The sequence below is a fragment of the Eretmochelys imbricata genome, chromosome 27, assembly GCF_965152235.1.
Source record: "Eretmochelys imbricata isolate rEreImb1 chromosome 27, rEreImb1.hap1, whole genome shotgun sequence".
NCBI classification, from domain to species: Eukaryota; Metazoa; Chordata; order Testudines; family Cheloniidae; genus Eretmochelys; species Eretmochelys imbricata.
The window spans coordinates 11,449,708-11,573,426 of record NC_135598.1 but is presented as its reverse complement, the minus strand read 5'-3'; the positions used below and the strand labels follow the sequence as shown (position 1 = coordinate 11,573,426).

General features: G+C 52.6%; 2 protein-coding genes across 2 annotated transcripts; both read right to left on the bottom strand.

Moving 5' to 3' along the window:
- Positions 1–21,236: 21,236 nt before the first annotated feature.
- On the bottom strand, positions 21,237–60,385 carry SOCS7 (suppressor of cytokine signaling 7). The gene is made up of 11 exons (XM_077806225.1): positions 59,601–60,385; positions 56,351–56,353; positions 49,635–49,699; positions 44,770–44,874; positions 44,015–44,116; positions 42,925–43,055; positions 41,891–42,059; positions 37,730–37,858; positions 34,544–34,679; positions 33,907–34,064; positions 21,237–28,027 (listed from the first exon to the last, which is right to left on the bottom strand). Exons 1-10 carry the CDS (start codon positions 60,383–60,385, stop codon positions 33,944–33,946), a joined length of 1,746 nt encoding a protein of 581 aa, XP_077662351.1. The 3' UTR covers positions 21,237–28,027; positions 33,907–33,943.
- A 49,359-nt stretch (positions 60,386–109,744) lies between these two features.
- Positions 109,745–117,402, bottom strand: MRPL45 (mitochondrial ribosomal protein L45). Its single transcript, XM_077806508.1, has 8 exons — positions 117,325–117,402; positions 115,395–115,596; positions 114,502–114,619; positions 113,416–113,514; positions 112,670–112,718; positions 111,642–111,791; positions 111,386–111,559; positions 109,745–110,471 (listed from the first exon to the last, which is right to left on the bottom strand). The coding sequence occupies exons 1-8, from the start codon at positions 117,400–117,402 to the stop codon at positions 110,373–110,375; spliced, it is 969 nt and encodes a 322-aa protein (XP_077662634.1). The 3' UTR covers positions 109,745–110,372.
- Between the last annotated feature and the right edge of the window lie 6,317 nt (positions 117,403–123,719).

The window sequence follows — 123,719 nt, the reverse complement described above, 5'->3', positions numbered from 1 at the left end:
TTTAATGGGGCTGATTTACAGTAGCGTGACTGAGGTCAGAATCAGGTCCCTAGTGTGTGGTGAGTCCTTTCTCCCAGTGGGTTCAATCCTGCAAGGCGTAGAGCGCGCTGGCCCCAATCCTGCCAAGCACTTAAATCAATGGGACTATTCCAGTGCTAAAAGTGAAGCTTGTGCTTTGGGGCAGGCAGGATCGGATCCAGAGCGCTCAGCACCTTGCTGGCAGAACCTCACCGGAAAAATATCCCTGTCGAGCCCGAAACAGGAGACGCAGATGGGGTGTGACCCCCAAAACACCCAGAGGCAATTTGAGACAGCTGCGCAGCAAGGAAAGAGTTACCATGGCTCCCTCCCCCGTCCCTTCCTCTCAGCTCAAGAGCTCAGCCCACACGGGTGACTATGGGAAACTCGGATAAACAGGAGAAAACCTGGCTGGCAAACCTAGGGTCGGGGCTCTGCTTGGCACCTGAGGGCCTGGAAGCCCGAATGGAAGCCTCTTAAAGGAACCACAGTGAGGGTCCTAATATGAAAAATCAATAAAGGCAGAAGCAGTCTGGGGGTGGAGGGCATCTTCCAGCATTCCCCCCGGCCAGCAAAGTTACAGACACGCTGGGGAATGAAAGGCCGAGCCCAGCTGCTTTATGGGGGGGGGCGCAATTTGCTCATGGATTGGGGCATTCCTAAACGGAGGCGTTTTCGGGCTAAAATGGCGCCACCTTCCCACGTCGCGGGGGTGAGCGGGGGACGCTCTGCAGGGACTCCAGGAGGACGGAGCCCTGGGAACATCTGTTTGCTCCCTGGCAGCCTCAGAGCCTTTCCACGGCTGCCATCAGCCATTTCAATTATTAGCGAGAGACAACAAGCAGGCCCGGCCGGAGTCCAGGGCTATCCCTGGCCGCGTTATATCACAGGATAACGCACCCCCAAGCTGTCCAATCGGCGAGCGAGCCACATGCCAAGCTGTTTGATCTCACTGCCTAAAATTAACATGAGCCCCAGCCAACTAGGGCAAAGGGAAGGTGCCAGGGCAGCCCGATGGGGAACTGCCCTGCAGTGCAGCTGGGTGGCGCGGAGGTTATTTTTCCACCCTGGAAAGCAGGCCCTGAGACACTTCCAACCGGCGGCAGGGGAGCTGGGGAAATGTTAGGCTCTAAGCAAAGGGAAGCTGCAAAGGCCGGGACCAGGGATTCTGTGAGGGTCCCAATTAGCCGACCCGCATGGGCTGCACCTTGAACCTTTGGGCAATCAGAAATCAGCAGAAGAGCGTATTGGGCAGGTGTGGGGGTCCGGGTCCTACTGAATAGGCAAGAGCTGCCCTATTCGTACACGAGCACAGCCGGTTTAACCTGCAGCATCCCCCTGCTATCCCAGCCCTGAGTCCCCCCGAATAGCTCTGTTAATGCCCTTCAATCCCAGCCCACAGCCCTCTCTGCTCTTCCAGCCCCATCTATATCCCTCAATCCCCATCTGCAGCTGCCCTGGGCTCCTCCCATCCATCTCTGCTGATGCTCCTCAGTCCTGACCCACGGCCCCTGGGGCTCCATCCCAACTCCCCTGCAGCACCTCAGCCTTGACTGCACCCACACACATCCAGGGATGCATTGTCACACAGTCCGCACAGGCCGGTTCACGTAGTCACATGTGGCAAGGACACATGTTCACAACCATGCATACTCACACACACAGCTTCCCAGAGCGTCACACACTTGCACATCACATTTCCTTCTACACGCACACGCTATACACGGGATTTCACCAACAGAAAGCGGGTCAACACGCATACAGCATGCCACACACAGGCATGTTCAGAGGGCCCTTGTGCAGGTGTCATGCATGTGCTGTACACACAGGCTCTCTCTCTGTCCTCACACACACACACAACCCTTCTCACACTCTCCCACCCCCTAAGGCTTTGTCTTCATTGGGGAAAGAGGTGCGATTTTTAAACGCGGGATCATTAACATGTTAAAATCCTGATGTACACAGGGCAAAGGGTGATTTTAACACATGTTTAGCTGGTTAAGGTAAACCCTAGAAAGAACCCTATATGTTGTGGACATAGCAGACTCAGATTTAATTCCCTGATCACGGACTTCCTAGGTGACCCTGAGCAAGTCACTTAGCCGCTCTGTGCCTCAGTTTCCCCATCTGTAAAATGAGGGTGTTAGCACTGCCCTGCCTCAAAGGGGTGCTGGAAGGATAAATACATTAAAGATTGTGAGGTGCTCAGAGATTATGGTAACAGCGGTCATATAAGCATGATAGATAGATAGAGACAGCGTACAGTTTACTGTCAGGGAGCCTGGGGTACCAGAAGGGCAGGCTGGGTAGAGAATAGAGCAGTGAAGGCTTGGAGAGCTGAGAAGCTGAACAGCTGAAAATACACACACCTGCCTTCAGGGTGTGGGAAGGAGATTCTAAACCAGGCTGCCCAGACTCCATTATAATTACGTTGGCCCATAGAACAGGCTGTCAGGAGAATGCAGCAAAAAAATCCATCATCAAAATTAATCCTTGATGAATTGTTCACCAGCAAGTATTTGCCACCAGGTGCTACAGTGTGTGGATGTGTGTTGCGGCGTGGGAGGGAGGGGAACCACGGGGATGTTACCCGGATGCACTAAAGTAAACGTTGCTGTAGATTCGGGTCCAGACGTGCCATGTAACGCTCGGGCCCCTGTGGCTAGGGAGCCTGCCCTATCCGTTCTGAACAGCTCTTTTATCAGTGCTAGTGTTAAATGGCTGCCACAGTCCACCCCAGAAGTGGATGCAATTCAGTGGGAGGTGAAGAGAGAACTCACGCCAATCGAATCAGCTGATCGATACAGCACATAGAATGTGTGCAGAGGGGAGGGGGAACTTGGCAGAAAGGGGAGAGGGGGTAGAGAGAATCTGATATGTTTGGGCAGCACAAGGGGGCCCCAACCTGGTTTCCTCTCTAACAACTGCTGCAACATAACAGTTAAATAAGGATCACAAGAAGAGAGAGCATGGGGAACTTTGACTGACATGCACTATGTACGTGTCAGTCATCATCATTCAGAGCCATCACTCACTCCCTTCTGCCAATTCGAAAACTCACTACCAATAACACCAGAACAGACTGATTGGCTTTGCTGCTACACGCAAGCAGCACAGCTCAGGGCAAGGCAATCCGGCAAACCAGGAACGTTAGAGACATCACAGACCCACAAGTGGAGCCGGTTGGGACTCGGACTCTCCGGTTCTGGGGAAATTCTGACCTTTCGAAATCTGGTTTGGTTCCGAATCAGAAGAAAAACAGGCAATTTCAACATTTCCTGCAAAACGGAACTACCAAAAATGTGACTCCAAAACCATTTCACGCAGAAAAAAAATGCAAAATTTCATGTGGAAGCAAACTGTGGGTGCAATCGAGACAGGTCCACGCTACCTTTCAGTTTTGACAACCCTGAAGGAAAACTTTTGTAGGAAAACTTCCAACCAGGTTTTCCTACTGGGCACTACCTAGCCCATGTTCACCCTCTACAATGACACTTGGAAGAATTAGATTTTTATCAAGAAACATGAATTTCGCCATACGCCCCCCGCCCCTCCAAGGAATAAATATTTCCAGCAATAATAACGGACATTCACAGAGGGACAATGGAAGAAGAATACGGCTTGAGAACTTGAGTTTGATGTAAGGACATTTACGTAACGTCTATTTTGGCTCACGACGTTTGGAATTTGTGTTATAAAGCTTTAACTTTTGTAATCTTAATGTCGGCTGCCATTAACTGTTGCCTGACTCTCCTCTGCCGCCTGTGGAAATATACATCAGTAAAAATAAAAAAAAGTGTGAAGATAAACATTGATACTATTGGTCAAAATTGAATTCTGCCAAGCCGACCTACCTGAAGAAGAGCTCTCTGTAGCTCGAAAGCGTGTCTCTCTCACCAACAGAAGTTGGTCCAATAAAAGATCTCACGTCCCCCGCCTTGCCTCTCTCATATTCTGGGACCAACGCGGCTACAACAACATGGCAAGCCTATCAACTGTCCTATTCTCTGCATCTAGCTTTCAATGTTCCAGGTGATAGTGATTTTTCACCTTAACACATAATTCCTGCCTCCGTCTTAGAGGTTTACGTGGCTGCCGTGGCCTCATCCAGCTCACTGGCAGGCAGTTTTCCTGATATTCAGCCTGAGTACATCTAGCAGCCCCAGTCCCGGCGCAGGGCACCATTGTGCTAGGCGCTGTACAAACATGGACAGTCCCTGCCTTGCCCTGTTACAATCAGAATTTTCCTTTTCTTAACTGCCTCCTGTTTCTCCCAGTTACAGGCTCCCAGAGAGCAATTCTGTCCAATGCCCTCCTTGGGCAGCCCTGGGGACAGTGGAGCCCTGGGTTCTAATCCCGCTGAGCCCCTGCATGTATTTGGGCACGTCATTTCCCCTCTCTGTGCCTTGGTCTCATCACAAGAGGGGAAGAATGCTGATCTACCTCATAGGGGTGCTGTGTGGCTTGGGGCTGAGATTTTTAAGGGAACCTAAGGGGGTCAGGCTCCCAATTAAGTGGGAGCTGGAATTCCCTTAGGCCTTTTTCAATCATGAGCACTTTGAGACCCCTGGATGGTGGTGCCAGGAGCCCAAGGTGTCACTGCTGTAGAGGAGCTGAAGCGGGCATCGGACTTGGCCAACGTTCAGCCAAGCCATACCGGTTATGGGCTGGGTTCTGCTCTCAGTTACCCTGGCGTAAATCCAGAGCGAGCCCACCCAACTTCCCGGTTTACACTGAGCACAGAATCCAGGCCAGGGCTCATCCTATCGATCCTCACAGGCCAGCCCCTTTGTACATCTTCAGGCAGGTGCCTGCCTGTCTGATCCCTGGGATAAGAGCCCACTGCCCATGCCCGATACCCACAGCCCTGAATGCCCCACCACTGCCCTTCCCCCGTCACGGGGAACCCTTCGCCTCCCGCCTAGTGGCTCCCAGCACTCCAAGGATGCAAGCACAAATTTCTCCTGCTTCCCACGTGGCGTGGGAAGTCCTGGCTATATCTGCACCCGGGGAAAGCTGGGGTGCTAGCTGGGATATCTGGGAGGCTCCCAGTGACCTGACCACGCCGCCATGCCAGGGCAGTACCTGCAGGGCAATTGAGAAGAACAGAACAGGGGAATATGAAGTGCAGCAATACAAGGGATTCCAACTGGCATGGGAGGGATTGAGCGGAGGGACACCCACGGCCTGTGGATTCGGGGGAGGGCGGGGACAGGGGTAGCGGCAGACAGGGGCATGGCAGAGTGGGGCGCCTTCGGATTTAGGGAGGAGGGGGGATTACTGTCCTCCGGATTCGGGTGACGGGGTGGGGGGCTGCCTTTCATCCTCCCCACTCCCCTCACAGCTTGTTCCAGCCGCGGGGAAGGTTTTCAGGATTCATTCAGCAAAAGTAACATATCGTGAGAAGAGGGAGGGGCTGATGCCCCCCCGGCTCCCCTTCAAACCCACACTAACAACCCCCTCCCTGCCAGAAACCCAGAGATCCCACCCCACCCCCGCCAAGGAGACTCCCCCACGGCCGCTGTTCTTTGCCCCACCCGGCTTCCATGCGGAGACAGGCCGAGAGAGGCTCCATCCTGCCGCAGCCGCCTCTCCCTTCCCACATCCCCGCCCCTCACCCCGCTGCCACAAAATGGTGGCGGCTGCCCCCCCAACTGCTGAATGTGGAAGTACCCCAATCCCCAGAGCCTGCTCCATCGCCCCACAGCACCCCCTGGGGACAGCACAGATGGGACACACTCGCCAGGGTGGCCCAGGCTGGCTTTGGGCAGGGAGAGGGACCCCTCGCCCCACTCAGCTGCGGGGCACAACTCGGTGGCAGGTGCTTCTCTCCCTCGGTCTCCTCCCATGAGCCGCCAGAGACGGAGGCCAGAAGTCAGCCTGAACGAGGCCACGACCAGGAGCAACAAGTGCCGCTTACTGCAAAGAACTAACCCAGAGCAACCAAAGGGTGGGTGTGCGTGCATTGTGGTGGCCTCCTTTCTACTCGGTGTGACCATGTTTCTATACGCAACAAGAATCTTTGTCTAAGGGGTGTGTGGATGTGCCTTACAAGGGTCTCTGTCTCAAGGTTGCCAGGGACGGCTGTAGAGGACGAGGGTCTCTGATGGGCATGAACGGGCGCGTGTGCCTGTGTGCAGTGATTGTGAGGGTCTCTGGCCAGTGGGCTCAGATGCCCGCAAGGCCTCCCTGGCGAAGCATCCCCAATACCGGGGCATCTCAACAGGAAGTTTCCCTGGGTACCATGCTGACTGTCCAGCCGTAATTCCCAGCATGGGGTCAGGCAGCCCCTGGCTAGGTGAGACCAGGAGGGGCCACTCCGAAAACAGCTCTGCTCTCTTCCCTCACCCCTCCCTGGCCCCTCCAGGAGGGAGAGACAAGTGGCAAATCGTGGTTATCTGAAGCATCCCCCGTGCCCCATGACCCACACAGGTCCGGCTAAGCAGCACCGTGTGACCCACGTGTCTCACAGAATCCCTGGTCTGGACCATTCACCCAGAGACAAGCAGAGGGCACATGGCCGGCTGGCCGGCCGGCCTCCCTCCTCCTCCACCAGGCTGGGATTTTGCCTGCACAGAAGCTGAGCTAGCAGCCAGTCCCCGTCCTTGTATTGACCCCCAGCCCCCCCTTCGCTGACACCTCGCTCCCTCCCCTCATTCCCATTCCTCCCTACACCCCCTACCCACTCCTCCCTAGACAAGCCCCCTCCATGTCCCACACCCTCCCATCGCCTTCCATGCCACCCCCCTCGATACCCCTCCTATACAACGCCCCATGCCCTAGCACCTCCCTATACAAGCCCCACCTCTACTCCCCTGTCTGTACCCCACCCCTCCCCTCCCTCCATACACCCCTCTTTTTTTTTCCTCTTGATCTTTTTTTATTATCATTGTAATATTCTCTCTCTGCCACACACCGGCTGTGTTCCCCCCACCAGGAGGGGTGCTGGGGGGGGGGGGTTGGACCAAGCACCAGCCTCCTCTCTAGACCCCAGGGTGGCAAAGCTAGCCTGCATGGCATACAGGAGCTAGAGATCAGTGTCCCCTTCTGTGCCCCCCCACCTTGCAGAGCGCTGCACCCCAGCCCCCTTGTCCACAGCTCGGCACTCAGCCCTGGCATGGCTCTGACCTGACCCCACCCTACCCAATCCAAAGCCCCACACTATGCACAGACCCCCCCACACACAGACCCCATTCAAGGAGATCCCCCATGCATAGAGCCCCACCCTATGCACAGACCCCCGACCCCATTCACAGAGACCCCCCATGCATAGAACCCAGACCCCCCCCACACAGAGCCCCACCCTTTGCACAAACCACAGACCCCCACGCCCAGAGCCCCACCCTATGCACAGACCCCAGACCCCCACACACAGACCCCAGACCCCCAGGCACAGAGCCCCACCCTACACGCAGTCCCCAGACCCCCAGGCACAGAGCCCCACCCTATGCAGATCTCAGACCCCATTTATAGACCCCAGACCCCCATACACAGAGCCCCACCCTATGCACAGACCCCAGACCCCCAGGCACAGAGCCCCACCCGACACACAGACCCCAGACCCGCATTCACAGAGCCGCACCCTATGCACAGACCCGAGACCCAGGCTCCCTGCAGAGACCCCCCCCACACCCCATGCACAGAAACCAGGACCCCACACCACGCACAGAGCCCCACCCTATGCACAGACCCCAGACCCCCGGGCACAGAGCCCCACCCTATGCACAGACCCCAGACCCAGGCTCCCTGCACAGAGCCCCACCCCACCCCACGCCTAGATCCCAGCTTCCACCCCTTACAAAGACCCCCACCTCTTCCACAAAGCCACCCCCGCCCGGCTCCGTTGTGTGCACGAGCCTCCCCGGGAGGGGCCGCGAAGCCGCCCCCCATCCCCCCGGCGGTGCCTCCTACCTGCTCCATGCTGCGCCCCTCAGCGCGCCCCCAGGCCAGGCCGAGGAGCGGGGAGGGCGGGGGGCAGCCCCCCGGCACGATCCATGTGACTTTCCTATGGCAGGTCCCCCAGAGCCGGCCCGGCTGCGGCGTCTGCTGCGAGCGCCCGTTCCCCCGCCGGGCGTGTGTCTGTCTGCCCGGCCCCCCAGCCCATCCCCATCCCCACCCCACCCCGCGTCCCTCCCCTTCCCCTCCCCGGCTCAGCCTGGCACAGCGGTCACAGGCAGCCCCGGCAGCCGCTCGGCAGGGTCATGTAAGCCCTGCTCCCCCCCCCCCCCCGCTACTGGGGGGGGCAGCCCCTGCCCCTGCCCCTGCCCGCCCCACCCCTGGGCTCTCCACCCGCCCTGCCCCGTGCGTGCCCCTGCCCGCCCCACCCCTGGGCTCTCCACCCGCCCTGCCCCGTGCGTGCCCTGCCCCTGCCCCTGCCCGCCCCACCCCTGGGCTCTCCACCCGCCCTGCCCCATATGTGCCCTGCCCCTGCCAGCCCCACCCCTGGGTGGCGGGACCCATGCCCCTCTCTATGCTGCAGCTCCCCCATCCCCAAAACTCTCCGCCCCCTAGCAGCAGATCCTCCCCTTTGCCCCCCAGGTTACCATTATTTCCAGGCCCCCGTCTCTCCCGGCCTGGGGAGGGCTAGCCAGCCATCCGGCTGGTTGGCCGCTGTGGCATGTCCTCATGTGACTCTCCCCAAGGCGGAATTCCCAGAGCAGTGCCAGGTCCAGGAGTGGGAACTGCAAAAGCGTCCAGGGAGACACAGGGAGATTTAACCCTCTCTGGGGCCAGGTGCCCACACCTCCCCCTTGCCCTGTCCCCCAGGCAGCAGGAGGGGTGCGCTGCCGGCAGGCTGGGCGTGATCTAGGCCCGAGCCTCTTCCCTGGGACAAAGACAACATCGTGGAGAAGAGGGGGCTGAGCCCCAGTGTCTTGGGAGCAAGTTGCCTGCCCTGGGCCAGTGGGAGATGCTGGGGGAGACTCAGGGGATATTGACTGGTTACCATCAGAGAAGTCCCACAGCAAGGGAAAAGGGGGGGCTGGGTGTTTCTCCGTCCAGCTGTGTTGCCCTTCACTTGAGTTTTGCCAGGCATGCCTCACATATGTAATTCCATCTCCAAGCAGGGGTGTGGGTCACTGTCACTCTCCCCATTTTTCAGGAGGGGAAACCGAGGCACCGAGCGGGCCCATGACTAGCCCAAGGCCGCGCACTGAGTCAGTGCAGAGCTGGGGATAAAAGCCAAGAATCCCAGCTCCCACTCAGAACCCAGGAACCCCTAGTTCCCTGCTGAGCCCACTATCCCCACATGAACCTTGGTTGCCTGTGGGGAAAGGGGAGGGAGGGGAGTATGAACTTGGTTTCATGCCGACTATCTGCGACACCAGCAATTATCCTCCATGAGTAATTTGTTTGCGGTGCGTGGCATGGAAGTCATCAACCCCCTCGCTGAGCAGTTGTAAATATTTGCTTGGTAGCAGCGCCGGTGCCAGAAAGATTTGTGTTATTTGGAAATTCCCGAAAGTCACAAAAACTTGGTGCAAGCTTTGGCATCTGGTGGACGAGGACTCAAGCGCCCTGGGCTCTGCCACTGCCTGACTGTGTAACCTTGGGCAAGTCACAGCCCTGCTCTGTGCCTCAGTTTCCCTCCCCCACCCTTGGTGTCTATTTGGACTGCAAGCTCTCCGGGGCAGGGATTGTTTCTCGTGGTTTGTGCAGCAGCGAGCACAACAGGACCTGATCTCGGTTAGGGCCTTCAGATAATATAGACACAGCCTCTGAAAGGGAAGCCAGAAAGTGAGCACCAACCCCCCTAGCTGAATCTAGCAGATCTCAGACCTCATTTATAGACCCCAGACCCGCATACACAGAGCCCCACCCTATGCACAGACCCCCAACCCCATTTGTGCACACAACGGAGGCTCGTGCACACAACGGAGCCGGGCGGGGGTGGCTTTGTGGAAGAGGTGGGGGTCTTTGTAAGGGGTGGAAGCTGGGATCTAGGCGTGGGGTGGGGTGGGGCTCTGTGCAGGGAGCCTGGGTCTGGGGTCTGTGCATAGGGTGGGGCTCTGTGCATGGTGTGGGGTCCTGGTTTCTGTGCATGGGGTGGGTCTCTGCAGGGAGCCTGGGTCTGGGGTCTGTGCATAGGGTGGGGCTCTGTGAGTGGTGTGGGGTCCTGGATTCTGTGCATGGGGTCTCTGCAGGGAACCTGGGTCTCGGGTCTGTGCATAGGGTGGGGCTCTGTGAATGCGGGTCTGGGGTCTGTGTGTCGGGTGGGGCTCTGTGCCTGGGGGTCTGGGGTCTGTGCATATGGTGGGGCTCTGTGTATGGGGGTCTGGGGTCTATAAATGGGGTCTGAGATCTGCTAAAAAAGGTGAAGTTGGTAGGGTGGAGGGCAGCGCCAGGAAAACCTGATGCCACCATCAGCCTTGGCTTTGTATCTTCACCCAGGGCTCCCATCCATATCAGAGTCAGCATGAGCCACAAGCGTTGCCATGTAGGAGGCAGGGGGCCTGGAGGCAAGACTTCGGGGGTCTATTCCCTTTCTTGGGTGGGAGTGTGTCATAGTGGGTTAAAGAGGAGGGCATGAGTCAGAACTTGGATGTACTGCTCCAGTCTGTGATTAAGTGGTTAGAGCTGGGGACCGAGAGGCAAGACTTCTGGGTTCTTTTCCCAGCTCCGGGACAGAGTCCAGTCTTGTGATTAGAGCAGGGAGGACCAAGTGTCAAAACGCACAGGCTCTCTTCCCCTCTCTGCAAGGAAGTGTGGTTGAGTGGTGAGAACACAGGCGGGGAAGCCGGACACCTGGGTTCTTATTGCTGGCTTGGTGTGTGACGTTAGCAAGCAGCTGCCCCTCTGGAAAACAATGGCTCCCCCCACTTGCAGGGGGTGCTGTGAGACTTAATTGAGGAATGTGTGGAAAGGGCTTGGCAGTGGGGTAGAGGCCCAGAGCTACCCAGCTGCAGAGTGAGATGGGGGATGAGGCAAACTTCTTTCAGAACTAGTCAGTTGATTTTTTCAGTCAATAAAGAGGGTACCGGGCTGCTGGTGTGTTGATGACCAGCCACAGCACCTGGGCACCGAGAGAGCAAGCTCTTTGTGTGAGGATGCAGCCATGAATCGGTGCTAAGTATGCACCAGAAATCGAATCAGGGCTTTAACTCTGAGTGTCCCAAGTGATGACGGTCCGCAAAGTCTGCACTAGATGAGGAGCAAGGGGGAATTCCTGTTGGACCAGAACATGGGGAAGAACCAGTACAGGATTTCTGGGCCCACTTGGAACGGGCTCCGGGCACGGCCGCGGGAGAAGAACCAGGACTGGATTTCTGTGCTGTTTGGAGTGATCTCTAGGTGCAACCAGTGGCATTCGAGTGGCTGCCAAATGCATTAGCAATGATGAGGCCTTTAAAGCAGAGCCCCGAGCCCCATGCCACTCTCCCCGCTGCTGACACTGGAGCAGCTGCAGCGCGATGCAGAGCAAACAAGCCGGGTCTGCTGATTTGCTCTGAACACGCTGGGCCATGTGGGCAGATGTGCTCCAACTGTACCCACGGCATTCCAGCCGGGAAGCAGCCTCCGCAGGCCCCACGTGAGGAGCCATGTGAGAGGCAGTTCTCTGCTAGCCTTTCCTGGCCCTGGGGTGGGCTCCAGGCCCCAGGGCGAGTGTGACACCCATCACGGGGTCAGGAGGGAGGGAATGGGGATGCTGCCCCTCGGCCCCACAGAGAAAGGGAGTGACAAACCCTGACTGTGTTCTCACACACAGTGTGTGTCTCTCTCTCACACACACAGGGTCTAACACAGATGTACGCTCGCTCACACAATCTCTCTCTCTCTCTCTTTCTCACACACACTGCCTATGAAACGAGCCCAGGCTGGACCAACTGATCCGAACACTCCTGAGACTCAGGGAAGCCTGGCTTAGATTCTGATCTCATCCGGGCTCGGCTCTTTGCAGTCAGGGTTTGTTTCTAACCCAGACCCCTGGGATGGGAGAGCCCGGTGACCGGGCTGGCCGAATCTTCGCTATTTCTCTGCCCCAGCCCAAGTGCCAGTGGGCAGCTCGGAAGCGTTGGCCAAGCTGCTCTCCTTTGGTAATTTATTTTGCTGTTTCCCGGAGCTGTTCTAAGTGCTTGTTTGGCAGGGGATTCTCTGCCAGGGCTCAGCCTTTTGCAGTCACAGAGGGATGGGCAGAACCAGGGAACGGGACGCAGCAAATTCCTCACTGGCACAGGCGAGCGGAATGTCACAGGCCAAGCCAACTCTAACTTTGCCTCGACACGGCCCTGCGTTCACCGAGGCCCAACCTGTTCCACACCACAGCAAACAGGAGAGACGGGCTGGTGGCTGACGTGCAGGCGTCAGGAGGCCTGGGTTCTCCTGGCCTTGCACAAATCACACAGGCTGATCATTTTCAAAAGCGGCCACTGAGTTGGGGAGAGGGGGCTCAAGGTTTGAGGGAGTCCAACCTGGGGACTGATCTTCTGGAGCGCCCCATAGCCACAGATCAGAGCAAAACCCGGAGACTCGCCCCTCTTCTGAACGATCAGGCCCTTCTGAAGCATCTCAGTTTGGCCACCCAGAGGCAGTGGAACATCTCAGCCAGGCTCATGGGCGTAAACCATGCTGGGCACTGGGCATTCACAGCAGCCCAGCTGCAGTGGGACCTAAAACCCCCTGCCTAGACAAAGCCTGAGATCAGAGCAGGTCGAGAGTGAGCCTGAGGGTTTCAGAGTGGGAGAGGAAGGCAGCTTTTGCCAGGGGACTGACCGTATGTGTGTAGAAGGGGGAACGTGTCATAGGGCAATCGAGGGATGGGTGACCAAGCTCAGCAGTGCAACAGGGAGGCGATTATGCAGCGGGCATGTGCAGATGATAACGCAGAGCAAGGGGAAGCCTATGAGATGCCAGCTGGAAGAATGCGGCTTTTGTCTCCCGGCTTATCTGGCTTTGAACCTCCCCAGGAAACGGGGAACTTTGCCGCTTCTGGATGCTAATGAGAGGTTAAAAATAAGATCAGAGCCAGGCGGCCACGTTGGCGGTTCTATACGGCGGGGAGGGAGTGGAGAGGCCGGGCCGCGCCTCTGACAAAGGGGGCTTTATAGCGTGTGCGTGGGGAGGGAGAAGGGGGCTGGAATCCAGGGAAGGCTGGGTGGCTGCGATGCTGCGGGTAGAAAGGTTCCTTCTAGGCAGTCAGGGTGGGCACCAGCAGCTGCAGAGTGGCCTCCTGCCCTGACCCTAACACCCCCTCTCCCCCCAGCAGCATGCAGGGGTGCCACATTCTGCTTTTCCTCCTTCCCTGGCGAGCGGCCTGGTCGCTCCCTGTCTCCAGGTACCAGCGAGGGTTGGGCGTGATTGTGTGCCCACCAGTGCCCACGTGGCATTCCAGGACAGCTGTTGGGAGGCAACTTCCCACTGCCACCTCTAGCCCGTAAGCATCACCTCCCCAGCTGGCCACGGCTCCAAGCACCCGCCCACACAAGTGGAAGAACTTGTGGCCCACTGGGGCTAGGACCATTTATACCGGCTGAAGATCTTCCCTTCTCTTCCTGTGCCAAGGAGCCCGGATGCTCACCCGACCAGAGTCATGGCAGCCCGCCTTTTCCAGCCCCCTTTGAGCCTCCATGGTTCTAGCTTTGGGTTCAGAACTGCCGCCCGTCACTGGGGTATCTGGTCCCATTCCACGTTGCTAATAACAACGCTCCTAGGGGGGCTAGGTGGACACTTGCTTTTGGGATGCTGCATGGGCAAGGGGGCTTTGGGGGTGGGACGAGGCAGCAAAGCTGTATCGGAGGGGAAGATTTTATAGCCTTTCTGAACCCGGCCGGACGTCGCCCGCTTCCCTTCCAGAGGCTGATGAGACGACTTCACCCTCTGCTCCCCCGGGGCTGCAGGATGGGCCCCAGGACTGCACCCACCTGAGGGGGTCATGACAGGCAATGCACTCTCCAGCATGCTGGGATCCCAGCCCCGCATTGGGGATAAGGACAGTTACAGGTTCCTGGCTGGCTATTAGTTACTGGCTAGCCTACAGTGTAGATTGTATGCTCCTTGGGGCAGAGGCCGTCTTTTTTCTCTGTGTTTGTACAGCACCTAGCACAATGGAGTCCTGGTTCACAAGGAGGGATCCTATGTGGTACCGCAATGCAAACAGTAAATAATAAGAATGCAGGGATTGCAGGCTTACCCGGCTCAGAGACAGTCCCCGGTGGCTGTTCCAGTCATGGCACTGGTAGCCTCGGCTCATCGGCTATCATAAATCTACCCCAGCAGTCCAGGCACGCTCCAGAGTCACCAGGAGATGGTGGTAGCTATATTGCAACGGTGCCCTGTACAGGAGGTTGGTTTGGTTTGTTATTAAATTGGGCGTGGGCCCTATTTCATCTGTCTTCACCAGGGTGGGTAAAGGAAAGCTGGGGAATAGGTTCTGTGTTTCTGCTTGTTTCTTACTTTAGGACCATCCGCTAAGGGCCCCAGAGCAGGAGTAGGGAGCCCTCCCGCCCTCCCTGTCCTGAAGTGGTGGTGACTCTTTAACCACAACAGCTTTTCTCCAAAACGTCCATTAGGCATTGGAGTTGAGCAGGCCTGGCAGAAAATCCCTGCTCAACAGCTCAGCCTTCAGTCCCTTGTGATGTCCCCATTCCCTGGGTTCCCCAGCTGGCCACAGAGCCGTCTGTTCCAGGAACGCTCTGGCCAGGTACGTAGGGAAAGAGTTCCCAGAAAGGCGGCGCCCGCGGGCAGGGCTGAGGGATACGTTCCACCATTCCTGGCTTTCATGGAGTGTGAACAGCTTCCTCTTGGCTGCGCTTCGCACCTGCTCTGGCCAGCTTCCCAGCTAGACAAGGGCAGGCTTCCGCGTGGGAAAATAAAGTGGGGAAAAAAAAACCCTGATCTTGCGGCTGGCTGGGGGGAGAGGTGCAGAGCCCACTTTTTGTTGACATGATAAAGCAGCCAAAAATAAGGGCACAGGGTGAATGCTCCCCACCCCCCACCACACACACTCCTTTGCTGGTCACCTTGACAGGCTCTGCCCCTGCCTCAGAGCCTACAAATCCTACAGGAAGGTATTGCAGCCTCCCCGGGCCCCTGCACAGCGTGCTACATGCATTGCTGCCTTAAAGAGGGCTGCACGCCAAGTGGCAGGGACAATACCCTGGCGCAGGGAGACCTCTTAGCAACCATTGCAGGGCAGGGTGTGGGCGGGACAGAGGAGGGGGTGGGCACGTGGGAGGGGGGGGAGGCAGGGCCAGGGCCGAGCTGTGCCCGTGGAACTTAGGGCTGCCCTCGTCTCGGGCCACGCTGAGTCCTAAAGCCCCTGAACAGGGACGGCACCAGCCCCTGCTAAGTGGGAGGAGCAAATCTGCCCTTGTCTGCTGGGTGCATGGCCCGGCCCTAGACGCCAGCTGGCAGAGCCCTTCTCCCCTCCCTCTGCCCCTACCACCTTTGTCCGCTCTCCAACACACACTCAGCAGGCTGGGGGGTGGGGGTGGGGGTGGGGGTGGGTGGAAATCCCAGCTCCAGCCCCACGTTCAGAGGAGCAAATAAAATCCCAGGATACAAAGTTCACCGCCTGGGAGAGACTGTCTGGCAGATCCATCAACGAGGCCCTTTGTTCTCACAGACAATGCCGGGCCAATGGGGCTCCAGCCTCGGCAGGGGGACAGATGCTGAGATCCAGGCTGCCACACAGGCTCTCACCCCTCATCGCAGAAGGCAGCCGTGGGACCTAGTGGTTAGAGCAAAGGTCTGGGTGCCAGGAAGGGCCTGGGTTCCAGTCCCTCTGCCTCACTGACCACCACTGGATCCAATTTGTGCCTCGCTCAACCCCACACTGAAGCAGCGGGAGGATTTGATGGGCAACCAGAGGCTGGCTCCTTAGCTTGTGTAAATGGATGGCTGGAGCAGCACCAGCTGAGAAGCCGGCCCAGCCCAGCCCATGGATGCCCCCCAAACTCAGAGTGCTGTGGGCCCCCAGTACAGTTCCTCTGCCAGCCCTGGGCTTTGCCCCTGCTCTCTAAAGGTCCTGCTCGCAGCCAGTGCTGTTTCCAGGCCAGGGGCTCCCAAGCCTTACCTAGATCAGGGTCATCCCCCTTATTTAGCAAGGGCAGGGGGCTCATGACCCCTGGATGGTGCCCAGGCCAGAAAATAGCTGCTGCATTCACGCCCGCCTCCCTTCGCACAGGGCGGCAGGGTTATGCCCTGGACAGCCAGGGCCTCTCTCCCATGGGCTAAGCACCCCCAAGGCAGAGATCTTGTCTGCGTTTCAGCGTAACAAGAGCCATGGGGCAGGGGTTGATGCTTTCTTCTGGGCCTGTACAGTGCCTAGCACTGTGGGCCATGGCTGGCTGCCGTGCTCTTGGCACACCTACGTGCTGGCCAGCGCTCTCAACCACAAGCCAAATACAGAACAGCCATAGCCTGCCCCTTCCATGGCCGGGGCTGCTCTGGTGCCAGGGGCCCTCAGTTTTATTCCTGGGTCTGACCAGGGCCTGCCTGCCCCACAGCCGGACCAGATCCCTTCACCCTCCCCTGTGCCTTGGACTCCCCAGCTGTGCCATAGGGCCAGCTCTGCCGCCCTGCATTGAGAGCTAGGTGTTGCGAGCTCCTCTCCGCCACAGCCTGGGTCAGTGGTTCGGGCAGCACCGGGTGCGGCCGGCACACACTCCAAGAGGCTGACGGAAGGAGCGAAGCTGGGAAGGGGGGTGCGTGATGAGCCCCTCAGCCTCGCCAGCCTCCCCTAGCCCCTTTCCCCCCCACTCCTGGCAGACGCTGGTGAGCCTGGAGTCTTCTCACAGCGCTCACCCCATTCTGTCGCTCTCCGGGCTTTGATCTGCCGCACCCCGCAGGCACGCGGAGCCGGCTTCCGAGGCTCCCTCCCAGCGCCAACGGGGGCGGTGGGGGTGGGGAACAGCTCAGTGCTAAAACAGAACAGGAGCAAGGAGCTGAGCCACCGCCCGGGGCCCTGAGGGCAGCGTGGGCCCAGACCCAGGGGCACTGGCAAGGCAGGGGCGAGAGCAAACTCCTAGCTGGGGCTCTCACTTGGGAGCTGCCCCATCTGGCTGCAGCAGGAGCAGCTGCCCTTAGCCAGGAGGAGGGTCAGGGCAGCCGGAGGAGAAGGCTAAAGGCTGGTGTCCTGGCTCCCCACAGGGGCCACCCTGTGGGCAAGGCAGGCTGCCAGGGGCCAGGCTCGTTGGGCAGTTAGCTTGCAGCTGGGATTTCCAGTTGAGGTTCCCAGCTCCCATAGAAAGTCAATGGGATTCTGCCCCCAGATCCCTTTCAAAAATCCCAGGCCTGGTTTCTTCAAAAGCAGAGCAGACTCCATCCTGGCCCCTCTGCATTGGGGCCCAGCTCTCCTAGGGTGATTTCACTGCACCCAGCTCAGAACCCAGAGCCAGCCTTGCCAGGCTCGGGGCAATCGCCTGCCTGCTGGGGGCTCCAAGCCACCGCTCCTGCACACGGCTCCTCAGGCAGGCGAGGAGGTGGTGTGCACCTTCCACTGTGATGAGGTTACCGAGTGTCCAGGGCTCCCCCCTTTGCACACCCCTCGGGGCCACAGGCCAGCCTCAGCATCGCTCCCGTGGGCCAGATGCCACGGGCTGGCTGGCTACATAAGGACTGGTCCGGAGAGACCTCCTCTCTCTCCCTCCATCAGATGCAGTGAACTGTAGCTCACAAAAGCTTATGCTCAAATAAATTGGTCTCTAAGGTGCCACAAGTCCTCCTTTTCTTTTTGCGAATACAGACTAACACAGCTGTTACTCTGAAATCTCTCTCCCTCGACAGCCCTATGCCGGCCATCAGCAGCCCCTCAACCACTTCTCAGCAGTACTCAGCCAGGAAATCACTCCACCAGTAGCCCCCGCTGTGTCCCACGGCTCTTGTTTGGTTTGGGGTGGGAGGGCGCGTGGGGGGCATTGCACAAAGATGGGAAAACTACACACACCAAAGCCAGCCACTGAGCAGGCCCTGTCAGGATTTCGGCATGGCCCGCACGTTAGAATTCCCCGCTCCACACCCGAGGCGCCGAGGGAGAGAGGCAAATGCCCATCCTCACACCCCCGACATGGACCCCATGCCAGTCCCCACGCATCCCCTCTCCTCCTTCAGGGACCTAGGTCTCCCCCGGCCAGGGAATCTCCCCTTGCTCAGAGCAACATAACGGCCATACTGGGTCAGACCAAAGGTCCATCCAGCCCAGTATCCTGTCTACCGACAGAGGCCAATACCAGGTGCCCAAGAGGGAGTAAACCTAACAGGTAACAATCTAGTGATCTCTCTCCTGCCATCCATCTCCACCCTCTGACAAACAGAGGCTAGGGACACCATTCCTTACCCATCCTGGCTAATAGCCATTAATAGACTTAGCCTCCATGAATTTATCCAGTTCTCTTTTAAACCTAATGGCACTGCACAGGGAGGCAAATTCCACACCTTCCCCAGGCTTGCCGTTTTGGGGGGGCCTCATGCCCTCTGAGCCACCCCACCCCACCCCCTGCCACACAGCTCCCCACAGCCATCCATGTCTGGCTCCAGAGCAGTCCCCTTCCTAGCAGCTGTTCAGCTGAGGAAGGGATGCAAAGCTTCCCCGACAACAGCTGTTTCTTTTCCTACCCCTCTGCCAGCCCAAATTCACGTGTTTCAAGCCTTGCAAAGCCTCGCCGGGTCACAGCTGATGCACAAACGCTGCCGGCAGTTGCAGAGTTTGGGCACAAGATGGTGCACCAGACCCAGCAGAGAATTCCACCTCCCCCCGAATCCTGCCCCCACTTCAATGCTGTGCCCAGCCGCCGAAGTGGCCTGGGGGGCAGTAACAGGTCAGAGGAAGCCCCCACAGAGCCAGGCGGGAGGGTCACCTAGGACACACTGCCCCAGGAGTTCAGCTCTGTGTGGTGCAATGAGCGGGCACCAGCCTCACTCCAGGCAGCAGGGCCAAGGGGCTGGTTGCTCTCAGCTTCCCCCGGCACCAGCCGAAGGCCGGGCACTTGGTGTCAGGGCCACAAGTGGAGGAGGATTTCGGGGAGCAGTCTGGGCAAACGGCCACCTGCTTGAACTAGGCCACTGCCCACAGGGACGGCCAGAGGCTTTCCCAAGGGGCTCCATCAGTGCCAATAGCAGCTGGCGGGCCTGGATGGAGGGTAGCGCCAGCCGGCTACGCCCACTGCCTGGTACCTTATTCCCTTGCCCCACGGCCCTGTTTGATTGACACAGCTCTGAGCTGTAGCACCCGGGGAGGGGGAATGAGAAATGCTACAAACAACCCCTCACTTGTACGCTCCGGGCCCGGCTGCTGCTCCAGGATCAGAGAGCATGGAGTGAAGTGGCTACGATCTGAGGCTACGGTGCAGACCAGGGGATGGGGCACAGCCCCAGAGCAGGAACCAGGACACCTGGGTTCCACTGCTGCTTTGTGACCTCTGGCCATTTTCTTCCCCTCCCTGTCCCCAGATCCCCCATCTGTACAATGGGGGACACATGGCTCCTTCTCGGAGACCTGCACTAGCTACACGCTCAGCATTAGCCCTGAACAGGCCACCGGTGCCTGCCCCTTCTCGGGACCCTCAGAAACATCCTATGCCCCGAGCCTGACGCCTCCCCCCCAGGAACCCAGCACTTGCCCTGCAGCAGGTCCCTAATCTCCAGGATCTTTCAGTCCTTGTGCCCTCTGCTGCCCCCCGTCCAGGTCAATATCCTTCCCTCACGGTGGCCGTGAGTCAGTCAATACCCAGGCCAGCTCATGCCAGGTCTTTGAGCAGCTCCATAACAGACACTTATGTGTCCTCCCTTCGCCCCCCAGCCCACAATGGTTTAGTCCCTCAAGCTTCCGGTCACCCAAGCAACGCTCTTAATGTTCCTGCCTGTCCTCACCCACGGTCCCTTGCCCGGGCCACAGAGGACATCACTGCCCCTCTCTCCATTACACTCCTTCCTCCGCTCCCATTTACCTTTGACACTGCGCTTCCGCCACCCCAGACACTTCGCTGCACACACGTTCCCTCCTCCCGTTCCCTGACCCACACCAGCAGCAACCCCAGCCCACTGCCATCATCACCACGCCCAGTTCGTCCAGCCCAGAAGTCACGTCCAAGCACGTCTCTCTGCTGACGTTTCAGCCCAACAACATCCCACATGCCAAACAAGTTAAGCCCCATGTTCCCCTGCCCACTCCCGCTCAAGGCCAGTAAACGCAGGTGCTCATGGGAGCAAGGAAAGCTCAGCCCCCCCCATCCTGGGATTTATATGGCTTTGGGACAAGGCAGATGAGTAAGTAACAGCCCTTTTTGGGGTGGGGTCCTCCCAGCAGGGCTCCCCGCTCAGCCTCGTCAGGGGAGCACAGTACATTGGGAGCAGGGATGAGCGGTGGTGGAGACGCAATTCCAGCACTGGAGGTGTTGCAGCATTTCACAGCAGGAGGTGCTGGATGACAAGGACTGGAAGAGGAAGACTTCCCTCAGCATCCCATCCTGCTGCAAACACAGGGGAGTTGAAAAGGGGACAGATAACAGAAGGGATCCTTGGAGCCCTGGAAAGGGAAGAACTGCCTTTGCACAGATTTCTAGGACCGGATCAGACGAGCCCACTTCCAGGCCAGCATCCTACCACCCACAGCAGCCAACACCAGGGGCTTTGGAGAAAGACACAAGAAACCCAAATAAAGAGCGATGGAGGAACCTGAACGGTCCTCTTAACTCCAGGTGCTTAACTGTTGGAGCATGTACCATGGGGTGTGCGGACAGTACGGCAGACAGTTGTGTATCCCATTCAGTGTGGCATGCTTCCCTTCCAGGGGCAGGCGCATTCTAGAGCCCTTCCTAACAGGTCTGTTGCTTTACAGCTCCCGGAGTAAAGAGGCTGAGCAGTGCAAGAGAGGGACAAAGCCCCACATGGGGTGGGAATGGGTTACAGTACCCGCACTGGTCCAGGATCCTGGCTGGGAGAGAAATATCTAAAGACACAGTCTGTGAAACAAATTTCTAACCATTTTATTTCAAATTCCCCTGTCGCGCCCCACCCACCCAAAAAACCCATTGTTCGAAACGACAATAAAAATGAGTTACAAACACAAAAGTCAGAGGTCTCCCTCCCTGACAATTTACAAAAAAACTGAGAATTTTACACCGGCTTCCTGGACAAGATCTGCAGCAGTTACTAATGCTTCCATACGAGAGGCCAAACATGCCTATTAATACAATATATACAGACAACCCCCTTCTGGGACTAATCCACAGATACACCCTGCTTCCTGCCCACCCACCCCAAAAAATAACCAAACACACTCAAAGTGCATTTGTTATGTTTTTATCAAAAAACTATTTTTTTTAAAGATTGGCCTGCAAGTCTGTTTACCATTTAGTAACTTTTTATAGAGTTTATGAAAATAAATTATACAGCAACTACTTTAATAAATTAAGCAACATCAAAAAAAAAAAGACCAAAAAATTAAGCAAAGCTGCATTTCTGCTGGATGGTGGTTAAAGAGCGCTGGGCTTGGAAACAAGTCAGAGCAGAAGCTTTTATCCACTTGGTTTACAACATGTGCCACACAGAGGGAAGTTCCTTATCTGCATTGCCCAAGAGTCAGGGTCTTTGAGCTATGCAAGAATTTTGCATGCTACTTGGATTGAAATGAATCAAAATCAAATACAGTAGATATTTGCCTATACATGTAGAAGCTCAATTTTTAAAACAGGATAGGAGGCTGCTACTCCAGTGTTTTTTGTATTGGTCACAGAGTGACGTTCAAAGAAAAAAAGAGCGGGTGGGCCCCTTTTTTGTGTTAAGGCTTGGACATTTTTGTTCCGTTTTGAGCACGCGCGTGTGTGCCGGCATTTTTCTTGATTAGCACCGATAGCATTTTTCATCTCAAAGCACTTTAAAAGGAAGCATCTTTTGCCCCATTTTACAACTGGGGAATCAGGCACAGCATTTAAGAGACTTGACTGAGGTCTCACCGTGGCAAGTCAGTAGCAGAGAGACAGAACCCAGGTCTAACACCTAGCAAAGTATGGTATCCCCTTGGGACTCACCTGCCCCTAATTTGTAGATTAGAACTTCAGGTCTTGTCTACCCTGTTTTACCTAGAAGACGCTATGGGGCACCTAGGATTGTGGAAAGTTCAACTGAAAGCTGAGACAGCTGAATGCACATCCGAGATCTCCAATGAGTGGTCCAACAGGGAGGCCTAGACCTGACAGTGATTTTAATGGTAGGACACAAGTCAAACCTGAGGCCTTATTTACAAATTGTGATGAATCGAGAAAGGGCACAAGCCAATTCTTCCCACGCCCTGTACGTTTAGCCAGTTAGATGACTCCTTCAGCAAACTCTGCTGCCTGGATTCCCTTATTGCCAGCCCTACAGCGAGCCAGAAAAATCCCACCACTGGCCATCACCTGCACGAGAATTCCCTGATCCTGCTCAGCTCCATGAACAGCTGTTGTAAGCCTCTTCACTGAGCTTATGTACTTGTCTATCCTACAAGATACGTGACCACGTACCTGGCTGGTGTCACCAAAGAGGTACGAGCCCAACTGCCAGAGGGGCACAGTGGCACAGTCCCCTGATCAGAAACGAACGCTTCTGGGGTCTTCAAGTGCTGGATGTGTAATGTGGTGCCATGTGCCTGGAAGACGTGCAGCAAGATTAGAAATTCCCTCCCTGGCACCAGGGGGTCTCTATAGCCCAGCTGCAACACTCCCAACCCAACCAGGATTCAGCTTTTGCTCTGTTAGCCCCAGAAGCAGCTCGTTCCTGAAATGGGTTTGAAGACTGAGCCAAATATTTGAAACACCATTTGATTTTGAGCGCTGGTTTCCCCTTCAGAGAAGAGGTCTTCAAAAATTTCTACACTTAGTTTTTGACTTAAATATGGGAGCCCCACAGTTCAAATCCTGAGCCCCCTGCTCTAGCTTTAAAGGTGACAGCTGGCTTCCTAAATTAACATCTCACAAGTGAAAATGTCTGCAGTGTAACATCACTGGGGACATCAACTGTGTTCTTCCCTCTTCCCACGTCAGGTCATCCTCAGAAGTAAATTGCACCTGAAGCTCAAAACAGTTGCTGTTTTTATTAAAAGAAAGTTTACTCCCCAGGAGCAAGTCAAGTCATCTCACTAGCTATAGACACTGCTGCCGTGAAAAGAAAGATGGTGACGTATGCAACTGGACAAATTTGGTGTTTGAGCTAGCTGCCTTTAAAGGCACCTTGTCAACTTGAATACATTTGACTAAGAAATTTTGTACCAGCTGTAGTTACGTTGAAGATCAGCATCCTTGAAAAGACCATGGAAGAGATTTCTTTCAACTTTAATTTGTGCATTTGATAGCACTTTTAATATTAGTCAGTTTCACTATCCATCTCCCTCGCCCCATCAATAGTCACATTCTCCCTTACTAAACAGGGCCCCAATAATCTGCAGCAGAAAAACCCCCATGGTTACAGGACTCTAAGGGACCTCCTTGGGTCATCTCATCCAGGCCCCTGCTATCACAGGCAAACCCCCATCATATAATCCTATTTATGAATGTATCAAACTTACTTTTTCTTAAAGGAATTAAGAGATCAGGACACTAAAGGACACTCCAAGTAACTTTAAGAGAATCAAGTTGATAGTGTCCCTTTAAATCTAGATAAGCCCACTAACCTACTACAAAAAATTCCCGTAAAAATGTGAAATGTTCCTCCCTACATGAGGATCACTGACAAAGGGAACTAGGAACAGGTCACCTATAAGATCTCCATCCACAGGCCTGCTACATCCAGTAAGGAAGAACAGTGCCCATTTGGAGAGGAGAAGTCTCTGTCCATTCCCCTCAGACTTTGATAGTCTCTGAATTGGAGCAGTAAAAATGTTTATACCTGCTGCTAGAGTCTATGAAGTTCCCATCGCTCCAGCAGGAAGAGCTACCAGCTCAGAAACCTAGTCATGAAGTGATAAGAGGTGCTTTCAATATGAATTTCTTTTAAACATGGATTTCAAAAGAGTTATTTACTGCAAGAGTGTAGAGAATGTTATCCAAGCGATACTAAAGAGACAGCAGAATGGTTATGCAGTACGTGTGCCTCCCTTTGCTTGGGTATGCCACAGAAATGTGGAGGTGGGGTAAATTTACAGGGCACGTGTGTAGCACCCTGTCACCCTTACACAGTGCATTGCTTCCATGCCTGCCTCCATTCAACACAGAACATTAAAATGATCTTGCATAAGAAATGAGACATGCTCCAGATTAGCCCATTTAAAGATATAGCATGCAGAACCCTGCAAGCCAGTGGTAACAGTTTGGTGGAGTTTCCTATTGTTGAAGGCAACTAAAGTTGAGCCTTACAAATTATACTTGCCCAGAGAAATTTGCTGACAGGTAAAGCCTTGTTCGTTTCTCCATGGAAAAAGTACAGGCTAGTAAAATTGTGATAAGCTTCTGACTCTTGCAAGGTGCTTTAGGGATACCTGTTGGTAAGACTGAGGCTTCCACTAACACCTCCTATGCTCAGTAGCAGACAGCATTCCATTCCATACCAAGGAATCCCTGGCACCAGGCAGAGAAAATAAAGTAACTCTGACCAGCAGCTCAAGGATGCAGGCCACAGCCCTTGTTAGCCGACCACCATCCGGCTAGAACGCTCACCCAATGTAGCGTTCAAGTTTCAAGTACCAGCAGAAATTGCCAAACAGCCCGTGGGGGAAATTCCTTTTCGAGGATGCTCACAGCAGACCAAATACAGACGCAACAGCATTACAAAAAGTTACGTTGCTTCTTGGACTGCTCCTGATGTTTTATGTACATGACCTGCCCTAGGACTCAATGGCTCAGCAGGAACAAGTCCTCAGTAGTTGCACAGGGCTTACAAAAGGAGAGGGACGTGGAGAATTAAAACATGCCAGAAAATGAAGAGGTCAGAATAGCGAAGATCAGCATTTCTCTTTAAACCAGCCAATGCTGGGGTGTAGATTTGTGCGTTTTTATCCCGCCCCCTCCAAAAAAAATTCCCTGCCCAGACAATCCCATTTAGGGATAGTAGCTCACTCTATGGGTTACTTCAGTGTTTGGTCCTTCCAAATGCATTTCCTCTTCTTTTTCCAGCCTGGCTATTTAAGTCTCCATCTTGCTTCCCCAAATCCAGCATCAATTTGACAGCTTGAATCTTTATCAGCTCCAGAAAGAACTGGGTGGGAGGTATGTGGGAAACAGCACAGACATCTTCCAAATTTAGTGGGGGGGGCGAAGGGGGGGGGCGAGGAGGTCCTCCCCTGACTCCTTGCGAGCAGACCCACAAAAGACTCCCAGACCCATGTTGATTGCAGGTGTTCGCCACGGCTGGCAGAAATCAAGGAACCATCCTAATCCAATAGCCAGCTCCTTCGCACTCCGCATTGCTTTCCCAATCCAGTGCCTCGCAGAGCTGTCCAATTAGAGGGAAGGTTAATAAGCTGTCAGTCTGCAGCTGCACATAAACGTACAGACATTTTGGAGGTGTCAGATCCTCCTTTGCAGTCACTCTGGGGAAGCAGATATTTTTCCAGTGTATGAATTTGCTGGAGGTTGAACAGTTGGATTCTCAATCCATGGCTAGGATGAGGTGTATCAAAGCTGGAGGGATACACATCTAGGGATCGCGGTCACATCCAGGCCACCTCCCACTGTAAAGGAAGATGCAATCAGTCTTGTGCATCCAAGCGGCGCGGATGGGGAGCTGTGGAGCATTCGTCCCAACTTGCTGTGTGCGCCTTAATCTTAACCATACCCACGACTATGTGAACTGCAAATCGCCAGCTGGCGGGGGAGAAAGAGGGAGAACATAGGATTCATGAGAGAGATTAAACTTCTGGAGGCCTCGCTGGTGGGTCATGTTGTGCTATGGACCTAAAGAACCCAGATTTCACAAGGGAACAAGACATGCTACAGCTTTGTCTACACTGCAGTAACCCAAAGTAGCAAGTCTCAGAGTCCAGATCAACAGGCTAAAAACAGCAGCATAGACGTTCCCACTTGGGCTCTGAAACCTGGTTAGGGAGGTGGGTCTCAGGGCCTGAACTGCAGCTCAAAGAAGGAACATCTACACTGCTTTTTCAGCCCCCAGGAGCCTGACCCAGGCTCCGAGACTTGCAGTCATGGGTTGGTTTTTTGGGGGGGCAGTGCAGACATACTGTAAATGACCAGTCTCAGAGGGTATTCCTCCCTCTCTGCTATCCCCTGCCCAAATAGGTAACCACCAACAGGATGCAGATTCAGTAGCAATTGTTTTCAGATGAGGTATTTCTAGAGACTGCTTAAACTTTGTTGTGGTTTCATCCGGAAGTGAAGCTGTGCTCATTTACACAGGAAAGGAAGAGCCCTGGCCTCCAGCCCCCTCTATAGGAGCTCTTTACAGAGAGCCAGGCAGATTTCATGCTACTCTCTCTAACCTCAATATGTACATCATTCCTTAAGGAACGGTGCAAATCCTAAAGGCTCACGAACTGATACATCCAACATAAGGGACACTCAGAACTCAGCTAAAGGACTGCTAGGTAAGACGACCACAACCCGAGTGCCAGACACAAACATCACAACTTCCAGATCACCAGGCTGCTGGGAGGGGAGGTGTACAGGCGTCATGTTGAGAGGAATTTTTAGTTTAAATATACAGAACGTGAGATCCCTCCTTAGAAAGGTCTCATCCCCAAAGGGCAGACACTACATTTTGCCATGAAAACAACTCCTCAGCAGCTGTAAAGGCAGCAGCAGACCAGACTCCTTGAGATGAGAGAGCTATTACTAGTGCCAAACCCAGTAAGCCATGGAAAATTTAGGAGACACATAGCAAATGCAGTAGAAGCAACACTGTTTTAGCTCTCCTGTTACTGGCCCCATCTTCAGGGATTGTTACTCCCAGATCATCACATTCTAGTTCATCACCAGAAAGGCTAGAAATACAGAGCATCACCCTCACAGGAAGATCAGGAAGCGGTCTCCAATTATGTTGGGATCACCCTTCTCTCCTGAATCATCCCACCTAAACTAGGATTAGGGTGAAAAACGTGTTCCTGTCTGTTGAGTCTCAGATGTCCCACAACAGCCTTAGCAATTAGTTGTCAGGATTCGACACTGCTTCTTTGATTAAAAAGCCTTTTCATTTGCAGCTTTTGGGAATAGCCAGCACAAAGGCCATAACAAAACTCCCCATGGCTCTGCAGTGCTGAGATTGCTTCAGTGAGGCAGGAATGCCCTTGACTCATAGGTTGCTGGAATTTAGACAACAGCTTTGCCAGATTCCACGGTTATCACAGGAGGAACTGTAAAGGACTTTAGCCTGAAAAACTCTTGGGCTAGATCTTCTGGCATTTGCTGGGTGGCTGATAGCCTCTTGCCCCGCAACACTACAAGCTATTTCACTGGCAGAAGGCTTCAGAACATTTGAATGGGGAACGCTCTGTTCCCCTCCTTGGGTAGGATGTGAAAGTGCACAGGACCACTCTGCAATCCAGTAGGAAATCTCGGCTACACGAGGATAGGTTTGGCTCTTGCCCAGTCTCCTAGAAAGCACAGGATCTACGCAGCTGCACACTGTTTGAGTGCTGATTCCCCTCCACAATTATTCTACATAGCTGCACACGAATCTGGCTCAGTTTGCTTCCCAAGAGCTCTTTGGCCACAGCCATATGGATGGTAGCCAAAGAGCAGTTTCACCAGGATGGCTGGATTGGATACTCTTGCTGCGAGATCCCTCTCTTCCCTCACCCTCGAATCTGCGGTGTTACAAAATCCAGCTGCTCTTAAAAACAGTATTTCCCATGCTGAGGAACGGAAACACCAAAAATAAAAATGTAAATCAGAAATAGTGCCATGACATTCTCCTTTCTGCGAGGAGTCTGGGATCCAGTCCACTTGCTGTCAAAGGCTCCATCCCCAAACCAGGAGCCAGAGCTCTCATTTCCATTCTGCTGTGCTTCTTGGGGTCCTGAATCCTCTTCAGAGGACAAAAGAGCTTGCAAGCAGAAGTCACTACTGCAGAGGCAGGCTTCCCCCTTCTCGGGCCTCCTTTCTGCTGTAGCTTTGCTTAGGCTCTTTGCTACAGGATCTCAGCAAGCAAATTCCTAATTGGAGAGAGAAGAGTAAAAGAATTAGTCAGCCTGCTTTACATGGAAGACTCCAATGCAGATCAGAGACTCCCACAGGAGAGCTATGCTGGTACAGGAGTGCAGAGCGGAGCATAGGAACTTCCATACGGACAGACCCAGCAATGTGGATAAAGAGTAAGCTAAAGAGGAAGCAAGGCTCCCCCCAGTCAGAGCGGTAGAACTCCATTCCTTGGCAAAATCTGAGACAGTCAGTTAATTGCTCATTCTGTTAACCACTTGGATGCCAGTATTGACAGCTTGTTCCTAGAAGCCTAGCTCTTGGCTTCAAGGGGTTAGATTACAAGTATGTTTCCTGAGCTACCTCACACCTAGAGTCCCAGCTGGGGAACCCCCCACCCCATTATCAGATTGATCTGCCCATCCCATCTCTAGCTCTCCTTTTGTCTTTGGAGAGGAGAAAGACCCCAAGCTAGCACTAGCCTCCTCACATAAAGCAATTGCTTTAGTCCGAGTATAATCCAGATCTGCTTAGCCAGCATAGCTAGAGAAGCCCTTACCCAGCACCTTCTGGCCTGGCTAAGGAGCCAGAGTTAACTATTTACACATGGGGATTTATGAAGCAAGTCCTAGCTTGCACATTTCAGGGAAAACGCACAAAAACATTCTACAACCCTTGCAACTGTTTGTCAAAGGCAAAAAAACCATTCCCATACAAACCCCTCCTGTCTCATGTACACAAGACAGAGTGATACTGAACGAAGGACTCAAAAACTGCCTGTAACAGGGCACGGGGCTTTCGGGGCACATGCAGACACCCCAGTACACCTGTCATGACCATGGGGAGCGGAGGTCACAGTCACATGACTAACTGCAGGCACATGACCTACAGGAAGCCACATACAAGGCTTACCTCATCGGCAGGGACAACAGACTGTAGGGACCCCAAGGGTGAGGGAAGCCCTCATGCGAGTCCTTCTATAGTAGCCAGAAAGGCTCAATGGGATAAGTGTGTCCTCTTCCCCTGAAATGGCGGAAGCTGGAAAGGCTTTGGGTGGTTAGCACCCAGTACCATGCGTTGAACCGCCCTGGTTTCTAGTTGGTTTTGAAAATGAAGAAAGGGATGCAAAGACAGCCGTAGTTGGGGCACTTTTTCCATCGCTGGCTCAGGAGTCTACACTTGCTTCCAAGTCACAAGAGCCTGTGTACTGCACCCCACCCTACCCCGAGATTCTGGAAGTTTTGCACCTGCTTAGTTTCCATTCAAAACTAAAGGGGTTTTTTTACTGCATCTGGCACAACAGGGAAGCCCCAGGGGGGTTGGAACTCGCTAACAGCGTGGCTTTGTTCCCTCTAGTGGCTAGACCAAACATTGGGGTGAGAGTCTGCTACTGTCTTTTAGCTAATGGGCATGGCCCTCAGCTCAAGCAGTAGAGGTTCAAGCTCTCAGATCCTGAGGCACCAGGTACAACTCAACCAAGAGGGTCATTGCATGTTATTTCAGGGTGCCATTTTGCAGAGTGCCAAACGTTCTCAGTGCACACTAGGTGTCAGTACTAGCATCACGGCATCGTGGAAGTTCTAGGGGGGAAGCTGGTGTTTTGGGGGGGCAGGACTGCTGGCAGCTGAGAAGGCCTGGGGAGCAGTTTGGGATTGGGAAATAAGCACGTTAGCCAAGTAACTGCTGATCATTTAAGCAGGAACTAAATAGATAATGTTGGCATTTTAAGTGTCATTTCTAAGCTTTGAGCGGTAACAGCTCATTGAGATGCATGGGCCAGTCCAGGCCTCCCAGAGCTGTTGTTCCAGGCTCTCTGCAAACATCACTGCATTGGTTACATTCAGCTCAGGTTTAAGGTTTCCTTCACAGCCCTAAAGGCTGGAGGCTTTTTTAAAATACTGGAACGATACTGGAACTGAAAAAGCTGGAACGAAATCCTGCACCAAGAGGTAGATTCTACAAATCATGGAATTATGCAGTACAGGACGACACCAGCTATGGGAGACTGGTTCAACTTGCAGGCGGAAGCTTCCTTAATACCTCTAATCTCAGCAAGCAGAACACACCAGAACTCCTAGAGGAGACCTAGCATCTGTCCCCATCGGAAGTGAATCTGCCTCTTTGTGTCAGCAGATTCAGTCTGATCCATTTTATCCATGAAGTAGATGGAAAATTCCTCACAGCTTGAAAGATCTGCTTCAAAGCAGAGGCAGAGAGGATTTATCAGGCTATCAAGCACTCCAAACAATTCCCTGTGGGTGCAAAGGTGGAGAAGAAAATTCTCTTGCTCCTCTTGCTAAGCTTCAACATTGTTTACCAATCAGACAATAAAATAGCCATTGGCATTTTAACTTCTACCCCAAGTGTTTACTCAGGCGCAGGTCACTACCACACCATGGAGTTCGGAGGGCAGTGGATAGCGGAGAGGTGCTTCAAGAGGTAGGACAAGTGATTCCCTGTTAGTGGCCTGCCACAGGGCATTATCCCATAAGAGAGTTTTGGAGCCCAGTAGTCTTTGTGGAGGAGCTATTAAAACACATCCATCGCTCTGCTGGGAGAAACAGTGAGCTCCAGCTTCAAACTGCAGGAATCATCATCAGAGAATCACAGAAAGGTGGGACTGGAAGGGACCACAATAAGTCATCTAGTCCAGTCCCATGAACTGAGGCAGGACTTTGTATTATCTGGACTATCGCTGACAGGTGTTTATCTTACCTGTTCTTAACACCTCTGATGACTCAGATTCCATAAATTCCCTAGGCAAATTTGTTCCAGTACTTAACCACCCTTACAGTTAGGAAGATTTTCCTAATGTATAATCTATATCTCCTTTGCTACAATTTAAGCCCATTACTTCTTGTCCTGTCCTCAGTGGATAAGGAGAACAATTTATCACCTTCTTTATAACCACTTCTTACGTAAAGACTTATGTTCTCCCCGACCCCCTTCTCTTCTCCAACCTAAACAAACCCAAATTTTTTTCCAATCTTTCCTCATAGATCATGTTTTCTTGACTTATTTTTGTTGCTCTCCTCTGGACTTGCTCCAATTTGTCCACATCTTTCCCAAAATGTTGTGGCCACAACTGGACACACTACTCCAGCTGAGACCTTATCATTGCTGAGTACAGTGGAAGAATTACTTCTTGTGTCTTGCTTACACTCATGCTAATACATCCCAGAATGGATGTTCAATTTTTATTTTTATTGAAAGTACTACATTGACTCCTCATTTAGTTTGTAATCCACTATAACTACCAGATCCTTTTCTGTAGTACTCACTCCTAGGCAGCCATTTCCCATTTATATTTGTGCAATTAATTGTAGTACTTTGCATTTGTCCTTAATTAATTTCCATCCTTAATTCAGACCACTCTTCTAGTTTGTCAAGATCATTCTGAACTTTAATTCTGTTCTCCAAAGAGCTTGCAACCCTGCCCAGCAAACTTTGTAAGTGGACTCTCTATGCCATTATCCAAATAATTTATGAAGATATCGAACAGAACTGGACCCAGGATCAGATCCCTGTGGGATCCTACCTAATATGCCCTTCCAGCTTGACTGACCATTGATAACTACTCTGAGTGTATGTTTTTCCAACCAGGTGGGCACCCGCCTTATAGGTGGTTTCCTGGGCTATAGTTCCCTACTGGGCTTACGAGAAGGTCATGTGAGACCGTATCAAAAGCCTTACTAAAGTTGCGATAGTTCACATCTGCTGTTTTTTCCCAAAAAGGATATTAGGTTGGTTTGACATTTGTTCTTCATAAATCCATGCTGACTGTTACTTATCACCTTATCTTTCTATGCACTTACAAACTTATTATTTGCTCCATTATCTTTCTGGGTACCAAAGTGAAGCTGACTGGTCTATAATCCTCTGGGTTGTCCTTATTTCCCTTTTTATAGATAGGTACTATATTTGCCCTTTTCCAGTTCTGGGACATCTCCTGTCCTCCATGAGTTCTCCAAGAGAATAGCTAATTGCTCAGAGATCTCTTCAGCTAGTTCCTTAAGTATTCTAAGATCCTTCAAGTCAGCAGGGCCTGACAAAAGACATCTAATTTGTCTAAGTAATTCTTAACTTGTTCTTCCCCAATGTTAGCCTCGAATCCCACCCTATAATCTGGAAATGATCAAGACTTACTCTCATCCACCCTCAGTCACCAACCCCCACCTGGAAACAAGATCCAGCACATGCCTCACTCCATGCATGGAGGCCTAAGCCACCTAGGATAGGCCTATGGTGGCCACAAAATCCTGAGCCAATTCAAAGGCGCCCTCGCCCTCAAGAAAGTTGAAGTCTCTGAGAAGCCTGGAGACTCCAATGCCAGTTAGCACTATGGTAGCCATCAGAGTCACATCATGAATGCAACATTTCCTCTCTAAGTCAGAAAGGCTAGACTGCCTCCCCCAGCCTTTGCACTGCTCTTTATTTTTACCATGCATGTTTGATATAGGCCTAGCATCTACCTCCCCTTATCAAATATAACTTGTCCCATCTGATAAAGTGCACATGGGGATAGATTCTGTCATCACTCTGCTTCAGCGATGTCTAAGGGCTGTTAATCAGCCACAATGGACCAGAGAGCATCCCACAGGTCAGACAGCATATTGCTGCCATAAACAATCCAATGCTATCCATTCCTTGCAAGCTCTAGTATAGATGGCATGCTGGGATGGACCTTCAAGAGCTGGCACTGCAGGGATTTTTGACAGAGCTGCAGTCCATAGGCAAACTGGGATGGGCTACTGCTCTGCTCCAGGCCTGGGTTGTTTTGATCCCTGGAGAAGCTTAGAACCTGGAGGGCCCAAAAGTGCCATAAAGCAACCTATCCCTCTCTCTCCCTGGTCTGCACTGCACCTCTTGGAGACCTGGCACAGAATCAGACCCAGGAACCTTTGTCTTCTAGATTAAAAAAAGGGGAAGGAAAAGGTAGCTTCACCTCCTACTCACGACACAGTGCACTGTGCTGAGCTTTAACCCAGTGCCCTAGCACTGTCAGCCCACACGAAAAGGAAGCCGGGCCGAAATTTAATTTAACTGTGTATGCAGTTAATACTAAGCCTAATCACTGCCTCCAACTCAGGTTTCTGGTGATCTCCCCTACCCCCCAGTTCCCTCCATCCATTTTAATACCATTTAAAGAGTCATTAGGATTCCTCTGCATACACTGGTGTGCCAAGGAGCTTCACAGGAAGATAAATTAGCGGAGGTCAGTCCACTCGGGCACCGGGAGAATAATCTTAGATTAATTAATTCCCCAGTTAATCAATTCTCTCCAACAATTTGCTTTTGCAGCCGGCAGAAAAGTCTTGTAGAGAAGGAGAGGCGTCTCCCGAGCTTCCAGCGTCCCAAAACTCAAGGCTATCAGCAAGCTTCCAGCTCCCCACCCGCCCTCACTGAAATGGAGAAAACCACTCTCTACTTACGAGGTATTTCCCTCAGTCTTCATTCCTGGATTGCAGCTTCCTTGTCACTGTAGCAGCTGCCTGAGCTCACTCCCTGACCACGTGTGTGTGTGAGGGGAAAGCTCTGTATCCTGCACTGACTTCCAATGTGTTCATCCAGTCTTATGTGATTTGGGTCCTGGCTAGTTAGGAGACCACCTCTGTGTACAGTGCCAGAGGCAGGACGCACCACCACCACCAAACCCCCCCCCATTCAAGCCCTATCAGAGATGAAACACCAGAACATTGTTATCTTCCTGCACACTAACCAAGGGACCAGAAGGAGCAAGCCCCAGGATAAACCCTGGTCAGCAAGGATGAGCCTTGACCTCCTAGCTGGGATTTCCTCGCACTTTCCCTAAAATAACAGGATAGCAAGGATTTTTTTTTTGATTTTTTTTTTAAACTGCATGGAATAACGGTTGGGATGGCCAAGTGGATTTTACCGTCTGTGACAGTGACAAGATGGGCGAGGCAGCCTCGCTACGTCAAGGATTCAGTCTCCTGCTTCTGTTTTGAAATCAGCTGAGCTTCCTTCAGTGACAGATACACCTCCTCTTGGGGGTCGTAGTAATAGAACTTCCGGATGTAGGAGATCAAAGGCCTGGAAAAGGCGGGAGCAGACACCTTAGCGATGAGTCAGAACATTTAAAGAAAGCTACAGATAGATTCCTCCTGCCGCCCCACCCATGGCCAATAGTGCCAACACTGAACAGGAAAGCAAGGGGGTCTTCAGCCAGAAAAGCGAGCCATCTAAGACTCCACAGTCCCCATTCATCAGCTAGCCACCACTCCTGTCTGTTCGTCTGCTGCTGCTACCTGTCATTCCGCCGGCCGTCCCTGCTCCAACAGCGCCTCGCCTTGGCAAGCAGGTGGCTGCTCCTGCCCAATGTCCCCCCTTTCCCAGCGACACACACAGATTTCCTCTCGCACTGCTCCATGGCTAAATGCTACAGCTGTCACGTAAGGTACCAACAAGCAAATGGAGGAAAAGGGAAAGAGTTGCAATGCTAAGATTTGCCCTCTAGAGTCTAGGCCCAGAACCAGAAAAGTTCCCCACCCACCCCAGCCATGAGAACGTACTTGGGCAGTGGGAGCTCTGGAATGTGGTCTATGCGGACAAGTTGCCTGATCCGGAAGCGGCAAAGGTGCTGGAGGGATTTGACGTTGCTGAACCTGGAGACAGGATACAGGAGCTGGACTGGTGTTGGAGGGAGACCTTAAAACAAAACATAGGAGAACAAGGTACGGCTTTATTAGAAGCAAAGTAAGTTATTTATCAAAACCAGGAGGGAGCAAACTGGCCCCAGAGATAGAGGAAACCAAGGCACTGCTTTACACAGGGGAATGGAAAGTCTTCAAGAGGAGGGAGCCATTGCTTTCAGTTTGCATGGGTTTGCTGGCCATGTTCTACGTGGATGGGAGCCAGGCTCATGAGCAAATCCGGGGAGAACAGTCCCCTCTGATTAATGCCCCATCAGTTCTGCCATTTCCAGCAGTGAAGCAGATTCTAGGACTGTGCGCATTTCCAACCAAGCCCTCTCGGAATCAGCAGTAGCCGAAGCGTCACTTTACGCAGGAAAGCAACAGGGCTTTGAAAAACATCACATTTCAAGAACACGGGCATCATAGGGGGAGGGGAAGGAGGGGACTGAACTGGAGGGTTTCCACAGTGCAACCAGGGAACAGCTGTACCAGCATTGGGAAGGGCAGGTTGGAGTGAGCCTCAAACCATGGGGTAAATCACTCACTCTTGAGGCCAGGAGGCTGGGCATAAAGGCAGCAGCAGTGTCAAGCCCTGGGGGCAGGAACTGCATTGAATCACTGGAGTCAGCCTATGCACGGAACAGCCTTGAATGGCTGCCAGTGGAGTTGCATCCAGTTCCCCCTCCCCACATTACCTCCCCCGTTCCGAGATTCCCTGACCTTAGCTTGGGTGGGTCTGAACCCACAGAGCTGAGAGGTCAGCAGCAGCAGGGCTGTGTTTTATCTGTCTTTTCAGAAGGATTCAGTGCTAGTTCCACTCTAACTCCCTCCTGCTGGCAGGGCGTTTTCTGACTGAAGCCTCTGAGGCCAGCAGAGCAGAGTGAAAGAAGAGAAGGCAAAAGCTCTTCACACTAAGATGGGCTTGCAACTTCTCCAGGCAGCTCAGGAAGCAGTGAGACAGCTTTTGAGAAAGCAAAGAAAAGGAATCGAGGGTTCCCCCCCCTTCCCCCTCAAAGAGGAATAAGCCTCTGGGAGCTCAGCCAGGAACTACAGGGACACAGCAAGAGGTTTGCATACTGCGCTAGCCATCTGCCTCGCTGCTAACAGCCAGATACACAATAGAAACCCCCACACCAAGAGGTTAACAACATTTCTGCTGCAATATAGCATACACAAGTGCAGAGGAGATATGGATCCAAGGCACTCTGACTCGGAGACCACACCAGATATCCAGGTAACAGCGCTTTGTTCTTAAAGGGTCAGAAATCACTGCCGGCATAGGGGCTGCATAACCTGTTCAGATTCAGGATGCACCCCAGTGGGGAGTCGCAAGGAAAGTGGTAAGATCCAGATGAGACAGCAGGGTCAACTGTGCAGTTTGAGAGAGGCGAGCAGTGCCATTCAACGACCATTCCTACACTGGGGAATGATCACTTGTCTGGAGTAAGTTGCTTTTAAATAAGCTACTCTCCTTGTAGAGAGGAAGGAGAGATTTCATGGAGGTCTGGGGTCTGGAAGAAAAGAATCTTTTAGGTCTAAGCACATGGCAGTATGTTGGAGACAAGAGTACGGGGAGCTGTATTAGTTACTCCAAGACATGGTGTGCGCATATGTATCTTATGGGCTCCCCACACACCGAAGAGGAAGGATGGACTTGTGGTTGAGTCAATGGACAGTTTTTATCTATTTTCACCAAACACTGAAATTCCCAGGAAATTACTAAAACCCCAAAATGAAGGGCCTTAGTTACGCAGAGGGCCTAGCACAATGGAGCCCCAATCTTATCTGGGCTCACTAATTAGGACTGCAATACAAGATGTAAGTTCACACCCTTGTCACCCTTCTCAATCTTCACACCTGTATAGATAACGCTCCCCTTCACTTCCAGCTCTTTGCAACTTCCTATGTGACCGTGGCTGAATGTGCCGATTCCTCACTCTCCAGCCATTTAATTCAGGGGTCACTGTGCATCCCCACTTGAACTTCTGTACCCCATTACTGCCCCCTTCAAATCAGTTTAAGATTTATTCACTTTACAGAAGTATTTTCTTCCTTTCATGCTGGATTTATCCCATCAGCTTCTGGATACAGGGGGAAGAAGGAGCCAGTGACAGAACGCGAGTTCTGCTGTCCGATTGCACTGGGGCAGCTGGGAACCATGAGCAAGCGTACTGAGTTTGACTTTAGGGTTGGAATTGCAGGAAGCCTGTTCCCTAGCAGACCATAATCAAACATGCACTGACAGAGCCTCACTAATGCTCCCTTCTTGTGGCAAGCACGGATGTATTCCAGCACTGCTGTTCCCCAAGGGACTATGAATCTACAGTAGTGACTGCTTGAGGCTCACATTTAGCTCATCACTTGGAAACCTTCCCATGCATCTGCACTGCTTAGTGTGTCTCTGCGCAGCAAGATCAAGGGGAGGACTGGAGAGCTGTGAAGTGTTGAGCTGCCTGCAAGAAGGAGTAGCAGCATTGAGACTGGTGGAAACAGTAAAGTTTTAGCAACCAGTTAACTGGCTACAAAACCAGGTGTATGATGTGATGTGCACTGTGGAGCACTAGGAAATCTGTGTCGAGGGGATGGGTCCATCGTCTAGCGTGTACAGCCACATCTGTAATAGCAATGAGCTATGCATTACCATTGTGCTAGTGATGAAAAGAACTGGCTAACAAGTGTTTCTTACCAGTGCAGGTATCCAGGGCTACTGCAAAGGATGGGGGCAGATACCTATGTCATTCGTTTAAAGTGGATAAAAAGTTAGAGATTACCCAGTAATCCCTGCACTTCCTGGGTGTGGGAGATGTTGATATGAACTCCCGCCTGGGGGAAGGTTATTATTTCCACAACAAGCTGTGGGTGAGAGACTCTTTTCAGCCGCACATACAAAGCGGATGTGCGAGAACACTTGTTATTGTATTGGTCAGAGCGCACGAAACCAGAGCCCAACACACACAGCTGTAGGACTTGTCCTGCCTGATCACAGATCAAATGCGCACACACACACACACACACACACACACACACACAAAAGTTGTAAGTAGTTTTAGGTGCAAGACTCACCTGGAACCCTGGATCGCAGGAAGTAAAGGAACTTCCCATTTTTCGAGTGCATGATTGCTCTCTTTATAAACTCCACCACAGACTGGCAGCGATCCTCAAACTTGGGGTGACACCACAGACTGAAGGTTCCTTCCAAAAAGAAATGGTTCGTATTACAAAGGGGTTGGCAGGGAAGAGGAGAGCGACTCGGTGATCTGCACTGCTCACTCATGTCCCCAAAGGACAGATGACCAAGTCACCATCATCACTGGTGTACTTCTTGGCAATTTCAGCAGATAGGCCAGCGACTGGGCTAGCCTCTCACAGAGCTGAATTGACATTGGCATTACAACCCATGCCCACGCCACCGACACCCACAGACAAGTATGCTTTTGCTTAAAAGCGCCTCTAGCCCTTGCTGTTGTAAAGAAACCTCAAAAAATGTGACCTGAGTGTACCTGCTGCAGCGATTTCTCCATGAATCTGCAGGTCTCTCAGAGCTATTGCTGAAGGTTGAGTGACCTGCCCCACTGCATCTCAGGGGGTGTGCTCTAAAGGGCCCCCAACAATACCAACAGAAGAAAGTGGCTGCAGCAGGAGTACAGTGAACCCAGCCGACCCAAAGAGATACATCCCAGCTGTTGGAGTAAGTACCGGGGAGCCCATGTCTCTAGACCCTTTGGCCATCACCTCTACAAGCGGGCATGGTGTGGCCCCACGTTATGACATGCTTCAGTCCAACCCTGCCCTCTCACCCTAGTGGCAGGGTTAAGTATAGTGATAGTTTCTCCCATGCTGCCCTGTTGATACAATTTCTGCACTAAGCTAGGGTTGGAAATGATGAAACTGGGAAGAGCCTCCCCCATTGAAGCTACTTTGAGATCTCTCAGTAGGTTAGTTTGACCTGTAGGAGCCATCCAAGACCATTCTCTCAACCTCTTTGCGCACTGACTGAAGACAACTTTCCTCCCCAACCAAGACGCAGGCCCACTCACCCCCCAGCTTGCAGGTATGCTATCTGTGCACCCCACAGTGCCAGGTCTGCTCCTTCCCTCTGCCTGGAACGTGTGACCAGAGCAGAGAGCAGACTCCTAGCAATGGAGGACCAAGCACAGGGACTGAGAAGTACCTCAGGAGGGCACAGTATAGAATACAGCTCCAGCAGAACAGCAGAGGTAACATCCCCAAGAGCTACATCTAGGGCCAACTCGACGGCATTAAAGATGTGAACACCAGTGCACCTCCTCCAAGGTAGGTGCCCCCGTGGGGCAGACCCCTAATGCAGACATGGGGTACTGGCACAGAGCAGGGCTTGCAATGCTGCAACTTAAACCAAGACATTATCCATAAATTTGGCTTTAGAGACGTGCAGAGAGCTCTTAAATTAGGGACTGGCCAAGGTGCAGCTAAATCAATGTAGTTATCCCAGTGCAAATTTCCGCCTTTGGGGCTTGCCTACACATGGAATTATTCAGGAACAGCTATTTAGTAACGCTGAGCTGATAACCCCCCAGAAGTATAGTATAAACCCCAGGCTCTAAAAATCCACCTGCCACAGGAAGATCAAGGAATAGTTTGCATAGTTTTGCCTGCATGTTGCTCAGGAAGCTTTTATGTGGCATGTATACTACAGTCCCTAGGCACAAATAAATGTCCGACTGTGCCTTTTCACCCACCTGAAATCTGAAGGTCAAATATTTCCCCATTTACCATTCCTCTAGCTCAGCCACTTGTCACTTTCATTGGTTTAACAAAGTGCTCAGCTCTGCAGGTTTCAGATCAGCTGTAGCACATTCAGCAGGCAGCTCAGCCAGTCCTAGTGTAAGTGTAGAGTTAATTACACAAACAGGAGTGCTGGGGTCTTTCTGTAGGGTTATTCCTGGGAACTGCTGTGGGTGACCGGACTGTTGGAGTGGAGAGGCAGCTCTGAGCTTTGTAATTCGTATTTTATATTCGACTGGGCCCCAGAGGCCCAAATCAGGGTCTCATTATAGTACACAAAGACAGGTGGTAACATTTTCAAAAGCACATTAGTTACTTAAGAGCCAAAACCCCAGGCACCTAGGACCTTAGGTCCCATTGACTTTTAATGAAACTTCGGCTCCTCATTGTCTGTTACTTTTGAAAGTTTTATTAATGGACTATGCGCCAAGCAGTTTATAATCTATGGTCCTAATCCAGTAAAGCAGCTAAGCATATGCTTAACTTTAACCATGAGTAATCCCATTTAAAAATCAATAAAACTACTCACATGCTAATAGCTAGGCACAGTGTCTAGGTGCTCTGATGAACCAGTGTCTAAGCAACTGGTGAAGGATAGTTGGGAAGGGGGGATACAACCAGACATGTACACAGTTGTGATTTATTATGGCCTCACAGAGGGGGCAACACCGAGTGAAGGGTAGCAGCCTTACAGAAGTATAGGAATGAAGCTCTTGTAACAGAGACCTCTCATCCTTGAGGTGTTCAACCTGAGAAGCAGCAAAGAAAACTTGTTCCAGCTCTTGCTCATGGTAGGAGAGAGTCACTGTACAAGAACTTTTGTCAAGAAGGCCTCAAATTACAAATTGCTACCAGCATCTGCCCTTTCCAGCTTTATGGCAAGGGACACTGTCTAAAGGGGACATGGGCTAGGCAATCTGAGAGGGAAACCGTTTTTGCAGGCATGTCTTTAGAGGTTAATTTTGGTATCCACTGAGGTTACCAAGTACTTTGGTGCTTGTACACCTAGTTAAAGACTGCTTGGGACCACTTGTTTTGATGGTAGAATCATAGAATATCAGGGTTGGAAGGGACCTCAGGAGGTCATCTAGTCCAACCCCCTGCTCAAAGCAGGACCAATCCCCAATTTTTGCCCCAGATCCCTAAATGGCCCCCTCAAGGATTGAACTCACAACCCTGGGTTTAGCAGGCCAATGCTCAAACCACTGAGCTATCCCTCCCCCTCCTCAAAACATTGAGTATCTCAGATTTTGCTACCCTCCAGAACATTTTGTGCACAGTCCCAACGCAGAAAACCACATTTGAAATGCAAATGCTGGGGGGGGGAGATGGGGGGGCGGGCAGTATCCTTCAGCAAGATGACAAATGAGGCAGGAAGCTGGTACAAGCAACAAGCAAAGAGTTCTCAGAATAGAAAAGCCACAAGATCAAAGTTAAAGTCTCAGCTTGGATATCGGCAGTTTGTACCAGCCAGATGCATGAATGCTGATGTCCTGCCCCTATACAGTAAATGTGAAAGTGACCAAAGGCAAAGTAACTCATCAGCAATGACATCCCATGATCAGCTCCCATTTAACCGGTGAAACACCAAGACTAAATCATCCCAAAGCGTTAAGCCTTGCTAGTTTCCAGCAACCCAAATAACTGAGCTATCCCCTACATTGCACCGTAAGAACAAGGTACAATGATTACACACTGAGCTAGGTCTTCTATGCAGCTCAGACGATGATCACAATGGTCCCTTCTGGCCTTAAAGCTATTAATGAATCAATAAAGCTTTTCCTTCATATTTTCTTGCACAGCAACTTTGCAAGTCCATTAGCTCCTTCTTAACAAGCTTTCCCAAAGTGAAGCATGCAGAATGGGCATGGAGGAAAAGGGCCTAGAGGATTTTTATTATATTGCTCAGTTTCTCAATGGAGCGATGTTTGAGAAGGAGAGGGATGGGAAGATGCCGTTCAGAGGAGTTAAGGGATTAAATGGAACATTCACAGCCCAAGATCCTCCCTTGGCCACTAAGCCTGTGATCACTATGACAAGAACAGTCCGCAGACGCGGCGGTAACCTAGGCTGGTCTGTGTGCTATGACAACTCATGAGGTGAATAGCTCCTTATTTAGCCTTCCCTGTCATGAGAGAGTAGAAAGGGTTTTTTGGTTTTGGTTTTTTTAACAGAATCAATCACACACGAATTAGAGCAAATATTTCCATTTAGGGCCTTTATTAGCGCCTCTGGGATCAACCCACTACAGAACCCTCACTGAGGTCTGCAGTTTAGCATAGAAGCAGAGGGCAAGGTATGGCTGCATTCAGTTTCCCCTTTGCAAGCAGGTCTACGCACAATGCATTGTTCTGGGCTCCTACACAGACAGATGGAGTTGCAGCGCAGAGCTGATTAGCAGATGGGGCCAGAGCCACATCCCAGTGAATGAGACCATTCCAAGAACCTTGCTGCTCTTACCTCTGTAGTGCTCCATTCTGGTGTGATGGGTGATACCCTGTGATCGAAAGCTTAAGCTCAGGATGTAACGAGGGTCGGAACTGTCTCGTACCAGGAAGGATCCATCTGGTTTCCCCTTCAGCTTCATTTCCGCATCTTCCCAGTTCATTGGTCCCCAGTACCAACCACACTACCAGTAGAGAGTGCAAAAAGGTCTTCAGACTTCTGGTAAGCCAGAAAGGCACTTGCCCATTAACAGCTCTGTACTAAACAGCTTAACTCAACCATCAAGGGATTCGAAGAACTGTCAGTCTTTTCTGCCCCATCCTAGCACCAGTGCACTCCCAGGAAGAATTAACAGTTTAGCATTGTCTGTAGCTGTTGGCAAAAGTAGTGCTGAAGCATTTCCTCGGCAAGGCTAGTATTTCACAAGAGGAGCAGTTTAGCATCCTGGCATAAATTGCCATTAACAACCCAACATACTCTGGGAAATCATCTGATGCTGACCAAAGGTATCAGCCACAGGTCCCCCATAACCTGCTGCTGGGGAACACCTTAAGAGCAAACTTAGACACACTGACAGAAAGTCAAACCACATTAAACCATTTTGTTCTAGCTATACTAGCAGATAAACCAGTTTAATCACTAGTCCAGGAAGAGACATGGTCAACAATCATTGACAGCAATAAGTCCATTTCCTAGAGTAAACAAGACCATCATGTCCTTCTACCACATACAAGCAACATCTCTTTACACATGCAAGCTACCCAAATAAGGAAGACGTTACCCCTCTTCCGATTACATCCAAGTGCTTCTAAAGCTGGTGGGGATATATAAGTGAGGAATTTATCACTGGCAGGGCTATTGTTAGGGGAACACATCTTTCCTTTTGTCCTATCCCCATCTCACGCTTACAAATCCATATGGGGGAAATAATGAAGCCCATAAGGCTGATTTCTGACTTAACCCACAAACAGTCCAACAATGGAGAGCCTTTGCCCACTGGAGGTCTTGTAAGAGTGACCCCAGATCTAGACCCAGCATGAAGCCCTTACCTTTTCCAATTCTCGCAAGCTAGCTGCAAAGCTGCTTGCATCTGGTCGGTAGAGAGGACACTGAAGATGCTGGGTGGTCTGGCTGTTCACTGCCTCTGTTGGTCTGAACGGGACGATCCGGGGAAACGCATCTGCAGGGAAACCACCAACAATGGCAGGCAACAGTCACTCATTGACAAGCAATACTGCAAAGAATAAGAGCCGCCCTCCCCAAACAGCCCCTGGATTCTCGAGGACAAAGCAGGCGCAGTGAAGCCATGGCATAAAAAAAGAAGCTTTACTGATGGATGGACAGTGTCCTTGGGAATGAGGACAGAGTGGGGAAACCTGGGTAGCAACTCCAAGGCAACTAATTCATTGTCTTCACCAGCTATTCACCGGTGTCCCCTCAGAGGGCTGTCCATGGAAACGCCAAGGCCTTTTCACCTGCTTTTAAAACTGATTGGAAAGGGATGTTGTCAAAGTAGCTTAGGCCTAAAATTTGACAGCTTAAAAAATTAGACGCGGGAAGATAGGAAACGGAAGGTTAAATGATAGAGCCAGGTAGCTGCAGAGCCCTGTGTGTGATTTTACTCCAGTGCTACAAAACAGGACGTCTTTTGAGCCTAGGGAGCAAGTGTTGAGCCCTATTCCCAGAACTACGCTAACACTAGTGGACAAGAGGCCCCAGTGATCAGAGAAGACACCTATTAGGCCACGCAGTGCATCCTGCAGCCATTTTAGGGTTAGAGGCTGTGATTCATGCACATTCCAGTTCTGCTGAACCTAAGGGAGGAAGTGGATATTTGAGAGTTGTCAAATGGAAGAGGGTAACTAGGCTATTATGAGCAATGCAGACAGCCACACTGCACGTACAAATCAATAGTTTAAAAAGGAACCTAGAGGTCTGACTCAACCATGTCCCAGTATGTAGCAACATGGGTAGAAGACCAGCTCAATCTTGCATTAGCTGAACCGGCTAAGGGGGCAGCACCCAACCCTTACTATCGTTCTTACAGGCAATACAGACTTCAGTAAGGCCAGACATTTGCCAAAACAGATTAGTCCAGATCTCTGCATAACGCAGCCTTGCCACTAAAACTAAGCTGACCTGGGGCATGGGGTGGAGGAGGCGGAGGCAGAGGGAAAGACTGCAGGGAAGACCCCATCGGACCCACTAGAACAGATGTAGGCAGCGTCCCACTGATATCATCTAGAAGAGAACAAAAGCAAGAGAGGTTCAGAATATAGGAAAGTAAGCGAGCTGCTACATCGCCAAGCACCTGCCAACGGAGCAAGAGCAAGCCCAGTGTCCAGCTCCGCCTACAGCGCTAAGCGGGAGGGGAACAGATGGAACATTAGCCAACAGCTCAGTCTTTCACTAGCTTCTCTGAAGAGCAGATATTGATGTAACCTCAGAACTTGTCTCTCTCTGTCACCTGGATACATACACCACCTCTCCTGCAAATCAAGAAGTTAGTTTCTAAACTGGGTATTTAGGGAGAACATGGCTGCCAATACAAGATTAAGAACATCAATAGGTTTCTGAATGTCTAACGGCAGCCCAATATGCAGCCACGTAAGGGACATGCAAGTCTGAGTTTCAAGAAGCCAGGGAGTGCTGTAGAGTTAGCATGCTAAACCCAGGAGAAAGGGCCCACCTCACAGCGTTCTATGCACAGCAGCAGTACTGGATATGGGAATGGAAGAAATTCTTTGCTTGGGAAGTAGAGATCAGTTTATCGGAAGGGATCCTGTAAGAGCCTGCATTGTACTCCAAAATGGAAAAATAATTCAGTCCCTACTACTTACAGCCACACACACATGACCAGGAAGGAAATTCTAGGGGGGATGTATGTAGAGTACCTAGCAGGCTGAGGCTTCTCCGTGGTGGAGGTGGAGGAGTCGGAGGGTGAGGCGAGGTCAGTCCTCGCTGGGAGATGTCCACATCCACTAGTGACACAGTTTCACCTGAAGGATTCATCGAGAGAGACTGGTAAGAGTTTGCACCTTCTCCAGAGCATGCAAAGGGAAGACAGAGTCAAGCAGCAAGGAGGTGGCTTTAAAAAGTTTTGGAGGCCAATTTCCACACAGGACAGAGGCCTCTGCTTCAGTCTCACATTAAATACTTTAAGTTGAATTTCCCCATTGCACTGATTTTAAGACAACTCTGCCACAGCAGCTCAAGGGTCAGGCTCTAAGCAATAGTCAAGTGCGAGCAAATGGCAAATACCGATGCATGCTAGTGAACCCAACCTAAGTTCAGCATACACAGTAGAAAGTCTTCCAATAACACAACAGACTCAGTCATTTTGAAGGCTATTAACAGGCACGATTTCCAGGCTGACCCAACAGGCAGTGTGTTTGGGTGGCTGAGGCATACTGCAGAAGGGTGTTCCAAGCAAGGAGCTGGAGGGGTTGTTTTCTTTTTTTAAGCTCTATTTGCTACATTAAACAAACCAGTTCTTGCCAATGCTTCCTAACGTGCATTTTATGCACACTCCTAGGTATTTGCTAGACACAAATGGAAAGACTCCAGTAGCCCAAGGCACATCTGATGAAACGGTCAAATTTTGGACTTAATAACACATTCATGGTTTTAGCTATAAAAGATATTTTCCCACCGACCACCCCAAGTGGAAGATAGTCAGCAATACTTCAGTGGCAGTTCTTTGATCACGTTCTTGCTCTCATGATATTAACTCTCAATATGCTTCGGTGGGTACTTCTGATTTCTAGATTCAGATGCTGACCACCACAGCGTGACAAAGACTCCCCTGAAGTTCTCTCTGGCTTTAATGCTCACGAAGTGGTTTAAAAGGCCAATTTCATGCATTGGTACCTGAGGCCAGATTCAATAAGCCAGGGATGGGCATCTAGCAGCCCAGAGGCTGCAAACAGCCTGCCAAATCATTTTATTTGGCCCATCACAGCTCAGCTTGGGGCAGGTGCAATGGCCAAGAAGGGGGCAGGATGAGGCATCATGGGGGGAGGGCCTCCCTTACATGTAGCCAAGTGGGTCAGGTGATGCTGTGGTGAGAGCTAATGGGCCACAGTGGGGTACCACCCCCAGCCTCATGGTACAGGAGTCACCACTTCAGGGTAAGTGTGGGGCTGGCTCACCCTCTAACACCCCCTCAGGGGCTGCCACCTCCTAGGTGCGGGACCCAACCCCAGGTCACACACCCCAGCCTGCCAAAGGGTTTTAGAGGATTTTGTGGCCCTCTACCATCTTAAAGTTACCCATCCCTGCCAGAAGTCTTACAGACAACACTCCTGTTGACTTCAAGGGGAGTTTGCCCGCCAACAGCCTACAGAATCAAGTGATTTTGGGTTAAAACACCTGCTTACTGCTGCGGAGTAGCCCTTAAGATCAACGTCCTGCTTGAACCAAATAACTGGGAGAGCTGATCAGGCTTTTAGGTTACCTAGCTGGTATCAACCCAGGTGCTCAAAGGTTCTGGACCCCCATTGCCAGTGAAAGTAGTGTGACTTTTTATACATGTGTTAAAACACGTCTGAATAAAATCAAGGAAACATCACCAAAGCTAAACTACTACTATTAAACTAAACTAAGACTAAAGCAATCCAACTGACAAATCCACAAGTTAGTCCCACTATTGGATTGGACTCACATCAAATACTAAAAATAACCAAGCCTCAAATTCTAAAGAGGATTCTAAGCAGGTGGCTGTCTGTGTAGTTATAAATTCCAGCTAAACAATTTCAAAGTCAATCAAATCCATAACTTGCGGCTGGTTAAATATCTTAATACTGAAACTGAACCATCTGAACCACCACCTCAAAGCCAATTATACAGCTTCCTTCCTTCGATTTCAATTCTTGTGGGCAGCTAACTCTCTCAAGCCCTCTCAAGATGTAATATTTGCACTACTGTAGCACTCAGGAGCCCAGCCAAGCACTATGTAAACACTGAACAAAAAGGATAGCCCACTTAACAGAACTCTGGATAAGCAGAAGTTCGACAACTCTTGTTTACCAGAAATTACAGATGGCAATCTCAAGTCTGTGGATTTTTAAACAGAACACACTGAATAATTTTAGGAAACAAGATTGAAGGTGGTTTACTTGGGTAGCTTCTTTCAGGTGCCTTCTCCACGTGTGGGGGCTCACACCTCCATGCCTACAGCTACACTTTCACTGCCACCCCCTAAAAATAAAGCTAAGTAAAACAAAAGACAGAATAAAAATACTTAACGTAAGGGGGGCTGCAAATGCATCAGCTCTCAGTCTTCTGGACTAGAAGCTAGCTAATTAAGGATCCAGCATTTCCTGCTAATGGGCCTCCAGGTGCAGGGAGAAACTGGCAAAGGAAGGAGTGGCCTGGTAGTTGAGGTCCTGACTTCCCCACCCCAAGGTGATAAGTCTTGGAGATTCTTGAACATAAGCCTCCCCATAGATAGCTTATTGACCTGGAAGGCAAGGCAGGCTTCTTGCCCTTATCTTTGATTTCCAAGGCCTTTGGACAAATCAGGTATGAGGCCCCTCTTTGATCCACGCAGCTTGGTCCAAGCAGGTTCTAATTAGGTCATCCTTAGTGAGTGTCAATTTTTGGAAAAGTCCCATTTAAATCAGCAAATGAACTACCCAGTGTTTTGCATAAGAGAACCTGATGTCTGTGAGCAGATAAAGATATCAATAATCCAGACACAAGATCATTTGAGGAAGTTGGCATGGTCTTATGTAAGTGAAAAGGTCTTGAGATGACACAGTCTCCAAATTACAGAAAGTTTCAACAAAGTTACAAAAAATCTTCTAAATAGTTAATCGGAAAAACCTGAGTTACAAAACCAGCCACAACATTCATTCACTGGCAAAATTAAAGTGATTTCAAACTTGTGATCAATTTAGTCATTTCCAGTTTCTTCTCTGCAGTTTCTCTGGAGAAAAGTTACTTTAAAACCCATTATGATGAAGTCCATTAAAGTTTTAATTTCTTAAAAGGTTATACAAGGTTTGTATTCCCACATATGCGCGCGCTCTCTCTCTCTCTCTCTCTCACACACACACACACACTCTGAAGATCCCAGGCCACTGGCAACAGCTGAGGAGCTGGTGTTAGCAGTGTCGGCTTTGGCAGTCTCTGGTTTGCAGAATGAATGCACATTATGCACATCTACAAGAAGCTAGGCATGTTACAGGAAAAAACCAAGCTTGTGCTGCTACCAAAATATTAAAATGACTTCGGGGGGGGGGGGGGTCTCAATTCACGAGGAAATGGAGAAGATGAAGAGCTATGGCTTGAATTCTCACCAGTCTCCGTTTGTGATGTTAGCTCAGCTCACTCTGCCAGAACTAAAGGCTGGGAAGAGGCAGAATTCTTCATTTACCCATTCAAGGCAAGGTAAAGAAATGACCTTCAAGGTAGGCAGCTCTCGGCACTGTCACTGCTCAGCACAAAGGTCGACCAGAACCCTATAAAGGGACATCAGTATGTGTGCACTCCTCCTCCTTTCAGACACCAGGTACCCTACTTTCAATGAGCCTATTACCATATTAGCTGGGTTTCTATTGACACCTGAATCAAGAAGCAAATGGGATATGCAGGAAGCCCTTTGCTTTTATTTATAGCCAATCTGATCTCAACATCAGACCAATCAAAGCTCTGGGCATCCCAAGAAACACTTAAAACCACAATACTGAAGTTGCAGTCTACATAGTCCAAAGCCAGCAGCCCCTCTTCTTCCACCATACATTCCCAGACAATTGCACTGAGGCACTGCCTCAGCCCTCCACCAAGGCCCACGCAAAGCCCACTGGTTTGAAGCATCCCCTAAAAGTTAACGGATTTGGACCACTACAGACCAACAAGTTGGGAAGAAGCATTCCAAAGGGACCCCTCACACAGAATATGTCCTCCAACCTGTCTGCTCTTTTCCACTCCGAGATCAAGCTCAAGCACCCACCTAATACCACCATAGCACTGGGTCATGGGGAGAGGTAGTCTCAGGCATGACAGACACAGGAATCTAACCAACCCTTCTCAGCACCCAATGGATAAGACACTGGCTCACTGCAAGCTTCTCTAACAGCAGGCCTTGATTCTGGATTCAGTTGTGCACAGCAACTGAGTAGAGCCACGTGACTATGCTTGTTGGTGCAGGAACACACACTGCTGTGATTGCACAGTGCCTAGGACAGGGTCCTGTGACATCTGCACCAATGCGGCTGGCACTAGTACAAGACCCAGTACAGAAGCGTGGCTTGCACCAGCGTGAAGATTCCTGCTTTTAAACATGGTAGGTCACACTGGGTATCCTGCTGTGGCTACAAGTACCAGCATGTCTAATGAAGACAGCCCTGTGTGTGCTAGAATCACAGCTCAGACTTCCGTTGCCCTCTCAACAGCGGAAAATTAAAAAAAAACATGAAGCAGAATGAGGAGTTGTGTTCCTCAGGGCTGGTCTACGCAGACTTGCTTCTGATTAACTGTTCTTGTTAAGAGAGTGTCCCCCACAGGCATTTAATACGGAGCAGCTACTGTGCTTTAAATTCACACCCTACCTTTATCCACATTAACTTTCCAGTACAGACAAGCCTTACACTGGGTTCTTCTTTTAGGGGGTTGAGAGATTATAATTCCTGGTGGACTAAATAGCTCTTAATAGATGAATGGAAAGGAAGCCTTTTAATTCTCTGTAATTAAATCTAAAGAGTAACACACCTAAAAGTGTAAAATAAAGTGTTTCACTTAATCTTTCTATCCTTACCTGTGAAGAGGGGGCTGAAAGCAACCGGAGAAAAGGCACTTTGAGTTCTTGTCAATCGGGGTTTCCTGTTGAGAGAGAGAAAGAGCTAATGAATGAATACAGGAAAGTAGCAATTCTTTCTCAGCTCTGGCAAAACTGCAGCTTCATCTGCTGAAAAGCTGACTGAGCCTAGTCACTATACTTGCAATGCAGTTTAACATTTATGAGAACACCCGCTTTAGAAAATTTAAGTACAACAACCAATACACAAAGCTAAGTCTCAGTCTTCATACCACATCTCTAAATTGATAAGTAACAAGTTAATTTCAGGAGGAATGTCAGTTAGACTGTTAGAGCAAATATACTCCAACTTGAGTCGTGCAGCCTATTTAAAACTGAGGCAGTGTTATGAGCAGCTAATCCTTTCCCTAGGTTGGCCATTACATCAAGATGCCTTAATGAAACACATATGATCAAGACAGAGTTACAGGTTACATGGGGCATGCCAAACCAGTTAACTCTGCATTGACACTCACACCATGTGCAAGTGTCACATGAGGTACACAGGTTTCAGAGTAACAGCCGTGTTAGTCTGTATTCGCAAAAAGAAAAGGAGTACTTGTGGCACCTTAGAGACTAACCAATTTATTTGAGCATGAGCTTTCGTGAGCTACAGCTCACTTCATCAGATACATACCGTGGAAACTGCAGCAGACTTTATATATACACAGAGAATATGAAACAATACCTCCTCCCACCCCACTGTCCTGCTGGTAATAGCTTATCTAAAGTAATCGTCAGGTTAGGCCATTTCCAGCACAAATCCAGGTTTTCTCACCTATATTGATGACATCTTCATCATCTGGACCCATGGAAAAGAAGCCCTTGAGGAATTCCACCATGATTTCAACAATTTCCATCCCACCATCAACCTCAGCCTGGTCCAGTCCACACAAGAGATCCACTTCCTGGACACTACAGTGCTAATAAACAATGGTCACATAAACACCACCCTATACCGGAAACCTACTGACCGCTATTCCTACCTGCATGCCTCCAGCTTTCACCCTGACCACACCACACGATCCATCGTCTACAGCCAAGCTCTGCGATACAACCGCATTTGCTCCAACCCCTCAGACAGAGACAAACACCTACAAGATCTCTGTCAAGCTTTCTTACAACTACAATACCCACCTGCGGAAGTAAAGAAACAGATTGATAGAGCCAGAAGAGTTCCCAGAAGTTACCTACTACAGGACAGGCCTAACAAAGAAAATAACAGAACGCCACTAGCCGTCACCTTCAGCCCCCAACTAAAACCTCTCCAACGCATTATTAAGGATCTACAACCTATCCTAAAGGATGACCCAACACTCTCACAAATCTTGGGAGACAGGCCAGTCCTTGCCTACAGACAGCCCCGCAACCTGAAGCAAATACTCACCAACAACCACATACCACACAACAGAACCACTAACCCAGGAACTTATCCTTGCAACAAAGCCCGTTGCCAATTGTGCCCACATATCTATTCAGGGGACACCATCACAGGGCCTAATAACATCAGCCACACTATCAGAGGCTCGTTCACCTGCACATCCACCAATGTGATTTATGCCATCATGTGCCAGCAATGCCCCTCTGCCATGTACATTGGTCAAACTGGACAGTCTCTACGTAAAAGAATAAATGGACACAAATCAGATGTCAAGAATTATAACATTCATAAACCAGTCGGAGAACACTTCAATCTCTCTGGTCACGCAATCACAGACATGAAGGTTGCTATCTTAAAACAAAAAAACTTCAAATCCAGACTCCAGCGAGAAACTGCTGAATTGGAATTCATTTGCAAATTGGATACTATTAATTTAGGCTTAAATAGAGACTGGGAGTGGCTAAGTCATTATGCAAGGTAGCCTATTTCCTCTTGTTTTTTCCTCCCCCCCCAGATGTTCTGGTTTAACTTGGATTTAAACTTGGAGAGTGGTCAGTTTGGACGAGCTATTACCAGCAGGAGAGTGAGTCTGTGTGTGTATGGGGGTGGGTTTTTGGAGGGGGGTGAGGGAGTGAGAGAACCTGGATTTGTGCAGGAAATGGCCTAACTTCATTATCATACACATTAAGTTGTCACTTTGGATGGGCTATCACCAGCAGGAGAGTGAATTTGTGTGGGGGGGTGGAGGGTGAGAAAACCTGGATTTGTGCTGGAAATGGCCTAACCTGACGATTACTTTAGATAAGCTATTACCAGCAGGACAGTGGGGTGGGAGGAGGTATTGTTTCATATTCTCTGTGTATATATAAAGTCTGCTGCAGTTTCCACGGTATGTATCTGATGAAGTGAGCTGTAGCTCACGAAAGCTCATGCTCAAATAAATTGGTTAGTCTCTAAGGTGCCACAAGTACTCCTTTTCTTTATGAGGTACACAGCCTCCTTGAGACAGTTTGAGAAATGAGGTGAACTGTGGAAAAGCTGCTCAGCCCATTCAGCTACATGGAAATGTAGCTAAAACGTACCTCTGAGGACTCCCATTAAAATTTCCTTTCCAAAATTTACCTAGTATGAGGCCTACAAATTTAGCCATGTACGACCCCTGCCCAGTAAAAATTAGCCTGTACAGTATCCTTCACTGAAGGATCCTGAAGGGCTTTGCACAGTTGGGTATTATCACCAATTAACATAGGAGAAACGAAGGCAGAGTAGCTGTGACTTGCTCAAGATCCAAGTCCATTACAGAGGTGGGAACTGAAACTCAGAAGTCTCCCTTCCCGTGCGCTCTTCTAAAAATCTAGCTCTTTGTGCAAGAGGTGGTCTTGCAACAGTAACGACAGAGTTAAAAAAGTGGTCAGAATTCTCTAACTTGATCCCTTGCTTTATACTTGAAAGTACTATTTAGAGAGCCCAACCACATTGGTATCTGAGCACAGCCAATGCTGACCATGAACTGTTGTTTAAAAATAACCCTCCGGCAGGCAGGCCAGCTGGCCTACAACCTCACAGGAAACAGTTTTTTGTCCCACAACAAATAAAGAAACTAGCCTGTTTAAAGCTTGCTTTGCAGAAGTGTAGTTTCATGCTAGAGGCTGCAAGACAAAGTTCCTGTGTTGGGGGTAAGAAGTACATGGCTACTACTTGAGTGTTTCCAGGCAAATCAAGCCTGAATCTTGGCTTTTGTGCAAGACATGATCTTAAAAGCGTGCTACAGAATTCTAATAAATGCCTCTACAGTGGTAGCTCCCAGTATCGCATACAGCCAGCTAATACTAGAGCACTGTCTTAACAAGACTCTACCCAACTGCTGGCCACTTGAAAGATCATAGAATATCAGGGTTGGAACGGACCTCAGGAGGTCATCTAGTCCAACCCCCTGCTCAAAGCAGGGCCAACCCCCAATTTTTGCCCCAGGTTCCTAAATGGCCCCCTCAAGGTTTAGCAGGCCAATGCTCAAACCACTGAGCTATCCCTCCCCCCTCCATTGAGCTATCCCTCCTATACTACACTACTCCAGAAATCTCTACCCAGGCAGGATAAGTCAATTACTTAGTGCCAGGCTTCACAATTTAAGAGCAGTGCCATCCAAACAAACATGTTTTACTACATTCAGCCTTGTAACATGGACATGAAGATTTACCAGCCTTGACATAAGCCTTTCTTTCCCATCTTTACCATGATGGAAACGCCAATATTTTACTCGCCCATCCAAGAGAATCTCTCATCCTGGGCAAGTGGGATTTTACAAGGCTGACTGGGTTCCTCATGAGCTTTCTTCTCCACCTCCATTTTTAGATTTGCAAGAAGGAAGTGCTCTCCACAATCTGAATGCTACCTTTATATCCACTAGTAGGTTGTGCCTTTGTCCCTTGGCTGTCCTATCTCCAGCCTCTTAAGAAGCTGGTCAGTTTCAGAGAAAGTTAGCCCTCTCCCATCTTCTGCAAAGTGTTAAGCTGAACATGAAATCAATTTAACCAAGTTATTGAAACATAGAAATCTAAGCTCCAGTTTTGTATCACCACACATTAAAATCAGATAGAGTGCAGAATATGCAAGTATAATCCTGCCTTTTCTGCGGGGCATACAAAATTCTGCTCTCATTTATACCTGAGTAACTTCATTGACTCTGATGGGCTAGCACAGGTGTGAAGGAAGTATTTAGTTCTATTTTTGCAATTAAGGACAGTAGTGAGAAACACCATTTAGATACTGATCACTTTTACGGAATCACTTAAAAACAAAATAGTTTGGAATTAAACCTCTATCTATTATTAAAGCCATATTTTATTCCTAGAGGAATGAGAATAGCAAGGAGTAGAAACATCTTGGACCTCTCTGTGCTGTTACTAAAACGGCTACATTTTTACGCTACCATTCTATAATCATGTAAAAAAAGCACCATGTGTTATTTCCCACTTCTAGATCTGCAGTGGGGTCAGATCCAGAAGTGATTCACAAGGACTGGACTCTGCTACAGTTCACTTTTAAACTCAAATGATCTCTTCTAACATTTCCTTTCCCTCTTCTCCTCAAGCACAGCAAGAGTCTCCAAATTATGGTGGAAAATATTAACAGTAATCAAGTGTGACCGGCAACAGAACACCGCTGCATCAGTTTAGCTTAGTACTGCAGAAGATCCCCTAGGCATCCTGAAGGAGCCATAAGTGGGTATTAGGGTGAACGTGGCAGTTGCTAAAGAATGCTAGTGATGGAATTTCCAAGCGGCTCACATGGCATGAATGGCAAGCCTGAGCATCAGATGAGCCATATCAAACATCACAGATGACATGGCTCAGACAGGGGTATCTTTAAATCATTAGAGATCAGAGGAGAATGTTTTAGGTTCAGGTGTCCATCAAATCAATAGCAGCTGAGACAACAGCCATGAGAACTCATATTGTTCTGGAGTAAGTTAGGACAAGGTGACTTAAGTCTTTTCCATTTCCAGTTTCTGTAATTGGTTCCAGACAGGCAGAGATGGTAGTAAGTTAAACTGGCTTAGATCAAAGTCCTAGCCAGTCATCCTCACTGGGGTCAGGTGGCATCTTCTGCATATGAACGCATAAAGGAATGTTAGAAGGGACTGTAAAGATCAGATCCTTGAGTGTTGGGTGGGCAGATGCTATATGTGAACTAGCTACTGTAAACCAGCTACAAGACTTGGGCCACACGCCTGCAACTGGATCCATGCAGGCAGCCTCTTGCTGAAGTCACTGGGACTCTGCCTGTGCAGATGCAGTTGCAGGATCCATGCCTAACTCTGCACCCCCAAGTTTAATGTGAATAGAGCAGTGGTGCACAATGGCTTCAGAGAGCAATTTCTGTGTTGCAGCATTTAAATATCAATGCTCAGGCCCAAAGGCAGGAATGTTGCCACAGGTATTCCTATATTTAGTTGCAGTCAAAGTCTACCCCAGTTCATCAGAACGGACTATTGATCTTAGATAATGGGGTCAGTTTTCCTTTCAACTTTTGCTACATTTACTAAGCAGAGTTGTAACATGGTCCCTCAAGGAATCGGAATGCTATGGATTGCCTGGGCCGCAACTTCAAATACTGGGGATTCTGCTTAGCAGTAACATTTAAGAAAAAGTTGCACTGGGTAAACAGCCTTCTGCAATACAGAGACAAAACGTACTTAGCGTCAGTATCTTAGAACAGGAATTCTTTGGGAAGGATGTAGGAAGGAGGAAGGGGCTGGGAGTCAGATATACTGACAGGAATCTGCCTGAAAGCTAAGTCGCAAGTCCAAGAATAGCAACCTTTGACTGGATCAAAAGTCAACTTTGAACTAACTGGAGAAGCATTCCCCTTAGATTGCTGCAGCCTCTTCCCCAGTCCTAAAGCAGCAAAGAGTCCTGTGGCACTTTATAGACTAACAGACGTATCAGAGCATGAGCTTTCGTGGGTGAATACCCACTTCGGCCCATGCATCTGACAAAGTGGGCATTGACCCATGAAAGCTCACACTCCAGCATGTCTGTTAGTCTATAAGGTGCCACAGGACTCTTTGCCACTTTTACAGATCCAGACTAACATGGCTACCCCTCCGAACCCAGTCCTAAAGTTAGTCTTCGTGGAATGGGTTTTTCCCAAAAGCTCTGAGTAGCGACAGAATTTGGTCAGGTCAGCCATCTGTGGCTCACTTTAAATGCCGTGTCCATACTAAAAAAAGATTTTAACGTTAGCTAACAAATCTTAAAACCCTGGTGCAGACAAGGCATGCCGCAGTATTAACATGCATTAGCTGACTGAGGTAAACCCAAAGGGAGAGCATAGGATTTACTTCAACCAGCTAACATGTGTTAGAACTATAAATTGCCTTGTTTACACTAGGCTTTTCACAAATGTTGAAGATTCCCTTTTTCTCCTAGTGAGGACAAGGGCAAAGAACCAACAGTCTGCACAGAACACCGCTGGCCATGAGGAAGGGAAAGCTGAGAAAGGGTACCCAGCACACAAGTTAGGAATCCTAAACATTTTTCTGTACTTTGAGGCAGCTTGGGAGAAGGAGAAAAGACACCATAACACCCCAGAGCGGAGGTTAAACCAACAAAAGAGGGGGCAGAAGCAGCTGTAAGAACCGTGGTGGTGCCCCATTGCTACAGCACAGCAGGTCCCGCAAACGTGGGCAATGCAGCACATGGTTCCTTGAAAGCAGCCTTTCTTCCTTCCCACATCTGCACAGAAGCAGATTGGGCATATAAGGCTGCAGACTTGGGCAGCAACCCAGACTAACCTACTCTTCTTCACCGGCACGAGACGGCATAAAGCCAAACTCTCTAGGAGCTAGCAATGGATGCTCCATGACTATGTAGCCTCCTGGCAAGTAGGGGAACGGGAACAAAATACAACAGTGATGTGACCTCTTTCCTATCCCTTACAAGAGCTCCATGAAAAAGTGCCCATGTGAACAGAAGGCACGGTTCAAATCTAGACCCTTTTGAAGGGACTTGTGAAGTTGGATTCACCACATTGAGCTAATCTTTGTTAAAATACTACCTAATGCGTACAGAATCCCATGCTTCCAAGCGTAAGAGTTGGAAATTGCAAGAGCAGTGACCATTACATTCTCCTACAAAAGGAAGAATCCATGTGGCAGTATGTTCTTTTTGATCTAAATCTGTTAATATGTAACTGATAATTTCACGCCACTTTATTTCAGTTCTCGGAAATCCTAAAGACTTCCAGTTCTGGTCAACAACAAGAACAAGGAATGAGGAAATAAACAAGTACATTAGCAAAATAGTGTCATTACAAGCAAATGGAATCTCTCTGCCATCTAAGGTTCATTTATGGTAAATGGAGCTCCCACACGTAAAGAATCACCAAGGCTCATCTCAGAAGTGCATTAACAGTACTTAATGCTGGTCAATGTGTTTGAGCCTTAAGTGGTAACAAGTTGACACTGCAATTTAGCCAAGAAGTTTAGGCTATATGATCTCAGAGGCTAACTCATGACATCCCCAATTTAGGAGAAGCCAGTAATTTCAGTCCCCCAGCCTACGTCAGTAAGGTGAGCAAGGTTTTTGGCATATTGGCTGCACAGTTACCACAAACTGGTGCTCTGGACCACAACTCTCCAAAGGTTATTTGCTACTCACACCTAAGATGTTGGGGGATTTTCTTGCTCACCCCTCATAAACTCTTAAACTACATCTTTCATATGTCCTCTCTTCCCAAAGGACTTACATTAGACCAATCAATTCTCCTGGTCAAGGACTAGACTGTTTCCAGAGTCCATTAAATGCTGCTCCTGGGCTGACCAGAAACTTGCTTAAGATCTCAGTAAGGCACTCCCTGCCTCCCCACCAACAAAAGCCAAGTAATGTCACCTCACCACTACAGCATTCCCAGCTGCAGAAACAAGCATGCAGTCCCTGCAGCACCATGGCAGCTTGGAACTCCAAAGCCCACATGGTAACATGGAGAGCAGATAACAGGCCACCACATGAGCCCCTTTTGGTCCCAAATACTTCACTTCTCCTGCTGAAGCAGTTTCCTTTTGTCCCTGTTAACTTATGCCTGTCACAGGAACAAATACAAGCTCACTGAGTATGCAGAGCTCACATGTGACTATTCCTACTACAGCGCTGAATATTATTGCCGAAGTCATATTGGAAGTGGCCCAGGAGAACATAAGGCTCATATGGCTGTTCTTTGGATAACATCGATCAGCTCCACAATTCTTTTAATCAATGGCTCATGAGATAGGTGCTGACTTTAGCGTCCCAGGAACAAACAGAACAGTTCAAACAGGGGTTCAAAACCCTAAAGTCACCAGCTGATAGAGACAGCAGCACTGCTAGTATCACCAAGTCTACAGTAAAATTTAGATTGGGATACTAGTGCTTCCTAATTTTAGGACAAAAAGAGGGGGGTTCGTTTAGTTGGCGTTAACGGGCCACTCTACCTTGAATGGTTGCTTAGAATGTGCGCTAACAGCTTATGCTAAACACCCTGTTCCACTTCATATTTAGCTGGGATGCGAGGACTATCTTTCCCAGACCCGAAAAAGAGCTCGGTGTAGCTCCAAAGCTGGTCTCTCTTACCAATGGAAGTTGGTCCAATAAAAGATATCACCTCTCCCACCTTGTCAATCCAAGTACAAGACAAGAGACAGCAAATGGACAAAGACAAATAGATGGGGGGAGGAAACAATGAGCCAGGAAAGGCAAGTGGTCTCCAAAGTGGGGTGCGCGCAAGAGCATCCTGGGGGTGCACGGCAGCTCGGCTCTTCTCCGCTCCGTCTTCAGTGGCACGGCAGCAGCAACTCTTTTTCTTTCCTTTTTTTTTTTGCTTCCCTAGAGCTGGCCCTGGGGGTGTGTGATCCAAAAAGTCTGGAGACCACTAGCATAGGCAGCACAACAGACTGTGGTCTCAGCACACTCCAAGCCTAGCCACTGTCAAGTTTTTTTTTTTTGTTTTTTTTAAGGCATGCCATGACTGCAGTCACTAACCTAAGAGCTGGCGTTAGAAAGCTCTGGCAGTAATCAATGGCCTGATGAACTAAAGCCTTCCTCAGCTAAGAAGTTCTGCCCTGCGGATGCATACACCAGATACTACAACAAAGCAAGAACCCAAAACCCCATGGCTCATGCTCCTGGACATTTACCAGCTATTCCTTCCCAGGTGCTGCTCCCAAAGCATCGCTGAGAGTGTATTCCTGCTTACACCTACATTTGATGTGCCTGAGCTGTGTTGGTGGGAATGATGAGCCCCTCAGAGGAGGGACTGAACAGCAACAAGCACTACATTGGGTATGCATAACCCATGCCCTCCTTGGACCTTTGTGCCGAGAACACACTCCTGACGCATGCCTGTCCATGGAGCTGAACGGGCATGCCAACCTCCTCCCGTAAATGACAGGAACATATCCTACAGCCTACCCCATGCCCCTCCTTGTGAATGGACACTAAAGCATCCTTCTGCCCCACACCATGGCACACACTTGCCATCTCCCATACCCACCTCACCCCCCCCTTACACTGAAAGCACATACGATGGCAGGCAGCCTCTACATCCCTCTCCCTCCCTGGCATTAGAGGCGTATACCCTGGCGCACACACACCTCCCCAATATGGCTTCTCTGGACCCTGGCACAAAGAGCATAGGGCAGGGCCTGCACCCTGGCCTCATGCCCCATACCCTTAGGCCGAGCCCAGGCTGTTGCTTCTCACACGTGCCCCCAGCTCCGGACTCTTCACAGCTGCACCCACAAGCCCACGCAGAGCCTTGCATGGAAAACACAACCCCCCCCCCCGAGCCTTGCATGGAAAACACAACCCCCCCCCCACCCCAGTGCACCAAGAACAAGAAGGGGGGGCATCCCCCCCCCCCAAGGCCTTGCTCCCTCCGAGCTGTCAGCAGGACGCTGCACGACCACGGCCCCTCGGCTCCCTGACGCCTTAGGCGCCCAGCGCCTCGCACCCCTCTGCGGTAAGCCCGCCCGCCCACAGCGCCCCCTCCCCGTCCCCTCTCCCCCTTACCTGCCCGCGTCCCGCTCCCGGCCCCGGGGGCTGGACACGTCGGTCAGGCTCCCGGCCGAGGCGGGCAGCTCCCCGGAGCGCCTCCTGCCGGCGGCGGCGGCGGGCTCCCCCCCGGCCGAGGCGCCGCTGCAGCTCTTGGTGCGGAAGAAGCGGCTGAGGCGGATTTTGAGCGAGCCCTTCCGAGCGCCGAGGGGCGCGGCGGCGCCGGCGGCCGGCGGCTGGGCCCGGCCCCCCGGCCTCCCGCCCACGGCCCGGCCCGGGCTGCCCGGCCCCTCCTCGGCGCAGCTCTCGGCCTCGTCGGGCTCCAGCGCCTCCAGCACCAGCAGCGCGTCGCTGGTCTCCTCGGCGGCCGGGCCGCCCGGCGCGGGCAGGAGGCAGGGGCAGGGGCAGCCGCCGCCGCCGGGCGCCTTCCCGCGCTGCAGCTCCAGCGCCGCCAGCTGCAGCTCCAGCCCGGCCGGCGGCAGCGCCCCCCAGCCCGGCTCCCCCGGGGGCTCCAGGGCGCAGCGGTGCCGCGGGCAGAGCAGCTCCGAGGGGCCGGGCCCGGGCCCGCCGCCGCCCGCTTCGCCCGGCCGCCCCACGTTGCGGAACACCATGAGCTGCGGCGGCGGGCGGGAGCCCCTCAGCGGCGGCGGCGGCCCCCCGGCCGCGCCGCCCTCCTCAGCGGGGCCCTTGCCGCCGCCGCCGCCCGGCTGCGGCCCGGCCCCATAGCCCAGCAGCCGGCTGAGCACCCGGTACGAGGCCGCCGCCGCCGCTTCCCCCTCGTCCCGGAGCTCGGCTCGCCGCATCCCGCCCGCCCGGCTCGGGGCGGCGCCTCCCCCGCCCCCCGGCAGCCCCCCGGGACCCGCCGCCGCCGCCTCCCCTCTCCCTCAGCGGGGGGGGGCACTGCCGCCGGCCACGCCCCCTCACTTCCGCCGCCGGCCACGCCCCTTCGCCCCCGTTCCCTCCCGCCTCAGGCCGCGCTCCCGGCCACGCCCCCGGCCACGCCCCCACCCCTTCCCGCCTGAGGCCGCGCCCCTCCCCTGCGTCCTTCGAGCCGCGTTGGCCCCGACTTCCATAGGCCCCACCCCCTATCTACGCAACTCGCCCTACGTCAGCCCCGACTTCCAATAGGCCGCGCCCCCTTCCCTAGGCCGCACCCCCTATTCCGGCCTCATGTTGCCCCGCCCTGTCTCCCATAGGCCGCGCCCCCTGACAGGCCTAGGCCCCACCCCTTCTCTCATCAGCCCCGCCCCCTCCTGAGTCCCTGCCCCAGGGCCAGCCCTTTGCTTCCCCTACCCTTCCTCCTGGAGCTGGGCCTGATGTTTGTTGGGACAGGCGCTGTCGGTGGGGTGGGGCTTAGCCTGCCCTCTGGTTTCCCCCGTCCAGCCCCTCACTGTGGCTAGGGTGACCAGTTGACCCGATTTTATAGGCACAGCCCCGATATTCGAGACTTTGTTTTATAAACGTCCCTGCTACCCCCCTCCCCGTCCCGATTTTTCACACTTGCTATCTGGTCACCCTAGCTGTGGTTCATGAGCACATCCCCCCACAGCATTTGCAGCCTTGTTGCCTTCAACTCAAGCCATGTTAACGAGATGCGGATTATGACCTGAAGTGACACTGACCGGTCTCCTCTGATTGCCCCTTTATGTTTCCTTTTCCATCAACCATCTTCTCCACCCGTCTCTGGTCTTAGGCCCCCCGGTATTGCAAGTCGTTCTGCACAGGCAGCTCAATGCATCCTCAGTCACTGATGATCCATTTGCAGGAACAGGGCTTAACTCTCCCCCACTCTCCATTCCTCTCTCTCATCCCTGCGCACACCAAAAATAAACTGGGTTCAAAAAAAGAATTAGGTAAGTTCATGGGGGACAGGCCCACCAATGGCTATTAGCTAAGATGGGCAAGGACACAACCCCACGCTCTGGGTGTCCCTAAACCTCTGACGGCCAGAGGATGGGGCTGGATGATGGGATGGATCACTCAGATTGCCCTGTGTTGTTCATTCCCTTTGAATCATCTGGCACTGGCCACTTGTCAGAGACAGGATAGTGGGCTGGCTGGACCATTGGTTTGACCCAGTATGGCCCTTGTTTTCTTCACTTGGATTAGCTCACCATTCTCCCCCTATCCCGTCACAGCTCCCACCTCCCTCTTGTCTCTATAACCCCAGACCCCCACACCACCCCCATCCCTCACAAAGCATTATTTAAGGTCCCTATTCGGTACCAGTAACATTGCTCCTTGATCTGCTCCTCACCAGGGCTTGTTACTGACTCGGAGCCCCAAATGCTGCAGCCGAAAAGAGGAGCCTTTGTCAAGCACTTACGAGTCCAGCAGAGGCTCAGACCCTTCTCATCTCAATGTAGGAAGTGCTAGAGAGGCAGCATGACCTAGGGGGTAGGACACTGCTCTTGAACTCGGGGGACTTGGGGTCTAGTCCCAGCTCTGCCATTGGCCAATGTGTGTGAGCTTGGTTCAAGTGCTTCACTTCTCTGTGCCTCCTCTGATTAGGCTGTAAGGTGCGTGGGACGGGGTCGGCCTTCGCAATGTGTTTGTACAGCGCCATGAGCCTTGATCTTAGCTTGGGCTTCTGGCAAGCTGCTGGCACATTCTGGAGCCCGCCGGGCTTCCCAGGGGCATTTCCAAGTCAGCTGGGCTCTTTGCTCCTTTCGTGGTGTTTACCTTGGGTCCACAGTTTCTTCCACCCATTTTCATTTCCTCCGCTCTTCCACCACACCCCCATCCCCAACACCTCAGCCTACTCCCTCCGACCTCTGCACGCTGCCTGCACCCTGTGCCGGGGAGGGAGTTAAAATCTGTTTTTACTGAGCACCAAAAAAAAAAGGGGGGGGGGGGGTTAGGTTTTTTAAGCAAGGGATGAGCCTGGTTTCTTGGCCCCTATGTATGTGTGTTGGGGGGGGCTTGTGAAACTGGGGCCAGAGTTACATGGCGCAACACTGTTCAGTTTCAACTGTATCAAGGGGGAAAGCTCTGAGTGGCAGCCCCACTTTGCTAGTCACCCCACACATCCTGATACGGCCAGAGGAACTAGGGGCAAATTCATCCCTGCATCAGTGCTTGCACTCCCCTATTCAGGGGGGCACAGGATTGCCAGGACATAGGAGAGCCTGGTCGTGCCCTCTACCAGCCCTAACATACCCTCTTCCTGCCCACTGCACCTGCCCAGAAGCCCATGGTGTGAGGGGTGGAGGCGGGGGGAGCCTACTCCCCAGGCTCTTTGCACCAGCCTCACTAGGCAGAGTTGAACCCAGTGCATCCCCACCCCTGCAGCACCCTGGGTGAACGAGTGAGCTCCTGCCTGTTCCCTCCCCTGGTCATCTCTGCAGCTGCCTCCTGATTCACACACCTCCCAGCAGGGACCTCTTCACTGCCACAGTCACGCCCCGCGCTCAGCCCTGCTGCAAGACCCCCGGCATTAGGTGCTGGCCAGGAGAGGAGTCTGCCCAGCCCCCTGCCCACTCAGTGGTAGCTGGGAAGTATAGACAGGAACAAGGGGGGTAGCTAGCCAGATGCCAGGAGCTCAGAGAGGAGACAGGGCTGAGTGCAAGCACCATCCCTGCTGTCCATAGAGACACCCCCTTGCCCAGCCCTTTGCTCCCCTGAGCAGTTCTCTATATAGATGCCCTGAGTTCCCCGCACAGCCTGAGCGGGCGCCCAGCCCTTCCTCTGGACTCACCCTCGGAGAGTGACTCCTTCCTGCCCGCTAGGTGCTGCACAGAATCTGGCCCTTGATGATTCCAGAGACAGGAGCAGACCTGGAACCTCCCCACTGGGAGTTAGGTCCCGAGTTGAGGCTCCAGGGTCCGTGTGTTGATGCAGTTTCTCTCCTGGTTGCTGAGCACCTGCAAAACACAACGCCTGGAGATCCAAACTCAGCCCCATAAAGGAGGAAACCAAACACAGGCTCACGTGGAGCTCTATGGCCTGGCATGTCAGCCCTAGTGCTGGCAGCGCCACGTCTGGGTCTGACTCGCAAGAATTCACCCCCCTTTCGCTGCACAGCGGCCCGGTGTTTTGCGGTGGTGTGAGCAGGGGTCCTCTAGAAACCAACCGTTTTCTTCTAGAACCAGAACCTCAGACCCCAACCTGGCCCACGGGGACGTTTAAATTCAGAGCCCACATCTGCAGCCTGGCCCCGTCTCCAACGTTCTCCTTCCCGCTGCAGAGCGGGCAGGACAAGGCTCCCTCGTTGACCTAAACTAAGCCAGGGGGAGGTGCTAGAGATCAGGGTCCTCTTTGTAGGGCGTGATGAGAGGGTCTAAGGCAGTGGTTACCAAACTGTGGGGCATGACCCCAGGGGGGTGTGGAGGAATGTTTGGGGGGGGGCTGGGCAAGCCCCCACGGGGGGCAGGGAGGGAGCACCACCCAGCACCACTCTGCCCCCAGCTCACTCCTGGTCCCGGCCCCGACCACAGACCCTGCAGCGCTGGCCCTGGCCCTGACTGCAGCCCCGCTCCCAGCCATGGTGCCGCTCCTGACCCCAGCTCCCAGCTGTGGCTCCAGCCCTTCTCCTGGCCCTGACTCCTGACCACCGCTTTTGGGAGAAGGGGAGTGCGGACCAGTTAAGAGGGGGTGGAAGGGGAAAAGTTTGGGGATCACTTGTCTAAGGTGGCAAGCATGGCACAGTGCAAGGCCCTGCCGCTAGGTGCTTCCACAATACAAACTGGGGGTTGTCTCCTGCTAGTGGTAAGGCGGTTATGAGACTGTTACTAGATCTAATAACCTGAGATACTCCTTTAGCTCAGCCAACAGAGACTCGTGCTTTTGATGCTGAAGGCAGGAGGTTCAAAACCTGCTACTGACCTGAGCAGGACTAGCTGCCTCCACAACGTGAAACCACTTCTGTGCTCACTGTAGGAAGCGGATTGCCTGTGACATCCAGCCAAGAGAAAAAGGGCAGGTCCTGGTGAATTGCAAAAGATGCGCTAAGGTGCTACTGCAAAGCAGGTAGTTTAATGTAACAATATGGAACTTTAGAGAAAAGGGGCTTAATGGAAAACCAAAGCTCTCAGCCCAGCCTTGCAGCTGGGGTAATGGAATGGAGAATGCAATTCACTTTCACATCATTACATGCGATTTGAGTTAAGTGACCAGAATGCAAGAGCTGCATTCGGAGAGAGTTAAGCTGAGCACGGGGGGGGCACATTGCTTCTCCCAGCATCCCAGATCCCTTTAAATGATGCTAGAAGTTAGACCCAGCAGCGCCACTGACCGCCCGGCTGGCTTAGGGTTGGCCCTCGAAAGTGGCCGTTTCAGCCCAGTTGCATTTTTGGGAGAAGGATTAAGGGCAATTCTCTGAAGATACCAGCGAAGGAAGGCATGAAACAGCAGCCAAAGCAACTAGGGAGACATTTTCCAAAGCCCCCCATGACGCTGGATTTTTCAGGGTTGGGTCAGTTCCCTCCGGACAAATGCTCTGCTCTGATTGCAAACTTTAATCTGCCAGGGCAGGCCACGTCAGTCCGGAACATGATCCCCATTTCACAGACGGGGAAACTGAAGCACAGGGTGGGAGGATGAAGACTTGCCCAAGATCACCCAGCCCAGCTCGCTGGACTTACACACCTGGACTTTAACCACTAGGCCGTGCTTCCCGTTCCTGTTAACTGCTTCCCTAGGAGCGTGCAAAGGGGCACAGTGCTACATGACGCAGGGAGAAGTGCAGATTCATTTAGCAGCCCGGGGCATGTCTGTTTCCCACCTGGAACCCTGTCTCCATGGAAAAGGGCTCCCGACGCTACCATTTCTACAGTGGGGAAATGATGCACGCGGTATTATTACAGATAGACACCTAGATCCAGCAGCCCTCTCAGGGTGCCAAGCAGGACAGGCTGCCCAGTCCACGTGAGCAGGAGATGGGCACTAAACATAGACAAGGGAGATGCAGCATCTTCTTTGTGCTGAAGAGGCGCGTAGCTACTTGCTCCCCTCTTAGGCCTCTCTCCTGCTTCGAGGCTCCCCGGGCTCCCCATCACTTTGTAACTTGCAGGCCTGTGGGCCACACCCTGCCCCTGCACTAGGAGGATCAAGCCTGCACTGTGATCTCGCAGGACAGGTAACCCCTCTGTGCCTGGGGTGTCCTCTCTGTAAGACATGGGGATGACCTGCCTCTTGAGGGGGCTGGGTGGCTGCATTCCTGTGTGCAGAGTGCTTTGAGAGCACTCAGGGACTGGTGCTTTGCTGCAGAAGGGTGTAAAGAGGAAAGCATAGTCATAGCTAGGATCTGGGTTTGCTTCCTGGCTCCCCAATGTGACCGTAGACAAGCTGTGTGGGGCCAGATCTTTCAGAATTGCTCAGCCTAAATGAGCTTTTCTTGAACATCTGGCCCTGGCTGTGGGTGCTCGAAAAATCTCTTCCTTAATCGTTCCGTGCCTCAGTTTCCCCATCTGTAAAATGGAGACCATAATACTCCATTGCTCCTGCCCCTTGTCTGTCTAGACCACCGGCTCTTCCAGGTGGGCCCTATCTCTTACCATGTGTCTGTGCCAGGCCCAGCACCACGGAGCCTGATCTCAGGTGGGGCCTTCTAGGCTGTACTGCGACATAATAGCCCTGTGAATCTGGGGAGTGTTCTCCAGAGAGGGTTTCTAGGGCCAAGGTCTCTCCCCTGCTTCATCAGAAGCCGAATGATTCCATCGTGGTTTCTGTCATTCCCCCATTGCACCGACACCTTTGCTATTTAGTGTTCACCTGGGCATGCCTGCCCCAGGGCACAGCGTGGGCTTTACGGCTGCGCACGCCAGCCCATCCCTGCCGGAGGCCCCCACAGCACATGCAGGTGAGGCAAAGGGCTGAGAACTGAACACTTGGGGCAGGAGTGAACTATGGGCATGTAGAGTTAATGGGAAAGGGGACTTCTGTGATGTAACAGCGCCCCCTGGTGACACAAAGCCAAGCGGCTGGGCAAGGTGAAACCCTGCAGTGTGTGTGGGGGGGGGCGGGGGGGAGTCCTCTTGCGGGGAATGTTCAGCTGTATCCAGCCAGGTCATGAGGCGATAAAGCCTTTGGAGTTTGTGGGGGTTCAGGCGCATCCTTCCCCAGGGACCCTGCTGCGTGGGACATCCCGGCGCATTTGCTCCTCCACGGAGTTCGATGAGATCGGAGCCGCAGTCAGCTCCGGCAGGCGGGGGTTGCAGGGCCCGTGGGCAAGCAGCAACGCTGAAAGACTTTCCCCCGATGCCCCATCACCCTTCAGTTCAACCCTCTCTGGGCCTGACCCAGCAGCCGGCACTGAGCGGGCCGATTTCGGACACAGCTAAGGAGGCTCTCTAGGGAACAGTTCACACATTCCCACCTAAGCCCGTCCCCACACACCAGGCCGTGGGTGGATGGGTGCCCGTCCCAGTTCTCCTCCCCGTCAGCCTGACTCCAGTGGGATTGAGCCGGTGCTGCTCAGTGGCTTGGGAATCGTGCCCTGGCAAGCGCTCCAGAGCCCACTGGGCAAAAGCATCGTCGTGACGGGCCCAGGGCCGAGCCTGCACGCCCTCGCCATGGGGAAAGCCCTAGACGCTCCCTCCAGCTTTGTCACTGCTGCCGATCCGCCGCCTTAGGCCCGGTTTCCCTCCTTGCTCGTTGCGGGGATTCCGTAAACGAGCCAAACGCCATTAGCCGCAGGCAGGCGCCAGGAGCCCCCCGCCCGCCCCCGGGTGAAGTCTGTTGGCCGGACAGGTTCAAGTGCAGGGGGCCACCGAGGTGTTAAAGCCGGGCGCGTCAACGCTCGTGAGACTGCAGCTCAGGTCCTTTCCCACAGAGCCGAGGACCTGGCTGGTAAACGTGCCAGTCCAACTGAACGACTCGACGTGGCATGACAGCACCACCCTCCGTGTGCTGATGGGGAGCTGGCCGCACGGGCTAGCTGCTGCAGAACACGGCCACGCATCAGGGGATCTGGGTCCTCTGCCTGGCTCTGCCACTGACTCGCTGTGGGACCTGGGGCACGGCACATCGCGCCTCGGTTTCCCGCCTTCACAATGGGGAACGGGCTAGCTAGGCGGCAGATCAGGACACAGGGTTAGATAGAGAGGAGGAAGCAGGAGCCACCAGCACTGTGGGTGTGGCACTGGCCGAGCAGAACCATCCCTGGGAGAGCGGGATTCGGTTTAAGCCTAAATCAAAAGGCAGCAGCCTCTGCTTTCCCCCTGCTCGGGGGATCCAGCACATCGGTCGCTCAGAACCATCAGCCCAGTCCTCTGAGCTCCGCTCCAGCCCCTCCTCCCCCATTCGCCCCATTGACTTGGATGGAGTCACTGCCCCAGGCTGAGCGGGGGGAGAATCAGGCTCCCAGTCCACAAGCAGAGGTGCGCCCCCAACAGCGGCTTGTCACCTGCCTCTAGCCTAAATCAAGTGGCTGCAGATGCACGGCTGTCCCCTTCACCCTGGAACTCTGATCCCGGGGCCCCAGGTGGGAGGGTTACACCGTCCCGGGTCCCTGGCCCTGGGTGGGAGGGTTACACCGTCCCGGGTCCCTGGCCCTGGGTGGGAGGGTTACACCCTCCTGGGTCCCTGGCCCTGGATATGAGGGTTACACCATCCCGGGTCCCTGGCCCTGGGTGGGAGGGTTACACTGTCCCGGGTCTCTGGCCCTGGGTGGGAGGGTTACACCGTCCCGGGTCTCTGGCCCTGGGTGGGAGGGTTACACTGTCCCGGGTCTCTGGCCCTGGGTGGGAGGGTTACACCGTCCCGGGTCTCTGGCCCTGGGTGGGAGGGTTACACCGTCCCGGGTCCCTGTCCCTGGGTGGGAGGGTTACACCATCCCGGGTCTCTGGGTTGGAGTGTTACACTGTCCCGGATCTCTGGTCTTGGGTGGGAGGGTTACACCGTCCCGGATCTCTGGTCTTGGGTGGGAGGGTTACACCGTCCCGGGTCTCTGGGTTGGAGTGTTACACTGTCCCGGATCTCTGGTCTTGGGTGGGAGGGTTACACCGTCCCGGATCTCTGGTCTTGGGTGGGAGGGTTACACTGTCCCGGGTCTCTGGGTTGGAGTGTTACACCGTCCAGGATCTCTGGTCTTGGGTGGGAGGGTTACACCGTCCCGGATCTCTGGTCTTGGGTGGGAGGGTTTCACTGTCCCAGATCTCTCAGTGGGAGGGTTACACCGTCCTGGATCTCTGGCCCTGGGTGGGACAGTTACCTGCCTCCTCCTGGTTCATAAATAGCCGATGTCTGCAAAGGGCTCTGCGCCCTGCAGCCCGGCTTAGCCTGTAGGGGCCTCCCAGCTCATCCCCCCATTCCCAGCAGCCAGGCGTGTGTGCTAACAGGCAGCTGAAGCAGAAACTCTTGTCCGCAGGAGGGGAGGCTGCTCCCAGCCCCCCCACCCCCGCCGCCCTCCTCTCCCTCGGTCCAGTGCCCTCGGAACAACCCGTGCAGCGGGGGGTGCCGAGCACCGTCCCACCCAACCCTACGCCCCGCATCGGGCAGACCCACTTCGAGCCGGGGCTGCGGCACCCCCGGCTCTGGCTCTCTCCCTCCCGGATGGCCTCTCGCTCGCTCTGTCTGTGTCTCGGTCCCTTTTTCTTTCTCTCCAGCCCACTCCCCTTTCCGTCTGCTCCCCGCTTCTCGCCCCAGGCCGCCAGTCACGGGCACGCCGCCTGGTGACCCTGGGTGCGTAGCAGGCCCGGCTTGTGAGCCCCGCAGAGTGGCTGAACCCCATCCCCGCCCCCCCCCCCCCGCACACACACAGCCCCGGCCCCCGCCCCGGCCAGGCGGAGCCGAAATGGTTAATTCCATGTCGCGGCGTGATGCGAACAGCAGCGGGTGACCTTATAAATGCCCATCCTGGCCTTGGCGAAGCGATGAATGGGGAAGCGGGGTGGGGGCGAGGCATGGACAGGCTCCGTTGCCATGGAGCCCCATCTAGGATTTGCTCGCATCACAGCCAGCCCCAGATCTCCCTAATGGACCTAACGCAGGAGAGAGACTCGCCCTCAATCAGTCCCTGCCTCCGGCCCGGGGTGGATGTCTCCATTTGGAGCATTAGTGGGCAGCGAGGCGCTCCGGGGCGGGGGGGGGGGGGCGGGGGGAGGATCTGCAGCGATTTAAAAGCCTTCGCATTAGGTCCAGGCGTGGACGAGCGACCGGGGAGGGGTGGCGGGGAGGGCAGCGCCGACAGATGTACAGAGTTTGGAGCCGGTGACGTCCGTTCCGTCGCCAGCAAAGGGGGGAGGGGGCGGCGGGGGGGGGGGGGGCAAAAAAAAAAAAAAACAAACAGAATGAGCAATTGCGGGAGAGTCCTGCATATTTCAGGAGACGCAGAGGACACTTGGGCAGGCATAAATGCACGCCGCCACGGCTTCTCTTAGCCATCAACCTGTCACCGCTTTGTTCCTCCACCTCCTAAGGGTCTCCCGATGCACCACCGCTTGTCTGCGGGAAAGGGGGGCTTCTTCCCCCTGCCCAGCTTCTGCTGCCACCGCTGCTGAGATGAGCCCTGCCGGCTGCCGGGTGGCAGGCTCTCGGCTCTTTTGATCCCTTCACCCAGCCATGGGGGTCTGGCTGTGGCCTCTGCTCTGGGGCTTCCAGATGGAGCTTGTGTGGGGTGCAGGGATCTTCCAGCCCCAGAGGTCGCCTCCCCCCAAGGCCAGGACGCCCAAGGCGAAGGAATGGACTCCATCATCGTCCTCTTCCTCAGCTTCCACTTGGGTGCCCACCCCGGACCTGGACAAGGTGGACCTGGAGGGTTCTGAGGCAGCCTTGACTTTCCTGTACTCGGGGGATGCTCTGAGGCTCTCCCAAGCCAACTGCAGCCACCGCTTCGAGGTGCGGGACGGGGGCAGGGCCTCCAGCCCCCCGCCGGGCCTGCGCTCCACCCTGAGGGGGGCCACCGAGACCCTAACCCACGCCACCAACTTCCTCAACATGATCTTCCAGACCAATGACATCAGGGAGTCGAGCGTCAAGGAGGATGTGGAGTGGTACCATGCCCTGGTCCGGAGCGTCGTTGAAGGGGATCCCCAGGTCTACCGGGCTGTGCTGACCTTTGACGCCCACCCGGCGTCTTCCAAACCTCAGCTGATGCTCCAGGCCACAAAGGAGAACGACGAGATCCTGCTGCAGGACCTGTCCGCCTCTTCCGAGAGCCTGCGGAACCTGAGCTGGGAAAACCAGTGGTTCAACGGCCTGCAGGCCCAGCGGGGCCTTTTCCTGCACAAGCGGGTCCTCAGCAATGACCTCAAGAGCCTGGACACCCCCAAGTGGAACCGGGGCGACAGCTACGTGATGGACTCCAGCCACGTCAAGTGGTCGCTGCCCTTTCTGGAGTGCCAGGAGAGCAAGTTCCTGCCCAGCTGGATGGTGACCCTGTCCTCCTCCTTCTACGGGCTGAAGCCGGACCTGAGCCCTGAGTTCAAGTGAGTGGGGGCGACACCGGGGGGGGGGGGCCTGTGGGGGGAGGTGCATGAAGATGAGGGTGGGGGGGTGCTTAGGAAGGAGCATTCAGAGCGCTGCATTCCCCCTCCCCTCCAGCCCGCAGCCGGGGGTGGGCGGATTCTTTTCTTGTCTCACTTCCCTGGGCTGCAGACTTGGAGGAATTCCCCCCCACCCCCGCACTGCAGAGTGCAGAGCTGGGGGACCTGCCCCCCACCTAACTGGGGTGCCAAACTAGGGCATTCCCCCCACCTAACATACCCCACCCCAGGTGCCAAACTGGGGGATTTCCCCCACCTAACATACCCCACCCTGGGGTGCCAAACTGGGGGATTCCCCCCACGTAACATATCTCCCCTGGATGCAGAGCTGGGGATCCCCCTCCTAATACACCCCACCCCGGCATGCGGAGCTGGGGATCCCCCACCTACAATATCCCACCCCGGGGTACGAAGTTGGAGATACCCTGACCTAAAATACCCCACCCCCATGTGCAGAGCTGTGGATCCCCCACCTGACATAACATACCTCACCCCAGGATGCAGAGCTGGTGGACAGCCCCCCCCCCGGCACTGAACGAACCCCACCTCAGGGTGCCAGACTGGGGGATCCCCTACCTAACATACCCCACCACGGGTGCAAAACAGGGGGATCCCCCCATCTAGCATACCCCTGGGATGCAGTGCAGCGTGGTTCCCCCAGCCCCCACTCTCTGGGTGCAGAGGGGCCGGGATCCCTGCCACTTACATGCTCAGAGGTGCAGAGCTGCAGGAATTTCTTCATCCCACCTACGCCTTGGCACAGAGCTGCAGAGGTGCCCGTCAGCCCAGCTACCCAGGGACAGAGCTCTGGGGACCCCCTCTGGTCCATCGCCCTGGGTGTGGACCTGCAGGGGCCCCCAGCGTACACACCTCTGGGTCTCCACCACATCTTTCCTCACCCCTTCCCCGGGGTTTCCAGTGCCCTGGACTCTGCTGGAAGACAGGCTGGACGCCAGCTGACATTGCCACTGTATATTCAAGTGGTGACCCCCAAGCCACAGCCCTGGCCAGCCAATCCATGGCTGGGCCCTGAACGAACCTGGCTCCACGTGGTTATTACAAGGGGGGGTTTGAGGTACGGCATGACGGGTCACCGATGGATTGGGAGCAGGGGGAGCCCTTTCACCCCCCTGGCCTCAGCCCTCCTTTCCTGCCGCGGCTCACTCTGATCACAGGGAATTCCAGCGCTCCTGCCAGACTCCAGGCATCCTGTGTGTTTGGTCCTGCTCTGCTTCTGGGGGCTACAAGCTTCCAGCTGGCAACTCTGACGCTCGGTGCCAAGCCTCTGTGCCACCCTTGGCATCCCCGTCCTTCCTCCCAGGCTCCCCACGGGCGTCCTTTGCACGAGATCATGTAGGGGGAGGGGAGAAGCTATTTTCAGCCCCCAGAGTGGCCAGGGACCGACTGAAATGGAGGGGGCCTCAACCTCGTTTGCACCCCAGCATTCCAGATCTATCGGGGACCGTGTCAGAGCAGGGAGAGGGGGCCAGGCCAGGCCACCTGGTGAGCAGCAAAGGGTTAACACAGCCTCGCCGGCGTGGCCTGGGCGATCGGCCCTATGACAAGGCGAAATGGATTCCCCCCAGCAAGCCCCTGTCTTTCCATGCCGTGACCAAGGAGCCAAACAGGCTTGGCCAACAGGAGAGAGGGCAGGTGAGACAAGCCAGAGAGGGGACAATAGAAGCGCAAAGACAAGCAACAGGTCAGAAGCAGCACTGGGATTTACCTGGATCCCAATCTAGTGTTTCCCCCACTGGACTATAGCGGCTCTCATAAGACAGTGGCATCCTTCTACCCAGCTATGGTTTATAGGGCCAGCTCTGGACTCGGAGCCTTTGGCGTTTGATACCGAGGTGTTTCTGGAACGATGATGCTCAAGAGGGTTGATCTATGCCAGTGCGAAGGGACGGTAAACCTAGGATCACAAGAGAAGATGCAGGACCAGAATGCTGGGTGATAAGACCAGAACATTGCCAATGCTTTCCCAGGGCTCCGAGGTTAACTTTCTACAGATTCCAGTCAGAGCCTGTTCTCTAGGATAGCTGCCCAGAAATAGGATTTATGCGTTTCCTTCTAGCGCTTCACATCCTGGAGCCCAGACCAAACGTTCCAATCCAGAGTTGCATCCAAAGTCTCAGATCCGGTGGGTCAAATCCAAGGACCTCCCCAAACTCTGGGTCACTGCGGATTTGGAGCTGGAACCTTCCATAGTTGGGGTGGCTGGAATCTAATTCAGCCCATTATAGAGAGAAGAAGATTGGAGCTACATCCAGAGCTTGGAACTGGAGTCAGACATCCTAAGGCCAGCAGGGCCCATTGTGATCATCCAGTCTGACCTCCTACATAAGACAGGCCAGAGAACTGCCCCCAGGTAAATTGTTCTGATGGTTAATGACTCTTACCATTAAATTTACGCCTTATTTCCGGTCTGAATTTGTCTAGCTTCAACTTCCAGCCGCTGGATCGTGTTAGACCTTCCTCTGCTAGACTGAAGAGCCCGTTATGAAATGTTGGTTCCCCACGTAGGTACTTACAGACTGTGATCAAGTCAATGAACAGATTGGTTTCATCTTTTCTTGGGGGGTGTCTCCTACAGGTGATTCTGCTCTTGGGTCCTGCCTTATTGGCTCAAAGTGAGAAGCAATATTACCCTCTATCCAAAGAGCGGTCCCATGACCCCAGCCTTAGGATGGGGAAGGATTGGGTGCTGATGGAGGCATGTATCTCTTTCTATTTGTTTTCTGAAGCTGGTGCCATCTGGAGCCACCCAGAGTCTCAGCATTCTGCTTTTGCACGTATCTAGGCATCAATAGGTCCCCCCGGCTCTCCCTTCTATTGCCAGCTGTTTTCCTGCTTACAGAAAACAGAAATAACAGGTGGCCGTTTACACTGTGTCCTCCAAGCATAGATGGCACCCCCTGGCCACGAGTTTATGCCGGTGAATAAGTCTGATCTGAGTATACATCATGCCCTCCTGCTTGTTTCTGGTCACCTAGGGCCGTATGGGTCAGTTTCATCTCCTATAAAGTCATGCCCTGCTACAAAGGTACCACCATGTTGTGTAACCGTCCGTGCCTTTTGTATAAATCGCAGGGTACACGCACACGCACTCCTATGGACACACACAGACACACAATCCCACACAGTCACACACACATGCACTCAGACTCACACCCAATCCCACACACGCAGAGTCACATACATATTCAGAACCACAGACACTCAGATACACACCTAGCCACACAGTCACTGAGACGCACACAGTCTCACAAACACACACACCCCTGCCAGACAAGTATTCTCAGCATTGTAAAAAAAAATATATATATATATCCCTCCCCACGGCTGGAAATGCACGGCCAACGTTTCCACCCGCAGACGCCTCTCACTAGAGCAATGCGAATTGTGGAAGGGAGCCCTGTTGAAAAAAAATATAAGGAAAATGGCTTCCCTGGTGGAGCTTAATACTTCTCAGAGCCTGGACAACAGCTGTAAAAATACACAGTCAGCCCCTTTCCAGCATCATCCAGCTAATCCATCCGTCTAGTGCTCATGCACGGCACATTCGTGTTGCTCTATGGACGGCGATCAGGCCCCTTCGAGCTTCGGTTTTATTCCAGACGCAGGGTTAGCTGGGGACAGCCGTCAGCAGGGACACTGCAGTTGTTTCAGTTTTACGGTGAATGAGGTTCCCTCCTAGAGGATTTCAGACACTGCCTTGGCTGTCTGGGCAGCTATCTGCACAAACCAGACCCAATTCAACGCCTCCTCTGGCCCAGCCCGCTCCTTCGTTTATTTCCCCACCTCCCCTGTCTTTCACGACGTGTCCCACGTGTCCTTCATGCGTTGCTGAATCCCTAGTCGCTACTCCGTGTGGCCTGTGCCACTGACACACTCCCTTAATAATTCCCTGACTCATCCCTTCCCCCCGCACTCTCTTTCTCCCTGATTTCCCAACTCTACGTTGGACTGACTTTCCTCCCAGATTCAAGGGGCAGAGTTCCTGTTGAGAACTGGCAGCGTGGTCTAATGGGTGGAACAGCAGACTGGGGAATCAGGAGACCTTCATTCTGTGCCACTGACCTGCTGGGTGACTTGAGCCAGTCACGTCCCTGCTCCGTGCCTCAGTTTCCCCTCCTACCTTATCTGTTTAGTTTGTAAGTTCTTCTGTCTCTCACTGCATGTCGATACTGCACCTAGAACAATGGGGCCCTGATCTCAACTGGAGCCGCTAGGCCATGTTGTAATGTAAATAATAATTGGATGGGCGTTGGTCCTCATTTACATGCTCATGGTTGGTCTATTGGGCACTACAATAGCCCAAATTAATTCTCCTAATTTTGTTAGATAAATGAGCATTTTTTCTCACATATATATAAAACCCCCTCCTGAATTCTGATCACTTCCAAGTCTATTGAAGATCTGTCACTGTCTGAGAGCCCTGTAAGGGGGAAACCGCTGGGGCCTCTTGGCAGAAGCGGCTGTTCGGGCAGCCCTTTGTGCTGGGATAAGGCCTTCCCGTCCCCTCCTGCAGAATCACCTCCCTTTGGGTCAGTTCTCTGCAGAGAGGTTCCAGTGGGAGGCAAGGAAGCCCTCCCGGCCAGCCACTTAGTTCTGGTTCTCAGCCTGCAGCTCTCCCTCTTCCTAGGTACGTATCTGCCCTCACCCTAGCCTCTCACGGGAATGGATTGATTTTAGCCTCGCAGCATCCCAGGATGGGGGACATCTTTGCAGGAGTGGGGACTGAGGCACAGAGAGATTAAGGCCCTGATCCTCAAAGGCGCCCAACTCCCATGTAAGACCTAACCCTGCCCTGCTTTCAATGGGAGTTAGGCACCTTCGAGGACCTGGGCCAAAGTGACTTGAGCGAGGTCACACAGGACATCTAGGTCTGAACTGGGACGCACACCTAGTCTCAGTCCAGTGCCCGATCCATTAAACCACCCTTCCTACAAAGCTGCACAGTACTCTCTCTCTCTCTCACTTTCTGGGCAAAATTCATCTCTGTGCCGAGGGCCCCAAGGCTTATGCCCCACTTAATAATCCCACTTAATAATCCCACTTAATAAAAATAACCTCTCCTTGTTTGTTTACTATGATTACTATTGTGCCCTCGCCCAGCACTTCACTGTGCTTGGCGCTGTACAGACCCAGAACAAAAAGACAGTCCCTGTCCTACAGAGCTTGCAATCCAAGCTGCTCTTAAGTAACTGGTCCTAGCATGACTTAAATAGGGCATAAGCCTCATGCTGACCCCCAGGGGGAAGGCTGGAAGTCCCAGAGTGGCTCTCACAGTTTCTGTGAGCAGTAGGAGCTCCTTGTGGATTTTCCAGGAGGAAATTCCCTCAGGCAGTGCCACCTCCGGAAACCGATCAGGTCCAGCCAGCCACTGCATCTGGAATCGCACAGAGGGTCTGTCTACATTGCCGTCCGAGGTGTGGCTGTGAATCTAGCCAGCTCCAATAACAAGAGCAGCGAACCTGCAGCAACCTGGGCTTGCCACTCGAGTACCTACCCAGTGGTCCTGTGTGGACCTGTACAGCCCACACTACCGCCGCCCCAAGGCTACTTGCTGGATGGAGCTCAGCGAGCTAGACCAGAGCTAGCTGGGGTATGTCTGCACGTGCTGCAGTCGCTTCTCTGACTGTAGTGTAGACAGACCCAGAGCCTTAACCATGTGGGATTCACATGGAGCTCTCTTTGTTGTCCCTCAATCCTGCAAGGTGCCGAGCACTCTGGATCCAGCAAAAGCACGTAGACGCAGGCTTAGTTTTACATAGGTGAGCGACCTCATTGACTTGAGTGGGAGGAAAGTATCCGTTTGTCACCTTTTATTTCATACTTAGCTTATAAACCTTTTGGGGCAAGGACCATCTGTTGGTTATAGCTGTGTACAGCTCCGGGCCCTGATCCCTGATGGGGATATGGAAGCACTACTCCGATCAAACAACAAATAGCAATGAAAAGATATTAAATCCTGAATTCTTTACTCAGTTATCCGACAGCTTTTCCATGGTAACTGGTCACAGCAGCAACTTCGCACTCATTAAAGACCAACTAACTCATGTGCAGCTGCACCCGCTGTCTTGAAGTGGTTTCCATCATATCCAGGGTTTACAGTTTGGTTCAATGGCTCTCAGCCACCCCCGCCCCCGTACAAATTGTTCCAGCCCCCCTGCTCTTATGCCAAGTAGGACTTTATACCCCCAAAAGGGAAAAGAGCCAGAGACGTCACAAGTGCACTACGGACTTTGCTCATTGCCAACGTATTGTACGTAGGTGCTCAGATACCATCACCATCACCAAAACCCTAAAGTAGATAGGCAGATTTTACTCAATCCTTTAAAAAAGCACCTGCTGAATTCCCAAAGGTGAATTTCACCTGAGTAAATATTTCAGGATTTCCCCCCAAGATTTAAAAAAACACAAAACAAACCCCCCAAAGTCCTTAGTCTTGAGAAAAGAAGACTGGCTGGACAAACCCCTGTCAGGGATGGTCTAGGTCCTGCTTCAGCACAGGGGGCTGGACTGGATGACTTCTTGAGGTCCCTTCCAGCCCTACATTTCCCTGATTCTATGAAATGTCCTTCCCTGAGTTACTGTGAATACCTCAAATGATTAAACCTTTTACAAATCTCACTTTCCACCCCCGATGCTTTGTGTTCACCTTTTAGAGCCCATCACGCAAGTGCTGAAAACACATCAGTTTCACTTATGGTTTATAGTCAATTTCTATCTAATCTAATCACCGATCATCTATCTATCTAAATCATCCTAGCCTGTCCATCTCATAAGGCTGTGGGTCATTTCTATGGATTTTAGTTTTCTTAAAAACATCTGTGTTTTTTGTTGAGGGGAGGACTGGGGTGTTTTTTATTTTATTTTCTTTTTGTTTGATTGATTTGTTTTATGGAATGTAAATCTAGGAGTTTAGGCCCTGATACTGCAGTGGATCCCAGCGCCCACCCGGCGCTCATTGCAGGATCAGAGGCTAAACCTGGCAGTGTTCGTTTAAGAAACCCTACTCTATTTAAATGAGGTTTAGAATTAAAAGGGTGATCAATCTTTGTGCAGCACTAGTGGGAGCTGCTATAATATATCCAGCCAGACAGATTATGGATCTGATGGGGGATTCACCCACACGTTGCCCTAATTCAGGCTGTGTCCCTGCCTCCCTTCCCTTTCTCCCCCAGACCTCACCCCCATGCCTCTGGCTGCCACCCAAGGCAGGTGGTATAAATAGAAAGGTGGTTGTGACTGCCTGGATCACTCAGCCTCAGGAACAGCTGTGCCCAAAACACACCCACAGGCTGAGCAGTCACTAAGCCCTAAATCTCATCTCCCTGCATCCAGGGCAGAAGCGCATCGGGGGGCGGGGGGGGGGAGCCCAGGAAGCCAGCTGGCCCACCGCCCGTAGAGGCAGGCCTGCTGCAGCCCACACTGCCAATCGGGGGTTTGTTTACAAAACAAACAACCCCTCATCCCTTCCCAGGCAACACCTGGCATGTGTGATTCCCCCTTCCCTGCCAGCTTCTGGATCCATGCTGCTTAAAGGACTCTCCCTGTCTCTGGATGGAGAATGACAAGGGAGAGAGACATGCAACAGGGAAAGGAGGTTGTTGCCATCCGGTGCATGGAAAATGGGTCAAAACTAATGAATGGCTCCTGAGTAGAGCTGCACAGGCCGATCTAATCTATCTATCAACGTATGCAAGTCAAGATCCGTCTGTCTTTCTATCTCCCACCCCATGCATCCAGCCACACTCTCTTTCTCCCCCAGTTTATCTGTTTCCTTTTCCTTGCTCTCTGTTGTTTCCCTCGTCACCTTCGTTGGATGGCTCCTCGCCCTAGGATTCTTAGCTCCCAGGCCCAATTATCTTCTTAATCACACCAGTGCAACTGCGGGGTAGTCAGAGGACTGTAACGGGCTTAACCGAGGGGAATTTGCCCCAATGGGGCCTAGTTCTCCCATTTTATGTATCCCTCGTGTAACCCCCCCCACCTTCCCTGTCACATGGCTACAACTCCCGTGCACACAACTATGCACAGATAAATGCGCGCACACTATGTGTGGTGATGAGAAGAACTACATTTTCCACATCACTAGCCCCTTTCATCTGAGCTCTGTACAAACAGGGGGAATCCTGGGCAGAGAGCCAGTGTGATACCTTAGCACCACTTACGTCCCCAGCCTGGCACTGTCCCCCCTGCCCAGGGGCAGGGTTCTCCCAGCGAAGACAACTTTCTTTCCAGCTCAGGTTTCGGTTCTGCGTCGCAGTCTCCTGCAATACGATGGTTATTTACGTGCAGTGGCGCACAAGGCTAATATCACTCTGGGGTGTATTAACAGGAGCTTTGTATGTAAGACATGGGAGGTAACTGGGGTGATTCTCTCATTCTGCTCAGCCCTGGTGGGGCCTCAGCTGAAATCGTGCGTTCAGTTCTGGGCACCACTTCAGGAAAGAAGTGGACAAATTGGAGGGAGTCCGGCGAAGAGCAACAAAAGTGATTGAGGGTTTAGAAAACCTGAACGATGAGGAAAGGTTAAAAAAACCAGGCGTGTTTAGTCTTGAGAAAAGAAGGCTGAGGGCGGGACCTTTAACTTTCTTCAAATACTTTAAGGGCTGTTACAAAAAGGACAGGAATCCATTGTTCTCCATGGCCACTGGAGGTAGGACAAGATTTAATGAGCTTAATCTGCAGCCATAGGGAGATTTCAGTTAGCTCTTGGGAAAAATCTTTCTACCTTTCAGGGTCATTAAGCTCTGTGAAGTGAGGCTTTCAAGGGAGGTTGTGGAGTCTCTGTCATTGCTGTTTTTTAAGAGCAGGTTAAATAACTCGTCAAGGATGGTCTAGGTTCACTTGGTCCTGCCTCAGTGCAGGGGGCTGGACTGGATGATCTCTCGAGGTCCCTTCCAGCCTGACTTGCTATGAGAGTAGCCACTGGAAATCTGAGTCCCATTGTGCTAGGTGGACAAGAGACAACCCCTGCCCCAAAGCGCTCACAGCTTGAATAGACAAACCAGACAGGGGTGGAAGGGGAAACTGAGGCAGAAAGAGGGAAAATTATTTCCATGAGGTCACGGAGCCTGTTAGCTGCAGAGCCAAGAATAAAACCCAGGCCTCCCACAGCCTTAATGAAAGCAGAACAAGATGTCTGTGCCATTGGGAGCCCGTGTGGCCAAGCCCAGTGTCCTGGCTATTCGACCACACGGGCAGAGCCTGAGTTTACGGCCTCGGTCCAGAGGTCGTTCATAGGTTGAAGGCAGCCTTCTTTCCCACCCTGGGCACCAGAACAATGGTGGGGACCATTGCAGCTTCTTTGACCCTTAGTGCTACGGCCTGGTCCCATGGGAGGAAAGAGGGGGAACCTAAGGCTCAGATTCCCAGCTCCTGCTGCACCCAACCCTTGCTCCTGTCTTCCAGGGGCGTGGTGAGGATGGACGTCAAGCTGCAGAACGTGGACATCAATCAGTGCGCCAGCGGCCCGGGATGGTTCACCGATACGCACCAGTGTGATCTCAACAGTACACAGGTAAATGGGGCTGGGGCTCATTAGTGCTGCCCACACCCCTCCCTGCCAGGCACCACTTAGCACCTTGTTTGCCCCCTCTTCCTCTGACAGCTCTTCGTTTATTGCCTCACTGAACCCCTGTGTAGGAGCAGCTTGGCCTCAGAGGCCAAGTCCAGATCCAGACTTTCCCACAGCCCGAGCTGGGCTTTGGGGACAGGGGAGTTTCCAGCTCCCCAGGCAAACCCCAGTGCGACTGAAATCCCTCTCCCTGGGCCGGAGGGCCTGATCCAAAGCTCAGTGGAGCCAACGGAAAAACTCCCTCCGACTTCAGTGGGCTCTGGTTCAAACCCTTAGATCTCACTTCCCTCCACTCCCAAGGGACATTATCCTTCCTTGTAATTTCACTCCTCTTTCCAGAGTCTTTCCTCTCTCCTGGTTTCCGCTACTCCCTGGCTCTCCTTCACCACTGAATATTATCCCCACTCCAGCTGACCCATCTGCTTAGCTCAGCTGCTCCCTGCCTCGCAGCCAGTGAGGTTTACTGTGCAAATCTGCATGTACGCACATTGGTTTTTGTTCCGCCACAAGACACAGTGTGTGACCTGACTCCCTCCAAGCTGCGTGAACCCATCCCCATTCACAGACCTTTGAGCCCCCTGTTCCATGGCAGCTATCACCCCTATCCCATGAGTTCAGGTGTCGCAACTCTGCACTGACCAGCTGCTGGCTGCTATGCCCCCCTATTGAAAGAGTTCCCACAGTGGGCAGTTTGAAAAGCTTCTGGAATCAGAGCCATCTTCAGTGCATAACCTCCTTCCTCCCACCCCCAAGAAGTGACCCCATGGGAATAGAATGATCTGTCTATTTTAGGTACCGATCTGCCACCCATGACCCTACTCTCTGAACACCTCACAGTCTTCAACATAGTTAGCCTCACAACCCACCAGTGAGGCAGGTGAAACCCCACTGTACAGATGGGGAAACTGAGGCACAGAGCGAGCCAAAGAGGAGGAACCTCAAAGGTATTAGGTTTTTATTATTATTAGGCATTTATTTGATTTCAGTGGGAGTTGGGCCCCTGAATAGCTTTGAGGGTCTGGGCCTAAGAGACTTGCCCAAAGTCACACCGGAAGTCCGTTCTGGAGGAGAAAATTGCACATACGTCTCTGGCGTTCCAGGCTACAGCCCTAACCACTGGGCAACGCTGTTCTCTTTGGGAGAGGCAGGGGTGCCTAGAGGTCTGCCATTAGGCGGCAGGAAGTCCTGAGTGCAATTCTGAGCTAGAACTGAAGCACTTGCTTGTAGGGTTGCCAATTTTGTTTGGACGTATTCCTGAAGGTTTCATCACTGGAGGTGATCTTCAAATCAAGATTAATCTTTAATTCCTGCAGACGCCAGGAAAATCCTGGAGGGCTGGCACCCCTACTTGCTTGGTGGGTGACGCTGAGCAAGTCCCTTTGCCTTCTGGAGGATTTCCCCATCTGTAGAATGGGGAGAATCAGGTTTTCCTCCCTCATAGGGGTCATTAGCTAACGTCTGACCACACAAACTGCTGAGTGTGGTTAGTTAAGGACGAAGCAGATTTCAAGAGTTTTCTAACCACCTCCAATGAAGACAACACCTGTACAAAGTGTGACTTTTCCTGTAGGGCCTACAAAAATAGCCTGCTTCATTGTGGTGTGGCAAGAATGCAGCCTGGAGATCTCAAAGGCGTTGAAGGGAGTTGGGCCCCCCAACTTCCTTTGACGTTCCATGAGATTTGGGCCCCCCCAGCTCACTTTGAACCTCCCATTTGTTGGGAATACAGATATTTTAGCATCATTAGCATGTGCTCTGTTTTCCTCCCCATCCCCCAGGGCCGAGTGCAGTATAAATGCCTGGATGATTAGATAGATAGAGATACCAGATTATACCCATGTTAAGGTAGGTCACATTTCAGGGCTTAATGTACTTGGCAGTGTCTCTTAGCCATCACATGGAGCATTCACCACTGTAATACCCGTCCTGGCGGCCCCGTCCTGACGTCCGCTCTGCTCAGCAGGGAGAGAGGAAGCCAGCAGCTTCTCCAAGCAGGAGCGGGATGGGGATCGAGATGGTTGCTTTAATCATTTGGGGATTAGGAGGTTCAGCGCTTGGGATCTAATGTCCAATCAGATCTCCTGCAGCCTCCAGAGCCCTTTTAAATGACAAACCCAGCAAGATCCCACCCCACGTCCCTTTTGATGTAATTATCTATTAAAAAATAAATAGAAAGGCAGCGCGGCCGGCTTTGTTAATTAACGAATCTTGCCTTGTCCTGCTTCTCTTTTTGCTCCCATCTCTCCCATGCTGGGTAAATACCAGGGACACCCACCTCTCTCTCTCTCCCTGTGTAATTAAAAGGCTGCCTTTGAATTACTGGAGCGCTGCTTAAATTTGCAGGGTTAATGCAGTCCGGTCGGTGGAAATCATGGAATCAGCATACAAGACCAGGAGGGGAAGGGGGCAGTTTTCAAGGCACCCAGGAGCAAAAGGAGAGGGATGGGGTGGTGGAGGAAGGACAGGCAAACGGGACGGGCTAATAGATTCAAGGGTGGTAATCCTGCCTCCGTTGCGTGATCTTTGCCACCATGACCCAGCTCAGAGACATCCCCCAAGAGCATTAATGAGCACGGTTGCTCCTTGTCTCCCTAGCTTGCACTGGCTATCAGTTTCCTTGGTCTATTTCTGGCTCCCCTGGGGGATTGTGTCTCCCCATACCCACCACATGGTTATTTGGCTCCATCCCACTTCCACCCATGGGCCAGCTGCTGCCCCCTTCTGGCATAGCCATTGGTCCTGCATGAGCAATGTGCAAATTAGCATACAAAGCTTGTGCTTCCCCTTATGACCATAGAGGGCCCGACTGAGATCTGGGCCCCACTGTGCAAACACATGGGGAGAGACAGTCCCTGCCCCAAAACTGCTGAATAGACAAGGGGGTGGGAGGCACAGAGAGGGGAAGTGAGGTGTGCAAGGTCACCCAGCAGATCAGTGCTAGATATGAGAAGAGAACCCAGGCGTCCTGATTCCCAGTCCAGTGTCCTACCTCGCTGGATCCTGCTGCATTGCTCCCGACTCTGGCGGACGGAGAGTTGAACCCAGTTGTCTAGTAGCCCTTGTCCCTGCTTTCCGGTGCTCGGCCTGTTGTCTTAGATTAAAGTTTCTTGCCCATGTTTAAAGCAGCTCCCAAAGTTCAAATGATGCAGACCCAGAGAGGTAGCACTCACACAGAAAGCCCTAGGGAAAAGCAAAACACCCACAGATGAACCGGCCTGAACAGACAGGACTGCAGGGGTGGCAGAGTGGATACTTTGGGAGCCGCTGGCATCTTGCCTGGCCCAAAAGGAGCACTGGGAGGGGAAGCAGTGGGCGAAGGGGCCTGTCATCTCTACATCCCAGACCAATGATCAAAAGCTGCTCCCCTTGTCGGAGGGTGTATCACTGGCCTGGGGAATGGAGCTGGTCCACTTCCTGAGCCAGGTGTTTACAGCACACGTTACGCCACCCCTTGGCAGTCCCGGCACCCAGGCTGGCCAGAACGGAGCAGCGCGGGAACTGTTGTGTGGGTAGCAGCAGAGGCAGGGCTGTCTGAGCCAGCAAAGCAACCACCTGCACAAAGCAGATGATGGGGAACGCGCGTTGAGAGCCGAGAGAGGGGAGATGGGGGGAGCTTGTCTCCCTCGGCTGCCCTCCCCCACCCCCGCAATCAATCAGCACTGGATACATCGCAGCTGAGCAGCAAACATGCGGGGGGGGGGGGGGGGGGGGAGGAGACAGGGATCACTTTCCATCTAACCCATCCAGCCCCGCACCCTTTCTGCTCCCAGCCTGCCCCCTGGTTCCTGGGGCCTGCCCGGCCTCCTCTTCCTCCACCTTCAATCTGCCCTGGGGGGCACTCCGCATGGCAGGCGAAAGATTGATTCCTCTCCCCTCAGCAATTGCCTCTCGGCAGCAGAGCCGCGGTCGACGGCTGTTGCGTTTGGAAGGACAGGGGCGGGGCGCGGGCGTGGGGGCAGTGGGTAGGAATGCCAGTAGCTGCCAGCCCTTCTGTGGGTTCATGGCTGGGGCTCTCGCAGCTTCTGCCCTGCTCCCTGTTCTAGGCCTCGCATGCAATCTGTCCCATTTCTCCATCGCCATCTGGCCTCTGGCCTGTGATCGCGACATCCCTGGCATTAACTGGGGAGCTCTTTGCAGGCTGCCTGCGCCCGGCTTTTGCCCTCTCGGTAGCGGGGATTAGCGCTTTGCAGCATTACGCGTCCATTTAGGTTTTAGGAGGGGATTTGAAAATCAGGCTTTTGCCTTTAATTCTTAAATGTTTAACCACTGGCTTCCAGAAGTAAATTTAAAGGGACAGGGGGACCAAACTGAGTAGGGACGGGGGGAGGGAACCCCTCTAAGGACAGAGGGACAGTCATACCAAAGAAAGCCATCTAGATTCCCGGCCGGGAGGGGTCAGGGAGAGGCCAAACGTTCCCACTGAGGCTCCAGGTTCACCCCAGAGAAGGGGATCCGTGTCACTCACATGTGGCATGTTTTGTTCAGTGCATCCCGCAGGAAAGCCGTGGCTTCGTTCTCGGAAGATACCTCTGTCTGTGCAAGCCGGGCTTCTATGGTGCAAGCAGGGCCTCCGGCACTGGCCAGTCCGGTAGGTGGTAACCCTGCCTGGCCTACCCCAGCCGGAGCATCTCCTCTGCGTGGCTGGGCTTGGCTTTTTCCTTGGGCTGCATCCACAATGCAAAGCCAAAGCTTGGCTCTCCTAGTGACCCATCTTACCCGGCCTCCTTCCCCATAGCATGCGAGCACCTCCCCAACAACCCTCCCTCGTTTCACAGAGCGGGAGCTGAAGCTAAGTGACTCGCCCACGGTTGTGCAGAACATCAGTGGCTAAGCAGGGAACTGAAGCCAGGTCTCCCATATCTAAGGCTGGTGCTTTAACCATTGCACCCTCCTTCCTCTCTAGCTTCCCAGCTCTCCGACTCCACAGGCCCCACCGCCATCTCCGAGCATTATAAGCACCCGGCATTTCCAAAAGGCTCCCCTTCCCAGATGCTGCAGTTCCACCATCTGGAAATGCATCCATGGGTTCGGACCCTTGGGGCTGATCTGTGCCCTGCTTTGCCTTAACCTTTTCCTGATCTCCCACCCAGTACAGGAAAATACTCTTCATCAGTGGACAGGGATGGGCGGGACTGCAAATCACAGGGCCAAGTTAAAACTGGCTCAACCAAGTAGGGTTAATGTCATGCCTTGAGTTAACCAGGACTTAGAGATGCCCTAGCCAGAGAGAAGAGCGTCCCAATGATTGCTCTGCACCTTGGACGATCATTTATACCAGCGCAAACAAGGTGCTACCAAGTCTGAAAGGCAACTTTTCACACCTATGCCGTGCCGGTGTAGATGACGCTGTGTGGGGTGGGGCAGCAGAGAATCAGGCCCAGAGGCAGTGCTAGCCTAAACAGGAACGTTTTTGCTCCCCCAACACATAATAAAAAGCAAATGGGGGCCCCCCCTTGAGCTGCTTGGGGCCATAAGCAATTGCTTAGTCTGCTTACACCTAGTGCCGGCTCTGATCAGGCCCAGGCCCCGGCCCCATCCATGAGTCTGTTTTGCGGGAGGAGAGGAAGCAAAGGCTGTGCAGAGACGCAGTGACATTTTAACCTTCCCGCACGCCTCCTTTTCACCCCTGCAGGCCCCGAGGAAAGCTCGTCCCAGTACGTAGGGCAGTACGGAGCCGTGGACTCTGGGACCTTGCTCGAGTGCCGGCCCTGCAAGGAAGGATGCGTGGCGTGCGTGGACAACACCCCGTGTTTGATCCAGGAGGATTGGTCCCTGCGGGCTGCTGTCCTCTCTTTCCAGGCCTTCTGCATGCTGGCTGTCTTTCTCAGCATGCTGGTCTCCTACCACTTTCGAATGAGCAAGGCAAGGCATCCGGCGGTCCCGGAGGAATGCGCTTTGACTACGGGGCCCCACTTCTCTGCTACAGTGGACTCAAAAGACCCTGGTTCTTGGGCAGTCCTCCTCTCGGCAACACCTCGGGGCCATATAGTGAAGCCTCCAAGACCTGGTGCAAGTTCTGTTCAGCATCCTTGGAGAGGGAGGAAAGCAGGATGCTCATCCTGGCTCAGAGCCCATGTCACACAGGGAAACGTTTTCAGTGGTCTCCAGTTTTAGGTGCCTCTGTTTTCTGGACACCCAACTTGAGCCACCTCGGCACCGAGCCCCTGCAGCTGCTGCAGATTTTGGCTGGAGCTGGGGGGGGGGGGAGGGGGGTGTTTCCCTGCCACACCCCTCTGTAAATCAAGGTCTTGAATGTCTCCAGCTGGGCTGCCATAAAAGGGAGGTAGCCAAAATCAGAGGCCACTTCAGGAAACGGTGCTTCAAGCTCTGTGAACTGGGGTGACGCTATTGACTCACCTGCCTCGGTGCGGCACGGGAGGGTCAGCTGGATGTGTGCAATGGGCTGGGGACCAGCACAACCCCTATACACACCTTAAGTCCCAAGAAAGCCCTGCTTAAGCCTTGCACAGGTGCCCTACCCGGGGGTCGACTTCCTGCCCAGCTCTCCAGAGCGGAGGAGTGCTAAGCACAGGACTAAAAACCAGGTGACCTGAGTTCTCTGCCCAGTGCTGCCCCAAAACCTGGACAGGTTGCTTTCCCTGCTCTGTGCCTCAGTTTCCCCATATGGAAAATGAGGTGATATTTAACTGCTTCAGTCATGGGGGGAAAAGTGAAGGGTGGGGCATCCTAATTCATGTTTGTGAAGTGCTTTAAGGGCCTCATCCAGAAGGCACTAGAGGTGGCAAAGTATTATAGTTAGCAGCTTGGTTTCCCCCCTGCCCCATCCATTTTCATTTAAAATAAAAATCTTCACCTGGAAAGAGCAACGTTTCCACATGCTCCTGTTCGTTTCCATTGACAAGGGCGCCTCCTGCTGGTGCACAGTCTCACCTGGCACACTGGATTAACTCCACTTTCAAGCCACCTCCTTTTCCAATGGGATTATTTCAAGAGCCCCGGTCCAGAATATATATATTAGTTTTATTAGAGAGGGGAGCCCAGGCCCATGGAGCTTGATTCTGGGGGGCTGCAGTGAGGATGTGGGGCATTCCCCCCACCAAGTAGGGGCACATTCAGGAATACCTTCTCCGCATTGAGCTCCCCTGCGGATCCATCCTCCACATTGGCATCATATGCTTGCTTGGTCTGTTCCCCCACCGCATGGATTCTCTACCACGTGTCTCTCTCTCTCTCTCTTTGTTTCCCTAGAGGATCCGGGCATCAGGAGTTATCCTGCTGGAGACCATCCTCTTTGGATCTCTGCTTCTCTACTTCCCTGTAAGTATCTGGCTTGCACTAGGAAGTCAGCACTCCGTCCTTTGCCCCAAGAGCACCCTAACTCCGGAAGGAGGCTGGGCCGGATAGAAGTAGGTTCAGTGCTTTCCCTCTTCTCAGACCTTCCTGTCTGGTGATCTCCTTGTGCCATGGTACCTTTGATCCTAGCCAGGACAGAGAGAGAGAGAGAGAGAGAGAGAGAGAGAGACCCCCCAGGGGGCCAAATCCAGCCAATAGAGTTACACTGGGGATGGATTCACCCCAGGAATCCCAATGAAGGCACGCATTGGGCTGCTTCGCCCGTCCCACCCCTCACACCAGCGCAGCTACACGGCTATTGTTAGTGCACTGGCTTAATCAGAGCTAGCACAGATCCATCTACCCCGGCTGGAAATGATACCACCAGCTCCAGGGCAGATGTACCCTGGGGCTACCTGCCATGCCCTCCCACAGATCCATCATCCAGCGGAGGATTCAGAGGCTAGAACAATGCCTTGCACATATCTGAGTGTCTCTAGTATCTAGTAAGAGCCGTCAGGTAGCAGAGTGATGAGCATGTAACCGTGTAAATTCCTAGGCAGAGAGGAACCCTCAACTGCACAAGAGCATAGACGTGTGTCGCCCCTCCTCCCCGGGGATTGGCTCTGCTCCTCCTATCCCACGGGACCCTAGTTCTTTGGGGTGAGGCGGTTGTCTATTGATAGACAACATCACATCGTCCCCTGATAGGGTCCTCAGTAGCTAGGAAAGCCCATGTGAGGGTTTGGGTCCAGTGGCACATTTCACTGGGGCTATTTCACACCCAGAATTCGCTGAGCCGGAGGGTATGTCTACCCTTCAAACGCTACAGCGGCGAGCTTCAGTGTAGACACAATCTACGCTGATGGGAGAAGCCACCTCCCAGAAAGGCAGTAGCTAGGTCAAAGGAAGACCAGCCCTGTGTGTTCCTGATGTTCTTCTCCCCCGAGAGCTGGGCGTGATCCAGCCAAGCTGCCTTTCTCCCCACCTACATGGGCGCAGCTCAAAGCTGATCACAGGGCACCCCAGCTCCTGGGATAGGTCACAGTGCCCCTGCCTGGGGGCGGGGGGACGAGAGGAGCCCCAGCACCTCCAGAACCCCAAGGATCAACCTCCTCCCTTCATGGCAGGAGGGACAGGAAGCAGCCTAGGGTGTACAAAAGGCGGATGGAGAGTGCGGCTCACTCTCCATTTGCTCTCCTGGAAGGACTCCTTCCAGGATCTTGGGTTCTTCTCCAGGCCAGGAGCAGCGAGAGATCTGCCATCAAACAGGGTGTGAGGGCAACTAAGCTGATAGCTAATTTTGCTGTCCCGGACACCAGCTCTTGTGGGATCATCCTTCTCAAGAACTCAAATCCCTTTTCGGCCACTGGAATTAAATTAAATGATCTAAATCCTCTCTCTATCCTGCAAGATTTACGGCTTCTGCCTTCAAGAAAGCACCAGGGAAGGGGAACGAGTCTTTTCCAAAGTAATTGATCTTCAGGTTTTTCAGCAAATTTCTCTCACATACGTTCCCTCGCTCCCACAAAAGGGGGCAGAGGGGAGTTAGCTGGAATTTGCAAATTTGTCACCCACAATCTATTTGAATTTTTGGTGCTTATAGACGGCACATCATCATAGTGTCCAGCTGATTCCCATCATACTATGTCTTGGTAGCCAGTTTATGTTCCACTAGAGAAACAACATTTGTCCTAGTGCCCTGAGCAGAGGACTGGGAGCCAGGCACCCTGTGTTTTCAATTTGACTCCTGCTGAGAGTCATTTTGTGGCCAAGGGGAGGTCACTTGATCTTCTTGGGCCTCAGTTTCCCTGTCTGCAGATGCCACATACAGGTATCAACTACATACAGACACACAGGGAATGCAACTAGAAGGCACAAAAAGATGGGCCTCTTCCACTGAAACAAAAGGAGTACTTGTTGCAGTAGTCGGAGGTGTAATACCATGGGAGGTCTGCAACCTTTAGGAGGCAACATCAGTGCGCGCGCACACCCGGGCACAAGGAGGAGACACAAGGGACATGGGAATTGCCGTACGAGAACTCGGGGTCACGCAATGAAATTAACAGGTAGCAGGTTTAAAACAAACAAAAGGAAGTATTTCTTCACACAACGCACAGTCAACCTGTGGAACTCCTTGCCAGAGGATGTTGTGAAGGCCAAGACTATAACAGGGTTCAAAAAAGAACTAGATAAGTTCATGGAGGACAGGTCCATCAATGGCTATTAGCCAGGATGGGAGGAATGGTGTCCCTAGCCTCTGTTTGCCAGAAGCTGGGAATGGGTGACAGGGGATGGATCACTTAATGATCACCTGTTCTGTTCATTCCCTCTGGGGCACCTGTCACCTGTCAGAAGACAGGATACTGGGCTAGATGGATCTTTGGTCTGACCTAACATGGCCGTTCTTATGTTCTTATGTCACAACAGTCTCCACAAGTGGCCAGGCAGGTGCAAGAAACCCTGCACTTATGGAATCGCCTACCCCCAGGGGAGGTTTCCACCTGAGGGGGTGGGAATTGGCAGAGGGGGGCTCATGCTCGGAAGCCAGAGGGTTTATGCCTCTTTTACACTATTGCTGACTTTGGTTAGTATTTGCTAGCTGTAGAATTCCCATTATCCACAGAAACATCCAGTCCCTTCTGTGAATCATGCTAGGGTTCTGACGCACAACACTGCACAGACGACGTCGGGGCTAATTCACATTTACACGAAGGCTCTGTCTAGACGAAGATACAAGATGTTTTGTTAGAACTTGGTGGCTAACCCAATCCAACAACACAACTTTTGTCTGAGTCTAGATGAGCCCCAATCTCTTTTTCCACTGCACTAGCGGCATCCCGGGACCTCAGTGTGGCTGTTAACATCCCTGACATCCATTATAACGCCCCAAAAGGCTGCCAGAGCAGTCTCAAAGGTCCACAAGTGCAAACGAGAACTGGGACCCAAATCTCAGGTGCAGGTCGAGCTGGGGAAGTCGGAGCAGCAAGTAAGGCCCTCCCAGCTTCTCCAAACAGAGATCTTAGCTGCCCCGGAGTCACTCCCTCTCGCCTTTCTGTCCAGGTGTTTATCCTGTACTTCAAGCCGAGCATTTTCCGCTGCATCATCCTGCGCTGGGTGCGCATGCTTGGGTTTGCCATCGTCTACGGGACCATCACCCTCAAGCTGTACAGGTAACGCAGCCAGGGCAATGGCCCATCAGACAGCACCTCCTTCTACAAGCCCTCCCACCAGCAGCTGTTTCATAGAGTCCAAAGCCAAACGGGGACCATTGTGAACAACCAGGCTCATCTCCCATCTGACACAGGCCATAGGACTGCCCCAGAAATAATTCCTAGAGCAGATCTTTTCGCAAAACATCCAGTCTTGATTTTAAAATGGCCAGGGATGGAGAATCCACTCTGATCATAGGATATCAGGGTTGGAAGGGACCTCAGGAGGTCATCTAGTCCAACCCCCTGCTCAAAGCAGGGCCAATCCCCAAGTTTTGCTCCAGATCCCTAAATGGCCCCCTCAGGGATTGAACTCACAACCCTGGGTTTAGCAGGCCAATGCTCAAACCACTGAGCTATCCCTCCCCCCGATCCTTGGTAAATTGTTCCAGTGAGGAGCAGAACTGGAAATAATTTCCCTAATACATGTACTAAGTTTCACCACTGCTCAGCTGCCACACAAGTCCAAAAGCCACGTGGTGTCGATTACATCCAAATCACAAATACAAGCGTATATGCACTTACACTCGATAGCCTACCAACAATGAGCATTGGTCAGAAACTCACAACTGGCTCAGGCTTGGGAGATCCTGGCCTCCCTGCAGTCATGCTATAGTGGAAGGTAACAGCTGTGACAAAGAAACCCCTAAAACCCTTGCATTGTCTACACTATAATAAACAAGAGATGTCATTGCCAGATGCTGGACCTTAGCTAAAGCCAAATGAGGCAGATAAGAGCTGTCCACGGGCCTGGTTAAGACAAGATTAAGGGCTGGGCCCTCCTTTTTAAGGTTTTCTTCTTGTCTTTTTGCCATATTTCTTCCTCAGCAGTTCTTTATAACAAATTTAACAAACCTATATCACCAATTATTTACTGCCCCTCGTACCCAATTAACCGTATTTTTCTTTTTCTTGCCTCAACCCAAACTTTAGATAAGCTCCTGCTGATATGGGAAGATTCACACAGATCTAACACAAACAGCCCAACTTTCTCAGGATCTCCTTCTTTTGGGTCACATGCTTTGGGCTTATCACATATACTAACATCCAAACTCAATTAAAAACCATAATTCACCCAGGCCCAATGTTGGTCTATAGGCATACGGGCAGAACTTGCTCCATACAAGAGGGGGTCATTTTGTTTATTATGATTAATTATTTGTATTATCGTAGCACCCAGGAGCCGCCTGGCCCCCAATGTGCCAGGTGCTGTACAAACACAGGACAAAGAGACAGTTCTCCCACCCAAGGGGTTTACAATCTCGCTGTTGAACTCTCAGCCTCGTGCTAGTTTGCAGTTACCTACATGGCCTTGGACCTGATATAATTAATATTTTAATACCCTTCTATCAGGTGGGCTTTTCCTTTAGTGGCGCGACAGTGCAGACAAGATGCAATGAGACTCCAGAGCACTCAGGTTAAAACCCACCCGGCACAAAGGGACCCCAGGAAGTCCTAAGTCCGCCATCAGCTGGCCATCAAAGGAAAGGCCCACGGGGAAGCTACAGTCACCTCCTCCCTCTCTGTTACGCAGGGTGCTGAAGGTGTTCCTCTCCCGCTCAGCTCAGCGAATGCCCTACATGACCAGCGGGCGGGTGCTGAAGATGCTGGGGCTGATCCTGCTCTTGGTGCTCTGGTTCCTGGCCGCCTGGACGGTGGGGATGTTGGAGAACATCGATAAGAACATCCCGCTGGTGATCCGCTCCCAGACTGCCAAGGGGCTTCAGTTCTACATCTGCGACCATGACCGGTGGGACTACATGATGGTTGTGGGTGAGACCCTGCGTCCGAAGCTTCGGATATCACAAGAGAGGGAGGGGAGGGGGCCTTCAGTTTGCCCAGAGATGTCATTGTACCAGAGTCTACAAAGGTCTAAGGACACAGAGCCCCCAAATGGGGCAGGGTACTTAAAGAGACTCAGTGGACTTGTCTGTAGGACCCAGGCTTAGTATAGAATCATAGAATATCAGGGTAGGAAGGGACCTCAGGAGGTCATCTAGTCCAACCCCCTGCTCAAAGCAGGACCAATCCCCAATTAAATCATCTCAGCCAGGGCTTTATCAAGCCTGACCTTAAAAACTTCTAAGGAAGGAGATTCTACCACCTCCCTAGGTAACGCATTCCAGTGTTTCACCACCCTCATAGTGAAAAAGTTTTTCCTAATATCCAACCTAAACCTCCCCCACTGCAACTTGAGACCATTACTCCTTGTCCTGTCCTCTTCTACCACTGAGAATAGTCTAGAACCATCCTCTTTGGAACCACCTCTCAGGTAGTTGAAAGCAGCTATCAAATCCCCCCTCATTCTTCTCTTCTGCAGACTAAACAATCCCAGTTCCCTCAACCTCTCCTCATAAGTCATGTGTTCCAGACCCCTAATCATTTTTGTTGCCCTTCGCTGGACTCTTTCCAATTTTTCCACATCCTTCTTGTAGTGTGGGGCCCAAAACTGGATACAGTACTCCAGATGAGGCCTCAACAATGTCGAATAGAGGGGAACGATCACGTCCCTCGATCTGCTGGCTATGCCCCTACTTATACATCCCAAAATGCCATTGGCCTTCTTGGCAACAAGGGCAGACTGTTGACTCATATCCAGCTTCTCGTCCACTGTCACCCCTAGGTCCTTTTCCGCAGAACTGCTGCCGAGCCATTCGATCCCTAGTCTGTAGCGGTGCATTGGATTCTTCCGTCCTAAGTGCAGGACCCTGCACTTGTCCTTGTTGAACCTCATCAGATTTCTTTTGGCCTCATCCTCCAATTTGTCTAGGTCCCTCTGTGTCCTATCCCTACCTGCCACCGTATCTACCACTCCTCCTAGTTTAGTATCATCCGCAAATTTGCTGAGGGTGCAATCTACACCATCCTCCAGATCATTTATGAAGATATTGAACAAAACCGGCCCCAGGACTGATCCCTGGGGCACTCCACTTGATACTGGCTGCCATCTAGACATGGAGCCATTGATCACTACCCTTGTGGACTCGGTGTTTCCAGTCCCACGCTTGAGAGTCCACCCTGCAGTGTTAAACCTGGGTTTACAATTGCTGGATCCGCGTCTCACAGTCGTGCTAACATGTTCTTCTGACTCAAGTCTGTGGCTTGAACTGTGTCCACATTGCAAAACGACAGGGCTTGGACCCAAGTCTCAGCAGGGCTTGGGCTCTGAGCCACCCACCTAGCAGGGTCCTAGGACTTGGTCCTGAGTGCTTGTTGACCTGGGTCAGACTGATTTGTGTGTGGACAGAAGTGGGGGCTTGGGCTCAAACCTGAGTCAGAACCCAAGCTTAGTGTGTAGTGTAGACATACACACTGCGACCAGTTCTGGCACAGAGCAATTCTCAGCAAGGAGACAGGAAAGCCACAAGCAGGTTCAATGTAAACCACACGGGGCCAGGTTTTTATACTGACGCTTACCGTGCTCCCCAAGTGGCCTCAGCGGGATTATTCCTGCTTTAAGGTACCACCTGAGAGGAGCGAGAGTGGCAGAGCCTGGCCCGTGGCAAGGAGGGGCAGAATGGCTCCTGGAAATGCGCCTGGCTAATGACGAAAGGCCGCGCGTTAGCACTGAGATGCCCCTCATGGGAGAACCCTCTGCTGTTGGTCATCCACTCCACCCGCTGTGCTGTGGAGGTGCTGGGCAGGCCTCCTTTCAGGCTCCCGCACCTACCTGGGCAACACGGGGATGTCCCGCACCAGGCACTGATGGGGAGATGCGTGCTCGAAGGCACAATGTCTGGGATCTGCGGCAGAAGCAAAGTAGTGGAAGCTATTGGACTTATAGTGCAATCCACACATACGGGCTTCCCCTCCTGTTCTCTCTTGCGGGTATATGTCCACGGATGCAGAGAGAGGCAAATAAAACAAAATAGAGGGGATATCCAGGCAGGTCTCCGGGGCTACCCCTCTTTCCCATCCTGGTCCTGACGACTCTAATAATGTGCCGTGGTTCTGGGGATCACAACGCTGCCTTCAGAACCACAGTGATCCTGCCCCGTAATCAATCTGGGCTTGCTGCATACAGGCCATTCTGGCTCTAGGCAGAGAGAAGTGCTTGGAGGATGGGCATGGAAGAAGGCTGCCCTCCTAACAGAGAGTTCATGCCAGCTAGCTCGCCTTAACTAGACCATCAACCAGCTGGCACCTGACCTCCATGGACCACAGTGCCTCGATATAAAAAATGAATGTCCTAGAGAAACGGGCCCTGGCCTTTACTGCTCATCTCTCTTTTTCTCCTGCCAGCTGAGATGCTCTTCTTATTCTGGGGCAGCTTCTTGTGCTACGCCACCCGGACGGTGCCCTCTGCCTTCCATGAACCTCGCTACATGGGCATCGCCCTGCACAATGAGATGATCATCTCTGCAGCCTTCCACGTTGTCAGGTGGGGAATCACCCAGCCAGAGGTTCCCTTTGGCTGCAGGACCTGGTGCTCTCTCTGCCCTGGGTGCCCACAGCTCAGTCCAGTTCAGACAGAAAGGGAGCTGGAGACTCACATGTCAGCAACAAACACAATCCCACTCCCCTCTCCCGCCAGGGCTGGACTTAGATTTTGCAAACCAGCTGAGTCTTGTGCTGTAGATGTTAGTCACGGGGGCAGGTCAAGTGCAAGTGGCAACTTGAGGTCATTCAAAACCAGGTCACCCCATCGGGCAGCTCTTTCCTCCTCCCTCTTCTGATCTCCCAGCTCAGCTCCCAGCACGAGCAAGATCCCCAGCCCCCGAACCAGCACTGCAGAGTGAGATCCCCAACGGCATACAACAGGACCAGTGACGCCCCCTGCACTGTCCCACCAACCCAGGGTGCTAAATGCTCCGCAATGGGACCTAGTGCTTAGAGCAGAGGATGGGATTCAGGATGTCTGGGTTCCACTCCCAGCTGGAGGGAGAGTCGTTTAGAGGCTAGAGGAGGAGAGTGGAAGTCTGAGAAATCCTGGGTTCTAGTCACTGACTCTCTGTCTCACATAAGGCGCATCACTTTAACCACTCGGAGCCTCAGTTTCCCACCCCCAGCAGCACATTGTGGAGAATAATACTTACCACCTTGGTAAAGCTAGAGAGGTCCACTCCTGAGAGTGTTAGTACCGAAGGAGACTGGCAGCATTGCCTAAAGGGTAGCGCCCCGGAGACCTGGCTTCTATTCCTGGCTCTGCAACTGGTTTGTTGGGTGATGTTCAGCAAGTCGCAGCCCTGCTCCATGCCTCAGTTTCCCCATCTGTAAAATGGAGATAACGGGACCAACCTTTGTAAAGCGCTTTGAGATCTACAGATGAACTGCGCTAGATAAGAGCGAGGGGTCATTCTGACAGGTAAATGCAGAGTGTACGTATGCACCAACTAGCAGGACAGCAAGCAACTGCTGGGGAGGGGTTCTTTTTTTGGGGACATCACCTGAATACTTTGGGACGGCACCCCCGCCTTGCCCAGCGAAGGGGTGGGATAATTTAATGAGACAGGCCAAATGCTGGGGACTTCTTTTGTTTTTAAATCAGGCTTTTCTCAGGTCAAACTCCCATTGGGATGGGTTCCCCGCCCCCCAGCTGTGTTACATCCATGTAAAGCCACTGGTGTCAGTGGAGCTACTGCTGACTTACACCAGGGGCCAGGAGAGGTGAATCAGGCCCCTGAACAAAGGCATAGTCACTGCCTGCGCAAGGAAGGGGCAGAGCAAAGGGGATCTGGCCCAAAGCTTTTATGCGGTGCCTCTCTTGGTCCAGATCCAAAGGCCAAGAGAGTGCATGGGAAGCGTCCCAGCCGCCGTCACTGGGCCTTTAGCCCCCAGCCCCTTTTGCAAATGCGCAGGTAAGATTTTATTCCCCAAGGCCATGGGGAAGAAAGACCAAGTCCGGCCCTCTGTAAATTACGTCTCCCCCCCACCCCGTCTAGGTTCGTGATGGTTCCCTCACTGCATCCCGACTGGACGCTGCTGCTGTTCTTTATTCACACGCATGTCACCATTACCATGACGCTCGCACTGCTCTTCATCCCAAAGGTAACCCGCCTCCGGCCTCTTCCCCCAGCATTGCTCTCCCGGAGGCTGCAAACACAATCCTGCTTTCCCTTCCCAGTTACCTTTGGGGTAGATTCCCCTTTTTAAAGCACCCAGAGCCATCCCTAACAAGCTAAACAGCCTGCCTGCTCCTCGGGAACTGCCTGGCCCGCAAGGGATAACCATTTGCAGATGCTGCAGCATTGGAAATAGAGGGGCAGATTTGTCCTTGGATGGACTGAGACAACAGGAAGGCAATGGATACGGCCCTGATTCAGAAACGGTAGGGGACGGTGCAGCAAGGACTGCCCCATGGGACTTTGCAGGGGGACAGGTCAGTCCCTGTTACTCCCCTTCCCTCCTCCAGCCTGCCCAGCAGTGCCCCCCATGCCCAGGGCTGGGGTGCAGAGCTGGCAGAGGGGTAGATAGTGTATGAGGGCTTGCATGTATTGCAGTGGTGGGCAATGCATTCTGGGTTATCCCACTGCACGGAGAGCTGGGAGGAAGGAGGGCCAGCCAAACCAGTCACTCAGGTACCATTCAGGGGTGCTGCCAAAAAACAGGGTACCCAGGCCTCCAGCAGGGGTGACGCACCATTAGCTGCCCTGGCTAGTATCTGAGCGACCGAGGGGTTTAGCGCCAACCACGCCGGTTAACTGGTGCAAAGCTGCAGTGAAGCCAGGGTCTACGGTCTACTGCAGGCTCGGCCCAGGCGGGGTGACGGGAGGCGTCTGTCTTCACTGCAGCGTTCACTCCAGTTATCTACACCCAGGTTGCTCCTCTCAAGTTGGCCTCGCTCAAGGGAGCACGGCCACATGACAGCACCCCAGCGGCTGTGTCCACACCGGCCTTGCGCACGCTCCCGGGGGGGCGGGGGGGGCGTATCATGGGGGGTCTTTGGGAGTCAGTCAAAACGGAGCTAGCCTGCGTCCACACAGAGAGGCCGCTGAGGCAGCTGAGTTTCACTCGATCGGTAGCCTATTCCCTCTCTAAGGCCGAGCAACTGATGTCAACAGCCCCACCGCGCTCGGGAGAAGAGTTCGCGCGTGTGGCTGGGACTCGAGCGAGGGGGGACGCTCCAGGTATAACTCTGCAGCGAAGACATGCCCCAGGCCATTAAGGAGAAAGAGAGGTGAGATGGCGCCGGGCTTTGCAAAGGCATCCAAGAGGAGATAGGTGCATTTGCGGGCCAAACTCCCCCGGCTGCCCTGACAACCCCAGCCTGCAAGCAGCAAGGGCTTCAACCCCTGCCACTGCTCTCTTCCCCCAGTTCTTGCATGCCAAATCACCCCTGCGGGAGGAGATCGCAGCGGAGGTCTACGAGGACGAGCTGGACATGCGGTGCTCGGGCTCCTACCTGAACAACAGCATCACGTCGGCATGGAGCGAGCACAGTCTTGACCCCGATGACATTCGGGTGGGTGGCACACTCAGGACCTTCTTTTGACGCTAGCTATACAGGACTGTGCAGAGTAAGAGTTGCCTTTTGCAGTCTTTCTCCTGAAGCAAACAAAAAAGGGGTGGCGAGGGTTATGCCTGCCCTGGGGCTTTCGTGGATCTCCCTTCCCTCCTCGAGTGAGGGGTGACATCCCTCCGCGATCATGGGACAGGGGGTGGAAGCAGGGGCTGCTTCACCCATCCTCCAGCAGCAGTGGAGAACGTGGGACCGTCAGTAGCAAAGTAGTCAATAAGGCTGACCTCGACAGTGTCATTGTTAGTCTCCAGAGTCAACACTCAGTGGAAATGGGGGCCGGGGGTGTGCCAAGTTTACAGCTTTATCCGGGCCTGATCTGTCAGCCCTTACTCACAGGAGTCACCCCACAGGCCGGTTGGTTCTGTCTGCCTTGCTGAAGACCCAGGCACGGACCGCTGCAGCGGGTCACAAGTGGAGGGTTTTTCCTTTGCACCTTTCGGGGCTAGCAATGAGGAATCTGGTTTTCCAAGGTGCTGAGCACCTGCAGTGCCAGTTGGCTTCAGCAGCTGCTGTGGGCGCCCAGCATCTTGGGCTCTTTATTAATTATTAATTATTATTATTAATCAGGGGTTTAAAAATCCTGCATGAACGGATGGTGCTGGTACAATGGATGGCTATATCCCAGCTCAATCCAAACCCCCTCACCACCGCCCTCCCTTCCTTTCCACCCCTCTTCTGAAGGAAATCCAGACACATTTTACACCCCTGATCAAAAGGAAAATGAACCCAGAGGCTGACGTACATTTCAGAGGTTCATAGGCGCAAAGGGCCATGAGGAGCCTTCCAATGGGATTTAGGCACCTCCTTCTGAAAATCCCACCCCTGAAAAAACACCCCTCAAAAGGACCGGATGATCCAGTTTAATCAAGATTCGCTCTGCGATGTCGCGATCAGCCCAACAACTGGAAATTGGGGCTTAGAAACTCACCCTGGTGAGAGGGGAGGGGAAACTGAGTAAACATGACTCATCCCTGATTGGATCAGATTTCTTATCTCACTATGGGAGGCTGTATAGCTCTCCAGGGTATGTGCTCCCCCATGTCAGCCCAACCCAGGAGCAACCGGTCTTGCTGTTAATTCCTGGGCTTGCAGAGAATAGCTAGAGCTGGGCGGCAAATGGATTTGTTTTCTGTGGAAAATTTGTTTTCTGTAGATGAAAATAAATTCAAAGACATTGGCCGAAAAACAAGAGTTTGATTCTGAACTTCCCCCCGGTGTCTCGTGCACCCGGTTTCCAACATAGGCCTGGCCGGCTGGTTGGCTACCATTTCCCAAGCTAACAGACCTGGTCCTTTCACTCAAGGAGCAGAGGCCTATGGTTTTAGCTCCAAAGCTGAGCCAACCAAGTGGTGGTGTTAAACTTTGATTGAATAAGAGGTTTTTATGTATTTATCTGTGTTCCTTTCTTTTTATCCTCTCTCCTCTGCCTTCCCAAACTCCACTCAACGTGTAGGATGAATTAAAAAAGCTTTACACGCAGCTGGAGGTCCACAAAACCAAGAAGATGACCGCCAACAACCCTCACCTTCAGAAAAAGAGGAGCTCCAAGAAGGGCCTGGGCCGCTCCATTATGAGGCGCATCACCGAGATACCAGAGTCCGTGTCTCGGCAGTGCAGCAGAGAGGGCAAGGAGAGCTCCGGCGTGGGTGGCGGTGGGAGTCGCTCCGGCTCCTACAAAAGAAGGCTTCTGGACTCCGGCAGCTCCAGCGTGAAGGTGAAAGATGACTCCTCCAGGCACAAAGCCCTCTCTCTGAGGAAGTCCCACAGCACCTACGACCACGTGCAGGACACCAAGGAGGGCTCCTCGCCCCCCAGGCGCGACAGCGTCTGCAAGGAACCCCCGCTGCTGGACACCTTGATGAGGAAAAAGCTGGCCAAGAAAGCCGCCGAGAGAACCAAAGGCGATTCCCTGGACTCGGCCCCCCTCGTCTGCAAGTCTGCCAGTGCCCACAACCTGTTGGCGGACAAGAAACCCCTTCACCCCAAACCCTCCCCCTTGCAGAAATCCCTCAGCGTCCTCATGAGTGCCAGAGAGAAGGCCCTGCTGTTGACCAGCCGGGCGTATTTGGAAGACAGCTGTGAACAAGCTGGAGAAAAGGAGGGCAAGGGGAAGGAGGGAGCTTCCACTCCTGCAATGCAATCCTCAGGGCAGGCGGATGGCGGGGAGGCCACTGAGCAGGCCCCGGAGGAAGGGAAGCAGCCGCAGAGCGACGACGTAGTCCAAGGGACCGTGAGCTTCTTCCTGCAAGACAGCTTTGACAGGGCCACCGTTTGCCCCTGGGGGGAGGAAGTGACCCCACCAGACAGCAAGGTGCAGAAACACGTCACGTATGCCCCAATGAAAAGCATCAGCGTTGACAGCTCTCACCTGTCAGGGAGGGTGCCCCCTGCCAGCAGGAGAACACCGCCGCAACCACCCATCAGGTACCAAAGCTTGGCTCACAGTCTCGAAAGGAGCGAGGTTGCCCTCGGGGACGCTCAGGAGCACATGCGGCCTGCCACAGACGCTCCTGGTCAGGGCTCCAAAGATACAGGTGCGCTGATCTACAGCTGTCCATGGGAAGTGGAGGAGCTTGCGGGAAAGATGGATAAGGCAGAGCGGGGAGAAGATAATGTGCAACCTCCGTCCACGCCTGGGAAGAGCAGGCTGCTGTCTGGACCTTCCTTTGCTGCGGAAATATGCCCGTGGGAACTGGCGGAGGAGGAAGGTTTCAATCAGAGTCAGCAGGACCAGCCGAGCAAACCAGGAGGTGCCGAGAAACCAAACAGCTCTCTGGCAAAAGCCCAAAGCCTTAAAATCTCCCCCCAGAAAAGCTCCCTCAAGAGTTTAGGGTTAGCTATTAGAGCGTTTAACCGGGCAAGGGAGAAGAGCAGCATTAAAGGAAGGAAGGAGGACGAGGGGAGCCAGAGGGAGAAAGAGAAAGAAAAAGAGGCTGGCAGTAGACACGATAAGCCCAAACTAGCAGAAACCTCAACGCTATCCATCGGCAGGACGGCAAGGCGAGAGGCCGCAGCCAGAGGTCCTGAGGAAAGCAGGCAGAAGATGAGTAAACAAGCCACCATCTGTCCCTGGGAAGAGGCGAATACAACCCCACCCCAGCAAAACAAGGACGCCAGCAAAATGTTTGAAATATGCCCATGGGAGGTGAGTGTGGAAGAAGCAGATGGTGCCCAAGAGGGGTCAGCGCCAGCCAAAGCAAGCAGCAGAGCAGAAAGGAGGAGTTCAAAAGACACAGGAAGCACCATACGTAGGAAGCTGGAGAGGATGAGGAGCCAGTGGGAATCCATGTGTCCCTGGGAGACCATAAATTCTGGTGGAGCCCTCCAACAATGGAGCATGGATGAGGCTAAAACGTCCCATCACTCCAAGATGGACAGCAAGAATCCCGAGGCATGCCCCTGGGAAACTGCAGAGGTTATAACAAGTGTCAAAAATGAAATATGCCCTGTGGACACAACTGAAGCTCCACCAGTGAAACAGGGTAAAGACAGAGCTCCCAAAGGGGACAAGAGCATCACGCTGAAAGCAGCGGCAGGTCCAGGCAAAACACTGGAGAAGGGAAGCAGCCAGCGAGAGGCCATCTGCCCCTGGGAGAGCTTGGACATGGAGGAACGGTCAGCAAAAGCTGACACAAAACACACTGATCTGCCAAAAGGGACTTCAAAGAAATCTGACAGCACTGAAAGCAGAAAGGCAGAGGTTTGCCCGTGGGAAACAGCGGAGGTCGAAACCAGTGTTAATGCTGAAACCTGGGAGGTGGCTGATGCGCCACCAGAGAAAGGAACTTTATTAAGTAAAGTTGGGGTGACTTCCAAAGAGGATAAGAGCATCAGGTCAAAAGCAACAAGTGCATCTAAAACACTGGAGAAGGGGAGCAGCCAGAGGGACTCCATCTGCCCCTGGGAGACCATGGATGTGAAGGACCCATCAATAAAACCAGTTTCCAAAAGTTTTGATCTATCTAAAGTTTCCTCCAAGAAATCTGACAATGCTGATAACAAAAAGGCAGAGGTTTGTCCATGGGAAAGTGCAGAGGTTGAAACCAGCGTTCAAATGGAAATCTGCCCCTGGGAAGCAGCTGAAACTTCATCGGATAAAGGGAAAATAAAACAGGATAGGGATGAAGCTTACACAGCCAGTTCAAGGGAGACCAGAGATATGCCATCTAAGAAGTTGGAGACAGGGGGCAGCCAGCGAGAATCTCTCTGCCCCTGGGAGAGTATGGATATGGAGGAACTCTCAATCAAGCCTGCTACAAAGAGCCTAGATCTGTATAAAGCTGCTTCAAAGAAATCGCACAGTGTTGAAAGCAAGAAGGCAGAGGTTTGTCCCTGGGAAAATGCAGATGTTGAAGCCACTGTTAAAACTGAAATCTGCCCCTGGGAGGTGGCTGAGACTCCACCAGAGAAAGAAACACAGGAGAAAGTTGGTCTCTCCAAAGGCGACCAGAGCATCACCTCGAAAGCACCAGCGAGTCCATCTAAAATGCTGGAGAAGGTGCAGCGAGAGTCCATCTGCCCCTGGGAGACCATGAGTGTGGAGGAATCCTCTGTAAAAATGGACAGTAAAAGCTTTGAACCGTTCAAAGGCCCTTCAAAGAAATCCGGCAGTGTGGAGAGCAAAAAGGTAGACGTTTGCCCTTGGGAAAGCAAGGAGGTTGAAGCCAGCATTAAAGCTGAAATATGCCCTGGGAAAGTGTCTGAAGCTCCATCAGATAAAGGGAAATTAAGACAGGACACAAGTGCGGGGGAGCAGACAGGTTCAAGAGGAACTGGAGACATCCCATCTAAAATGCTGGAGAAAGGAAGCAGCCAGCGAGAGTCCATCTGCCCCTGGGAGGACTCCTCTATAACAACTGACCTGGACAAAATTTCATCGAGGAAATCTGACAGCGTTGAGAGCAAAAAGTCCGATATTTGCCCTTGGGAAGGATTAGATCCAAAAGCGGTTGAGAAAGAAAGTTCAAAGGCAGAAATATGCCCGTGGGACGTCGAAGGAGCCTTGCCCAGTCGGACTGAAAAGCAGGCCATGGAAACAGCCAGCACAGCTGTTACGGGAACTCCAACAGCCCCACCAAAAAAATCAAAAAATAAACCCATGGGTCAGGCCGAACACAAGCCGCTGCATCGCCTTGTGCCTGACCCCAAGCCCCTGAGAGGTTTCAGCAAAGCCCACAGCATGATGGCAGATGTGCCCCCCCGGGAAGCGGGCGTGGCCAGGTGTCTTAGCACAGGTGGCAGCGGGACGGCAGACATCTGCCCGTGCGAAGCGGAAGGGGCTGCAAAGGATGGAGCAGAAACCAGCAAAACCTCGGAGGCGCGTCGGCTGGAGGCGGGAGATGTCAGTCCCATCCACGCCACCCCAGCCAGAAGCAAAACAGCAGAAAAACGGAGAGAGGAAACCAGGGGTCCCAGCCCAACCAAATCAGACGTCCCATGGGACTGTGAGTAGCTTTTTCCATAAGGGTGGGAAACGGATGCAGATGAGGCGAGAAGGCGACTTCAACCAATGACTGCTTCAATTCTTAGCCCCGCCTACTGCGTGTCCACCAAACCTGGATTAAGGACATGATTGAATCCTACATTGACAGTCGATGGCGTGGGTGACAAAATCCCAGACGCAAATATCCTTGATCCTCTCAGTTAGTGGAAATGAACCACACTTGGACTCTCCATGGGCCACTCCTGTCAGGGGACATTTGCAATTTTCTGCCTTCACTGAAAACCCAAGTCAACTGTGATATTCTGCAGATTCCATCCTTTGTCTGTCAACACATAGCGAGGTTCTGTTGTGTCCTCTTTGTCAAACCAGTGGTATTGGAAAGCGTTAAAACCATCCTCAAAGCCAGCCTCACACACTTCCACCAGCCATATGTCCAACGCAGTCATCTAAAACTGTAACTCACTAAACAAAAAGTCTCGGCTGCAAGCTCTGGTGAAATGAGGAGCGATGTGCTTGGCGTCCATCATATGATTCTTCATTTACAGCTATGTCTCAGTTAGCTGATAGTCTGGAAGTGCATGGAACTCCTTGGTGCGCAACCAATGGGCCCATACAGGAGGATAAATCAAACTTAATGAGGGGTCGATAAGCCTTACACCCAAAATGCTGCTCATCCTTAGCCTATCTGAGGAACCTTACTGCTCCCTTGAGCTACTTACTTTGAGGTTTGTATTTTCCCAAGTCACTGACCCTCTCTCCCAGGCCTGAGCCTGCCAAGGTCACCTCCTGCAAGGTGCTGAGCACCTTGAAATTATTGTTGTTTAACATTTGTATTATGGTGGAGGCCCCAGTCAGGATCAAGACTCCACTGTGCCGAGCGCTGAGTCTGTAATGACAAGGCAGTCCTTGCCCCAAAGAGTTACCAATCTTAGCAACAGAGGGGAGCTAGCCAGTGGAGAAAACATAACACACAGGGGAGGACAAGGCAACAGGGAAACAGTTGTGTTTGGCGTAATTAGCAGCACTTTGGGCACACAACTGGAGTCTAAAATTTGAAGACAACGGGTATTGAGAGACTTCTGCAATTGACAGGCTCGGACCTTGAACGTCAATGAAAAGCCTATTGTGCAGAGCCGAACGAAACATAATAGTGAGGTGGAACATGGGGACAGGGTCAATGCAAAGATGAGGCCGAGTAGGAAAGGGAAGATGCTTTTCAAGTCATTGCCAACAGCCCAACCGATCACTCGTCGAACACTGCAGCCATCTTCATTTTGGTGAAGGGTAGCTCCAGTAATCTAGTTCAGATTTTGAAGCTTGAGATAAACAAACTGCTGCTTATGTTCCACTCCAGTCGCGTGTCACTCTGTTGCCTAGATTTCAAATTAAGTTACTTTCAAATTCCCCACAGAGGCCCTGAACCAGTCACACAAATTTCATGATCTGAAACGAGCCATTTTTGTTTCATTCCAGTGATGCTGGCTCAGTGCCTGCATGTTATTTGTGAGTCAGTGATTCTCTTTTCTCTTGCCACAAATCTCTGGATGTCTTCCCGGGGAATAAACTAACCTTCAGGCCCTTCCAATGCTTCACTTTTAGAAACTTCGGTATTAACGAACCCCAGGGATCACTCACCGCAGTACCAGTGACGCAGCTGGCTAAATACACGGCACTGTTACACTGCTGTCACGGGAACTCCAACTTAAGGGTGTTTATTGTCTTAACTAACAATGCCACTAACTTTCCAAAGCACTTTGTCATTACTGATTACTGTGCGTGTCTGTGTGATCACACCCTGTGCGAACATGCCTAGGGCTACAATTCCGCTTCTTGGCCCAGAAGGCATCCAAGCCTCCCCAGGAAGGGTAATCGCTTTCATTTTCACAGTCAAGAATAGCAAGCCTTCACTTTTAGGCGACACAGAGAGGTGTTTTTCCTGGATGCCTTTATTGTCCTGTCCCCCACCCCACCCTCGCCACCCTGCACCAATTTTTAGGTGGAGTTTGGAGATGTTACGCCTGCTGGAAGCCCAGTCCCCAAAAGGGCCTAATGCTGCAGCAGCCCAAGAAAGGGCCCCTGTGTAAAGGAGGGCATATGCTGGGAGCCTGAGCAGCATGGATCAATGCAGCGGGTCCTTAGGCCCTAGTCAGGAGAGCACAAGTGCTGCTGGGCAAGGACCAAGGTGCGTCAGCAGAGGGGCGTCTGGGAAGCCAGCAGTGCCTACCTGCCCACCCCGTGCCTGGCTCTAGATAGTGCCCCGTTCTCCCCATGACCTCTCCCCTCTCCTTAAAACAGGTGGGAATTGTACAGCGGAAGGTGCACGCAACTTCCTCGCCCTGGAACTTTCCACAGGAGGAAACACGGTGCCTGACGTGGGCAGCGGCAGATTGACAGTAGGACAATTATTGACCGTGGACAGAAAGAGAAATACAAAGGAAAGCTTTCCCCACGAGGAGAGAAATGGGGGGAGAATGGCCAGGGCCAGCCTTAGAGGTCCCCACCCAGCCCCAAGCTCTGCCCAGCTTAGCATAGATCTGAGACCATGACAGAGAAAGCGCTGTGAGAGAGATGCCAGTTCTACCAACTTGATCTTGGCCCTTTCCCCTTCTCTCCAGGAGTCAGGGCTGCTCGGGACAGTAGCTTCCCAGTATTCCTCACCTTTGCCACCTGTCCCATTCAGATGGGAGCAGTGAGGTCAGAGACAGCAAAAGTGAATGTTTTAGCTTCATCCCCCATCGCGTGGCTTTGGCCCAGGATTTGTCTCCTCTCCCCTCCCGTCCTTTACTTTCACTGTGTCCGTAGGGAGTTGCGATGCCGTATAGCGTACGTAACTGTTTCAGCGCTGAATGTCACACGGGATCATCCGATTGTGTAAGAAAATGTACATACAGAGAATAAAGAGAGTTATCTATATCCACAAGCAGAACTACTGGCTGTGATTTATTGCTGGTTTTTCCCATCGCTTCCCTCTCAAGACTCTGGTGTCGCTGAGGCTGCAGCTCAGGGGTAAGGATTACGGAACCATTCATTTCATTATAGGCCCAAGCAGTGCATCGCTTGACAAGCTGGTCTGCGTAACTTTCCCCAGCGCTGTTCCTCCAGTTAGGGGAAGCTTTTGCATACCCAGCCCTCACTGCAGGCCACCCCTTTCCATACAGTATTTAACACAGTCCTTTCACTAGGTGTGGGCTCCAGTGGGCGGAAGGTCACACAGGGAAGCAACTGTATTTCTCCTGACTGGCACTTTGGTGCAAGCGTCTATCTCTGAACAAGAAAACATGGTACTGGAGAGAGGTAGTATGGTCTAGTGAGTAGAGCATTGGACTGGAGATCAGGGGGCTATCCCTGACTCTGCCACTGGACCCTTGAGTAAGTCACTTCCCCCTCACCCTTTGTCTTGTCTACGTAGATTATAAGCACTCCAGGATAGACAGTGTTTGTACACTGCAGCCTTCTGCTGGGCTGGGGCCTCTAGGTGCTAAATAATATGTTAATGGAGGAGACACTACAGGCTTCCCCAAGGCAGCAGAGAGGATACTACAGAGCACACACGTGGAACTTGGAGGGTCTGTTTAACTGCACTGTTAGGGTTGACGGCCAGCGCAGACCTTCCCCTGAGGAGCACAAACCCGTCCAACGACTCCCGTAAGAGAGGAATGGGCACCTTTCACTCAGAGCCCACATGCTATGGATTCTTAACTAGAAACCAGAGCAGGGAAGGCACTTGGGTTGCGTTTTGTGTCGTACAGATTATACCGGGGTGGCCAACCTGAGGCTGAGAAGGAGCCAGAATTTACCAATGGACATTGCCGAAGAACCACAGTGATACATCAGCAGCCCCCCATTAGCTCCCCGCCGCCTGCCAGCAGCCCTGCTGATCAGTGCATCCCGCTCCTTCCCCATGCCTCCAGTGGCATGCAGGAGGCTCTGGGGGGAAGGGGAGGAGCGAGGGCATGGCAGGCTCAGGGAAGGGGGCAGGAAGGAGCGGGGGGCCTTGGGGGAAGGGGTGAAGTAGGGGCAGAGTCAGGGGTTGAGCAGTGAGCACCCTCCCCCTCCCCCACCCCCCCCCCGGCACCGGTAACTCCAGCCCCAGAGTCGGTGCCTATGCAAAGAACCACATATTAACTTCTGAAGAGCCGCATGCCGCTCTGGAGCCACAGGTTGGCCACCCCTGGACTATACCATCAGCTTTGGTCACCACAGCCTCAAAACGGACAACTATCTGAAACTGTGATTTTTCTTAGGTAGCCGCTCCCCTCCCAGCCTGCACGTGGTGGAGCTGTAGAGAGATTTCCCTATAAACCCTGAGCCCATGGGCTGACTATCCTCCAAAAGCTCTGTTTAGAAGACGCTCCTTTGGGAAAGGCGGGGGGATCTGGGTTCAAAAATAAAGGGATTCTTAAAGAGGTCTATTGCTGGCTTTGCTCGCAATGGAGAGAGAAAGGCCTTGGCTGAGATTTTAGAAATACTCCACTCACAGGAGATATTTCAGAATTAAGCAAGAATAAGTAGTTAAGAGACTCTTACTACAGGCATCATATGGAACAGATGGGATCGACTCTCCTCTGAGGCAGAAAAAATAATGCTCTCAAATCCCACTGCACATGGCCTCCTGAAGAGGGTCAAGTAGCATACAAGAGGTTCTGGCATCTGCTAAAACATGAACAACTGGATTGTTAGTAAGAGCAAAAGGAATGAGTCTGAGGACAGGTCAAGAGAGCACCATTGGCTTCTCCCCCAAGAGACCAAACACGTAAGCTGTAGTGTAAGCACTTGCCAAACCCTGCACTCTGGGAAAACCTGGGAGACTGAAGAAAATGGAGTGTCTCCTGCCTTAGGTGTACTCCACTCCACTGAGAAATCAGGAGGGGCACTTACGCATTTTTAAGAAATGTTTCTATTTCTAAACCAACAAAATGGGGCTCTTTCTTTAGGTTGCAAGCTCTCTGGGACACGGACTGCAGGGTACAGCATCTGTCACCGAGTGCCAAGGTAAAATATGACATGGTAATTTTCTAATAACGCTGTATTCCCACTAGGTGCGGTCGTCGTTCCTCAACCTGCAAACGTATGTAAATTTCAAAAGGCAGCTACATCCATACTGGGATTGCTCTGAGGACTAGGAGCCAGCGGTATTCTAGCTAGAGCTGCATCTTGTGACCTCATTCAAGTCACTTGCTCATCATCCTCTCCTTCGGAAAGCCAGCTAGGACGCTGGAGACTTAGCTGGTTTAAGACATGAAGCCTACTTTGCTACTCTCCCAGGGTGAGTGACAGGGCAGTTTCTATTTACTAAACAGAACGCCCCAGCCAGGCTGCTCTGCTACCTTCACACCACTTCCCCCAGCGCAGTGAGACGCAGACAGAGCAAGGGGGACGCTGATCCCCAAAGCAGCCCTGGCAAGCAGAATGCCAACTCACAGCAAAAAGGGAGAGAGGAGCTACATGAACAGCCCAAGGAGGGAGGGAGGAGCCCGTAGCCGGTTGGGAGCCTTTTACTTCTCTCACCGGGACACAAGAGTGAGGCAAAGGTAACAGATGACTCAAGCTGTCCTACTGGGAAAGCAGGGCTGCAAAAACTTGTGAGAGTGCAAAAATGTCCCGCCAACCCGCCCCCTGTAACCACTGTCAGCAATATACCATCATCCATCTTCATGATCAGCCATCAGATACAGACCTTCCAGACGCATCGACGGCAAAACCTGCTGCCTCTTGGGCTGCAAATGGCAATTTACACACCTTTCTGGGTCAACAAGCCCATGGTGTTTTATTACATTACAGGCGCAGTATTACAACCCCATCTGGGAGCTCCCCATTTCTGGGTGCAAGATGGGTGGACGGCAATTTACAGCCTGGTTTCCAACCTTCGAGCGGGAGAGTTTGACGCTCGCCTCCCACAGATTGTTATTGTGACTATAGGGGCACAAGCAAGGGAGGAGAACAGGGGGTTCAGAATCACAGAATCGAGGCGTGGGCACCACCCACCGAGGCAAACTAGGGGAAGGAAAAAAGAAAAGAACGGTACTCCACACCCATAGACACTCCTCTGGCAAATGAAGCAGGGACATCAGTCCCTGCACTGAGGGTTGCTTAATGAGCAATTCTGAAGATGGGGGATTACTGGTCTCCAGAACAAAACTGATACAGTTTGAGAGGCAGCACACTTGACGGCGTGTGGTACGGGGAAGAGCCGACCCACGCCAGGCAGCATTCTGCTCGTTGTAAGTTTCTCTGCACAGACTTCTCTGATGGCGTCTCTGCTCAGTTGGAATAGAGGCCCGCAGTCATGCTGATCACACAACCGAAGAGCGGTCACGTCTCTGGTCTATTGCTTTCTCACCCGCCGTCGCTGCCCCATCCATCTGCCGTTATTTGTACCACTGCGTCTGTTTGGACTTTGGCATTTCATACTGGATCTCATCAAATTCTTGCGAGGGGTCCAGGATGGGGCCAGGGACCATCACCGTCTGAGAGAGCAAAACACCGAATTAGCTTGCCATCAGACTGACTGCAAAGAAGCTCTGTACTGAAAGCCCCTGAGCTAACAGAAAAACACCTTCCCAGGCTACAAAGCCAACCACAGGGTTATGGCACTGCATAGCCCTCCAGAAGAAAGATGGCCAGATGGTGCATGGGTGATGGGAGCATCCATGCCATTTCTCTCGTCTCAGCAGCCTTCCTTAGCTGGAGCCTGTTTGCTGTAACAGGTGTTTGGCAAAGCAGTAATAGCCCATGCACGTCTCTGCCTGGCCACATGCAGCAGCAGCAAGCCCGGGGGGTGTAAATGGCCAAAAGGGGTTGATCTCCTCCTCCAATCAGCTCTCAGTCCAACAATAATCAGTGTCTATAGCATATTCCAGCTGAAGACCTCAAATGCTTTACAAACCTTAGCTGATTAAGCCTTCCAACATCCCAAGATTTGGTCAGCATTATCCCCATTTTACAGATCGGGAAGTTAAGTCAATCACTGGAGGACACATAGCATGTCTGTGGCAGAACCAGGACTAGAAACCCAGATCTCCTGTGCTTTAGCCAGAAGACCATTCCTCTCCCTGTGCCTCCCACACCATTCAAACCCCAAAGCTCCTAGTCCCCATTCCAACCAGCTGCACCAGGCTGTGGCTCAACTATATTTAGCCCCACGTATTATTCTTTGCCCGAATTGTTGTAGCATTGTTGTAAAATCCGAATCACACAGAGCGGCAAGAGGGGCTGGTGCGTGCGCCAGAGAGCCTCCAGCAGAAGCAAGAAACGCTACCAGCAGTGAAGCTGCCAAGGTCCTGAAAGAGCAACTTTTGAGCGCAGGACTTGGGGGGTGGTTTTGCAGACTTATCACGTAGTCTACAAAGCAGGAGTGGGTGCCCGCTCTCAGATGTGTTACCTTGATAATGGGGTCCTTTGGCGGAGCCCAGGCTGGCACGATCTTGCCGTGTACCCTCCAAGAGCCATAAGGGTTGACCAGGTGCCTCTCAAATACGACATACTCCAAGACGTCTTTCGGCACCTGCTCCCCACCGTACATCAGCCGCCCAAACCGGTCATAGATAGCCAAGGTCTGTAGGAAGAACCATGAAACCTGTCATGCTGACATCAAACGAGGGCTGGCTGTGCGACAACACGCAGATAAGAGACCGTACCTGCCGGGTGTGCATGCGGACTGTCACCTGTCCATACAGGTTGCCCTTGTTCACCATATCTGGGCACCGAATCTGAACCACCCTGGGAGGCTCCAGCGACTCCACAAAGTTCCAGCGGATGGTATTGTATCTGTTCCCACGCACCATTTCCTAGGGAGAAAATGACGTCACTTAGCAACACGAAGACGAATTGGTCAACAGGCTCCTGCACTCAGAGGAGAGAGACACTCCAAATCCATGAATGGATAAGTGCGCCATCTGAGCTCACGTGGCGCGATGGTGGGAGACGCAGAACATGAGGGGTTAACCCCAGGCCCCCCCGGTCACAGTGCTGAGCACTGTTACAAAAACTCAGTGTCTCTAGGGCACCCTAAAGGGTGCTTAGCTTTCCATGGGATATGGATGAGCCCCTTCCAGTATCACCCTTACCCCAATACAAAGGAACTCAAAGACAGGGTTTAATTTACACTTTTCCTTAGCACTGTTTTAGCAGCATCTTAGGGAAATGAGAACAAGGTTGCTCTCAACTGAACTAGGCCTCCCCATACATTTCCAAGGCAACAGAAATTAACGTGGCTTTGTTTACTTCCTTTGTTCAAACAGGGACCCTTGGTTAGTTGCTGTGGCAGAGCCAAAGGGGCAGCTACAGCTCTCTTTGGGCCTGATTCTGTTGCCACCGAAATCAGCGGGGGAGTCTGGTATTCTCTCCAATGCGGGGAGCAAGCCCATTGTGGAGATCCTACAAAAATGATGTTCATTGTTCTCTAAAAGGTAGATCAAATTCTGGTCCCATAGTACACAGCAGCATCCCTTCAGCTCCAGTCAGATCCCAAACTCATGTGTTTACAAGACACATCCATTCTGCCCCCGAGATGAACACGGACTGTATGCGACGAAGTGCCTGGTCCTTAACTCCCAGCTTGACTTGTGTTCTGCCTCATTTCTCGGAGTACAAAGAAAGGAGACAGCTGATGGTTCAGCCCGTTCGTGGTTTCTAAAGGACATGCTGACTCCAGATAAATATTTACCGGGTAGCAGCGTTCAGTCACCAGGGAGTGAAGTTTCTGCTTGTTGAAACTGTAAAGTGAAATACACCACATTACTCCGATGCACATGCTGAAAAGACACACCCAAGAAGCCCTGCTTCCCATACATGTTGTATATAATCCACTGGCAAAATGCAAAGGGCTGAGCTGTGAACTGGGATTTCAGATGAAGGACAGAGCACAAATGGAACCAGGCCCCAAAGGCAATGACATTTAACAGCAGGTCTCCCTTGGGAAGCCAAATATGTCTCAGCTGTTTTATTGGCGGTTAAAACTAAGCAAGATGCAATTTTGAAGTGTGTTTTGTCTTATCACTGGAAAATGGTGCAAATCAGCATGACATTGTAACACTTAGGATCAAAACAATGCCTCCGGGGCCTGATTTCCATAGGTGCTGAGCGTTCACGTTTCCACCGATTTCAGTGAGAGCGGCAGATGCTCAACAAATCTGGAAATCAGGCTCCAGATATGTTTGCCACCTCTTGTTTCTTGCTGTCCTTGTCAGCTGGAATTAAAGGAGTATTGGCCTATGGCATCTCAACCACCTCTTATTCATGGAGGCAGCAGCAGGAAATACATAGCACCTGAGAAACAAAGACGATCTACTAAAAAGAGAGGAGGAAAGAATATGGCACATAAGTAGGGCAAAAGGAAAGCCCTGAAAAACCACAACACCCAGAAAGAACAATTCTTACTTTTCAGAGTAACAGAATTTTGCGAATTCTTACTTTGTCAGGCAATTGTGAGCTTCAATGAATATCTCCTGGGCCTTCTCCGGGAATGTTCTAGTGCTGAAGTCAGGATCATAATCTTTTACCTTCCGGATTCTGCAAAGACAAGGATAAGAAATGCTTTATGATGGGAGCTGGTCTGATGCCCTCCGCGTCCAATGGCTTACAGCTAATATAGTGCCCTCGAGCAAAGAGCAATTCAGAACCCTCATATCCTCCAGAAGATCAAGACAGTTTCACTTGCTTTAATCCCATTTTCCATTGCGGAGTCACTGATTAGGGACTCCCTGATGACACAGAGTCTCCTTGCGCCCAAGATAAGCTATTACATGGGTGTAGTGTGTGGTCTAGAATAACCAACCACCATACAACACTTAACATTGCAACAAAAGTCAGGCAATTCACCCCGCAACTAGTGCCCCGCGCTCACTCCCAATGGCAGAGACTCATGTTGAAGTTTCCGATCGGTGGCTTTGCAAGTGAGCAGAGGCCGTGAACATGGAAGGGAAGTAGAGAGGAAGGATAGCCTTGTGATTAAGCTACTGGAGTGGGACTCAAGAGTTTGAGGTTCAATTTTCAGCTCTGCCCCGACCCCCTTGTGTAACCTTGAGCAAGTCATCTAATCCCTGTACCTTGGTTCCCCAAAAGGGGGATGATGCTACTTCCTCTCTCCTCCCACCCTTTGTCTTGTCTATTTAGACTGTAAATTCTCTAGGGCAGGGTCGGTCTCTTACTCTGTCTACACAATGTCTAGCAACGTACAGCACCAATCTTAGCTGGGAATTAGGGACACGAGTGTAACACAAACAACAACAAATGAGAGTCTAGCCATCGTCTATCAGGAGGTAGCACATCACGGACACGGTCCCCTGGGGACAAAACACCGATGAGTAAATCACAGCCCCCCCCCGCCCCAAGATTATTTGACGGTATCACAGAGTTAGCAGCACTGACACAGGACAGTACAGCAATAAGGCAAGAGCCAGGTGGAAAAACTGAGCATCCTACAGTTGCAAGCAAGGCTTTGCAGTGGAATTGCTGCTACACCGAAGCAGCTCCTGAACGGAAGCCTGGGATACATACGCTAATTGTGAAGCAGCACTCTGCTTCAGCTGCTCCGCTCTTTGCTTCAGCCCCTCCTTTGACAGAGAAGACAAGCGGGCATCACCCTCAGGAGGCACATAGGGGTCAAAAATTCCAGCTGTGTCAGAGAGAGAGAGAGAACAGGAAGAGATCAATACCATGGCAACAGGTTAAGTTCTTCAAGAAACATGAAAGTCTCAAGAGAACAAACAGGTGAAATACTAGACAGCCAGGGAGAAGTAGGAAACTGGATTGCCTGTTTACTCCCTAAATATGTTTTTATCCCAAAACCTAAAGGAAGGGACAGAAGTACAGTGGGGATTAAAAATCTCAGAGGTTCAACAATGGTCGCCAATCACTGCTAGGGCACTGGCCCCAAAACAGCACAGGTTTGGACCTAAAGTTACCACCATCTTTTGGCTCTTGGGTGGCCCCTGTGAGAGGTGTTTGGTGAGTCTCAATCCAGGTTCCACAACACACGAAACACCACCACAATCAGCAATAACTGGCCCACTTCATGGCAGACTGGGGTTGAATGGATCAGAGAGACCAGACACCCCTCTCAACCCTAGAGGCGGTCCCTGCAGATCACAGAAAGGCACGTTCCTGTGGGGGAAACGAAAGCTTGCCATGCACCATCCATCCCATCTCTGATCCATTAGTCTGGCACCATTCAGCAGCACTAAATAGAAGTTAAGTGTGAGGGTTATTCTCTCCATGAAGAGGCAGTGAATGTAATCAGAGGCAACAGCCCCATTTTGAACCAATTGACAAAGGTCCCAGATTTCTTAGGTTACTGGTCCCACACTTCCACCTAGGATTAGTTCTCCCTCTATCCCACATCCAACTCGCACCCCTAGAAGACACCAACACCATTTTGATCCTGTTCCTACCTGTGCAGGCAAGATGGATGGGGCGTTCTGGGGGCTCATAAGGGATCACAATGCCTGCAGCCCTGGCTTTCAGCTTCTGCTCCTCCTGAGTCATATGCTTGGCATTGACAGAAGGAGGGACAAAGTGCCGTCTCTTTGTTCTCACTGGGACCAGAAGCGAGGTCTGAGTCAGTCTAGTAGGACTGAGTAAGGGTTCTACACCCTGAGGAAAAGATGCAGATAGTCAAGCACCCAGCCTTCCTAGCCACCTCCTCACCCCCCCGGCTCACTCGGCATCCCCCCACCAAACAGCAGAGCCTCCCCCTGCAGCTCAATTTGCATGCCCCCACATGCTCACTCTGTATCCTCCCTAAAACTCACAGCCTTCCCGCAACTCACTCTATATCCCCCCAAACCTCACAGCCTTCCCCAGCTCACTATACACCCCCAAGTTCTACAGCCCCCAGCCTCAATCTGCATCCCCCAAAACGCCACAGCCCTCCCCGGCTCACTCTGCATCACCCCCCAAGCCCTGCAGCCTCCCCCCTCCGGCTCACTCTCCGTCACCCCCCAAGCCCCGCAGCCTTCCCCCCCGGCTCACTCTCCGTCCCCACCCCCCAAACCCTGCAGCCTCCCGCCCCTCGGCTCACTCCGCGTCACCCCCCAAACCCCGCAGCCTCCCCCCCGGGCTCACTCCGCGTCACCCCCCAAGCCCCGCAGCCTCCCCCCCCTCGGCTCACTCCGCGTCACCCCCCAAGCCCCGCAGCCTCCCCCCCCTCGGCTCACTCCGCGTCACCCCCCAAGCCCCGCAGCCTTCCCCCCCGGCTCACTCTCCGTCCCCACCCCCCAAACCCTGCAGCCTCCCGCCCCTCGGCTCACTCCGCGTCACCCCCCAAACCCCGCAGCCTCCCCCCCGGGCTCACTCCGCGTCACCCCCCCAAACCCCGCAGCCTCCCCCCCTCGGCCCACTCCGCATCACCCCCCAAGCCCCGCAGCCTCCCCCCCCTCGGCTCACTCCGCGTCACCCCCCAAGCCCCACAGCCTTCCCCCCTCGGCCCACTCCGCGTCACCCCCCAAGCCCCGCAGCCTCCCCCCCCTCGGCTCACTCTCCGTCACTCCTCAAGCCCCGCAGCCTCCCCCCCGGGCTCACTCCCCGTCACCCCTCAAGCCCCGCAGCCTCCCCCCCCCCGGCTCACTCCGCGTCACCCCCCAAGCCCCGCAGCCTCCCCCGCCTCGGCTCACTCCGCGTCACCCCCCAAGCCCCGCAGCCTCCCCCCCCTCGGCTCACTCCGCGTCACCCCCCAAGCCCCGCAGCCTCCCCCCCCTCAGCTCACTCCGCGTCACCCCCCAAGCCCCACAGCCTTCCCCCCCTCGGCCCACTCCGCGTCACCCCCCAAGCCCCGCAGCCTTCCCCCCCGGCTCACTCTCCGTCCCCACCCCCCAAGCCCCGCAGCCTCCCGCCCCTCGGCTCACTCCGCATCACCCCCCAAACCCTGCAGCCTCCCCCCCGGGCTCACTCCCCGTCACCCCTCAAGCCCCGCAGCCTCCCCCCCAAGCTCACTCTGCGTCACCCCCCAAGCCCCGCAGCCTCCCCCCCCTCGGCCCACTCCGCGTCACCCCCCAAGCCCCGCAGCCTTCCCCCCAGGCTCACTCTCCGTCCCCACCCCCCAAACCCTGCAGCCTCCCGCCCCTCGGCTCACTCCGCGTCACCCCCCAAGCCCCGCAGCCTCCCCCCCCCTCGGCCCACTCCGCGTCACCCCCGAAACCCCGCAGCCTCCCCCCCCCCGGCTCACTCTCCGTCATCCCCCAAGCCCCGCAGCCTCCCCCCCGCGCTCTCTGCGTCCCCCGCCCAGCCCCGCAGCCTCCCCCCCCCCGGCTCACTCTCCGTCATCCCCCAAGCCCCGCAGCCTCCCCCCCGCGCTCTCTGCGTCCCCCGCCCAGCCGGCTCCACCTGCAGGCACCGCCCGAGCGGCAGGAGCCGGGACAAGCCCCGCTGCATGGGGGCCGCCATCTTGGATCCGCATTGCATGACGGGATGGACGGCGCCAGGGCCGAGGGGCGGAGCCAGTGCTGAGTCCGCAGCGGAGTGGAAAATTCCACGGGCGGCTTCCTGATTTCCCCTCCCCCCGCTCAGTGTGCGCGGGGGGGCGGGGGGAGAGAAGAGATAGGGAGCCCCCCACGCGCAGTGTGCACGGGGGGGGGGAGATAGGGAACCCCCCCAAGCTCAGTGTGCACTGGGGGGGAAGGAGAGGCTATAGGGAGCCCCCCAAACTCAGTGTGCGCGGGGGGAAGGAGAGAGGGATCCCCCCAAGCTCAGTGTGCGCGGGGGGGCGGGGGGAGAGAAGAGATAGGGAGCCCCCCACGCGCAGTGTGCACGGGGGGGAGATAGGGAGCCCCCCAGCTCAGAGTGCATGGGGGGAAGGAGAGAGGGACCCCCCACAAGCTCAGTGTGCGCGGGGGGAAGGAGATAGGGAGCCCCCCAAGCTCAGAGTGCATGGGGGGGGAGACAGGGAACCCCCCTAGCTCAGTGTGCGCGGGGGGAGAGAAGAGATAGGGAGCCCCCCACGCGCAGTGCGCACGGGGGGGGGGGAGATAGGGAACCCCCCCAAGCTCAGTGTGCACTGGGGGGGAAGGAGAGGCTATAGGGAGCCCCCCAAGCTCAGTGTGCGCGCGGGGGAGAGATAGGGAACCCCCCCATGCTCAGTGTGCACAGGGGGAAGGAGAGGCTATAGGGAGCCCCCCAAGCTCAGTGTGCGCGGGGGGGAGAGAAGAGATAGGGAGCCCCCAACTCGCAGTGTGCACGGGGGGGGGAGATAGGGAGCCCCCCAAGCTCAGAGTGCATGGGGGAAGGAGAGAGGGACCCCCCACAAGCTCTGTGCATGCGGGGGAAGGAGAAGCTATAGGGAGCCCCCCAAGCTCAGTGTGCACTGGGGGGGAAGGAGAGAGGGACCTCCCCAAGCTCAGTGTGCACTGGGGGGGGAAGGAGAGGCAATAGGGAGCCTCCCCTCCTCTCAGTGTGCACGGGGGGAAGGAGGGAGGGACCCCCCCCAAGCTCACTGTACATGGTGTAGGGTGACTTTGTGTTCACTCTTTTGTTTACTGCTAAAAAGCAGAGGGGGATGGGGAACCCTCCACCCCCCCCACCCCCCGCTCAACATGCACTGCCCCCCACAACTCAGTGTGCCAAAGCTAGCTCAGAAAGTGCTGAACGGATCCACATGCCAGCCCAGGCCCCGGTGATAAGGCGACATGTACCAATAAGGGAAAGACCCTATACTTTTTATTTGCATCATAAGGCCTCCTTTTAATCAGTCGAATACCCCCTCGCTGGCCCTGCCTAAGAAACTAAAAATGGAAGCTCCTGGGGCAACAGACATGCTGCCTTCCCTAAGCACCCACATTGTGTAGGGTGGGCTCGAAGTTTTCTTTCCAGACCTAAGAACATTTATTTTGCAAACTGGTCCAGCGAATAGATCGCATTTTGACTCTGCATGAGCAGAAATGCATCATTTGTTAAGTCCCTGCAACCAGTTGTTTTTTCCCCTTAGAATAAGTTTTCCTGTATAACTAGACCGTAGCGCTATCAGAGAGCCAGCCTCTTCCTCTCCTGGAGGGGTGAAATCAGGTGCTTTGGTTTTTAATCAACAGGCCTGTTCCAACAAGTGCGATACTTTTGTAGCCAGTAGCTTAGGGACAACGCCTCAAAAGTCTATTGGCTTCCCTCCAAAGGTAAGGAGAAACTTCTGTCTGGCACAGTAGTCGGTGGGGAGTGAAGGTAGGTTGTTAAAACGAAAAGCAAGGTGCATGCTTTGTTTTGTATTCTTTTTATCTTCCACCTGTCATTAGGTGACAAATCATTAACAACAAAAGGCATATGGATGGCCTGTTCCGCTAATAAGAACGCCTGTGTGCTTGTGCATTAGGAATATCGGTAGCTGGGCCTCTGGCCATTGCAAAGTAGCCTTAAAGCCCTCAATTCCCCCACCCTTTTCTTCAAATCTTCTCTTAAAATCTTACTTTCTTCTACTTCATCTGAGCCTTTTAATTTCCCCCGGGCCCTCTGCATTAGTCATCATAACACCTCTGTTTTCAGTCATTTCTCAACTCTCTCGTCCCCTGGCTTGTATTATTTAACTCTGCAAAGCATGGACGGTTACAGTCTGTATACAAGTAAAATATAAAGAGTTGTGTAAAAACAAAAATAATTCTTTAGGACTCCTGGACTGTAATGATAAATAAATATTGAAAAAATGTAATTGTTGCTTGGCAGGTACTGCTACAAAATATCTCCAGGCATGTCCTCCCTCAATGTTTTTGTTCATTTTATATCCGATAGTCCATTGAAGGGGGGGAAAACAACGCCTCATGAAGTGGGGAGGTCTTTCTATCTGACAAACGCTTGCCCAACAAAGGAGGGCCACCTACAAAACTGTTTTGCCAAAAAAGATTTCTGCGAGATGAGGTGGATGAGGTAATATCTTTTATTGGACCAACGTCTGTTGGTGGTCCAGTTTTGGTTGGACATATTCCTGGAGGTTTCGTCACAGGACATAATCTTTAATTAAAGGTTAATCTTGAATTCCTAGAGACTCCAGGACAATCCTGGAAGTTTGGCAACTCTAGTTGGTGAGAGAGATCTCCAGCCCAGAAGAGCCGCTCTGTGTGGCTCGAAAGCTTATCTTTTGTTCGACCGACTTTTGTTGGAGAGACAGATATCACCTCACCCACCGTGCGCATCTCATATCCTGGGATTGACATGGCTACAACTCTACCTACCAAAAAGATTTCAGGCAGTTATCAATATTCCCCTAAAATCCAGGCCCGCTCGCTTATCCCCCCTATTCTGCATTACACATTAAACTTTTTTCAAAGTTTATAAATTAAAACTTTGATATGATTAAAAACTGGATGTTTAGCGAAAGAACATGAAAAGGTGACAGTTTTAAACTAAAAATCAGGACAGGAGGAGGAGCAAGAATAGAGCAGAGGGGTTGGGGGCTCTTTCTTCACATAAATGAGTGAGGGGGTGACAGCTTCCTGCGGTCATACAGCTACGGTGTTTTGTCTCTTAAAAATATATATTTTTTTTAATTGTAAAAGTCCTCAGTTGGGGCTTTTGTGCTATACCCCACATGTTGAAGCTTTCTTCACAATTTACTAGTGATAACTCTTAAGAAAAGTTTTGGTTTGGTTGGGATTTTTGTATTCTGGTCAATTCATTTAGGTAAAACTCTGAAAAGCAAACGAACACTATGTTTTTAAAGAGCTCCTTTAAACATTTAGAAAGCTAGGACATGTCCTGTTAACCGCCCCCCCCCTTTTTTTTTTTAAATTGTAAAACCCTCCTTTACGTAAGGGTTTTGTATAATAATGCTATTCCCCAGGAACTTATGTTGTTACAATTACATTCCTATAAACTATTTTGCCAGGAGCTGCACTGATTTCCACCAGCTGAGATGCTGGCCCTATTGTCTTTCTAGCCGACACTCGCTGGAGGGGGGGGAAGGTTTGGCACTGGGAGAAGCTGCTGGAGAGGAATCTCTGGAACTTTGCCCTCTCGTTTGTTTCTTGGTGAATAATGGTCTTGCGAAAGGGGTTGGCTTAGCAGCCCTGGGTACTGAGGCTCTCCCTGTGCACCTCTCTCAAGTGCCACCCTGGGATACATTTGTGGGGCTCAAGGGATAGCTGGGCCTTTAAAATCAATTCACTCCTTGCTCTCTACTGAATATACCATGAGGGCCAGGTAGTGCCAGCTGTACCTTGGTGTTTGTGCCAGGGGCACCTGCCCATATGACAGAGGGGGGTGGGGGGAAGCCCCCAACCTAGAGGGTGACGATGCACCAAATTTTTTTCACAACTCCAGATTTACCGCAGTCTGACCACAAGCAGATCTGACTCCACAGGCCCTATAGCCAGTCCCCAGTCTCCTGACATCCAGAAGGGTCCCAAAGTGCTCTGGGAACTACAGAATTTGTACTCCACTCCTAGCACCGCTCAGCTCCTGGCATGCAGAGCAGCCTGCAGCAGAGTGTACACTCCCCACGCCCAGAGCGGGCAAACAGCTCTGACGTTCCAGGGACACGCAGGGAGCAACACCTTCCCCACGCTATTCTTAGTCACTGGCAACAAAGAGGAAAAAAAAAAAGAGTGCCTTCTGATTGGTTTGCAAAGGGGGCTCGAGTTGCTCCAGTGGTTTTGCCAGCCAGGACCCTGAAACGTGCCAGGAAACGGTAACAAGGACACAGGGTGGAGCGGCAGACACACAGCGGCTTTAGAGAGCCAGCAACGCGATGCGTAAAACGTGACGAGAGCCCCGTTTATACATCCTGCCGTTCAGCAGCTAAACACACGGCTCTGGTTTACAGCCCCTCACTTTGGATGTGGAGCAGAGTGGCTTAGGGGGATACGTAGAGGCCAAGCTGGGCTTTGGAGCCCTGCCATTCAGAGGGCATGAGCATCTCAATCGGCCAGATCCTAAAACCATTTATTTACCAGCATCCCCGCAAATGCTGAGGGCTTTGAGAAAGTGAAACTTGGATTCAGACCACCCTGACTTTGGCAGCTTGAGAGCCCAAGCCACCACTCCTCTTTTGCCTAGCTCCATTTCAATTTGTGGGGCTCCTCGTAGGAGGTGGGGGCCAAAGGTCACCATAAGCCACCATTCTAGTGCTGCACAGTTCAGGGCTGCACAGCACAATCCCTGCTCAGCCCAGTGTAAATTAGAGCAGCCTCTGGTCCTCCTTCCCATCCAGTGCCACACCCCCATACAACTCCTAGGGGCTGAGAGCAGGACCTCACCCCAGCTGTGCACTGAGTAGGGGAGGCCCCCAGCGCTGGAGGCAGTCTCAGGGACTTTGCAGGGAGGCGGAGGAGTACCCAGGCTGCTGCAGAGCAATGTAAATGGGCCTTAGCGTAACTGAGAATCAGGCCAATTAAAGCCAAGTTGGAATGGGAAAACCTCAACCCGGGCTCCTTGGTTTGGTTCTTGCCCAATATTCATATGTAATGGCCAGAGAAGGGGCATGGTTCCTATGCTACTCATCATGTCAGACAGGCTGGGCCAAACGTAACCCAGGTGCAACAGCTACAGTGGAATTTACTCATGATTATTAAAAAAAATCCCATGGCTTTTTTTGGCAGGGGAGCAGGGGGCAGAGTAGATATGTGAACCTCAGCTTGAGGAGTACTTTTATGCTGACCCCTACTCCCTTTTCAGCTCCAGTTGGATTCATCTTCGCTTCTTGTCATGAACAACTGGGTTGCAAACAGTTGCTGGGCTCTGTCAGAGTCACCAGGCCAACTGCCCCTTTGACCCCTCCTGATCTGGCCGAGTGCACCCCCCGGGCCTCCAGCCGTCACCTGGCTCAGGGTGGAATCACAATTCTTCCCCTTGTGATTGAACTGTCCCAGGGTACTCACTGTGGTGACCTCAGCAGGTCTGACTCAGGCTCAGATCCTGCTGCTCTGGTCTCTCCAGGGTCGTGATAACAGGAACCAGTGACTAAACAGCTAAGCTTAGAAGAACAGCATTTCAGAGAAATGCAGTCATCAGCCAGTCCATAGGCCTGCCTGCTTACCAGGCGTCTAACCATCTTCCACCTGGGGACGCTGGAAGGACTAGCTCTCTGTAGCCTCTCACAGAGCCGCTGTGTCCATTGTCTCCCTATCCGAGCTCATGGACAACTCCCTGGCAGTGGCAATAAATTCCCCCTTTGCAGGACCAGAGTCTCTTTTTAAACTTTTAATAGCCCCTTTTGATGTCTAGCCTCCCAGCCTAGCAAAAACAGCTGGGTCATTTCAGCCTAGAAGCAGGCCAATCTTCTAATTACCCTCCACTGTTTGCTGAGAGGTTGCTTCTCTGGGACCACTGGCTTGCCTTCTTGTTTGTCCTTTCCTCAGCTCCCTACTCAGGGAGATCAACCCATTCATACAAGAACATTTTCTAACAATTATAGGGTCACCACTTCTAGAGCAACCCCTGTGGATCTGCCGCAGTCCTGTCTCAGTTTCCCTCCAAGCATCCCAGAAATAATCCACAGAGGCTGACTTGGAGCTAATGACACCCCAGCTTGGGGCTGGTTTCCTAACATAATTCAAAGCAAGCTTCAAAGTAAAGTCTATCACCCAACACAAAAATTCATTATCAGCTCTTGCATTTTCTGCTAGTCCAGGGGCTCTGCAAGCAGCACCCTCAGGCTTTCCTATCTGGAGTCCTCCTTCCCCTACCCAGGAGAGGATCCAAAATTCTCCCTGGATTGTCTTCTCTGTGGCCCTAACAAACCCATTCTTCTGGTAGCCTACAGGAGCCTTACCACCCTGCCACCTTTCTAAGCCTCTCCTTTATTT

Excerpts from the sequence above, each read along its gene's own strand:
- SOCS7 (XM_077806225.1), bottom strand. The coding sequence starts at position 60,385 with ATGCGGCGAGCCGAGCTCCGGGACGAGGGGGAAGCGGCGGCGGCGGCC. Across the intron at positions 44,117-44,769 it reads GAGAAGCCTCAGCCTGCTAG|ATGATATCAGTGGGACGCTG; the intron begins GTACTCTACATA and ends GTTCTCTTCTAG. Across the intron at positions 34,680-37,729 it reads CCTGCGATCCAGGGTTCCAG|GTCTCCCTCCAACACCAGTC; the intron begins GTGAGTCTTGCA and ends TTTTGTTTTAAG.
- MRPL45 (XM_077806508.1), bottom strand. The coding sequence starts at position 117,402 with ATGCAATGCGGATCCAAGATGGCGGCCCCCATGCAGCGGGGCTTGTCC. Across the intron at positions 115,597-117,324 it reads CGCTCGGGCGGTGCCTGCAG|GGTGTAGAACCCTTACTCAG; the intron begins GTGGAGCCGGCT and ends TCTTTTCCTCAG. Across the intron at positions 113,515-114,501 it reads AGTGCTGCTTCACAATTAGC|AATCCGGAAGGTAAAAGATT; the intron begins GTATGTATCCCA and ends TTGTCTTTGCAG.